The sequence below is a fragment of the Salvia hispanica genome, chromosome 4 (assembly GCF_023119035.1).
Source record: "Salvia hispanica cultivar TCC Black 2014 chromosome 4, UniMelb_Shisp_WGS_1.0, whole genome shotgun sequence".
NCBI classification, from domain to species: domain Eukaryota; kingdom Viridiplantae; phylum Streptophyta; class Magnoliopsida; order Lamiales; family Lamiaceae; genus Salvia; species Salvia hispanica.
In genome coordinates, this window is record NC_062968.1 from 45,627,552 (window position 1) to 45,767,070 (window position 139,519).

Below are 139,519 nucleotides of genomic sequence, written 5' to 3' on the forward strand. Positions count from 1 at the left end.
GAACTATTAAGGGCTTGAGTAATTTGTTGAAGAAAAGATGCCCAATTAGGGAGGCTTGAGTAGTTTTCTCTCGAACAATATTCAAGAAAATTATCCTAATCCTGTCTGATTCTTGCTTTATGTCTTGATTCTCTATGGCAGAATTAACTAAGTATTTGCTTCTCATTTATTCAGATAGTCATATGGTCCATATTACCAGCAATCAGAAGCTCGCATGCTGATCATACAAACAATGCCCTTGTGCTTATTGTTTTGCTGCAATACATCCCCCGGTTGTATCTCATCTTCCCGTTGAGTTCTGAGATCATCAAAGCTAATGGACTCGTCACAAAGACAGCATGGGCAGGAGCTGCTTACAATCTGGTGCTCTACATGTTAGCAAGCCATGTATGTCTAATTTCTCTTGGAGTTGCACTCTATGTTTTCGCTGAAAAATTTTCGTTTTGTTTCATTCTTTTTGGGGGCAAAATGTTTACCATTTGTTTTGTAGGTGTTAGGGGCTTCCTGGTACTTGCTGTCGATTGAGAGACACGCAACGTGTTTAAAATCTGCTTGCAGGGATGAGTTCAACGGCATTGGCTGCTCACTCCCTTTTCTCGATTGTGGCACTTTGACCCATAATGACAGAGGAAGATGGGTAAACAGCACACAGGTGTTCAAGAAATGCAATCCTGATGACACCACCTATTTTAAGTATGGAATATTTGGAAACGCCATTGCAAACAGCGTTGTGTCGTCTGGATTTCGAGAGAAGTACTTCTACTGTTTATGGTGGGGTTTGCAAAACTTAAGGTATGATTCCAAACTTCTTCACTTTTGAGAATATGAGGTTATCATCATTTGTAACAATGCATTAGTTGTTTACATTTTTCTCAGCTGAAAGTGAAATGTTTAAAATGGGGTGATTCCTTATTACGATTCTCTGTTTCACTATACAGTTCCTATGGCCAGACGTTGTCTACAAGCACGTTTATTGGAGAGACTATGTTCGCCATACTCATCGCCATCTTGGGGCTTGTTCTATTTGCTCATTTGATTGGAAATATGCAGGTTATTCAGATTTTCGTTTGATACGAACTCTCACTTTTGAAAGCTTACAAACTATGATCAGGAAAAAGAAGCACGTAACGTAAGCATAATTCTCTCTGATTTTGATGTTTCTCTATTCATTTATTTATTTCTTAATGCCAGACCTATCTGCAATCTATGACTGTGAGGCTTGAGGAGTGGAGGCTCAGGCGTCGAGACACTGAGGAATGGATGAGGCATCGCCAACTCCCGGAGGCTCTCCAACAGCGTGTGAGACGTTTTATACAGTACAAATGGCTTACCACAAGAGGAGTTGATGAAGAATCGATCCTCCATGCCTTGCCAATAGATCTCCGTCGTGATATTAAGCGCCACCTCTGTCTAGACCTTGTTCGTCGTGTAAGACCTCCCACAATATTTTCCACCAATAAATTCATAAGCTCGATGTTCCTTGTGGAGTTTCACTAAGATGAATACACATAATTTCGATATTCAGGTCCCGTTTTTCTCCCAAATGGACGATCAGCTTCTTGATGCCATCTGTGAGCGTCTCGTCTCATCCTTGAGCACCCAAGGCACCTACATTGTCCGCGAGGGAGATCCCGTCTCGGAGATGCTCTTCATCATTAGGGGGGTGCTGGAGAGCTCGACCACAAATGGAGGCCGGACAGGATTCTTCAACTCGACAACCTTGAGGCCGGGTGACTTCTGCGGCGAGGAGCTGCTCGCGTGGGCGCTGCTCCCTAGGTCCACCCTAAACTTCCCTTCCTCGACACGAACAGTGAGAGCACTCAATGAAGTGGAAGCATTCGTGCTGAGAGCAGAAGACCTTAAATTCGTTGCCAATCAGTTCAGACGTCTCCACAGTAAGAAACTGCAGCACACTTTTAGATACTACTCTCACCATTGGAGGACGTGGGCTGCCTGCTTCATTCAGGCTGCGTGGCGTCGCTGCAAGAAGAGAATGATGGCTAAAAACCTCAGCGTGAGTGAATCGTTCTGTTTCTCACACGACGTGCAGTCATCAGAAGAACATGATGGTGAAGAGGAAGATGTACAGGCGGCAGCAGCAGCAGATAATTCTTGTCAGGTGCAACAAAACCCTGCATCAAGGTTTGCAGCTAACACGAAGAGGGGAGCTCAGAAGGCCAACGATTTGGAAATGCATAAGCTGCAGAAGCCTGAAGAGCCGGATTTCTCAGCTGACGCTGATGTTGATGAGTGATGAGAACTCGACTCTTTAACCACACACGCTGTTTTTAGTCTGCGTGGGAGGTGATACAATACGATCGTCTTAGGTATTCTTATGAAGACTAGTATTTATAATTGTTGCATTGGCTTGAATATGAATGTGGGGGTGCTTAGGCTACTAGTTTTGCATAGGAAGTTCATTGTAGAGGTCGCTTTCAGGGCGTATGCTCCGTGTTTATGTTTCATCTCGTGTCTCAGTTGATGGTGCTTCGTCTTAGACGACTGGCAAGCTGGGCGTGGTAAAGTTTATATTCGAGGTTTGGAACTGTAATTTCCATGGAGATGGAACATAAACATAGAGAGAGTGTGACAGATACTAGTGAAATTTATAATTGTTGGATAGTAGTGTATGTGATTATTGTTATTGCAGCAATATGTTGATTCTTTACAGATATGTATCAATCACATGAAAAACTTGGAATTGGTTATGATATTGTTTTCTTTTGATATTATAGTTGTTTATGATATATAAAAAACAGTTATTTAAAAGATATATACTTGGTGAGCAATAGAATCAATTATTAAAAATAGAAATATTAAATGACACATTACATTCTTTATTTTTATTTGAAGTTTGTCCTTCCAGCTACAAACTTGTGCTAGATAATTTTGTAACTTCATTTTCGGTCCCCAGCATTTTTATGCGAGTTTTATTAGTATTAAAATAATATTGTAAGGTGTCCTTTAGTTGTTGTGACTGATTATCATATCATGAAATTCTCTGATTAAATATGCCTAAAAACATATTGAAAGGAATATTTTAAGATTTCAAATCATTAATATTAGTGGATAAGTGGAAAAATGAAATATATTGTATAGTTGGTGTTAATTAGTGTAATGAGTAGTTAAAGAAAGAGTTATTATTAATAGCAGTTATGATGATATTATTTCCATTTTTCCAACATTTCTTGCTCTTTTAACATTGTTTTTAACAACAATCGCTGTATTTATATCCAGTTTCAATCATTAATCGTTTTATTATTTGTTTCCCATTACTCATCTCTAAATCTATACTCTTAAAATGTAATAAGGAATATAATGTGATTCCTACGTTCATTCCATTTATTTATTTGGTATAATGGAATAGAATATTCATGTGAATAAATGTAGGAGAAAATAGAATGAAAATGCAGAAAAATTATTATTTTATAACTCTCTCCATTCTCTTATAACTTTCATTCAGTTACTATCTTACATTCATGTTGCAATTTGTTTCGATATGATATGTGAATGTTAAATTTTGCTTTAACTTTTCATATGATTTTGCCATAATATAACTAAAGCGATGGACTCGATCAGCATTGGCTTACATGTTTAGCACTACACTTGAGCTTTTATATTGACTCAAAAAGTTTTTAGTTTCATATGAATCATCATGTACTTATTATTGTTTTTTCTGCGAAGATAAATTATTTAATAAAACATGATTAAAGCTAAAAAAAAGTGCTCACTTTTAACAGTTCATTCTCTTTTCGCTTTTGTGATTTTTTGAGAGATTAAGTTAGTGTAAGATTTGATAAAATTGGATATTTTACGTAATAGAAATTAGGATCATAGACTAATTAAACATATTATTAATATATTAAAGGGTTGAAGTTTCTAATATACATGCGAAAAATTGCTCCACGCAATGCTGTTAGACTTTTCTTCATAACTAATCAAATGGATTATTGGATTATCCATAAATAGGGTCGTGCAATTGTTAAGAATATGTTCATGGAAAATTTTAAGAATATGTTTAAAAATTGATACTAGGTAGCTCGTTCAAAGGCATATATAGTCTGATTGATTGGTTAAAAGGTCATGAATTCAAAATTTCCCAACTCCCTGATAAGTATAAGTATCCGATAATATAATACATAAAAATAAGAGTGAACTAGTATAAAAATGGTACCTAAAAAATTGTGGTTTGCACTTTTTTGGATACCCGATGTAAGAAAAATCACATTTTAGGTATCTGAACCGAGGAAAATCACAAATTAAGTGTCTTTGTTGATCATTTTGTTTTGATGATTGTGATTTTCCCTGTTTTATGTATCTAAAATATAATTATTCCTATATCATTTATAAAAAAAAGTATAAACTCTATTTTTTAGTACTACTTATTATTTTTGTAGTTCATTTTAATAATAAATAAAAAACTGATTTGATATAAGTACATTTTTTCTGCAAAATAATGTAGGTTTCATCTTAGAAAGCCTTGGTCGAATTTGAACACACAAACCTCTAATTATAAAATCGTCAAATTTTATTGGCGTTCCTAATATTATTTTACTACTTTGAAAAACAAAGGGATATTGGCATCTAATATCACGAAACTTTCAAAAAGTTGAGTTTTTCCCACGAACTTTAAAATTGGCAAATAATATCACGAACTTTACCCCGTGTTTGTTTTTTCCCACGAATGAAAAAATTCCCACAAATAATATTATGATACCGATTTTTTTCATAATTTCTCGACAACAATTTTGAAAGTTTCAAGTTTTTCAATTTTTAAAGATAGTTTTCCTTAAAGCACACCCTCCAAAATTGTTCTTCAATCTATTAAAATAACATGAATTTTTTCATTCGTGAGAAAAAACAAACACGGGATAAAATTCGTGATATTATTTGTCAATTTTAAAGTTCATGGGAAAAACCCAACTTTTTGAAAATTTCGTGATATTAGATGTCAATATCCCAAAAACAAAATAATACAATAAGACATAAAATAGCGGCAAATTTCACATGGGAGAATTGTCATGTAGAAAGTTGCCACAGCAGAAAACTGCAAAGACGAATATGGCTTAGCTGTGCATAACATTAAACTATTACAACTATATTGCAATATAAAATTTGGCTTAATTATCACATCACCATGTCCCTCCAACTAATTATATTCATTATGTCGTCGCTTAAGCAAATACTTGCCCCACATAACAGGATTTTTTTATTTGATTGGGGCTAAACAATTTGTTTAATGACTGATTCCATGTTCAACCAACCCCATTATGCTATTTAATTTTAATAATATAGAGCAAAGTTTCTAGCACCACTAATTTTTTTTATGACTATTGTTTAGGGGATGATTAATTAACTAGTTCTCCTATTTAGATAATTCTTGAAAACCTTGTTACTCGGAAATCACTCAATGAATTAATCTTAAGGTTCTTGTACAAACATAAGTCCATGACTCATTACCAGAACCATTTTATTTGACGTGTTATATAAAATTTTAGTTATTGGCAATTTCATTAATTCATCAAAATTGATCATTATCAAATACTAGTAGATTGAGAATAATGAATTTTTTTTGTGTGTGTGAGGAATAATGTTAGCGCCTTCCATTCTTTTATTTGAGCTATGATATTTTATACTAGTACTCTACTAAGACAACTAATTTTTATTAATAAAGTAGTTTTGTACTATTTCAGAATTAAATTAGTTTTTGTGCCTAATGAGTTGGAGGCTGCTTAGACTTTAGGGCCATTTGGCAAACTTGAGTTTGTGTTCAAACAGTGGGGCATAAAGTCAAACTTGATAGTCAATTAATAATTTAACCAATTTATTTGATAGCTAACTTTCAAAGATTCTTGACCGATAACTTTAAACGTCAATAATTTCATTTTAATCATTAATGTTAATATTTGAGCTCAATGAGTGAGATGAAGTAAATATGCAAAAGGCCATAAAAATTTTAGTACTCTCTACTTAGTTTGATAACGATCAAGGAGTATAAACTCATAACTATCTGATCGCATAATTCTCTATACATATATAGTAAGTAGACTACATGTTATTCTCTTTTTTAAGTATTTCGTATTTATTAATACTCTTTAAAATTATTAAGAGCAACATTGAAATCTTTTCCTAATAATTGTTTGTTTTCTTTGAATTCATATTACTATAGAGCACTTATTTATCGAAAAGATAAATGGGTTATTATATTCCAGAGATATGTTCAATATTTTAATTGTAGAGGTGATATTAAGGTCCACGTGCCCTTAATGCAATGGCCGTGAGTCATGACATTGCAGGATCCAAAGGGCCTTTAATTAATGCATAATTAATTTAACTATTTTAATCGACCCTCTAATCCATCATTAAATTAATAATGATTAAGAACCTTACTAATAAGATTCTTCACGTACTCTCCCTTGTTTTCTCGCCTAATTAAATCCTTTTTTTTCTTTATCATCCCATATTTTATATTATCATTTTGTTTGATACTGGTCATATAACTTTACTTTGTATGGTCATGTACAAATTTTAGTAATAAAATGGTCAAAGAAAGTCAAAAATGAAAAAAAGTAAATCATACTAGTACTGTATAGTATATGATGAAAAAAAAAAAAAAAAACTATACTGCCAAAAAATTGTGTTTGATTATCACATTGTTATTTGTTGTGTATTTTATGGATTAATAAAAATGTTCTTGAAACTACATTTTCTCAGTTTGTATTCACGATTGTTAATATAGATAAAATTTGGATTTCATCCTAAAATTAAAAGTGGTCTATGGAGTTAATTTTATCATTACACCAATGTAAGATATTATTATACTGGGGAGTGTTAAATTGCTAACTTAATACTTAATTGCTAACTACAACTCAATAATAGCTATTAAATATTCAAATTAAAGGTCTAGATCATCAACCACAAAATATCAATACAATCAACAAAAAACGTCAATAAAGCTATAGGATTAATTCCAATAAAAATCAATAGGGGTATTAATGTCAAGTTAGTTATAACTAAATTTTAAAAGAAATCCCAAAACTTTAAATTCATATAACATATATCAGATTAAAGATAATTTTATAAGGATTCCAACAATATACTACATGCATATGTTCCGACGTCAAAATTTGAAAAAAAAAAAAATCTAGAATTTTCGTATTTTTCGTACACAGGTTAATATCAATGCAATAAGATAATATGTCAATATAAAGCATATATAATGTCAATCCTAAATTTGTGTTGACATTCTCAAAGCATTGTGTTGATATTTTCGAAATACTATATTGACATTTTCATCCAAAACCCTAATTTGGGCGTTTTTTATCTTTTTCGATTTAATTAATAAAAACGAAAATTACACGTGGCAAATTGTAGACCACATGTTTTTTAAAATCATGTAGCCTTAAATTAATTGTAGTTAGCAATTAAATAATGAGTTAGCAATTGATCACTCCCCTTATTGTACTAGTATTAGTTTTTAATTTTATTTTGTATGTCAACAAACCCGACCTAAAATTTTTATTGCGTAAATCTCTAATGATAGAAAATGGAAAGAAATACCTAAGAGAAAACGAGTCTTATACTATAGTTATACGGGGAGTGTTATATTGCTAACTCAATGCTTAATTGCTAACTACAACTCAATAATAGCCATTAGAAATTCAAATTAAAGGCCTAGATCATCAACCACGAAATGTCAATACGATCAACAAAAACGTCAATAAGGCTATAGGATTAATTCTAATAAATATCAATAGGGGTATTAATGTCAAGTTAGTTATAACTACCTTTTAAAAGAAATCCCAAAACTTTAAATTCATATAACATATATCAAATTAAAGATAATTTTATAAGGATTCCAACGATATACTACATGCATATGTTCCGACGTCAAAATTTGAAAAAAAAAATTTTTTTTTTTGAATTTTCGTATTTTTTACGTATAGATTTATGTCAATACACCTTACATAATATGTCAATATTATGCTTGTAAAATGTTAATATGAAATTGTGTTGACATTATTATGTCTTCGTGTTGATGTATTTCATACACTGTATTGACATTATATTTCTAAACCCTAAATTTGATACTTGCTATTATCTTTTTAATATTAAAAAATGAAAAACGAAATTACACATGGCAAATTATAGACCACAAGATTTCTAAAATCTTATGATCTTAAATTAGTTGTAGTCAGCAACTAAGGGATGAGTTAGCAATTGATCACTCCCCATAGTTATACATTCTATATTTTCCATTATAACATGTAGAAGTATTTATATGTGATTCTACATTATTTTATATGTAATTCACTACACATTAGTGCACGATAATCTTGTACAAGATTAAAATTCGTTTAATAATCCCAGTACTAAATTACTGGTCTTTCATCTATGAATTCATCATTAAAACGATTTCTGGTATCCTAAAATTGAGAATTTGACGTGATTCAAGATTTCTGATCTTTTAGATACCAATAAACTCATTATTTTAAATATAATTAATGAAAATTGATCAAATTAAAAATGGATTTGTTCGTTCGCATTTCGCAAATAGAGACACATTTCTAACAAAATAAAGTACAACTCTCTTCTTCTGTTTTATTACCTAGCTCTACTAGTATTAAACATTACAGCATACTAAAATCATAGTCGTCAAAAAATTTAAGTATCGTGTTAATTGTGAAGAAGGTAGTAAAACTGAACTTTTTCACACAAAAATGTGTGCACGTAGTGTGGTTGCGTGTGATCCACACGCAGCTTACCTCGTTTAAAGGCGGGCTGCAAACCATTTAAAAATCATCTCTTCTCTCTCTCTCTCTCACAGCATGTATATGCATACTCATGTTGATTGAAGGAATCATTTCTTAATATTCATCTCTCTCTGCTGACTGCTCTACTAAACACAACAACACCAGGACTTGACGCCACACATACAACTCATGATTTTATGAATGTGATTGAGTTAGCCACTTCCAACTTTTAGCAGACCTGAATCCAACCAACAACACGCACAACACACACTACACACGTTCCTTAACGTAGACACACATGAAACTTGCCAATTCACACCATTATATTATATACTATACTCAGTTCAAGCAATCATTTTTATTCAATTCCTTTTCACCTCATTCTCACATGCCTTCTTCCCTAAATCCCACATCACCATTTTCAATTTACGTTTCTATTTCTTAACTTTTTTCTTGGGGTTTCTGCACATGCTCTCCTCCCATCACCCACCGGCCACCTCTCTCTCTCTCTCTACATTTTCTATTTTGCTCCCAAACCTTGGCCTATTCTTATTTTTTTTATTTGACTGACCACTTCCAAGAGATTCTTTCAGATCTACCGTCAAAAGTTTTAGGCCCTGGATGATTATAGCCTTGTTCTTCAAGCTCCCATTAATTTTTTTAATCCAAAAGGTTACCTTTTTAGGGAATTTGATTGGTTTCTTGCAAATGAGATTGTTTGTTTTAGCCTCAATTTTTGCTGTGTTCATACTTTTTCTACCATTTGTTCTCAATTTCGGTCAATGAACCTCTTTTTTCTGCGGTCAAATTCCTATATCTGATAGTGTTTAAAGTTATCAATATTCTGTATGTTATATGTTATATGGGCTGCATCAGAATGAAATAAAAATTGAATCTTGATGAACTGCAACTGTTCCATTAGAAGGGCTCATTTCTGTGAAAACAGATTTCATTATCATGTTTTGTTGATTTTGTTACTCCTAAATACTTGGATTAATCTTGCTACTTTGTTTATTCTTATAGGCTTAATAAACACCGAGTATAAGGCTGCAACGAGGCGAATATAGCTATCAAAGAGATGTTGATGCTTGCTAGAACTACATCATTGAATTAGTGGATGCAAGAGGTATAGTTTGTTGAGAGAGAAGAAATGGGGTGTGAGATGGAAAGTGATCAACCCGAGGATTTGGACGTCGTCCTGACCTCAATGTGGCCAGAGGACATGAATGAAGCCGGCAGGCAGTTCAACGTGGAGAGGCCCGGGGTAGATCAAGACATGTTGGAGGAGGTCACCATCAAGAAAGAGCCTAACATAGTCGATTTTCAGAGGCTAATGGAGCTCACAAACTATAGTGATAAGGGCAACGGGCAGCTGGCCAAGTTGGTGAAGAATTGGGAGTTCAAGCAGGCGAATGTCGTGCGCCTCCTGAGAGAGGAGCTCGACCAGCTGAGCAAGTCGCAGCAAGAAATGGAGCTCAAGAAGCTCGAGATCTTGGAGGAGCATCGGTTTGAGAAGGATGGATATGGTGGAGACAAGCGGCCTATTTCCATTCTTGATGAGAATCTGAGGTACTTGTACCAAGATGCTCCTAAGAGGAGGAAAGATGTCGTCTCCCAAGGGAAGATAGTGGCGATAGATGCGGAGTATGACAGTGTTGTTTACTGGAAGCAGAGAGCAATGCATCTTGAGAAGCTTCTAGAAGCTAGCCTTCAAAGGGAGCAAGTGTTGGTGGAGAAGTTGCAAGAGAGTATAGAGAATTTGGAGAGGCAGTCAACTCCGGTGGAGGAGCTGTCTCAGGTTTTGAAGAGGGCAGATAACTTCTTGCATTTCGTCCTCCAAAATGCCCCCGTTGTTATAGGCCACCAGGTATATATTTGTTCTCATTTGGACACACTCACATTGTAATTTTTGGCTCTAGGCTGACAGGAGTCGGGCGTTTTGCAGGATAAGGATATGCGTTATAGGTTCATCTTCAACCATTTCCCGAGCTTGGGAGAGCAGGTATGGTTATGATGGAGAGAATTCTGTGTCGTTTTTTAAGGCATTTTGATGCCACTATAATTCCTCAGATTAACTGATTTTACAGGATATCATAGGCAAAACGGACGTTGAGATCTTCACTGGCTCAGGCGTGAAGGAGTCCCAAGACTTCAAAAGGGAGGTTTTAGAACGCGGATTGCCTGCAAAGAGGGAGATCACGTTTGAGACGGAGCTGTTTGGTTCAAAGACATTCTTGATCTATGTGGAGCCTGTTTTCAGCAAGGCAGGAGAGACCATTGGTGTAAATTACATGGGAATGGAAGTTACTGATCAGGTTAATCTCCAACTCTATCGTTGATCCAAAAAGCTCGTTTCTTTAAATCTCACACCGTTGCATTCTGTAACTGCAATGCAGGTCAGGAAAAGGGAGAAGATGGCGAAACTTAGAGAGGAAATCGCTGTGCAGAAGGCTATGGAGACGGAGCTTAACAAGACGATCCACATAACAGGTTATTCATCTTATACTATTTAGTTAGAAGGTTGACTGCCGAAAATATGGTGGCTAATCTGGTAGCTACATCGTTCCTTCAGAGGAGACAATGCGCGCAAAACAAATGCTGGCGACAATGTCTCATGAGATAAGGTCTCCTCTCTCTGGAGTTGTGAGCATGACAGAGATTCTTGCAACCACTAACCTCGATAAAGAACAAAGGCAGCTGTTGAAAGTGATGTTGTCTTCTGGAGATTTGGTTCTTCAGCTGATCAACGACATCCTCGATCTCTCCAAGGTGGAGTCAGGTGTGACATTTACAGACCTGCCTAGTTTTGAAGTCTCATTTGCTGGTCTAAACATGAGGTGATGTTTGTCTATCTTATAGGAGTAATGAAGTTGGAGGCGACCAAGTTTCGGCCGAGAGAGGTGGTGAAGCACGTACTCCAGACAGCAGCGGCCTCACTGCAAAAACTACTCACATTAGAAGGTCATGTAGCAGAAGATGTTCCAGTCGAGGTAATACAAAGGATCCATTGATTTCCAAGAAAAGGAAAATGTTTTACTCGTTGGGAAAAGGCATTTATGGGTGCTGTTCTGTTCTAGGTTATCGGAGATGTCCTAAGGATTCGACAGATACTCACCAACTTGATTAGGTAACCTTCAAACCAGATATTAAACATATTTATGATGGTGTTAGTTTGTTTATCATTTTAATGTTCTTTTTTTTTTCCACAGCAATGCCATCAAATTTACTCATGAAGGGAAAGTTGGCATAAATCTGTATGTGGTTCCAGAGCCAAGCGATATAAACGAACAAGGGTCGGAGAAGAAGTCTCAAGATCAATCAACTGATTCAGCCAATACTAATGGCAACGGACACGCTATTAATAGCACTTCTCATGAAGAACCCGAGCTCAGAAACACGTCCTGTGATCAAAATGGCGATCAAATGGATCGAGACAAGGAGGGTCGAAAAAAGGCTGAGGAACGAGTAGTGTGGATCCGCTGCGATGTCTACGACACTGGCATTGGAATACCTGGTACCTTTTTTCATGTTTCCTCCATAAGTATGAATGTTGGTAGCATTTTCTGTGCTGATATCAAGTTGTGCTTTTTAAACTTGACACGACAGAGCATGCTATGTCGAATTTGTTCAAAAAATACATGCAAGTTGGGGCGGATACAGCTCGGAAGTATGGTGGGACAGGATTAGGCCTTGCAATCTGTAAACAACTGGTAATTATACCTCAATCTTGATTGAAAATTATCTGAAATCATGGTGTTAAAATTACAAAATATGGATTTCTGTAGGTTGAGCTTATGGGAGGTTATCTGACTGTGTCAAGTGTTGAGCACCACGGCTCTACTTTTACATTCGTCCTGCCTTACAAGGTCTCATCAGCCTCTGATACAGATGAGACAGACGAACTATCTGATACGGACCACCAAGATGTCCTAGGAGACGACGATGATCTGAATTCAGGCGTGTTCCTTTTCCAGCCTCGGACATTGGGCACGTTGTTTTCTTCACATATAAATGGAAGGATTCCCAAGCTCTTACCAAATAGCTACGGAAACAACTGCAATGGTTTGCTGGAAGACTGCCCTTTGCCTTCTAGCAACATTGCAAGCAACGAGGGCGCCTCAGAGGAAGTTTCTGATTCGACTGCTGGTGCAATGGAGACGACATCATCCATGCTTGAAATCCAGCATGCAGGCTCAGACAACCTAAAAGAACAAGAACACGACCGTTCTCATTGTACAGCTCGAGAAACAGCTTCTGAATGCTCGTCCACAAACAGAAATACAGTTGAGAGAGATGAGACAAATCAACACAAGATACTGCTGGTTGAGGACAACAAGATCAACATCATGGTGGCAAAATCTATGATGAAACAGTTGGGCTATTCCATTGATGTCGTCTCCAACGGAGCAGAGGCTGTGAAGGCAGTTCAAAGAAGTACTTACCATCTCATTCTAATGGTATGATCAATAAAAATAAAAATTAACAACATGGTTTTTTATCTGTTTTAGGTATATTAACTGAAAATGAAACTAATGTTTGCAGGATGTGTACATGCCGGTAATGGATGGTCTTCAAGCTACAAGATTGATCCGATCGTTTGAGGAAACAGGCAGCTGGGAAGAGGCTGTGAAGGCCGGAGTAGAGATGGAGGCGGCATCTCATCAAGTAGAGGAAACAAGAAAGAGGGTTCCTATCATTGCAGTAAGCTTGATCACTCTATACACTACTCTCATTCATCAAACCTCAAACAAAACAAAAACAGGAAAAAGAAATACTAGTAGTATTTTTGCTCATTGACAAGATTTTACGTGTGCAGATGACAGCGAATACAGTATCAGAAAGCGCAGACGAATGCTATGCAAATGGTATGGACTCATTTGTGTCGAAGCCAATTACTTTGCAAAACTTGAGACAATGTGTGCAGAATTATTTGGTTTGAAATGCAGCTGTAAATTGTATGCCAAATTTGTACAGAACAATTTATTTGAGTGAGGAAATTTTTGATATCCATGTATAGTCCATGTTTTGCCTCATTAGTCAGAAAATTAAGTAGTGGTCGTGTTCCAAGTTGACGAGAGATTAATTTTGTGGTGTTTTTTGTGAAAGTTGAGTGGTAATAATATAAGTAATAATATAATAATATATGCACCACACAATTTTCCGCTGTAAGAGCACTCCCAATGGCGACGGCGAAAATCCGGCGATTTTTCGCCGGATATCGCCGACTTATCGCCGGCCATTGGGAGGAGTTCGGCGATTTTTCGGCGAAATTCCTACCGATTTTACGCCAAGCGGCGTTTTAACGCCGGGCTATCGCCGGATCATCGCCGGCCACTGTGGGGAGCTGTTCGGCGATTTTTCGGCGATGATCAATTTTTTTATTTTTTTTTTCCTCAATGGTCATATTCTAATTTCCACCCCTATAAATATTTCATCCTCTTCCTCCATTCATCACCCACAAACTTCATTCACACAAATTTTCAATCTTTTTTCTCTCCATCTTTATTAAATGAGTTCTGATTCATCGTCTCGTGCTCAGTCCGACGAGGAAATATCACATTCTTCTTCCGAAGAAGAGGTACCTCCCGCTCCCACCGGATGTGGAGAGGGCATTTGGGGTGCTCCAATCGCGATTTGCACTGGTAAAGGGCCCGACGCGCTTTTTCTACCAGGGGGATATTGCCGATATCATGTATGCGTGCATCATCATGCATAACATGATCATCGATGATGAACACGAAGGCGTCCTCGACGTCACCAATGACCAAGTGTTGCATCATCGAGTCACGGTGTCTCAACCGAGTCCGCCCGCCAGGGTGTACCGCACAACGAACATGAACGGTTCCAGGCGTTCATGGACATACACCAGAAGGAGGCCCATCAAGCACTACAACACGATATCATCGAAGAATTGTGGGCAAATAGAAACCGCGCCCACCGCCCTTGAATTTTTTTTTCTTTGAATTTTTTTTTTGATTTTTTTTTTCCATTCGTGTACTTTTTTTTTTATTAATTTTCTTCGTTGTAATGTGTACCCGTGTTTAATACAACGAACTTTATTACTATTATTTGTTTTATCTTATAAATTAAATAAGCTAGCTTTATTATATATAAAAATAAAACAATTAAATTAGTGATGATGCAAAAATGAAATGTTGAGTTAGGGAGAAATAAGGGAGAAACCATTGCAGAGGTTGGCTAAAAGTTGGCCAAAAACTAGGGATAAATTTTGGTGCTGATGTGGCGCTGATGTGGCAGGAGTTAGGGAGAAATAAGGGAGTTTATCCCCAAACCATTGGGAGTGCTCTAAGGCATTCAATTTTACACTTTGCACAAATATTAGTAAAAGATCATTATAGTTTTTGAAAAATATATCAGGTTCGAATCATTATTTATAATTTTAAAGATAAATTTCATCCACATACAGATCATTAATCATATGATTTTAAATAATACTAGTAATAAAAAAAATACTAGCTAAATTAAATTACTTGAATTAAATACAAATAGAGTACTAGTAATACTTTTGATTTTTACCCACTCTATCTTAACTATATGATTATAATTATAATTATATGATCATAAATAATGCACCTGATCGGGACGGGAAAAAGCGTATTCAAGTTAGCTAACTATAGTAATCATACAAGGAGGAAAAGAAGAAAAAAACTATAGTAATCATACAACAAAAGTCAAGAGGCGACCAATCTCAATCTCACATTCATTCCACCCACATTTGATCATATGAGTAATAAAATTTATATACTACTACGAATTAATTTTTTAAGCAAAAAAATTAGTGTTATTGTGTATCCAGTGCCACTCAATAATCATCTTGTATTCACAATTTAATATTTTCAAGTAAAACATAATGATGTCCTTAGAGAATTCACAATGGCGGCTAGCGCACCGGCTAGTCGATTCACGTCGCTAGCCGGTCGGCTAGTCGAACCATTGGAATCGGCCAGCGGCAAATCGCTAGTCGAACCATTGGGACCGGCCAGCGGCAAATCGGCGTAGAAATCGTCGAGCGCACGCCGATTTCCAGGCGCTGGCCGCCATTGTGGCGTGCCGATCGGCCAGTACCGTTTTTTATTTTTAATTTTTTTGAATTTTTTTGAAACACTATATATACACGATTTTAGTTTCATTTTCATTTGCACCACTTGTTTTAACGAATTTTCTCTCTCTCTAAATTTCTGTACAAGAGCAACATCGAGCGATGGACAACAACAACGAGTCTAGTCCGGCGACGAGCGGATCTCAGAACTCCTACGATACCCGTGGGAATGCTGGATGGGCGGCCGAGATGGGCCAAGGAGTACAACAACCCTTGGCAACAGTTTGATGGGGTTGATGGCGGGCGCGCAGGGGGGGATGCAGGGGCAGATGGGCAGCCAGATGGATATGACCCAGATACCGCAGCAGATGCTACAACAGATGATGGGGTTGATGGCGGGCGCGCAGGGAGGGATGCATCCCGGTATGCAGCAGCCCGGTATGCAGCCCGGGTTACAAGGGTCACCGGGGGAGGACACGGTCTATCGTCCCACTCTTGATTTTTTGATGGCTTCGACCCCAATGGAGACGCAATTCACTGGGGATGACCGTTTCTCATTGCATGAGCTGGGGTTCGATATCGGGGAGATGGACACTTTAGGGGGGGTCGTCGGGCCGCGCCGAAGAAGAAGAGCAAGGGGAAGAGCAAGGTGGTTGGCGAGTCGTCGCAGCCGGATGTTGACGACACCCCCACACGGAGGAAGTGGACGGAAAATGAGTACGTCGCCCTGGCCAAGGCGTGGTTGTCAGTTTGCGACGAATCGTCAACATGTGGGCTAAGATTAGAGCAGCCTACAGGAGGAACTGCCCGCACGGAAAGGACTACACCGGGGAGGAGTGCCGGAAGGGGTGGGAACGCATCAGGGTCGCGGTCGGCCGATTTTCGGGCTTGTACGCCAACGTCCTCCGCATGAGGAGTAGTGGGCGAGACGGAGGAGGACTGCCGGAGGATAGCGGAGGAGTCTGTTCCGCGTGAAGGAGGTCTTCCAAGATTGGAGGGCCGCCACTAACCCCACGGAGAAGAGGTTTCTTCACTCGATGCTCGAGAGCATGCGGGTCGATTTGGATGCCGCGAGGGCACATATGGGGGGCTCAGATGCGGGCTCAGATGCCACCAATGCGGAGGTCCCGGTGGCGGTGGCGACGACGTATGAAGAGTAGAGAGAGGCGGGGCTCATGTGTGGAAGCCCGTTTTTTTTTAAAAAAATTATGTACTTTTTTTTATTTATGTACCTTTTTTTTTAAATTAAATGAATGAATTTTCCCGTATATGCTGTCATAAATTTAATTCCGTAATTTTATCGTAAATTTAATTCCATAAATGTAGTTGTTTTTGAATTCATTTTTATTGCGGCTAGCTCCGCGTCTACTAGCTACCATTCGGCAAAATGATGATGCGACGCATGGATTTTTAGTATCGATGACGGACAGGGAGAGAGTACTGACCTATTCTTATTTCTGATGCTCTTAGAGCATTCCAATGCAAATAAAGCCACCACTCTCTCTCCCCGCCACGCCGCCAGCACTAAAAATCCAATTCCGCCACATCGCATTTAGGCCACCCATGTATAAAATGCATTAAAAATAATTCAAAAAATACTACATTTACTGAATTAAACAAAAATACGTAATTAAATTTACGACACATATAATGGAAAAATTGCGAATTTTATTTTAATAAAAAAAGTACATTAACTAAAAATCAAAAAAATTACATGATAAAAAAATATTCGGGCTTCTACACACGAGCCACCGCCCCACTTCTATTCCTCACTAATTTATTAAAAAAATACATTAAAAAATGTTAATATTATGCCTCGAATTCTCGTTATAGTTTATTGCCAAGCGACACGGGTCCCGACGCTATGACATGTTTCTGTTTTAGGTCTTAATTTTGTATTGGGTCTAGCCTGTCGTCTGTGTGCCTATTTAAAAATTACATAATTAAAAAAAATTCATAAAAAAATACATTAAAATTGCTATAAATAAAAAAAATGCATAAAAAAATACATCAAAAATTAAAAAAAAAATAAAAAATAGCGCTGGCCGATCGGCACGCCACAATGGCGGCCACGTCGCCACCAGCGCACCCGTGATCGGCTAGCCCACGCCGCTTTTTTCGCCGATTTCGGACTGGCCGATCAGCAATGGTTCGGCTAGCTGACCGGCTAGCGACGCGAATCGGTTAGCCGATTGGCTAGCCGACATTGGAGATGCTCTTGTACAAATCTAAAAAAACGTAAATTTTGTTTTGACTTAAGGCCAAAATTGTATCCTAAACATATGGTCATTTTATCTTTTTGGTCATAAACTTTATCTTTTGGATTTTTTGGTCCTGCACATATGGAAATTTGATCGTTTTGGTCCTCCGTCAATAGTTCCGTTAACTTTTTAACAGTCAACGCGTTTTGCCCAATTTTACCAAATCATTTTAAGTCACTAATGTCTAATTATTTCCTAATTAAAGTGGCCCAAATCACATATTCTCATTCCCATCAAACCCATCGCCTCTTTCTTCATCATTTCACATTTTCCCCAGATTAGGACTCCTAATTGAATCTGGAGAGCATCGGCGCTGATTCCTCCCCTCGCCTCCTCCGGCGAGTTTGGACCGACGTCGGGTCGTCCTCCACTGCCGGTGCTTCTCGACGAGTTGGAGCACGGCGGAAGTTCGACGACGACGACGAGCGGGCAGCGGCGAATGGGCGGTGGCTCCCCATCGGCTGAAGCCTCAACGCCGAGGCTGACGGAGGACGGTAGCGCTGCAGGTCTGCCGGGGAGTCAGCGGCGGCAGCAACGGGGCGGCTGTTCACCAAGAAGCGACGCCTTCTCTCCAACCGATGCTTCGTCGAATAGAGAAAACGAAGAAACACCAGCGGTGGAGGACGACCCAACATCAGTCGCAAACTCGCCGGAGGAGGCGAGGGGAGGAATCAGCGCCGCCGCTGATGGGTTTGATGGAATGAGAATATGTGATTTGGGTGGGTCACTTTAATTAGGAAATAATTAGACATTAGTGACTTAAAATGATTCTAATCTGGTCAAAATTGGACAAAACGCGTTGACTGTTAAAAAATTAACAGAACTATTGACGGAGGACCAAAATGATCAAATTTCCATATGTGCAGGACCAAAAAATCCAAAAGATAAAATTTAAGACCAAAAAGATAAAATGACCATATATTTAGGACCAATTTTAGCCTTTAACTCTTTTGTTTTTGAATGAGTCAATAAATAATCTATATGCCCATTACAATTCACAACTTTGGGCCCTAGAAATAACGCTGAAATAAAATCCAGAAACCCTAATTTATGCAAGCGCCGCCTCTTGTTCTACTCATCAGCACTATATAGATCTCTTCCATTCGAGTCCCAATTGTATTGTGCTCTATATTTTGGCCGAAGAGCATCTCATTTTCACCTATCTTTTGTTGTATTGAAATTTGAGTAAATTAGAAAATCGCTGTGACGACTTGGAAAATTCAAGCTCAACAGACCGTATTGCAGGTCTTTCTCTACTCAGAGATTGCTACTTGCATGTCGATTCACCCGCTGAACTGAGCGATTCTCTCCTTTTCTTATTGTTTTTCTCTTAATTTAATTTTATTTTTCCTTTTCATTTTATGTTTTACTATATGGTTTTGGGGATCTGTTTACCGCGACGATAGAAAAGCTCCCTCTTCTGAATTATATTGAGGACGCTTGCCGGCAGAATCGAACCAATAACTAATTTGCCACTACTGAGTAAACTAAACCATTTCCCCCTTTCTAAATTATTTTTGAAGCAATAGTTTTCTTCTATAAAGCATATTTATAGTTTGATTTTATTGGACGGATGGATCATCATGTGATGAATACATTTATATATCTTAGGACACCTTTGGACACAGTCTAATTCTAGCTGTGGATGAAAATCAACTTTATTCTGATGATGAAAACTTCCTGTTTAAGTTCTAATTAGATTTTTAATTTTGTATCACATTTGTTTCCTACGAATCGCACTACGCTCAAGAGGCTGCGCCAATATTGTTAAAAACAATAAATGAATGGACTAGTCATTGAGCAATTGTGCGGAAATGAAATGCCGAGTTAAGCTCGGCGGCGGCCAGACAACCGTTGAGATGGATCCACAGATCAGCGCCGCCGTTTCTACGGTGCTTGTCTACTAAATCCATATCAAATTCTATTCCAATTGTTCCTTTTTTTCTTTTCTCAAATACTCCACGATCAAAATTTATAGTTTGGATTTGTCTCCTCCGTTTTTTATTATTCACCCGGCGGCAATTCGCTTTCCACGGCAATCGTGTTTCGTTCCATCCCCCTCCTCCAGAGGCAGTTGAGTTTTACCACTTGGATCAACGATGAAATTATTTACTCTCTCCGTTTCGGATAATTCGTTCTTCCGTCCTGGATAATTCGTCCCAGTTTTCCATTTTGGTCTGATCCACTAATTTGTCCCACTTTACTTTTATCATTTTTGGTATTGGACCTCATATTCTACTAATTTATTCTTACTAACGTTTTATTTCTAACATTTTATTATATATAGGTAGGACTCACATTTCACAAATTTTTCAACCCACTTTTCATTACAATTCTTACTTTTCATTACAATTTTTAAAATAAATCCGTGTCCGGTCAAAGTGACCCGAATTATCCGGGATGGAGGGAGTATTTATTTGTACTAATTAATCGTATTTGGTTGAAATATTTATAAATAAGTTAATTGAAAAAAAGTAAAATTAGAGAATAATCTAAATAAGAGATAGAATGTAGTAACATTGAAGAACATTTGTTTGAACATCGAATTTGATTTTCTTGTGTTCGTTTCTTCATCATTCTCATCCTATCAACTAGCTCCATTAACTTTTATAGACATCAAAATCATAAGATCTACTCCCTCCGTCCCAAGGTATTAGACCAACTTTCCTTTTTGGGATGTCCCAACATATTAGACTCATTTCCTTTTTTAGCAAAAAGCATCTATCTTATTTTATTCTTCACCTACTTTTTTCTCTCTTCTCTCCCCTACTTTTTCCCTCTCTCATACTTTACTCTCTCCACTTTAACTATTTAAATATCACTTCCTTAAATCATGTGCCCAAAAGAAGTGAGTCTAATACTCCGGGACGGAGGGAGGAGTAGTTTTCATAAAGTTTCAAGAACACAACTTTATCTATCGAACCATATCTCTCAATTAGCCAACATTCTAAACCAAACAAGACTTGTAGAACTTCAGAGAATGGCGAGGACGCAACAAACATGTTGCTCATTTCCGCTTTCAATGATTGTTTCTAAAACAAGTTAGATTAGCCTAGTCATGTCTATCCAACTCAACCTATATGTCAAAATATGTCAAAATATTAGTTCTAAATATACCCTCTAAAACACACGTGTATATATGAACACACAATCAATATAAATAAAACCTAGGAAAATGTACACACACAAAAATGTAATACTCCGGTGTGTAATTTTTAAAAATTTTATAATATGAGTTCCTTTTAATTTGTTACTCCTCCGTCCCAAGGTATTAGACCAACTTTCCCTTTTGGGATGTCCCAACATATTAGACTCATTTCCTTTTTTAGCAAAAAGCATCTATCTTATTTTATTCTCCACCTACTTTTTTCTCTCTTCTCTCTCCTACTTTTTCCCTCTCTCATACTTTACTCTCTCCACTTTAACTATTTAAATATCAATTCCTTAAATCATGTGTCCAAAAGAAGTGAGTCTAATACTCCGGGACGGAGGGAGTATGATATTTAATGTCTTTGGTTTTGGATATTTCATATGTCATTTATTTAGAAAGATTTTACTGGGGATTAAATTGAAGGACCTTTTTCAGTTTTGAGATTCAATCCACAACTTTTTCAATATATGAAATCGAGGTACGTGAACTTTTCATTTTAGAGGATTTTTGTCTTCTTTTTTTTTTCCTTTTTTTTTTCTCTTATTCTTTTCCCTCACAAAATACGTGAACTGATTAAACTACACGTTGTCTTATCTTCTATTATTCCTTCTCCAGATAAGGATCGATCAAATATCCAACAAGTTCACAGTTCTCTCCCTGCCGTCCCTCCGAGACCGGCAGTGCCATATGCATTTGTGCTATCTATGTTTGATTTGTGTCATTATGTGTATATTAGTTGTAAGTGATATTTGTATGTAGTGTCCAGTTTAGGGTTTAGGACAAAACAAGATAAAAGAGGAGAAAAGGACAAAAATCTCCTTAATGAAAACTCTGCATACTTTGATCTCATATTTTAAAAGAGGTGTGAATTGGATCTCAACTACTGAAAGTCTAGGGGTGTGGAAATGGGTATCCACGGGTATCCAAACCCGATTTTGCAGGTACCCGTACCCGAAAACTTTAATATTATATTTCCTCTATTCCATAGTAATAGAGTCATTTTGCCATTTTGATACGTCCCATAGTAATAGAGTCATTTCTTTTTTTTAGTAAAAGTCAACACATTTTTCCACACCTACTTTACTCTCTCTTACTTTTTTTTTTTCTCTTCATCTCTCTATCTTTATTTCATTTTTCACTCTATTATCCCTTTACTTAACTCACCTAACACAATTTTTTCTTAATTTTCGTGCCGAAAAGAAACGCCTCCATTACTATGGAACGGAGGGAGTACTACCCAATCCCGACCCGTATAGTTAAACGGGTAACCCCATACCCGCATCGGGTATCCCAAGCCCGTAGTTGCGGGTACCCAAACCCGCAGGCATAATTTGAATTGTGTATTATATTATTCAATGATATTATGCTTTTAGTTTTCGTTTATCATCAATGCTAGTCATCTAATACAATAATTTTATGTACATGTTTGAAATTCTAGAATGAATTCTGGGATTGTTGTTAGTTGCTACACTATGATTTTAGATTTGTATTTTTTTTACTTTATTGTATTTGCATAATTTCCAACTATTAACTATGCACAAATATGGTGATTTCTCATCTCTTAAATATAATATGACTACGAATGAAATATAATGCAAATCCAAATTTCAAATAAGCAAATATGATAGAAACATCAAACACGTCTAAAAGTAGATCATCATTCAAAAATTTAATATAAAACCAAAAATAATTCACTTTCATCAAAAGTCTAAATATAAATAACTTCAACTAAAAGTCTAAATATTTTAAATCTCAAAACTAAAGACACTAAACTAATAAAAGTTTCACTTTCACAAAACTTGCAATCCTTCATTTGGCCGCGTATAAATAATTGAAAATAAAGTGTATTGTTGGGGAGTATAAATAGATTTGAAACTAATTTACTAAAATAAAAAATTTGAAATCATAATTCTAAAAATAACGGGTATTATCGGGTTTGACAGGTATACCTGCGCGGGTAGCGGGTATACCCGCGCGGGTAGCGGGTATACCTATACCCACAAAAATTTAAAACAAACTACCCGATCCCGCCCCGTTTTCCATTGTCATCGGGTAGCGGGTCGGGTTGAGGGTTTCCCACTAACCGCTACCCGTTTCGACACCCCTATGAAAGACCATCCAATTTAATCCCAAAAAGTGACATCTCTCATTTATTTGGAATGTACTAGAAATGTCATCCCTGTGCAAGTTGGGGTCATTTTAGTCACAAAATTTTAAATAATAGTAAAAGTACTATAAGGGGAAGTTCGGTTTGCAAGATTGTATTCAGAGATTAAATATGTAGTGTGTTTGGTTCATAAGACTCAATCTCAAAATTCAATCTTAGATGGATAGTTATGATATTATTAGTCATAGCTACCCCGTATGACTAACTAATTTAACAACTAAATCCTACATTATATTTTGGTATTATTTTATTTAGGAAATTAAATGCATATAGTGCAAAATTTAGAAAATTCCCATTATATTTTATTTTTTTGAGACCAACAAAAGAAGTTTATGAACTATTTATAAATATGGGCCATTCTGTTAGAGGCCCAATAAGTTTATAGATCAAAATTTTCAACTCAACAAAACCACTTTGGTCTGAGACTTGGGAACCCAACCCCTCCATTCCCTGCAGCTGAGAGCCGCCGTCGCCGTTGCCGTTGCCGTTTCGGCGCTGCTCACCCCCCGCCAATGCAATCGGTATATGATACGCTCTCCTATTCTTCTATCATTCTAAGATCCTTTATTCTCACTCTATTGCTTCTGTGGTGCGTGTGATTGTTCTCAGATTCTAGTTCCCGCTCAAGGATCCTATTTCCTCCTCCGAATTCTGAATGGAAGCTCTCAGACATTCGAATCGTTTAAGGACCAGATTTCTCTTTATTTTTCGCGGTTCCTTCGTATTAGTTCCAGCTTAGACCTAATCGAATCCAGGTAGGACCATTTCCTGAGTTGTTATCTCTAATCAGCTCATGTGCATTGTAAAATCATTGCTGTTTATGCCGGATTAGGAGCATGAGTAGCGATCGAAATGAGAAGAAGGAAATTTCAGACGGTGGAGATGAGGAGCCGAGGGGCGCCGTTTTCAACGCCTTGGATGCAATGTTGAAGTGTAGTTTGGATCGGTTGAAAACTACGAGGTTCGTTTTGTTACATTTTTTATGCTTTGCTGAATATTTGGGGGTTTTGTTCCAATTTTGGTTGTGGAAAAACTTGCATCTGAGTGTTTTATTTATTAGTTTGTTTTAGTAATGTGATAATAGGTGATAAAAGAGTACTTTGCTACACTAGATCTCGTGTCTGTAGAGTGATGGCTTTTATCAATGTCGATTAATTTTTTTCGAATTGTGCTGCAGGGAACGCATATGTTGGGGGCGTTCAAGTGGGCATAGTTTTGTCTTTCAATCAGTGTCCAAGAGTGATATAAGTTTGATTAGAGCTTTGTGCCTGGAAGGTAAGCTAGGAGCAGCTTTACGTCTTTGGCACACTGAGGTTCAACAACTTAGAATTCCTGATGTCCTCACTCACAATTACCTTCTAAATGCACTTTGCAAAAGCGGTGACATGGAGAGGGCAGTGTGGCTTGTTAACGAGATGTTAGTCAATGGCCCTCGCCCTAGTTGTGCTACCTACAACACTTTGATGAGTGGTTATTGTCTGGTAAATGATGTCGATAGAGCTCTGGATGTTTTTGCTACCATGGATAACCATGGAGTGAGGCCAAATAGGGTCTCATGCAATATTCTTGTGCACACCCTTTGCCAGAATGGCTTATTGCAGGATGCAACAAAGCTGCTTGAGATAATCTTGGATGACAATGATGATGGTGGAAGTTCAAATTTAATCACTTCAACCATACTTATGGGTGGTCATATCAAGAGTGGTAGCATTGTTGAAGCTATCACTTGTTGGAATGATATATTTGAAAGGGGTATAGAGGTCGATGTTGTTGCATATAATGTTATTATTCATGGATATTGTTTGAGAGGGGACTTAACCATTGTGTACAAGTCTTTGGGCAAAATGTATAAAAGTGGTCTTGTGCCTGACATTTTTTCTTATAATACAGTCATCAGTGAGCTATGCAAGTCAGGCTGGATTGATGAGGCATGTTATGTTTTTGGTGTTATGTCAAGGATGGGAATTCCTCCTGACCACATCACATATAAAATGATCATCCAAGGATTGTGTATTAATGGAGATGTATCTAGAGCAACCTATTATATTTCACACATGCTGCAGAACTCGTTGGTGCCCAAGCCTCTCATTTGGAATGTCATGATTAATGCCTATGGAAAACGTGGACAAGTACAAGAGGCACTGTTCATGAAAAACAAAATGATTGAACTTGGTGTACTGCCCAACGTTTATACATACAATGCTCTTATTTACACACAAATTAAAGATGGAAGTATTGACAAGGCTTATTATCTGATGACTGAGATGCTGTTTAATGGGATTTCCCCTGATGTAGTCACCTACAATTTGTTGATTGGTGCTTATTGTGATCTGGGAAACATTAGTTATGCACTCCAGCTGCACAATGAAATGGTGCGGAGAGGATGTGTACCAGATATAGTAACTTATACCGAATTACTTAAGTGCTACTGCATTAGAAGCAAAATCAGAGAGGCTGAAGAGTTACTTTTTAAGATGTTGATGACAAATTTGACAATTGATCACGTGCCATTTATAATACTCATGAAGAAATGCTTCAGGATGGGGGAGCTAGATAAAGTTTACAATCTTTATCGCTTATGGTTACGAAGGAGAAGAAATCTGCAATTGGAAGTCATGTGGTGAAACCGAAAGGACATCATTCTTCTTCTATGGAGCATTTTGTTTGTTAGTGCACAGCTGGGATGTTCTCCTGGAGGTATTGATCTTCATTTATTTTGTCTCATTTGTGTGCTAGTTATTTGCTCCTTTTTCTGTCTGGTCTTTTTTTTCACTTCTGTAATAATTGCTGGGAAATTTATTTTTACAGATCAAGAACACATCTGCAAGTAAAATGAGTATTAAGATTTGAAATACTTGCAGCCTTTATGCATGCACTTCGTTGCCGTTTTCAATTGATTTATAACTTAAAACTTGATTATGCTCAGATGTTTTTGATCAAGTGACGGCACCTTACTGCAACTGTGTGAATAAGAACAATATTCTTATGATGATCACAAGCTGGTGCTGGGGCAACAGTTATTCAGCCTATCAACTAATCTTGGAGTAAGTGTCATTCTCCGCATTCATATGAAACCAATTTTAGAACCTTGAAACATGTACTCAGTTAGTTTAACCTTCTGGATAATGAACAAATGCTGCAGCCAAATATGTAACTATCATTGCATATAGTATTGTGAGCTCAGTTAACCTTTCTGTCCTTATCTTTTGTAGGGTTCTAAATGAAAAAGTGGTCACTGGATTTGTTGATGAGGTTCAACCTGTTATCCAAGCAGTTCAAAGTATCTATCAAATGTACAAGTCCTTCTTCCCCCTCCTCCATTACCCCTTTAAGTTACATGTTATTTAGTCTCAATTCTTATTGTTCCCATTCGCAGGTTTTCTTATGTGTCCTCAACTCCCTGATATTTCTGTGGCAATCCACAGTATCAAAAGTGATCAAGAGAAATGAATATATTTCAATCAACAAGCTTGGTGATCTGAAAAAAACTTATTCAACTCTATTCCCTTGCTTTGATCGCAAAGTTTGTACCTGGACAGTTGCTGCGGCCTCGTCCAGATCAAGGAAGTTGCTGCAGTACATCCAGCTTCTGAATGTGTCATAATGCATGTGGCTGTGATCCATAGGTGACAACATCCACCAGACGATCAGGCTACTTCGCGAAAGACGATACTTTCAGGTACAACGAGTGTACATTTGTGCTCTGGTATGCGTGGAGAACAGGAACTACTTTAACATGCATAATGAGTTCAAACATCGAGTTGCTTAAATGCCTCGTGAGAATATAATTATTGAATTGGATGCAACTAACTTTGGTTAAAGGATGATTATCATAAACTATCACTAGGTTGTGTATCATTTAAGGAGGTACCAAGTGCCTTCATACTAGGATTTACATTTGTGGAAAATTTGCAATTTTCTTGGATATCAAGCTGGATTCTCTATGCACAAGGGATGATTGCCAAATCTTTCAAACATAGTTTACTTCATCTGATGTTAGTTCTTTCAAATATAGATGGGAAATGTCCAGAATAATTTTACATTATCTGTTTTTTTCAGAATTAATTGCTTACATGTGTTGCTCATTTGCTTTAAGGGAGACACAATTAGTATTTATCCTTGAACTAGCGGTGTTCAATTTATTGAATCAAATTTTAGACGCAATATTATGGTGTTGTTACTTGTTAGGTCAAGGAGTATACAAGTATACAACACCCCATTTCATACCCCAATTATATTATATCATCATTCCCTACAATTTCTGCGTCAAACCACAACTAATAACTCCATACCTTTCCTTGTACCTCAATTTAATTTTATTATATTATTAATAATTATCATCCATTTTGTAAAATTTAAATAAGTAACACTGTAAATAGTAAATTTACTCCATTAAGATTCATAAAAATTTCAATAATTTAAATTTCTAAAAATTTAAAATTAACTTCAATGTTGAAATTTGTTGGTGGACATGTAGTTGTTCTTCAATGAGATCACTTGGAGGTGGGGCTTGTTTCCACACTTAGAACTTAGAAGCCAATTGACTTGTGATCCGGAATTATGTTGGCGCACCTTGAATTATGAGTGCACTTGCTACTTTCAAGCTAGAGCCGGCTGAATTTGTTGAATGAGATTTGTTCCATCATCTCAAAAATGTCAATTGTATTGCGACAACAAGGTTGTGGACCTCGTGGTCAATATCTCAAAAAATCCTATTCAACATCACATTAAGAATATGTTGACCGAAATCTTGACAAAAGTTGTGATCTCAAAATAATAGTAGTATTTAAAAAAATTAGCGAAGTCAAAATTTGTGATTTTAAAGATAATATTCCTATAGTTTATAAGTTAACCTAAATAGAGTGATCACTTTTATCAAAACAGTTTGGTGTACATTCTAGAATAAATCAATAGCAGTAATTAGCATTAGATTTCAATCAAAAACATGTGGGCAAAACAGTAAATAGATCAAATCCCCCCTTTTTAATCACAAAATTCAAAAAGGGAAAAAAATTGATGCTCAACTACAGGCAAGGGTTTAAGAATCCAGACAGTATCAATGGCGAAATCTCAGCTAACAATGATCCACCCATGGTTTCTCGATCTCGTACCTCTCGTGGTTGTTCTTCTCATTGTTGCTCACGTCCTCGCTCTGGTTAGAATCTCTACAATCTGAGATCAGAACAAAAATTCGTCCAGTTTTTGTCGTTTCCCGTTGATGTATGCTTTTTTTGCGTCTATTCGTGCAGGTTTATTGGGTTTACAGACTAGCAACTGATAAGCAGCCTGGAAGAACTAAGAGGCACTAAGCAAGCAGTGAACAGTTTACGGAAATTTTAAAAGAGGCAAGTAGAGTTCGATAGAGTCTGCTGTTCTATTACTTACTCGAATTAAGTGTTTATTTAAGTTTTCAGACTCGCTGATGTCTTAGTACTTAGGATTTTGGTTTGCGATTATTTGAGTGATGGTTTGAATCTAATTTAGATATGGATTGTCATTTGATCTTTTGTGTAATTAGGTTTTTTCGCGATCTTGTACAGTGCAATTAATTTTGGTTTTCTGGTTGAAAGGAAAAAAATCAATTAATTAATTGAGCTACCTATTTCCTTGGAAAGGTGAGAAAAGTTTTATCGTTGGTTATGCTTGAGTTTATGATAGCTCAAGTCAGAATGCTCGATTTTGGAAGTCTGAGATTAATAGATATTGCCTCTATTTATCTAATGTGAGGGACATCTATCAAATGAACTTTGAAGATAGTTTAACTGTTTTTCAATTTCCATGTCAATAGTGTTCCAATCAGGTAACAACCTGGATTAAATTATGATTGTTATTCCTTGTCCCAGGCAATCTCTTTACCGGATTCGTTCATTTTTACTGAGTTCCTATGCAAGTTCACTTGGAGGAGATTCGCAGGTTCTTGTGTAACAGTTTACACGTGATCAATTCTTGATAGCTTCATTGTTTGAGGTCTGTGGGGGATATATGTTGACGAATGTAAACTAACAACTATAGTTGGATGATAATCGCTGTACCATATCTGTATGTGTTTCTGGATGCTAAGTAGATCTTTACCCGTTCTTCTAAAATGTATGTTGTCATGTGAATTTTAGTTCGTATGTAGTGCTGCATTTATAAATGGAATTCCTTACTGGCTTCCTCATCAACCAGGCTTTTCCTTCATAATTAATTTATCCTATATGCCTCAATATTAGGATTCTGATGAAGCATTAAACATTAACATTCTGTTCTTGTTCTTATCATTTATCGTATATTGTTGTTAGAAGTAATAGAGGGATTTGTTGAACCTTATTGCATACCTTCACATTTTCTTTTACTCATCATCAATAAGGAGTTATTTGAATGTCTGTCTAGTTTTAAGTTTCTGACAAAGTCTGGCTTGCTCTGTTTGTTTGATTATACTATTATGGTTAGAGACAACTGTAGAGTATGTGTTTCTGTGGCTGGTTAGAGACTAACTATGGTGAAAAAATGATTTTCCTTTTGGCTCATCTTATTGTGAGATGCAATGAAGATTATCAATTTGGTTACTGAGCTGCATCATGTTGAAGAAAGTATGCATGCAGCTTCTGTTACTTGGCCCATTTCTGTTGTTCTGCTGTGAAGACTTTTGGCTTAACTCGTTTGTGCATATGATGTCCTCTTAATTTCGATGATTTTGAACTGACCTAGATGAAAAAGAGAGAGAACTAAATATAACATGGTCGAGAGTGCTTACAGTTACAGGCAGTATATGAAATCTAATAGAAAGGGGCGAAGTTGGATGATTGGATCATTAGCTCATCTTCGAAAGTAGTTGAACCTCGAAGATGAGCTAGATGACGAGACTTGAAGATTCCCGTATCTTGAAGATGGGCTAAGGGCTCCAAATCTATTTTTAGTGTGTTTCTGTTGCAGGTAGCCGCTTTGTTATAAATAATGATTTGGATTAACTGCACTTGACTAATGTTTGCTATGATTATAAAGAGCAATCACATTATGACATTCTCATAATGGAATTTTACTTCGTATAGCTTTTTAGATTAAACAAAGCACAATCAAAGAAATACTCCCTCCGTCTCGCTTTAGCAGTCCCATTGACTTTTCTGCCCTCTTTTTGTAAAAATGATAAAAAATAGTTAAAGTGGAGAAATGGTAAAATAAGAGAGATAATAATGTAGATAAGACTCTTCTCTATATTATTCTCTCTCTTAATTTACCATTTCTCCTCTTTAACTATTTTTTATCATTTTTACAAAAAGATGACAGAAAAGTCAATGGGACTGCTAAAGCGGGACGGAGGGAGTAGTAGAGTATATACGTTGAACGATATTTTCGGTACTTATTACCATATTGACCCACTCCTAATTTAAGTATTGGCGGCTTTTAATGATAGATCAAAATATTGTGAATATTTACAAATGTTTTGTGAAAATAGGGAAATAGAAGCCTCACTTTCTTACCTCAAAAGGAATCTTACTACACACTCGATAATAAAAGTGGGCATACTTATCAATTGTGGTTGTCTTGCATTAATAGAACTCAAACATGATGAATCTCATATTTTATTTACCTATTGGGTAGTGATAAATACATAATTGTACGTACATAATCAATTTTTTTTTTTTTTTTAACATTTTACATTAATAATTAATTTATAAACATTAATTGATTAAAATAAATCCCATACTAATCATTTTGCAACACTTCAAAAAGAATTGAAATTTTAACTTAAATATTTGTATATTTAAGAATTTTTTTTACTAAATAATGTACAATAAATTCTAATCAAGCTCGATCATGTTAATATTGAACATAAAATTTCTATATCAATTCTTTCTTATTGCTATATAATAATACAATAATAATAAAATTAATTTTTAATTAAATTCATTTAAATTTAAAAATTTGATGATAATATGTACATGTACAATTTATATACACTTATCTTTTTTCTTACAATTTGTAAAAAAGACGTACTGAAAAATATTTGTTTTATGACTCTCTCCAAATTTTATTTTCTTTAACATAAATACACTGATTTTGATATATTTTTTTAAAAAAAATCTAAATGAAAAAAATAAAAAAATTAAGTATCTATATAATTTATGACCATCAAAACGACATTATTTTAGTTAAATCTATTCAAAAATTAAAATTAAAAACCACATCATCACTGTTCCTTCTCACTCATCTCTTTACACTAATCAAATGAGGATACTTTTTATTTAATCAAATCTTAGTTAAAAAAGGAATAAAAATTGATTTATATAAAATAACAGTCTAATCAATTTTCATTCGAGATGAGTATATGCCACGTAGTACACTTTATCTGGCCTGAAATTTAGAATGTATGTGCATTTAATTTATAACTACTTTTGTGATTGTTAACAATATAAATAAATAAATGATTATTCGATATCTGAAAACCAACGGATTGAGTCGTTGCATTTTCAAAATTTCCAAATTCTCCCAATATGGCGGCTCTGCCTGATTCTCGCTCCGGCGCCGGCGGAAAAATGGTTACCAATCGGCGGAGGCAGCGTCTCGCATTTACTCCCTACGATCGCCCGCCTCCTCGTCCCTCGCCTAAAACCCCTAACTGGTTTACCGGTGTCATTCTACCCTCCGCTCGCGCCCTAGCTTCCGGCGCCGGGAAATTAATCTCCTCCGCCATCTTCTCCGACTCTGAATCCTCGTCTTCTGAAGATGCAGACTCCGCTTCGGGTGCGCGTTCTTCTTTGTTTGTTTGTTTACAATTTTTAGTATGCTTTCCAAATTACTAGTACGTTAGTAGTATATGAGTTTACTTTCGCATCTGCTCTTAATTTTGATTCGTAATTCTAGAAGCCGTTCATCCGTACAGCTTCATTCCTATTTTATTCATTCCATTGAATTTTAGAACTAAATAGGCTGAGTGGGTTAGCGGGGGCCACAGCTACATAGTGTAACAGAAATGCACATGCTTCGTGTAGAAGATTTTTGGTAGATGCTAAGTTGTAGTTGAGATCGACATTTTCATTCAGTATGTTGGAGTGGAGTTCATATATTATCATCCAGCACAATTCGTAATCCTAAACTATTTAATCTTATTTTCAGATGGTGTTGAAGCTTATCAAATTGAAGTTAGAAATATTCTCTCAGTTCAAATAAAAACTTTTAACAATTACACTTCTTATTTTTTTGGGATACACTAATTGCATTCTCGAGTAGCCTTGTTCGTTTCTGTGGATTTGTATGCATCATCGAGTGCTAAAATTCCAGATCTAAAGAGTTTTAAGTTTATAGTATGCTGGAAAAAGAAGTATGGCATGGGCCTCAGTTTGACGATTGATGGTTAGTATTGGATTTTTTCTTGTGATGAACTAATCTTGTTTATTACTATGTGCTTGATAACGATTGCTGGGAGGGTGAGAAAGAGATAGAAATTGATTAGTTGGGAGTTATAGAAGGTCGATTATCTTTGAACAATTTCATTTGTGGACTCCCCATTCTCCCAACTAAGAATAATGCTCCTAAATTTTTGTAATAGTTCTGTTAAATTGTAGTAGTTGTCTGCTGGACACTGCGTGCCTGAAATAATTTGCTCTTCCTGCCTTTTCTGTAATTTCTTTCTTATTCACTTGGCAGAGGATGAGGCTGGCAACCATAATGAGTATGAAACCCCGTGTTTTGGAGTCAATGCTTCAAACGAGGTAACTGGCTGATTAATCTAGATGAATCCTTAACTTTGAACTGGATGTCTTGTGTTAAGCGGTGCTTCATTTTTGCACTCGTCTTGAAAAAATGAAATAAAATAGTTAAAGTGGATATAATATAAAGTAAGAGGGAGAATAATGTAGGGAAGACTCTTAATGGGTAAAATGTCGTGCTCTTTCATGTCACCTGGATGACAGTCTAGAAACAATTTCTTGAAATTTTCCGCCAATTGTTTTTCGTAGTATTGCCTCTATTGTCTTTTTATCTTTAAGTTTCATTTTTTGGTAAGTTAGTATGGCATCTATCATCCGGAATATTGGCTGCTTAATAGGGTGCTATACACTTATCCTTGCTTTACAAGTTATTTCTGCTAAATACTAATAGTTTGTGCAATTACATGTGGCTCATCCTTTTTGCTAGGAAAAGCTGACTGCAGGAGAAATGATACGATATGGACAAGAGTCTCAGCATAGTATGCAGAGACCTGAAACAAAGTGGTTAATTGAGCAGCTCATTATGCAGGAGGAATTTTCAAGGTAATCTCCTTTTTAGGCAGATCTTGAAATCTCTTTAGTGATTCCAATGTTGTTAAATAGCGGACATGGCAGTGACATGGTGCTATATCATGGTGAATTTTAAGAAAAACACCATCACCATGGTGGCTTTTGCCTGTTTTTCGTGGTGGCGCCATGGCGGTATGGCGCCAGCACAACCTTTATGGTGCTCATTTTTAATATTTAGCCCATTAACCCATAACCCCCACCGTTTTCCCACATAACCCGCCCCGTATTTGTATTAAAAAGTTTTTAAGTCTAAAATCTCAAACCTATCGATAAAAAACCCAATTTCTCCCTCTCCGCCTAGCCCCGCCGCCTGCCTCCTAGAGAGTTTTATAGTGCATTGTTTCCTTAATTTCAATTTCATATTCAAATTCAAATTCAAATTTGAGGCAGATAGAATGCATACATACACAGCAAAATAATACTGACATAGGCATAAATAAAAATAATACTCCTATAAGATACAGAACAAACATACAACAAGATAATATATACTATGATATAGCCATACTATATAATATATTTATTGAATGCCTCAGTTCAGTGGATATTTGATATTGTTTCTTAATTATTTATGTGTTTTTGCTTTTGTTTTATACACAATATCTGACTTTATTTACTTTTAGACTTTACATTTTAATTGTCGAGCTAAGACTTTAATTATTAGACATATTATAATTGTTCTTTTTTACTCAGTTAAAGTGCATTATGACTTAGGGAAGTTATACGGTCATCTGCCCCTCCAATTTAACTTCACTGATGTCTGATTTAATTCAGGGAAGAGTGTGATAGGCTGACTAAAGTTCTTCATTCACGAGTTATGGACTCGTCGGCTGAAGCAGGGGATAAAAGATCAATTGCAAATTCCCCTCGGCAAACAGATGGTATTGCAGTAGGGTATCTAGTAGCAAGTCTTTGTTTGAGTCTTTAATTATTTATACATTACTTTTTTCCATCAAAAGAAGGTCTGTATATACTCAATAAAGCTATTCAAGAAGCTAAAAAGTGGTTCCAAGGGAAGAAAGAAGGGTCCAGTTCAGTGGCAGAGGTAGCAGATGGAACTTGTAATCTTAACTCTGCTGCGATTGACCATGTAAGTCATGCATTAAATGATAGATATCAGAGAAAGTGACTTTTCCATAACCGCGGAGCTCTTCAACCATAGTTTTTGCCCTACATATATTTTAGATGAGGGACACGCTTTGAACAAATTCATTTGCTTCTCCTTGAGTTCTGAAGGTTTCCTTGCCTTGTAAGAAATATTGATATGTATATAATGTCGTCGATCTCTGTTAATGCAGATGGAATATGGAACTGGTTCTCCTGTGGATATGGCCAGATCTTATATGAGAGAAAGGCCTCCTTGGGCATCTCCTATGGAACATGCTGGGCTGAGAACCCCATTGACTACAACTATGGAACGTTTCAAGGAAAGAACACCATATTCAGTCACCAAAGAAGTTTGGTCATCATTAAAGGTGCAATTTTGATTTTTTTTGTGTCTCCATCTATCGTGTCAGATATGTAATTGCTTCCGATCCAGCTCCGTGTTACCTTCAGTATGAAATCCTGATGACTATTTTGTGTCAATGCCATCTACATCTGAACTCACACTTTAAGGTCTTTATCTGTCCATGAATTAGCTGGATTGAGGCAATCTTGTGCCAAAGTTTTATTAAACCAACCACATGTGGTTTGATTCCTCAATTTGGCCTAAAATATTTTTAGTTGCTTATTCCAATCAATTGTTAACAGGATTGGTAATTTGACTAATGTCTCATGGCACATTGTAAATCCAGATGTGATTCTCTATACCCATTTAATTGTTTTGAATAATAAATTTGTTACGAATATGTTGATAATATTTCTTAAAACATAAAACTCCTTTTTTATTCATGTGATGCAAGCCTTTTCATCTGTTACGTATCTTACGAACTTGCTTTGGTTAATTGGTTTATTGTATTTCAGAGACAGAGTGCTCTTGCATCTGGATCCTGGAATATCCAGGAAGAATTACGGAGAGTACGCTCAAAAGCAGTCGAAGATATGTTGCGCACACCACCCGCTAAAAATGATTCGTCGTTGTTTGTAATTGCAGCAAGTAGGGAGAAGTCCCCGGGAGCTGGTGGTGTGGGAGAAGAAATATTTAAGTCACACTCTTTCTGGAAAACAAAGGATGTTGGAGTGAATGCTGATCCTGCCCTTGTAGGTTGGATTTGTATTCTCTGCAGTGTCAGCTAGTGTTTTGCAACTTAGTAGATCTGAATTCTCAATTCTAGATAATTTTGTATATTCAAATAAGTAGATTAGGTTAAGCCATAGTTGATAAACACTGATTCACCGTTTTGATTCTTTCAGCTGTAGAATCCAGACAAGATGGTAAGGCCGGTGAAACACCATCATCACATCCAGATGTTTCAGCTTCTGGAATCAATAAGGTACAACTAACTGCTGTATGTTAGCTGTTGATTATGCAAATGCATGGACCTAGACATTGAACTAGTAGCTACACACAATGAGAATTAAACTGCTATGCTGGTGTCTTAGATGGTATTTAATCTGTTTTAAAGGATCCAGAAACAATTTTAAGTCATGGCGTACAAGCTCTATCTATGCTCTCACAGCCGACCGCTACTGATCGTACCGAGCAGCAGCGTTATGGTACTTAGCTTTCTGTTCATGCCCCCATGATTTTGCTGATTTTCTCTGTGCCAGTATGCTATTGTGTGTTATATTACAAGTGCTAAACGGATTTGTAGAATGCAGTTATGGATATCATCTGATCTTTTGATGACATCTCTCTTGAACTAGCTAAAGAAAACATAAGACTATGATAAACCTAGAATGCAGTTATTTTTAATGAACAATGTTATTAGACTTGTGCAAAGAGGTCTGACTTTTCTCTGCTTTGGTATTTAGCCGAACCACATGCAGCTAAGATTAGTGGACCTCCAGAAACTGGGGTAGGTGAACTCGGAGGAAGACTGTATACAAATGGTTTCTCACCAGCTCAAGCCAGGTTCTTATTTGCTGCGTGTTACCCTTCTGACTGTAGTATATTGACTTGTCGCTTCTCGTGTGGTGATTATTGTTCTTCCAGATAATACTTTTTTATCTTGAACAGTTTTCCTGGAGCAGTTATCAAACTGAACTCAAAGCAATACGATGAGGAAATCCATAATGATACTGCAAGCAACAAGAACATGCCAACAAATGGTACCACCAACATGGATGGCAACTGCAAGCTTCTCACTGAATCCTACATGGAAGTACCTATTGTATCAGAAACCAATAGCATAAACAGCAGTTCTCATACTAGTATGGATATAGAAAATGAAGAATCACAACTAGAGGTGACTCAGCCATTTGTAGAGAAAAAGAAAACTGGGAAAAAGCAAGGAAGAAAAGTGGGTATAACCACTAGAAGAAGCGGCAGAGGGAAAGGTAAATGATGGAACCTCATTTGCTGTTTTAGAGATAGATCTTCCACTCTTTCCTGTTCTAGGATTATATTCTAGGGGTTATTCTGTAGGACAGCAGATTGTTGGAGTTGATTCATGAGAGCCATTTGTTTTATGGAAAGGCTGTTAGTTTTCTTAGAACAATAGAGATAATTGCTCAACTAGAAATAGTCCGAAAATGGAAACTTTTCGTAGTGGCAGGTCGTGGATATTGGAAGCTCTATTTGTTAACTGGTGTTTCATTTTATCTGATATATGGCATGCTTTGGTTTGGGCATACTGTTGATATATGCCTTGTATTGGTATGGAACATCTTTGTAAATTTGGGTGAAATTGTACAATATTGGTCTGGTAATCATATACTGAACTAATTATCTTTTTATCTTAGGATAATTACCCATTGCGATTCTGTGGTTTCAGCTTTAGATAAAAACTGGGGAAAAAGCTTCTGGCGACGAGGGCGGCTAAAGTTGAATTTTGGTGAAATACTCAAGTATAAGGTTAAGGAAAGAAACCGTATTAAATTTTGAGGGAGCTTCCTCCATTTTATGAAAATTATAGCATGTCGTTTACTATATTTGAAGGCATCTTTCCTCCTTGTTCATTTCTAAGAAGAAGATTATGAAAGTTTTGATATTCTCAGCCCTTTCCGTAATAATTAAACAATTTAAGCATACATGTTGTTCAGAATTGAACCGAACTGGTGGTTAACCGGTTCACTATTTGGAGACATGCTCAAACCGAACTGAACTGGTGGTTAACTGCCGGTTCGGCGGTTACCAAGGGCCGGTTCAGGTTCCTCAGTTTCAGAAACCGGAACTGCCAATTCATAGGTTTAAAGTAGGTTTCAGGCTAGGGTGTAGATTTTTCAGGTGTAGGGTTGCAGAAAACCGAACCGAACTAGCGGTTTCGTAACCAGAATCGGCTCAACATTTCCGAACCGCCAGATGGTTCAACAGTTACCAAGGGATGGTTTAGGTTCCTCATTTTCAGAAACCGGAACTGCCATTTCGCCGGATCAAAGTAGGTTCCAAGCTAGGGTGTAGGCTTTTCGGGCTTTATTCAGGTTGCATAAATCTGGCGGTTTGAAAACTGACACCGCCAGCTTTGAACCGCCGATTCAGGCCGGTTCTCGCCGGTTCCGGTGACTTTTCAGGTCGCAGGCATAGGGCAACAGGTGTAGGCTTGAAAGGTGGTCAAAAACCATGGACTAAACCATCAGTTCAGCCGAAAACTGTTGATTCGTAACCGAAACCGGCATGGCGGTTCCGAACTGAAATCTCTAGGACTATTATGTAAGCAACCGAATATGGACTGCTGTTCTTAAAAGTGTCTCTATCTTCTTCCTCTTGCAGGAAGAATCTCAACTCAGCAAAATAACTCGTTTGAGTTGTTAAGTTAGAAACTACTACTCCCTCCGTTCCTGTTAACCTATGTATTGTAAGCACTCAAGCTATGCACTGTGATGTAAGCTCAACTTCTCTGAATCAAGATGCGATGTATGGGAACACTATCACCACAGCTGTAATGGAAGATCAGCCACGTCATAATGCTAGCTGGAAGGACGTTCTCCTTGGCAATGGGCGTGCCCAACACACACACAAAGCGTGATCAAATTACAACAGCATTCCATAGAGGATTTTGTGTGTGTCATCATTTCTAGATCCTTCTCTTGTTAGCTATATATATCAGATTAGGCATCATGTAATCATCAAAAAACAAATCATAAACATAATAGTCCATTCTCTCTCATGCTTTACAACATTGCTTTGCAATCTTTCCTCTTATGGCTTTTGCTACATTTCTTTTAGTTCCATAGTAATAGAGGCGTTTTTCCATTTCCGTCCGTTCCATAGTAATAAAGTCATTTCTCTTTTTAGTAAAAGTCAACACATTTTTCCACACCTACTTTATTCTCTCTTAATTTTTTCTCTTTTCATCTCTCAACTTTTTTCATTTTTCACTTTATTCTCTCTTTACTTAACTCACCTAACACTATTTTTCTTAATTTCCGCGAAAAGTTTTGCCTCCATTGCCCAAAATAAATGACAGTTGATTGTAGTATTTCTTCAAGATTGTTATCCATATTCATGTCAAAAATGCATCATGAAGAGGCCAGAGGGGTTAATGAATGGAAAAAACGGCCAAGAATATAATCTTAAACATTCTTATAGTTTCTGCTGCTATGTATTATCTGAAAAATGAATCACATTCAGTCATGATAAACTCACACAGAAATCTAATAAATTTTTCAACAAAATTTCATTAGCGTTTGAGCAAATCCAACTCCAAATATTATTCTGAAGCTCACTTGAAAAAAAATCTTGAAAGCATGGTTTTATAGCTTCTGCCCTTCTACTTGCTTATGTTCATCGACGTCTGCGGTTGGAGGGATTTTCTGCACACAAAAAAGATCGCATTTATACGAAAAATTAGAAAAAAATGGGTTGGGCATTTGGTCGAACAGATTGTAGACACAGCGACAATTTAGCCAGGAAAGTAGTGGAATCACCAGATTAGGCTTGTAGATGTTGTGCACAATGGAAGCGCCGGCGAGTAGTGACGCGACTACGACGACGGACGACCATGCCAACGACGGAGTTCCCGTCGGCTGCTTCCCTCCGCCGAATTTTCGATTCATCTCTTTTTCGTGCGTTGCGTTACTGCAACAAACTAGGTATTGCTACTTCAATTGGTAATTTCTGTTAATCAAATGGAAACTATTTAATTGTAGGACAGAGATTTAAATATTTAATTCATCTCTTTTAAATTTTTTTGTCTATTTATTAATAGAGTGAAGGAAAAAATAGGTAAGGAGATAAAAGAGAATGCAGAAAGGGGAAAAAAATTAAGAAAGATAAATTACATATTTTAATATAAAGAAAGAATAAATTTTTATTCATCTTTCTATAACAATATATAAAAGGGTAATTTTGAAGGTATTTAGGAAATAGCCTCTTGTTTGTAAATTTTGGGGAAATTTTGGGAATGGCTCTTTTGTTTATAAATTTAAAATTCAAAACTTGTGACCAAACTTTAAAGAATGGTTGAATTGCATAATTGTATGGATAGGATTTAACTAATTTATTTTAAAGAATCGTAATTGTAATTATTTTTAAATAATATAATCATTTTTTATTTCTCTATAATTAATCCATGAATATGATTTTACTATAATTCAATTGTGATCAGTTAAAGAATAATTTTAATTTGTGCCCAAATTTTAATGAACAGTATTTTGTTCGTAAATTTAAAATATAACACAAATTTGAATTCCATAATTGTAGGAATAGAATTTAACTATTTTATTTTGTTTCCCTATAATTAATCCATGGTGTTAAATTTAATTAATTATTACAATCTATTCCAAATAAAAGTAATCATATGATTATGCTATTTTAATTAAAAGCTATTTATTGATTAAAATTACTATTAATAATAGATTTTTTAGATATTGCAGTTATATGAACGTGATTTGAAAGGGTAAAAAACTGCTATAAGACATTTATAATGATTTAATTTAGTGGGTATGTGGACTCTTGCTACATCGTTAATTGCTAAGTGGAGTGAGTGGGAGGTTTTATAATGGGAGGTTTTACAAGGGTTACATGCATAATATTTTAGCCTATAAATATGTCATTACCTACTTACCTTATAGAACTCAAGCATACCATTTTTCCTCTTACCATAAGAGGAAAGCTTGACGTCATAGAACTAGAAAGGAGGCAATGGAGCGAAGGCAACAATGCCGATATAGAGAATGTCCCAATAGTGTGTCACGGCTACAAGGATAGAGCATACGAGGTACAGAGGCGAAGATTGGGCGTCAATTTAGCGACAACTAACGAGATTTTTTCCAAGGACCGAGAGTGAGAAGTGAAGGAGCATCACAATATTTCTGTTATCAAATTGGAAGGAGAAGAGAGATATGATGAGACTTGAAGAGGAGCCGCAGAATATGAAGTATGAACCCTGTATTCAATTTTTATTGTATTGTTCACAATGAGATTAAAATTGAGTGACTATAGGGTCATCTTATTTTGAACGGACCTTTTGTATAATTATTTATGCTTCTAAAATTAATATTGTAATTAGTCTTTTGCTATCTCCATCCCCCCTCTTTCTCTTTTAATTTCTCTATTGTATAAGTTTTAATTTTATTTTAGTATTTTCTTTTTAACTTTCCAATATAGCAATTTTATTTGAATAATTTATTTATTTATTTATTTTTAAATTGCATATAATTGTATTATTTCTCATTTTAGTTAGCATGAAAAAAATAAAATACGTGGGTTGGGTGATACTGTTTTAATAAAAAGAAAGAATAAATTTTTATTGATGTTGCTATATTTAGAAATAAAATTTGAAAAACAAATACAAGTCCGATAAATTTTGTTGTGAAGATTAAAAAAAAGGTTAAAGAAAAATGTCGGAATCGCACCGCACCCGGTCGAAGGCCGCTCCGGACTGGACGGCGGAGGAATCCCTAATTCTGGTGAACGAGATCAGCGCCGTCGAGTCCGACTGGGGCTCCACTCTCCCCTCCTTCCAGAAATGGCAGCAGATCGTGGAGAACTGCAACGTCATCGACGTCAACCGCAACTTGAATCAGTGCAAGCGCCACTGGGACGCCCTTCTCACCGCCTACCGACGGGTTAAACAAGGAGCTCCGCCCGATCGCTTCTTTCCACCTGACCTCTTCGCCGCCGTCGATCACTGCCTCACTACCAACGTCGCCGGAGAGGATGCGGCTGTGCCGGAGGAAGTAGCTATGGAGACTCATCCGGATGCGCAGGCCCAATTGCCTAAGTTATTCTTTCAAACTGGTATATATAATTTCCCCCCTTTTTGCTTCACTCTTTTAATTTCAATCTTTGCCTAATTATTATGTTCGTTACTCCTTTCCAATCTTGCAATTGATCGTGCGTTTTACAATAATGTCGATTGCCCTAACATGAAATGTTGAAGAATTATTCTTCATGGCTCAACTCACTAGATTGAATTTGTAGCCAATTTAATCACTCTAATGTAATGTATGTTGTGCTTAATAGTTTTGTCTGTTGCTGGTGGAGTGAGTGTGCTCAATCCTTTATTACTTTAACTCTTCTTAAACTCTAACCTTTTGACCTCAACCAAAATCCAAAGGCTGATTAGTGTATCTTGATGAGGTAGGCTGATTCTGTTGTGGTATAGTACTAATTTGGAATGGAATTAATTTGCTTACCTAGCTTTTTGGTATAAATCTTCCTTGGGTGTGTTCGAAGAGAGAATAAAGTTTTAAAGATTATTCTAAAACATGGCTATTTAGTTGTGAATACCAATCTGCATTAAATGTCTAATTTAAGATGTTTATGCATCGTGATCACGGACATTAATCTAGGTATACTAGAAATGGGAACTTTGGGTTTTTCGCATAGTATGGATCATATCACCAACTTGAGAAACACAGATTCTCTAGGAAAATGAAAACATCTTGGAGTACCAAATGATCCTTCCTATGTTTATCTAGTCCATACTGATAGAAGAGGCGCAAACAGCATCTTTCCTTCGTTATAAATATGAAATTATTATTAACTGTTGCTTCTGGCTTTCTTTCTCATGTGCATGTTCGTTCTCTCACACAATATAATTGGAGAGCTTGCATGCATGGGTGAGTGGTTTACTGTTCAGGTGCTTATTTATGGCTTAATGGACTCAAGTTTTGTTTATATCTATGTAACTCTAGTTGTATTAATAAGTTCCATTTAATGTTGAACTATTCCTAATTCTTGTTTGGGCTAGTGCTGTATGCCTTCCGTCTCATTCCAAGCTATATATTTTTGTCATCGAAGAAAAACAAACTCTATTGATTGGTTTTATCGTCATTGTCGTTTGTTCCTCACAGAAGCTGGTAGAGGTAGTCTAGAGAGTTTGCATTCCGTTCTTAATTGGTTCATATTCTTCTGTTTGGTACTGATTCTTCAATATGCCATCACACATGTTTGTTCCACATTTAACCAAAAGCAGTTTGTTATGAACTTCATTTTATGCCGTCTGGAGGTTTTTGAGGGCTGGGGATGATTGAATGATAAAACTCGGTTTCATTCTTGCTTAACCTTAAGCAATGCACAATTACTACATCTAAACATTGTTTCAAAATTAGGTCCCAAGAAACAGAGACCAAGGATGAAGCGTCAAAAGCGCAGACTTGAAACCCAAAATCCTTGGGGATACTTCACGAGCACGAAGAAACCACATGAAGAATCTAGCAGCATGCCGGAAGAGGCTGAGAACACAGATAACGTCGTTGAGAGCTTGCATGAGGAGATCAATACTGAGTCAAAAGACCAACCAGAGTCAGAAGAGCAAACACTGGCCACGATGCTGTGGGAGAGAGCATTGCAGATCAATGCAATCGTCGAAGGAAACCTAGCCGATGATGTAGATCTGAAGAATGCTGAGGCTGTTCAAATGGATTTCACTAGACGCCAAGGCGATAAGCTTATAGACTGCCTCGGGAATATCTCGACCACTCTTAATCAGCTTTGTGACTTAGTCCAGAAAAGCAACTGATTTTTCAAAAAAATTCTTGATTTTGTATATATATAATGTCAAATGTAACTCTGCACTAAATGAATTGTCTTGAAATAGAATGTCCAAAACAATTTTAATTTACCATAACTCTCTTGAATTTTCCATCTTTTTCCAGTGTTTCAAATTCTGGCCTAGTGGCAAAATTGTGATAAGGGGATGGATATGAGGCCAAATTCAGAGACACAGAAAGAGGGGTGATGGATAGATATTGGGTGGATGGATATAAAGAAATTAAAGTGATTGGAGGCCAAAATAAGCCATGGCATTTCCTACAAACATTTTCAGCACCACTTGTCCGAATCCTAATTTGAGTTTCCCAATCAATCAGCAATTACTAAACTCAAACACAAAGTCAAAAAGGGCTTATGTGAAATGCAGCAGAGTTGAAGAACAGGTATGATGATTTTTACAAATTTAAATATGGTGTATGATTGAGCTGATGAAGAAGAGTGTTGTTAGGATTGTGGGATACTGTGTGAAAGTTGCAGTGGCATAGGATGGGTTGTGTGTGAGTATTGTAAAGGGGTTAAGACGAATGTGAAAGGGGAGAAGAACAAGATCTATCGGCGTTGCCCTTCTTGCAGAGCAGTATGCAATTTCAAATTCTTTAATAAATGCTTTCTCAATCCACTCTTTCAATGGAATGTTCCCTCTTTTGCAGATTGGAAGCGTCTTGTGTTCAAAATGTAAGGTCTATAAATGTGTCACATTCCCAGATATAAATGATGGCCTCCAATGACCAACCATCATCTCTCTATCACCTTACACTTACTTAAAGTTACAGGATTCATTTCATTTTAAAACAAATTTCATGTCTCAATTATCTACTTCTTAAATATACTCTTTCTTTTTGTCTATCTGTGTGTAAGTGTGTTTGTTGTCTGAAATCTTATTCTGCTCAAGTTGCTCATCATGTACACATACACAATCGGAAAGTTTAACAAAAGTATTCCATTTCGAATGTTTGTGTAAACGTTTCTCTAATTAATTAGTTTACTGTTTAAGTGCGTAAGAATTTGTTATAGTTATTCAATACATACCAACTAGAAACATACTACTCCACAATGTATATAGAGAGGTTAAAATTAAAATCATTCTTTTACTATGAAGACGTGTTTTTCTTGCTCCCTCCAATAAATTAAATTACTTCCTACAATTAGTTTACTTATTGAATTGATGATCAGTTCTCAGCTAAGATTTTTGCAAAATAGGAAAAAAGAAGTAACAAATTCTAACAACGCACAAGAATACATTAGTTAAACCATGGACTCCAAAATGAAATGAAGTTGTGAATGGTGATAGAAAGAAATAAAGAAAGTAATGTTAAAGAAAATAGATATCCCACATCGAAAGTGCAGTGGATGGGGTGTGGGATTAGCAGATACATAAAGGGAAGAAGCAAAATGAAGAAACATACTTACCTGGACGGGGTCAATGGGCGATCCATAAGACCCATGGCCTAGGTTGGCGACCTCCATTGCACACAGGAGGGGCGCCCGCCTAAGGTCGGCCCAAGTGGTCGAGCCTACGTCATAATTTGTGTCCGAGGGGGCCTGCGTTCGCGCGGCCCCTGCCCAATTCTACTTCAATTTTTACTTATATAATTACAAGTTAATCAAATTGAGGTATTACTGAATTCAGAACCACAAAGTCCACCACAACACATCCAAAAACATAAAATGGATAAAACAAGGAAAAGCCCCTAAACCTTCATTTGGAAATGGGATGACCCTCCCAAGTCCACATCTCCGGTTCTCCCACCACCCCGTTGCTGCTGAAGCTCTCCGGATTCTGATCAACCCCAGAATACGGAGAGCCATTATCTGCATGGCTCCCCATCAGTCCGGGAATGCTGTTGATGTAGTCCTGTGGCGTGCTGAGATAGTTTTGGAGAACATGGCTCAGGCTCGATGTCAATGAGCCGCGAGCCACCATATCCTCGGCTAGCTTCACCTTGGCTCTTAGGGCCTCAACGTCTGATCTGAGCACGCGGTTGTTTGTCGTGGAATCTTTGAATTGCTGATTAGCATCAGCAAGCTGTTTGAACAGAGTTGCACTCTCTCCTCTTAACTGTTCCACCTGTTGTTCGAGATCTGCTAAGTGTGCTTGCTTCCTTCGTCTAGATCTTCGCGCAGACTCGCGGTTGGAGACCATCCTGCAACCATGTTTCTCGCTATCAGCATACTACTATCTCGAGTGTTTTTATCACATTTTTCTGTCACAAAGCACGTACCTTTTGATGCGTTTGACATCAATGGGGTTCGCGCTGTGATCATAGGAACCAGCTTCTATTTCAATGTCCTCCTCGTCGGATTGGTCATGTGATGAGCCACTGCTGGCGCCAACTGCTTGATTGTCCGCACCCTTTGAGGTATACGAGCTGTCGACTGAAGAAGAAGAAGGGCTCAAACAAAAAACAAGTGAAAAAAGGAATAAGAATCACTTGACTTGAGTTACCACAGATGGATGATTGGGATTCAATGGGCGTCCAAGGCCAAGACTGCGGCTCTGCTAACGAGTTGGGAGTTGATGGATCTGTACGGACTTCCTGAAAACCGACAAGGCTGTAGAGTGAGAGGAGGGTTCGATGAAGAGAGCGTGGATTGATGTAGTCAAATTCGCGGTAGGAGTGTACCATTGGTGGTTTTTAGAGGTATACAGAAGAATCAATAATTTATTGAACCTTGATGTTCTTGAGAAATTCAATCTGGTACAAATGATAAACTTATAATGTGCAGGGATGACTATACAAATTTGAGGTAATAAAACTGATGAGTCATCATCATTTTGCACACTTCCAACTTATCCAAATGAGTTATTAGTACTATTCAAAAAAGGGTAAATTTCTCTAGGAACATATGCTGTCTTTGAACATGACAAAGTGATACAGGACTAGAAGAAGAAAGAAGACATGAAGCAAGTATATGATGTGTTTTCCATGCCAAATCTAACATTATAAACAAACAATTAGGGCCAAAAAGTTAGGACAACAAATGACATTTCAAAAACCAATCCCAGAATTTGTCACCTTCTAAACAAACACAGACACCTTGCAAGTACACCACCTACTTCAAGTGATATGAGATATTGCACTAGATCAAATCAACCAAATACGAATTCGATTGATCAACAACAACCATGTATCCAATTCTCTGTTATTGATTCTCGAAAAAGGGCGCTTATATTATATGAAAGAGAAAAGAGGGCTTCCAAAATCAACATTCAACTCCATGAATGCTTAAAGGGAAGTGCTTGTTATTTGGAGATTAGGAAAAGGGGTCAATCAATCACCACCTTGAACATGTTTCCTACTTTTAAATGACACATAAAACCTTATGTGGTTAAAGATCATTGCTTCCACATTGCCCAAGTATAAAGACAAAACAATGCTAAAGCATGAGCTTTAATAAAAGCTAATCTTCACTTTTAAAAACCTTGACTCAGAAAGAAACCAAACACCACTTTACTTTGGCACTATTGTTTTTCCTTAGCATAAAATCAACCAAAATTACAACTGGAAAATGGAATATTCGATAAACAAAATATTGTCTAATCAAAGCACCTTCGATAAAAATGGAATCTTGAAAACTCATCAAGCAAACTTTCTCCTGCAAATATTCTTTAACTCTTTTATTCTTTAAATTAATTTCAGTTTTTTCTATAGCTCCATGAAAAACTCATGAACATTTGCAAGTTTCTATTGCATAAAACTTACTGATAAAAATGCATTCTTTACTTAATGTGAAAAAAGTTGTATATATAGCTCCATCAAAATCCCATTAATAATTCCAAGTTTGAATATATAAGCAATATGAAAAGCATACCACTAACCATATTCTTGAAAGGGAAGGTGAGATGATTGGTGTGGTCCATGGCAAAGAGAGCATGATAGCCTTCAAAGTGATGAATTTTTCTGTCGTCCTCAGAGCCAAAAAGTTGTTGAAAATCAAATTCAGATAGGCTTCTCTTCATGTCGCCGCAGCCATAGATTGAACTGTTCTTCAATATCGTATTCTTGTTATCCATTGCTGATTGCAGAGTGGGAGTGAATGAGAGAGAGGAGAAAGGGAAGAAATGGAGAGGGCGATGTCATGTATATAAGGTGGGGAACTAGGAAATGAGGGGAGAAGTTATAATGAAAACATATGTACTTCTTTCTTGAGATTTACTTTTTTACCCTTGGAACTCTGTTTATTACTCTTTCAATTCATCAAAAAAATTGTCTCACTTTTCTTTTTTGCTTATAAAAAAATTGTTAGTTTTTTACATAATTCAGTACTCATCATATATTCATTAATCATTTTATTGAAATTAGATAAATAAAATTTTTGAAGCCGACTTCAAAGTGAATGAGACATGTCCATGCTCATCCGTGCCCCCAAATGATTGTATGTGATGTGTGCAACACTACTAAAGAAATCATATTTAATAGATCACTATTTTGGTATGAATTTCATGTATTGAGATTTTGTTTTATGTTAACATTGAGAATTTTCGTACGTATAAAATTTAATGAGCAAAGTATTTCGATTTCACTCCATTCCTTTTTAAGAATTTAAGATGCGTTTTTAAGGTCAAAATGTTAAATAGAATACAAAATCATGTTATAATAATTGAGATGTATTATTCCGAGACCATAGTAGTACTACTTGAATAATATTAGTAGTGAATAACTTGAGTGTTAACTCAAAATTGGTAAAATAAGAAAGTCCACGAGAAAAAATAGTTAATTGTATTGATAAAATAGACATAATCTCACTAAAAAGAAAACTTATTCTAAATAGATTAAAGTTAATTTTGACAAGCAGATTATAATGATAGAATATAATTAATTTTTTGGGTGCGGATATAATATACTTTTTTCGCTCCATAATTGTAAAGTTATTATTTCATTTTCTGCAATCATTTTTTGAAAATGATACTTAATAAATTGTCAAAGCGAATAGTGAGTAAAATAAAAATGTAGAGAAGAATTTTTATTTATAATATTTCTCACTTATTTTATTCTTTTATTCTTTTAATTATTTATAATTATTTTTTAAAAATAAGTTGCAGAAAATAAAATGAGTTGATGGAAAGGGTAAGTACAGAGTATTATGTATAATGATGGTTGTTGATTGTGGAGTGGGTGGGACATATAGATCACCGACCTTGGAAAAAGTTGACATGTTTGAAGCTATTTTATTAACATTGTCACTCTCAACTTTTTGGGGTTATTCTTATTCTAGTAAGTTTGGCCTACATATAATTTGAGGCCAAATTTTCCTCTATTGGCTTCCAAGAAAAATCTCAAACTCTTCAATCTACTATCCTACCGTAATGAGTCGTGAAAAATAACAGAAAATATTTATAACCTTTTAAACCACATTGCATTTATTGTTTCATTCTGAACTTTTTGTTTTGGTTAGCTGAATAATCCAAAGTCATACATTTATCTAAGTAATTGTGCATACGTAAATGTTACTAGTATAATTGTAGAAATGAAGATCGAAAAGTTTTATAAACAAATGAATTATGTTAAACAGCTTTTATTAGCATTTGGGTGGAACATGAGGAGAACTGATAAAGTAGGTATTTCCATATTTGCAGCTTTGAGAATTCTTGTTCATTAAGAAAAGTTAATTAAATTTTATTCTCCACCATTCAATTACTACTTTCCCAGTGTTGGAAGGCGGCCGTGAACATTTCTTTTTACTTTTTCGAATATTAACACTTTTTTTAATTGACCGAAATACCCTGTGTCTCAAAATTATTTGTTTACGATTCCAAAAATTGTTCGATAATCACGAAAATTTAGTCAAAATACTGGTCTCGCAATTTCTGAATAAACGGCATAATTTAATATATTGCTAATGTTTTCCAATAAAATAAAATTGTTTTCACAAATAAATGACATCGTTTAACTCACAAATGATGATATGCATAGTTATATGGATTTTAGGAATGTCATGAAATAATTTCACCAAATATTATTGTTGTGGAATAATTAGAAAACAAATTATTTTTTTTGTAACTATTTTTTATAATTTATGAAAAAGACCAGAATTTAATATTTTCATGGTTTCTTTTTACAATTTGGCCAAAATAATTAGACAAAAGGGAAAAGCACTCTTATGATTCCTCTAACAAGGCATCCGACCTGATAAGTGGATGTTTTGTAATTCTATCCAAATTCCAAACCAATATTTTTGTTTCAGCCTCTATAATTCTCATATGACCTTTATTAATATGTTCAGCCTATATAATACTCCTACAACCTTATATATTTTTTCTATAAAATGTTATTTAATTTACATTACGTTATTTTAATTCTATCTATTCTTCAAATACTAATTTTTGCATAGAAAAAAGCTATGTAACCACATTATGTACAACCATAAATTGGTTCAACTGGAAAAAAAGCCCGATTCACTTGTAATTCTGGTTCAATAAAACCTAAATTTACCATTATATCTTTTATTCAGTTTTCCCCACCAAGTTCTTTTCCTCCCCAAAACTGGCGCTGCTTTTCCCTCTCTCCCATTCCATTCCACTCCACAAATAGCGCCTCATTTCCCATGTCCCTCCCATTTCATTTCATCTCTTTCATATTACTCTCTATTATGAAAATCTAAAAAGATTTGCTCTCTTCCTGTTATGCGTGCGTTCTATAGGCATTGCTCATTGTATGAATTTTAAGGTTTATTTTTTATGCTTTCGATGATACTACGTATTATAGGATTTAATTTTGTTTGAAATACTAATCCATTATAACCTAGCTTCGACTACATTATTCTCCACTCAATATTCATATTGTCACGCATCACTATACACCACATTATTTGTCTACTCCGCACCATACTAAATTTATTCTTTATTTTCTGTTTTGGATAGATTCAATGTAATAAGTATAAGAAGTTGAGATGAGATGCCATTCCTCAACTCACTATTCAGAGACAAAGAGCTTCTCGTGAAGAAATTTAGAAGATTTCAGTCTGATATTTGAGATATAATAAGGGCAATAGCCACTTCTCTATGTAAAGAGCAACTTCTCGTGAAGAAATAAAAAGTAGGATGGAGTATGTATTAATTAAAGTAGAATGATGTATCGTATCCGAATTGTATTAATTACGGAAACTAACATGATTACAATTTATTTCAAATTTCAACTTGAACTTCAAAGCATGCTCTGGGTCCATGTTATACGAGTTTATTTCAGATTTTAAAGTGCTTTAGATTTAATAACACAAAATTAGATAGATTAATTGGTGTATTATTGTTTAATTAAATAACTTTTTTAATGTACTATAGATCTAACATAAAATAAATAAATTTCTAATGACATTAGTACTTGATTAAAATGATTTTTGAATGTACTTAAGATCTAAAGTTACAAACTTGATACTAATTGGTTCGTAAGAGAAATACTAACAACATTAGTCTTGATTGAGATATCTCATGTTATATACTCCCTCCTTTCCATAGTAATGGTACTAATGGAGACATTTCTTTTCGGCACGGAGATTAAGAAAAATTGTGTTAGGTGAGTTAAGTAAACGGAGAATAAAGTGGAAAATGAAAAAGGTAGAGATGAAGAGAGAGAAAAGTAAGAGAGAGTAAAAGAGGTGTAGAAAAATGTGTTAACTTTTGCTAAAAAGAGAAATGACTCTATTACTATGGAACGTACCAAAATGGTAAAATGACTCTATTACTATGGAACATAGGGAGTAATAGATAGATCAAATAGTGATTTATATCATCCAACCTTTTGATTTATTAATTCAATAAATCTTAATAACATTATTGTTAGACTAGATAAATTTTTTTAATATGCTTGAGATATAATAATCTGAAATTTAATCAGTGATTTATTCTTATCCAACATCTTTTGATTTATAAGAGAAATTCTAATAACGATAGTATTTGATTAAATGATTTTTCGAATGTGTTTAAGATCTAACATTACAAACTTGATAGATCAATCAGTAATTTATTCTCACACAACCTTTTCTTCACGAGGTACGTTGCCTAGTTGTTTTATACTAATTGATTCATAAGAAAACAATTAGATCATAGTGAATTATACTCATCAAACTCTTTGGTTCGTAAGAGAAATACTAACTATATTAGTCTTGATTGAGATCTCTTGTTACATAATAGATATATCAATTAGTAATTTATTCATCCAACCTCTTGATTTATTCAAGAAATCTTAATAACATTGTTGTTTGATTAGATAAAGTGTTTAATATGCTTGAGATCTAGTAATCCAAAATTCAAATAATGACTTATTCTCATCCAACAAGGAGATTTTATTGCAAATTAACATGTATAAAATCCAAATCTCATGCTCTAACACTAAAAATATAAAATTATCATTTTTTTAATTAAAATAACAAAGCTAGTTACATGGCAACCAATTTATAAATATTAACATAATATGTTCACGGCATGACATCTCTCTTACTTTCTCTATTATATGATCCATCGCTCAAATTCTCTATAACATCACATCACCAATAATGAATGTAGTGTAGGGATCGCCTTCTGAAGCAGACATCGCATATTACTGATTTTAATTACATAAAAAGTAGGGATTGTCTTCTGAGACAAACATCAGTAATGGTAAAAACACACATCCATATGAACGCATGAAGTATAAAGATGAAAAATTATATTGAAAGTTGTGTTGTTGCCAACAATAATAAATTCTTGAAGATTTCAAAGCAAACTCAATTAGAGTTTAGGGTTTCAAACTCAGATTTAGTCCTATTGTCTCCAAACATTCTTCATTCTTCATCTTTAACAATGGTTGCTCATAAAAGCTCCAAACATAATACATTCAAGAAGAGTACTCCTACTAAAAGCCCCAAACCCAATACCCCAAACAGAAACATCACTCCTAAAAGAGAGTCTGGTACAACCTACGCAACTCCAACAAAGAAGACAAAGTTGAGCCTTCATGAATCATCACCCTCAAAAAATTTGGAAGCTATGTGCAGGAGCCTCAAAGAAGACCAAACAAAATTGAAAAATGAAGTGAACGAGTTATTCCGCCGGCGGGTAACGGCGAACCAATTGAAGGCTTCCTATTGGACAACCCCTTTACTAAAATTGTATGATATAATCATGGAAATGAAGCTAGATACTACATACAAGGATCAAGAAGGAACTTCTAGACTCAACCCTGTCGTGTTAATCCCAGATTGCTCGAGCGATGTTTAATTTGCTTTACTATGTTCTAAGTATTTTGTTTGTTTTGTTCCCCGCCAGACTTATTTCTTATTGGAATATTAGAATATAAACTTGATTTTGTAATGGAAATATATAGATATTGTACAAATATCTAGATATTATGTCTAATTGTCTAGAATAAGCATGAAAAAATATCTAGATATTTTAGGAGAATAGTCTAGATTATAGATATTATTTAGTAGATTTTTATTGATAAAAATCTAGATATTTAGAATATAAAAGTATTAAGTACAGTAGATGATTCTAGAATAGGAAGTGGATGCCTATAAACATGGGTAAATTGTAAAAGTGTGCCTCTTACGTATCATTCCTCAACTCCAATAAATCAAAGATAATAGTTTAAATTCTTGGCAGGTGTTGAGTTAACACTAATGACTAGTTGAAACTTTAATTAAAGTTATTATCCATGTAACTTTGAATTAACGACAAACATTTATCATCTAAAATTTAAGAGATCTTCTCATAAAGTTTTAAGTAGACAAACATTTAACATCTAAAATTTATGAGATCTTCTTATAAAGTATGCACTCTATAAGTTTGATGAAATGTCAAATGAACAATAGGCATATGCTATAACAATTTATATTTGAATAGATAGATTTGATCATAAGTAAGAATAAAATCGGTTACCGATGAAATGTCAAATGAATAATAGAATGAGTCAATGAATTATGGAAATTGTTATTAGTATATGAATATTTTCACCAAATAAACCGACATCCGTTATTTCATATTTTTGTAATGGAATGAGTTATGTAAATTTTTATTAGTATACGAACATTTTCTCCAAAATAATCGGCATCTTATTTCATTTTTGGGTTGGAATGAGTTATGGAAATTATTATTAGCAGTATATAAATATTTTTTCCAAAATAATCGGCATCTTATATCATATTTTTGTGCTGGAATGAGTTATGGAAATTATTATTCGTAGTATATAAATATTTTTCCAAAATAATCTGCTAATTTTAAGTAAAGATTATGTCATACGGTTGTTGCTGCAATATCATATTAAAGATGGCTGCTATAATATATATTCAAAATTTGTGTATTGATTTTTTACTTTTTTGGGAATTATAAAATATAATTAATGCATGTAACTTCAATTTAAATTTGAAAATAGAATGATAAGGATGCAGATTAAAAAAAACTAAAATGAGGATGAGGATACTAAAGTCTTTTTAATTTATTCACTAACTATAACTAATATTTAATTATATAATTAATATTTATATTTACTTTCTATCCTTGTATAATTGTCGTTGTTTAGCATCACTCTTTTGCATATTAGGGCTTATTTCCACGCTCTTCTCTTGATGGGCTCCAGCAAGAGCCCCTGCCATTTAATCTCAAAAGCCCAAAACATTGGAATAGAGGCTTCCTCCATTTTAGATACGAAAAATATTTTCTTTCCTTAACCTCTAATGAACAAAAAGTCATAATTCAACATCCTATAAGTCAACACCATTAGCATAATTCAGTTTTAATACCCTAGTGAAACTAATGTTAGATATGGAATTTGTCAAACATTATTAAGTAATCCAAGTTACGTCGTGTTTAATCAGATATGTCCTAATTTTTGTATTAGTGGAGGAGATGGGCAACACCTGTCTCTCAGCTCATATTTTTTGAGGGATTTTATTGTTATCTGACTCTTAGTATTATTAATCAAATATTGAAGAGTAGAAGATAAACGGTCAGATTAGAAGATAAGAATTTTCTTTCACACTGGAATTGAATTATTCACTATGATGATAACCTATTTCTTACCCACCAGTACCAAATCATGAAATATTATTTCAAAATTTGAAACCTGAGAAACCCTTAATGGGCTGGATATATAGTGGTGCATGGTGGTGGCCCACATTTTGCTTTGACAAGTGATTCCTACCTGTCCACTTCCCGGGCAGCTCGGGCAGCCATACGTTACTTTAGTTTTACTTACATAGAATAGATGATAATTTAAGAAAATTGGTAGTCCTACCTAAATTATTTGGAATAACCGTTTTACAATTCCAAATTGAAAGGATAATGGCCATTAATTACAAGAATTACTAATTATAATTCTTGCCGGTTCTAAATTTCTAATGTATTTGAATCATATTCCTTTATGTCATTTTACTATAATATTTTACGTTTTTTAATAATAAAAAATAACATATTTAATTTAATATATATTTTATTTTAATCTTTATTTAATTATTTATATTATTTTCTCTTAATTATCTCTTCTGTACTTATTTTATCATTGTAATTTGTAACTTAACCGTCATTCATTAATCTACAAAGATTTTATTTTATCTATCAAAATAATATGCGAATACTCCCCCCGTCCCGGATAATTCGTCTCATTTTTCCATTTCGGTCCGTCTCACATAATTTTTCCCATTTCACTTTTATTTTTTTTTGTAGTGGACCTCATATTCCACTAAACCATTCATACTCACATTTTATTATAACTAATATATAAAAGTAGGACTCACACTCCACTAACTATTTCAACTCATTTTTCATTACATTTCTTAAAACCCGTGTTCGGTCAAAGTGAGACGAATTATTCGGGACGGATGGAGTATTCGATCACTCCATCCTTTTATATTTTTTGCCAGATTTTTCATTCATTGTGTCATTAAAAAAGGAGTTATTTATCTGTGATACATGAACTTTAAATATTTTCTGATTTTTTTTTACTAAATCTAAATACATGAATTTCCAGTTTTTTCTGATTTTTTCTCAATTTTTTTTTTTAAAATTGAAGCTGACGTGTTGTTAGAAGTGCCAACGTGGCAAAAAACAAGGAGTAGAATATATGAAACTATCGAGGTTCACTGAAATTTCTCTAAACTCTGAGATTTTCAAAAAAATTCCAATTTTTCCCAACCACTAGATTTTTTCTAAACAATTTAATGAGAATTAAACCATTAGACTTTTTATAGTAGCCGTTAAGAAAGTGAAAAGAAAAGGAGCATAGTTTCACATTTCATCCAGGTAGCTGCCCTTTCTCTCTACTATAAAAACCCCCTCAGTCCTCACACAACACAAACATTCACCATCTCTTATTTGATAAAGTTATTATTGAGATGGAGGGCAAGAAGATGAAGGCTCTGGGCGTTGCATTGACAATCGTGGCACTCTCCGCCGCGAACGGCGTCGCAGCAGCAGAGGCTCCAGCGCCGTCCCCCACTTCCGACGCAGCCCTCTTTGTTCCCACTTTCCTCGCCTCCTTGGCGGCCATGGCTTTTGCTTACATCTTCTGATCAATTTTCATCTCTTAATCTTCTTTTTCCCTTATCGGATTTGGATCTACTGTTGATTTCCTTGTCATATTTTTCCTCTTTTTTATTAATAACACTTATGTCTTCTATACCGCTTCTCTTACTTTATTTATTGCTCTTATGAAATTAATTACGAGCTAAAGAATGAATTATTAAATGTGGGAACATCTTTCAGAATATGTTTAAAATTAGATATAAGTGTATAAAATCGGTATTTAATTATTCTACTAAAAATATTTCACCTAAGATCCGACGAAATGAATCAGAATATAATATTTTGGGTATTTTAAGAATTTATAAATGTTTACTACGATGAAGATTAGGGACATAAACAAAACATTTATGTGAATGGAAAAAATAAAACAGTACTCCATATATAATAAAGAATGTTGCGCATGCACTCCCTCGAAATGATTAAACATCAACATAGATGTATTTCTTTCTTCGTCCTAGCATCTCTAATGCAAATAGGTCAGCCACTCTCTCTCCCTGCTACGTCAGTAATTAAAAATCCACCTCGCCACATCAAATTTAGGTCAGCCCATAGGTCAACCGCAATAAAAATAATTCAAAATATACTATATTTACGGAATTAAAATTACGATTAAATTACGAAATTAAATTTACGAGACATATACGGGAAAATTCATTAATTGCATTAAAAAAAAAGTACATAGATAAAAAAAAATTACTCCCTCCGTCCCATAAAAGTTGAGTCGTATTCCTTTTTAGTCCGTCCCAATAAAGTTGAGTCGTATTCCTTTTTAGTCCGTCCCAATAAAGTTGAGTCATTTCCTTTTTTAGCTAAAGACAAAACATCTAATCACTCTTACTGTATTCCATAATTTACTTTACTCTCTTTCTCTCTTTCCTACTTTTTTCATCTCTCCTATTAAGTTAATATAAATTCTTAATCTCCGTGCCCAAAAGTTTTGTCTCAACTTTTATGGGACGGAAGGAGTACATAATAAAGAAAAAAAACTATCGGCGTGCAGTCCTCCGTGCCCACAAGTCTTCAATTATATCCTTTTGGAGTTGAATATGAGCTTCCACTTGGCGCATGTCGGCATATTCCTTGAGGCGGCCGGCTTCATCGAGAGGTACCCCACGTCGTACGCTAGGGGTGGCCGTTCCGTGGCTTGGACCGGCTTCATCGTCATTGGCCCAACTAGTCGGTTGTACGCCTTCGTCTTCGACGATCATGTTATGCATGATAATGCAAGTGTACATTATTTGGGAAACGCATCCGACATCCCACAAACGCGTTGGACGCTTAATTGCCGCCCATCGAGACCGGAGCACACCAAATGCGCGCTCCACGTCCTTGCGCGCCGACTCCTGCCTTTCCGCAAAGTAGGCCTTCCTTTCATCACTAGCGTGCTTGATCGTCTTCACAAAGACATGCCACCTAGGGTATATCCCATCCGCCAAGTAGTAGCCCATATCATGCCGGTTGCCGTTGGCCACAAATGAGACGGCTGGACCGATGCCCCTGATACTTCTCGTTGAATAGGGGCGACGAGTTGAGGACGTTGAGGTCGTTGTTCGACCCGGCTACCCCAAAATATGCATGCCAGATCCACAGCCGGTAATCAGCTACGGCCTCGAGGATCATCGTGGGATTCTTTGACTTGTAGCCGGTCGTGTAGGCCCTCTTCCAGCCAGTCGGACAGTTCTTCCACTCCTAGTGCATACAATCTATGCTGCCTAACATCCCGGGGAACCCATGCTGCTCCCCGTGCATCTGCATCAAATCCTGACAATCTTGGGGAGTAGGGCTTCGAAGGTACTGATCACGGAAAACGTTCATCACGCCCTCACAGAAATATTTCAGACATTCCGGGGCTGTCGACTCACCGATGTGGAGGTACTCATCCCACATGTCCGCCGCGCCTCCCGAATCGGCTAGCCGGCATTGGAGATGCTCGCCTTCTTTAGATAATAAACTCGTCTTCCAAAATTAAGTTTCCACTTTCAGAATTCTTTGAGAAAATATTGCCAAACTTGTCATTTACTGTTGTCTTCTATGCAAGTTCTTACTATACTACTACTTTTAACAATTAAGTTAAATTACACATTAATATATGAATATTAATTAATTGTGACACAAGATAACATATATATCTATGCTTTGAGTATATATATTACGCACTTATAAGCAATAAAATAAGACTCAGAAAAATTCGAAGTTGCCAGCAAATTTGACACGCATAACTTCTGAAAAAATGACCCTAAAACGAGGGGGGGGGGGGGGTTTCACATGTTTTAGAAATATGGTAATAAATAATTAAAAGTGTAGAAAAAATAAAGTAAAAAAGAGAATAATGTAAAAGGGACTCTCTTCTACATTATTTTTTCTCATACTTTATTTTTTCACCACTTTAGTTATTTATTTTTATAATTTTTCCAAAACAAGTGCGAAAAACAAATGTTGCATACTTAATGGGAAAAAAAATTTGGTCACGGCAAAAGAAGATAAGTGAAAGCACACAGACACAGAAGAAGAGAATCAAGTTAATGTACACTAGCGAAATTTTTTTATAACGATTCCATTTTCAAATCAATATTCACCTAATTTTCTTGAAACAAGAATCTTGTTAACGGGCAATAATTAAGGCCAGGGACGGATCTAATGTGCAAGGAGTCCCTCAAAATTTCATAACTATGTATAAATTCTATTGGAGAAAAAAAATTAATATTAGTTTCTTCTTTAAATGCCCCTCCTCAAGCACTTCAAATATCTCCACATTTATTTTTGCCCCTTCTATAATGATTTTCTAGATCCGTCCCTGATTAAGGCAGTATTAATAATGCTATTAGCACATGCATCTTCAACATAATTAGGGATAAATACCAAAGTTAGACTTAGACACCTTTCACATATCCAAATATCACGAGTATTTATTCTCTACTAAGCCATTTTGCTTTCCATCTAATAATAACCGCAGAAGAGACAAAATATCATATTAAAATCAGCTTAAAAGGTCTCATTATAGGGAAAGAAAAGAGAAGATTTCATGGTCAAGAACATGAATTAAGTAGATAGTTTCGCACATGGCATGCTATAGAAGGTTGAGACCAGACAATGCATGCATCCATCATTCATGTGTAGGCGCATGTCTGTCTATTCAAATTTCGAATAATTAAACTAGTTGTATGCTTTGTCTTGAAGCCATCAATTAATAGAACATGCTAACCCAACTCATAATTTATTTTTTCTTCCTTTCTTCTTCTAAACATATTTATAATCAGGCCACATAATAATGAAGTAAATCTAGTAGGGGTGGGTCTATTCTAATTTCTAGCCTTTGTTTCACCACTATGGTAAATAACACATTACGCTTATTTGGACTTGTTCTCATCAACTTGTAGTATATTTTACAACCAAAGGAATATGTCTAAGAAATTTACATGCTTTTCTCTCACTAGAGTCGATATCTCAAGTCTTTACATAACATAACATATTTCTCAAGGAAACCAGAGTGACTGCAAAGACTAACGATTACATCAGTTAAAAGGGAAAACCCCAGTGGCAACAAATGGTGTACAAAAATGGTTCACAAGTCCTTGGAAGATAATGCTCTAGATGATGACGTCTCGCCTAATGAAACAGAGGCCAATGAAGACGCCCAAACCCGAGCATTCCTGGCTCCCCTGTGGAAGTTCCTAGTCTTGCACACCTTTAGCTTGCTCCAAATTCTCTTTACATCAATCAGATGCAGTGCCCGACCTATAAGCTGCCTCGACTCTCCGAAGATCCCCATATTCAGATGAGGAATGTATGCCAACCAAATTGACATTATATGAGATGCGATCTCTGGGAAGAGATATAAAAAAGCTTTTGACATGACAAATACGACAGAGATTAGTAGATAAGGTTCCCTTAAGAAAATCTCTTTCAATGATGCTCCTTTCCAAACCCCAAATACTCGCTCCTCGCTCTCAATATTGCACGTTGTGTCTTCTACCAAATCCACTACAGGGTCCAGCCCTAACCAAATAAAAGAATTTCATCACCCACAAATGCTTAAATATACTGATCATGTCATCACATAGATAAAGGAAGATACAATTCAAGGAGGGATGAAAATTATTTTGGCCATCTTCTGATATTAGGACGTTACACGTAGTTAAGGCCATTTATGAAGGAAAACACACGAAGATAAATGTGATCAGATTCTTAAGCTAAATTTGAGTAAAACTAGATCATGTACGCACTCATCAATCCACAAACATATATATGCATGAACTCAATCAAGAACAATAGTAGGAAATCAACTTTTGACCATTGGTGGTACTGGTACCTGTAGTTTTCTTGTAGAAGTTTACAACAGAATGGAGATCTTTTCGGCCATGATATCTCACTCTAGTAGTTTTATTCACAATCAGTAGCGATGGTACACTGTGAATCCCGTGTCTTGAGAAGACTCTGCACACAACAGACAAGTTAAACTAAAGCAAAGACTTGAACACAAACAATTTAAAAAAGAAAGAGTATAACCCTCCCTAACTGAATATGGCATCTAAAAGTTTAGTGAGGTGAGCTAGAACATAGAATAAGCTAAGAAACAGAAGAAACCATAACTATCAAGAACCCTACCCTACAAAAGTACTACTATTGATATAAAGCTAAGAGATTAATTCATACTAAATATTTGACCAAGTAACATCTTCAGATAGCCCGGCATTTAATCAAACTACTGTTGAAGCAGATGCGGCAATGACCACAAGCTCTGGGTAGTGAAAAGAAATTTTGTAAATGGAATTTCATAGGTTAACAAGCTTGTATTTTGAAGTGCGAAAGTGCCAACAACAGACGGCTGCAAATAGACATCTACTACTTTTGTGTTAAGCTGATGCTGTGTGATGGATAAGTTGAGATGCCCATATCTCTGGTTTATAGGAGACTACACAATATAGGTTCACCATTGTTTGAAATGCATAAGCTCTTCTTAACTTGAAGAGGTGTTAATAAGGAAAAGAAAACACTTACCTGGGTAGGACTGAGGTTTGGTCGACCATTATATGTTTGATCTGTGGATACATGGAACTAAGGGTAGAAAACCTTGACTTGAAGATGCTTGAGAAAGGACACCAGGAAGCATAAAAAAGAACTGCAGTATATTCATTGTCTTGAATGGAGCTCATAGCATTTTCAAGGGATTCTTCATTCACCTTCAGTTACATATTAATGCATGAATAAATGATTAAATATAAACCATAAAGGAAAACCTCTAAAAAATCAACATGGCAGAAAGATAAAGACAATTTAAACTTAAAACATAGAACTACATCTGATACGAATCCTACATCGACTCTGCATGAAAGTTTGGGATATCAAATAAGCAGAAGTCAACCCTTCAGCTTTGACCATGGTTTTGGGTTAAGTTAGGCTCCTTAACTTATATGGTTATCAATTTCGAGCGTGAACATGGATCTGGACGGCCTACAGCTACAAAAAGGGGCTAATCGAAGGTGTGACCTAAGGGGTGCCACTGAAGATGTTGGTCAAGGGGCAGTAAATGGATGGTGGGACTTGATTCGAAAGGGGAATAGATTGATTCGAATCCCACATCGGTTCCACAGGTGGAGTTAACCCTTTGCCTTTGACCATGGTTTTGGTTTAAGTTAGGGACCCCTAACTTATATGCTTATCAACATCACTCCTGTATATCAATCCCACCGAACTACTAAAACTATTATAACTGAAACTACCACAACACATATATGTGTAGTTGAATTCCTAAGGTTGATACTTGGCACTTGCATATGGTACATAACACTGTTAAGTCATTTTAATAACATAGCTCATTCATTAGGTTGTGTCTTTGTGTGTGTGCAATTGATATTTCAGTACAAATATGACTTGAAGTTACAAAGGCTTCTGAGGGGAAATACTAGAGGTACCTAATTTCAATGACAAAGAGTTTCGAAACAGAAGATAACAAACAAGTCAAGAATCAATATAGGCTTCCAACAAAGCCAAAAAAAAAAAAATATGTTCATACCAATAACAATCAGCTCCATACAATTCTATCCCACGTCATTTTACTCTTTTTGCGCAAAAGCATACAGCTCAAGTAATAAGATGAAATATGAGCTCACAATAACAAAGAAGAAAACATGGAGAGAGAAAAAAGGCGTGCAATCCAACACCGATAACATCAAAAAACCCTCTAATAGCCGACATACGCATACAAAATCGAATAATCCAGACATATAAATATTAAAACAAAAATTACAGCATTTTTCTAAATCAACAGACGCAAAAGCAACAGCCTTGAAACCCTAGACGCACTTATGTGCAATAATAGGGGGAAATTTTTACAACAAACAAATTATACTAATAAATTACCTGAATTGGGGGCGAGGAGCAATGGATCGATAAGGGGCACTGAGAATTCAGATCGTGAAGAAATTCCATGGAATCGCGTTCACAAGTCGATGATGAAGACACTAACCGAAACGACGTAGCTGATGCTGCTAATACACACATGAATATACGTACACATTTCCCCATCGGAAACTCCATGAACAAAATCAGGAATATTACAGATTTCTTCTAATTATTATAAAGAAAAAACCGGATTTTTTCTATCGGGAAGAAAAACAAGAAAAGAAAAGAAAAACAAAAATTGTAAAACTATCGATTACAAGGGAATCTGCAAATTTGAGGATTGACAAACGTTTTCTTTCCTATGTTTTTTTTCACCTTTTCTTCTTCTAATCTCCGGACTCTTTCTCACTCAGCTGCTTCGTTCCACCTGCGCTATTTCATACTTAATTTCTTATATATTTATGTGTCCTCGAATAAAATGGACGTAATTTTACATATATTATGAATTTTCTTAAAATGGCTACAGGTGCCGTGTCCTCTTTTCTTTTTGTTGAGATAATTGTTAACAATGTTAGTATTATTATCTCAGACAATCTCTTTCGTAAATATTTTTATAATAACAAAGTTTTTTACTTTTAGTACATAATTAATAATATAAAAAAAAAGTGCGTAGTATTTTAGTGGAGAAAGTTAAATTACCAATAACAAAACTATTTTTATGTAATTCAAAATTTTGAGATTTAAAAGTAGAATCCAAGTGTATTATTTTGACTACATGAAATTAGTATTATTTTCAACCAAGTACTTCATCCATCTCTGAAAATTTGTTACTTACTTTTATATTTGTCTATCCTTCAAAATTTATCACATTTCGCTTTTATCATTTTTGGTAATTTTCACATTCCACTAACTCATTTTCACTCATATTGTAAAACTACAATATAAAAATGGGACTCGTAAGCCACAAACTTTTTCAACATAGTTTTTATTACATTTATTAAAACTTGTACACGATGAAATGATGACAAATTAAAAATGACGAAGAGAGTAATAAGAAATAGTTATTGGATAGCATATTTATTTCGTATGGCTTTAATTTAGAATAATAGAAAAACAATAACGTTGATCAAATAAACTATAACTAGTAATTATAATATGAATTTGGGATTTATAAAAGAGCATCCGCAATAGTGGATGCCCCGGCGGACGTCGGACCGGCGTGCTGGGCATCCGCGCGGGACGTCCGCCATTAGGTCGAGAGAGGCGGACGCGGACGTCTTCGGCGGATGTGAGGTATCCGCGGCCTTCCGGCGACGTCCGTCGTGACGTCCGCCATTGCGGTGCCACGACGGACGTCCCGGCGGACGTCCCTATATACAGCTTGTTGAACTTCATTTCATTCGCACCACTTGTTTAAACCAGTTTCTCTCTTTCTAATTTCATTTCTTTTGAAGATAAATGGAGCACGACAGTGATTCTCCCGCCACGAGCGAGTCACAAACGCAGACGTTTCCCGTTGGAGGTAGGGGAAACGCCGGCGGAACTGCAGGGATGTCCGAGATGATCCCCAACCCCAAATGGCGGGGATGATGCCGTGTACTACAATATGTACCCTTGGATAGGTGGGATGGTGCCCAGATGCCAGGGGTGAGTAGAGGGATGACGGAGATGGCGCCAAGGTTGATGGGGGGAATGATGCCCGGTATGATGCAGGACATGCCTGCCGCTACGGGGGATAGCAGGCTGGGGGTCCCCCAATCACCTGAGGACAATGTCTATCGCCCCTACATGGATTTATTGTCTAGCGATTCCTAGAGTATGCCTCTGGAGACTTTCTCTTTTGAGGAGTTGGGATATCTCCGGTCAGGGAGTCTCCCACTGAGATACCACCAGCGGTAGGGAGGTCGAAGAAGAAGGGCAAGGGCAAGGGCACTACCTCGTCCACACGTGCGGGGGACGAGGGTGGGGGGGCGAGGGGGGGAGGAGGAGGTCGGAGAGGGAAAGAGGACCGTCTGGAGCGTAGCGGAGTGTGTCGCGCTGGCTCAGGCCTGGGTCGGTATAGTCGAGGAACCCTACATCGGGGCTAACCAGCATATCGACAGAATGTGGTGGCGCATTAGCCAGAGCTACCTCAAATTCAAACTGCCGGGTGGGAAGCCTCACGATGGAGAGCAACGCCGGAAACAGTGGGAGCGACTGAGGAGGGCCCTCAGTCGATTTGCCAGCATCTACCAAAACAACCTCCGCACTGTAACCAGTGGCATGTTCATGGAGGATGTGAAGACTGTGTCCATGCAGCAGTACCCCGACAAGGAGAAGAAGTTCGGCGTCTTCAATTATTGGGAGGTCTATCATGTAGTGCAGAATTCCGCCAAGTTTTGTATGGGTGTTGAAGCTAGCTGGCCGAAGCGGACGAAGCTCAACTCCTCCGGTGAGTACAACAGCAGTGCCGGTACCCATGACCTTCCTGATACGCTCGGATTTTGCACTATTTTAAGGCCATTATTTGGTCCATTTTTTATGTCAAAGTCACTCTACACGTCCATTATTTGCATATTTTGTCTATTTTGGTATTTTGACGTGTTTTGTGATAAACGTGCATAATTGAGCCAAAAAAGGGAGCCAAAACGCAAAGTCTGAAAATCTGGAGACATACGGCGACCGCCGACCGCCGCGGATGTGTGCGGCGACGATTTACCATATTTTGGAGATCTTTCCCTTCTACAACAAGGATTGGTTTTTCCCTATAAATAAGACCTCAAGCTTCATCAAAATGAGAGAGCTTCTACTTGCAAAATACTTCATAGAGATCAAGAGTTAGAGTACTTCACTTGTGCAAGGAGTTGGAGAAGGATTTCAAGAACATCAAGAACAACAAGGATTCAACCTACGGGTTTTATTTGCTTTAGTTTTATGTTCAAATTGTCTTCCCTTCAATCTATGTTTTTAGCTTATTCAATTATGTGTAACTAAACTCATAGGATTCTAGGGATGTGTTAGTAACGACTTTGGTTATACAAATTCCTTTTTCTATTTAATATCCGTTTTGTTTTTACTTTGTTTCTTCCCTAAGTAGTTCTGATGCTGCATGATTGAGTGACACAATCTTGTATGATTTAATATAACTTGCTTCATAACTGTGACAGAGTTCTAGCGAGTTAGATTCACTTAGTAGACACTACAGTTAGCTTCCCTTAAAACGGCACTGTTAATTGAGAGTGAGGACTTTTCAAGGGTCTTAGGAGCTTTTTGGAGTTACGTGTTAGGATTGACAACCCTAATTTTGTAATCAACGTTTGTATCGCATGAGCATAAGCTAGGTGACTCGTCCTTTCAAAGTATAAACTGTGCTAGGGTATTGTAGTTGGAATTTTGTATAACCATAACTGTGAACACACATCCCTGGGATTCCCTTATCTCTATCGTCTTTCTCCGTGTTTTATTTGCTCTTAGTTGTTCTATGCTTTTTATTGTTTTCAGTTTTCAAAAGTTTTCCAAAACCTTTTCGTTTTTCCAGATAGTAATTGAGTCTTAGTAGAGGATAGACACTTTGTGTTTGTCTTCCCCGTGTTCGATATCCGGTACTAACCTTTAGCTATACTATATATACTCTGTATACTTGCAGGTTTATTTAGTGCTAATAAAAAGTGCATCAAGTTTTTGGCGCCGTTGCCGGGGAAGACAATTCACTTTGGAGTGATATCTTCAAACGGATAATTTTGCTACTTTGGAATTTAATTGCTTTCAGTTTTCATTTTTTTTTAGTTCTTTAATTTGTTTTTGTTTTAGATTCTTGCAGGTTTTGTATGCGAACGCGCTCTGGGAAGGACAGCCTAGAACCGCTCGATTTAGAACTTGAAAGAACTCGTAGGAAAATAAGAAGTGAAAAAGGATCAGGAACAATGGGTGACCGAACAGACATCGAAAAGCTACAAGAAATGATGAAGTTGCTGATGGATGAGAGAGATGCGGAAAGGGCAGCCCGCGAGGCTTTGGAGAAGAAGAATCAGGAAATACAACCCGTGATGAACATGTTCAATCATGGGAATATGATTACCTTTCCCGAAGGACCTCGTATTGACGCTAACAATTTCGAGTTACGCATGCCCCTTATTCAAAGGGTCGAGCAAACTCCTTTTGCAGGTAGGGCTACAGAGGATGCCAATCGCCATCTCTCCAAATTTGTGGAGATCTCAAACACTCTCAAATTAAACGGTGTCGATGACGATGCCATAAGGGTAAGACTCTTCCCCTTTTCATTAACTGATTCTGCTAAAGAGTGGTTTGAATGCATGCCCATAGAAAAGGTCTCCACATGGAAGGACATTGTAGCTGCCTTCCTCGACAAGTACTATCCGCCGGGCACAATTTTGAAGCTCAAAAGCGAGATCTTCCAGTTCATCCAAGGCCATGACGAGCCCCTCTACGAGGCGTTTGCTTGTTTCAAAGCTCTTCTCCGAAAGTGCCCTAACCATGGTTTCACCGTGGACCATCAGGTAGGAATTCTCTATAATGGATTTAACGAGAAGATTTGTGTTATGCTTGATTCAGGTGCAAATGGAGGATTCTTAAGGAAGTCAGGTGAGGAAGCCATGGCGGTGATAGAGGAATTCGCCACCAACAGCAGGGGGTGGTCGAAAGAAAGGCATAGCATGAAGAGGATAGCTGCAATTGAAGAGGCCGAGGAAAGTTCTTTTGCGAAGGAATTGGCCGAGCTTAGAGTTAGGGTGGACCAAATGGATACATCAAGGAAGGAGGACCCGATTCCACCGACCTCCATCATAGCGGTCTCTAAACCCGAAACTCCTGCCCCGATAGTGGAGGAAATCAACTACATGCAAGGAGGCGGTTCCAATAGAAATTACAACAACAATTATCGCCCTAATTAGGGGGGCGGTAATTTCAATAATTATAATGGAAACCGACCTCATCCTAATCTCTCTTATTCTAACAATAATTACTTGCAACCCCCCGCAGGATTTAATGTTAGCAAGGGAGGAGTAGTTGAGGCAACCAAGAAGGAGGAAAAGTATGACCAAGGGATCACAAGGATCTTGGAAGTAATCACGCAAGACAGGAAGGTTAATGACACCAAGATCGGAGTGGTTGAAGCTAGAATAAACAACCTCGAGCAGGGAATGAACACGATCTCAACTGCCATAGCCAACATCAACACTCAAATGGAGCAAATCCAAAAGAAGTTGGATGAGGACAGGGCAAAGGCAGCCGCACGAGTGGATGACATCAATAAGAAGTGGGTGGCAAAGCAGAAAACTGGGGACTGCCCAGCCGCCGGCGGACCGCCGCACACATTGCACCGGGCCGCCGCTGAAGCACCGAATGGAGTCTGCCCAGCCGCCGGCGGACCGTCGCACACACCACGGCTGTCCACCACAGACAAGCAGATGCACCCACTCAGCAAGGACTCGTGCGGCACAATGGGATTGTGCTACCTTTTCAACCGAAGAGGAAGTTTAAGCTTGAAGAGCAGTTCAAACATTTTTTGAACATGTTTTGTAAGGTTCATACTAACATTCCTCTAGTTGAATCGTTGCAGGAAATACCTAAATATGCGAAGCTACTAAGGGAGGCGGTGATGAGGAAGAGAAAGCCGACAAAAGCCGACCTTAAGCTACCACATCATTGCAGCGAGATCATCCAAAAGGAGAAGGCAGTGAAACAGAGAGATCCGGGCCAATTCATTATCCGATGCCGGATTGGAGAGGGAAAGGTTGACAAGGCCCTATGCGATTTAGGATCTTCCATCAATCTCATGCCACTGAAGTACTACGAAAAGCTCAACATTGGGCCACTCAAAACTTCAGACGTAACACTCAGGTTGGCCGATAACTCGTCCATAAAAACTGTTGGTATGATTGAGGATGTCTTAGTAAAAGTCGATGATTTCATTTTCCCCGCCGATTTTATTGTGCTTGACATGAAAGTAGACAAGAACGTCCCTCTAATCTTAGGGAGAGATTTTCTTGCTACTTGCAAAGCTTTGATTGATGTAGGTCGTGGTGAGATCACAATTAGCGATAACTATAGCCAATCCACCTATAAGATCGAGAGCGAGATGCTCAAGTTTGAGGAAGCAAAGCGGGCGAAGATGGAACGGCAGTGTAGGGCAATCATGGTCACGGATTTGACCAAACCCCAAGACCCCTTTGAAGTAGAGGATCATACTACCTCCACCATCTACATTGTAAAAGAGGTAAGACGTTCTCCCAAAAAGGACGATACTAATCCCTCCACCTCTATCCCGCAGAAAAAGAAGCAAAAGAGGAAGAAAGCACCCAAGGAGGACCCCGAGATTTATGTTATCAAAACCAATAAGGGGAAATACAAGTGGTGGAAGAAGCTAGGGACCAAGTTGCTCCCTATGCCAATTTTCAACACTCGGGTCGCTGATCCGCCCAATTAGTGGGCCACTTCAAGTCGAGCTAACGACTAAAAACAAAAGCGCTTGTTGGGAGGCAACCCAATTTCTTTAATTTTGTTATTTTCTTTATTTTCGTTCCCTTTAAAAAATATATATATTTAACGCGTGGCGGTCGCCACACGTGTTTTCACATGTGCAGGACATGTCGGGCTTAGGGCAGGCTTAGGGCGGGCCAGAGGAACCGCTGAACGGGCCGCGGCGGCCCGCCAGGAATCGCTGTTTTAAACGCCCCGTGCGGCGGCCCGCCGCGCGCAGTCCAGAGACGGGAATGCAGTTTAAAAGGTAAGTTTTCCATTCTTTCTCCCATTCCTTCTCAAATTCCTTCCTTGCACACTACCCCCACCTTTATAAATCACCAATTTCACACACCCACACTATCATTCTCTCAATTCTCTCCAAGTTTAGAGTTCTTCTTCTCCAATTCTCACTCAACACAAGGTATGAATCCTAACTAAATTTCTGAGTTTTGTTCTACTTCTTCCATGGATTTAAGCATGTTTTGGATGAATTGTTCGGTGAAAACTCTTATTTTACGATGGGGGATGATTGTGTATGCTTATTTGTGGATTTCCATGGTGATATTGTGTTTTGGTGATAGTTTTGAAGCTTTGTGAATAGTGATTCCTTCTTGTTTATACTTGTTCTTATGTTGCAATCATGTTCATAGCATTGTGAGACTATTATTATTTCCATGAATTGCAATACTTGAGTATCCTATAGAGATTGTTGATATGTATTGATTTATTGTTGATACGTCTCTGCATGGGGGATGAATTCACGTTGGGGGATGGATTTGTGTTTCCTAGTTTGAATGTTTATGTTCTACATGTTTCCATGCTACCATCTAGGAAGTTTTGTACACCTAAGCTTGCACTTACATGTTGATTCTTTGGTATTGCTTATAAGAGTGCAAGTTTGGGGGAACCTTTGATTTCCCATTGTTGGTATACTTTTTAAGTGTTGTACTTTTCGTTTGTAGGAAAATGGGATCAAAGGGAAAGCCCGAGAACGCGAAGAACTATGGCATTAGCCTTGCCTCGGACGAGCAAAAGGCTATGTGGAAGAAGTTGTCGGCGCGAGAGACGGCGCCCTCAAGGTACCCCCACGATTTCCCTCTTCAAACTTTGGGGATCGCGGAGGACTTTTGGGCGTTATGTGATGTAGGTGACGGGAACGGCCTTCGGTACATGTTTGAGAGGAAGTGGCCGTCGTTTAGGAAGTATACTCTCGAGTTCCTAAGCTCGTTGAAGGTCACAAAGGATCGCCGGCAAAACATCCCGCTTAGCATCGATTTCCGCCTAGGCAACCGATGGCACTCGCTCACCATGGAGGATCTTTGCGGAATCTTCCATTGCTTCGACCCCAACCCCGAGACCGATAATGATTATGACTTTGATGAGGTTTGGGGTGCGATGACGAATGAGCACGAGCACGCCGCGGGCTACGCCAAGTCTTCCTCAATCCGCAACCCGATTTTGCGGTACCTCCACCGAGCCATGACCCAACTTATGTTTGCTAGGGTCGACGGGGGAAGTGTCTCCCAAACGGAGTTGAATGTGATTTGGTGCCTCCTCAACAAGAAGGGATTCGACTATGGAACCCTTTTTACTATCTATGTGGACCGGATCACGAAGAAGGATGGCGGCGTTATATGTTGTGGGGGTTTAATCACGGCAATCGCCGAGCATTTGGAGGTTTCTTTCGTCGGTTTGACGGAATATGGCGGTGAACGCTTTATCACCTATGAGGTGCTCTTCTCGGTGGGGTTATTGAAGACCTACTATTGGGGTCAATGATTTTTCCTACAAGTGGCGGGGGATCACTTCCCCGTTCCCATCCCGCAGTTGACTAAGGTCGACGTTTGGGCAAACCAAGTTAATTGGAAGCTCAACACCCCGGCGCACCGAAGAGCCATTGAGGCTAACCCCATCAACGGGGAGTTTAAGAAGAGGAATATCCCGGCTCACATCCCCATCTTTGAGGCCGATGAAGACTCCGCCTTCGATGCTATCGATCACTACACCGAAGAAGGGGAGCACTCGCACGCCCAAGAGAGTCGAGTGCCGCCGCCACCGCCGCCAAGAAGAAGAAGAAGAGGAGGAAGTCGAGGGACATCGCCGCCGGACTAGAGCAAACCGCCGCCGCGGAAGGCCGAACCCCGATGAGGAGTTTCAAGCAAACACCTCCGCCCAACTAGGAGATATCTACTCCTACATGCAAAACGTGTCCAACACTTGGGACACCCGGTGGGCGGAGCAACAAAGGGAGAACGCCTACAATCGCCAAGGATGGACGGCTCAAGGCGATTGGCGCACGGCGGAACAACAATTTTGGGAGCAACAAAGGCTTGAAGACGTGCATCGCCATCGTGAGATTGAAGAGCTCCACCGGATGGCCACCGAGGCTCGACAAGAGCGCCAAACAATGAGTGGCGATATCGCCTATCTTGTTGGTGCATTCGACGACCTCAACGCCCGTTTCCCTCCTCCTCAAGATTGAAGAAGTCAAGCTCAATGACTTTAAATGAACATTTGTACCATGTTTTTGGATGTTTTAAGACAATTTTTTTTTTTTTTTTTTTTTTTTTTTTTTTTTTTGTTTTTGACAATTTTTGCTTTAATTTTAAGTATTTTTGGTTTTGGTTTAATTTTTCGCAGGCTCTGACCTCTACGTGGCGACCGCCGCATGTGCTGCGGCGGTCCGCCACCTGCTCGCTGGAACAATCTGTTATTGCGCGGCGACCGCCGAACATGCCGCGGCGGACCGCCGCCTGGGCGTAATTTCCAGCGCGATTTTTTCGAAGTTTCTCAACTTTCGCCCGGTCTAGCCTCGATGCGAGAGTTTTCAAGGTACGTTTTTTTTTCAGTAGTTCACTCACGTCCCTACCGACTATACAAACTTATTTTACACTTTGTTGTAAATAAGTTTGAGGGCATGAAGTGGTGGACCGTGAGTTTAGGTTCGTGTTTTAAAGTTTTTGTTTTTGTTTTCAAAACCCCATAGGTGAATTTTGTGTTCAAAAAAATGTTTTCTTGAATCTATGTCGTGAACTGAACATGAAGAACTTAGAAACACGCATGCTTAGGGACACACTTTAGATCGAGTTGCCGATGATATTACATTCCATCTATATTTAAGTGTGGCTTAACGTCTTGATTTGATGGTTTGGTGAAAAGGTGCATAATTAGTAAATTGCTTGTTCGCCTTGAATCATGCTTTTACCTTGTGAGGACTTGAGCCTATTATTTCATTCTTGTGTGATTTATCTGCATTCGTGTACATGTTTTTAGAACTTGCTCTTAGTTTTGCCTAAGTTTACATAGTGTTTAAGTTGATTTAGGAGGATGATTGGCCATCTTTTCTAGCCTACTTTTATCCAAAAATTTTCGACCCTCTCAAAAATTTTGAAATTTTTTCCCTTTGGAGCCAATTTTGAGCCTTTAAGCCTTTTCTTTGGAAGCCAACATAATGGGGACAATTTCTTGGGTTAGTTAGTTTTTGCTATCTTATTTTGTAAAAGAATTAGAGAGATAAGGGGGAAATATAAAAGTAGTGTGCTTAATGTAAAGAAAGTACAAGTTGTGAAATCAAGAAAAATTCTAAATATGTGCATGATCTTAAAAAAAAAAGGATGTGTGATACGCTCGGATTTTGCACTGTTTTAAAGCCATTATTTGGTCCGTTTTTTATGTCAAAGTCACTCTACACGTCCATTATTTGCGTATTTTGTCTATTTTGGTATTTTGACGTGTTTTGTGAGAAATGTGCATAATTGAGCCGAAAAAGGGTGCCAAAACGCCAAGTTTGGGAATCTGGAGTCAGACGGCGACCGACGACCGCCGTGGACGTGTGCGGCGACCGCCGGCGCCGCCCGGCGGGCAGATCAATGCAGCGGTCCGCCTCGGAAAAATGTGCTTGGAAGAGAAGTCTCGCCCGGCGACCGCCGGAAGATGTACGGCGGTCAGCCGCCGAGGGAACAAACTCTCTGGAATCCAACGCGGCGACCGCCGGCCAAGGTGCGGCGGCCTGCCGGAAAAAGGCGGCGAATCCGAGAAGTCCTAGATTTGCGCCCAGTTTTACCATATTTTGGAGATTTTTTTCCTTCTACAACAAGGCATGGCTTTTCCCCATAAATAAGGCCTCAAGCTTCATCAAAAAGAGAGAACTTCTACTTGCAAAATAACTCATAGAGATCAAGACCTAGAGTACTTCATTGGTGCAAGGAGTTGGAGAAGGATTTCAAGAACATCAAGAACGACAAGGATTCAACCCACGGGTTTTATTTGCTTTAGTTTTATGTTCAAATTGACTTCCCTTCAATCTATGTTTTTAGCTTATTCAATTATGTGTAACTAAACTCATAGGATTCTAGGGATGTGTTAGTAACGACTTTGGTTATACAAGTTCCGTTTTCTTTTTAATATCGGTTTTGTTTTTACTTTGTTTCTTCCATAAGTAGTTTTGATGCTGCATGATTGAGTGACACAATCGTGTATGATTTAATATAACTTGCTTCAAAACTGTGACAGAGTTCTAGCGAGTTAGATCCACTTAGTAGAAACTACAGTTAGCTTCCTTTAAAACGACACTGTTAATTGAGAGTGAGGACTATTTAAGGGTCTTAGGAGCTTTTTGGAGTTACGTGTTAGGATTGACAACCCTAATCTTGTAATCAACGTTTGTTTCGCATGAGCATAACCTAGGTGACTCGTTCTATCAAAGTAATAACTGTGCAAGGGTATTGTAGTTGGAATTTTGTATAACCATAACTGTGAACACACATCCCTGGGATTCCCTTATCTCTATTGTTTTTCTCTTGATTTATCTGCTCTTAGTTGATCTATGATTTCTATTGTTTTCCGTTTTTCAAAAGTTTTCAAAACCAAAATGTTTTTCCATATAGTAATTGAGTCTCAGTAGAGGATAGACACTTTGTGTTAGTCTTCCCCGTGTTCGATATCCGGTACTAACCTTTAGCTATACTATATATACTCTGTATACTTGCAGGTTTATTTAGTGCTAATAAAAGTGCATCAATGTGTAAGAAAGAAAAAAAAAGCCTGGAAGGTTGTGAAAAGAATTTTTTTTTTTACAAAGGATTGGAAAGTGAGTTGAAGGAGAAAAATAAATAAAGTGTTAAAAGTGTCTTGGGTTTAGAAAAGTGGAGTCACTTTAACTCTACTTGGGATATTTTTTTATTTTAGTCACTTTTTAGCCAAATATTCCTCACCTACCAAAGAGCCTACATTACAACCGAATGTAAAGACCTTTTGGACTTTTGAAGCTTAATCACATTTAGTAGAGAAGGGATTAGACTCTGAGAAAGTCTATGGTAAACCTTGCATGATGCATGATTTGAGTGCTATATATATACACATTGCCTCTATACACTTTGAGAGTGAGAGAACACTTCCCATCTTTGGAAGATTGCCACATGTGAATGCGTGAATTCAATGATGGAACCGGCAGCGGAAGCGGTGTTGAACTTGATTATCATAATTTTACAATCATTAATCACACCAATAAATCACATAATAATCAAATCTATTTAGCAGATTATTTAGACAAAATCTATTCGCGTAATTATCACATGTATCATGCTCATAACTTGAATTAATCATGCTTTAAGAATATTGAAACCTAAAACATACTTTTCTACGGAGCAGAAAAATACCTAATTAATTCTCCAAAGAATTGAAGATGGCTAGCTTCTTCTCCACGTGATGCTTTGAATACTAGACCACAAATCTTCTCTCTGGTTCCCGAACTGTACTCTAATATCAGTGTGGGCTGATCTTACTAGAATACTAAGACTTAAATAAAGAAGACAGAAGAAATCCTTTTGGGAATAGGAGTGGAATTCGAAAATTCCTACAGCTGGGGAGGCTGAAATTTTCGAAAATTACAAATAATGAAATTGTATTATTTCTGTCTCCTTTATTCTCCTATTTATATTAAGTTCCTTTTGGGCCCAGACAGGGATCTATGGAAGGTTTTGGATATGGGCTCATCCAATTTACTTTTTACTAATTAAATTGAACCCACAATTTAATATAAGTTATAATTGGAATATTACGAGCAGCCACTACAGAAGTAATATTGAACTCTCCCCATCCAAATCCGAAATTACAAGTAATCCGGGTTTCCGTTTAACTTTCATTTCCCGCGCTTAAGATTAAAATGTCCATTAATTAATTAATTTCTGCTATTGACTTAATTAAATAACTTCTTATTAATTCCAAGAGTGGACTTAGCATGAAACACTTATTTATTATTCATAGAGTAATCAAACTCCAACTAGCTAGGTTCCGAATAATAAAACATTGTTTCGCGCTCCTCTTGAGGACATTATCAAACGAGACTTAGCTCGCGCACGATTCAATATAATAGCAATCCTAGCACCGCTAGATATTGATCACCACTACCCAATATATCGGGATAATTGGGTTACGAAAAATCCGCACCATTTGATAAGTCAAAGTAATGCATAATCAATACCGTATGCTCAATGCAAACCTACATTGATTAAGAAACAAATATTTATCAAGACCTCGCCTTTCAGTAGATAGCCTAAGGACAAGTCTTGCTGTTAGATCCGTTCAGTGCTATACCACACCAATGTCATCTTATTTCAGTAAGGCTTAGAAATATGCGGACTGACATTGCAACCTTTCTCGATGGATAGTCAAATTCCATCTAGGTTGTGAAATTCATCTTTTTCTTTGTTTAGAACTGACCGTGTTACCTTAAAGTGGACGACGCCCACAACCGGTCTACTAAAACAAAGACTTAGACTTTGTTAAGTTAACTTATACACTTAAACATGTATTAACATCCATTAAATGTAAAACATAACAACATTATGACAAAAATAATCTGTTTTATTCATTGGAAAATAAAATAAGAGTTTTACAGTATTCAATCACTCGAAACGTGATTTCTAGTATACAAACTCTAACATTCAAGGTGTTCCACGAGTTAGTAGTGAAAGTGCACTAATAAGCCTTACTTGATTTGATTGCGTTAATACATGCTTAATCTGTTCTTCCATCTTTTGAGGCAATTATGACGTCTAGTCCTTGTGCATTCCGTGCGTCTATTCTTGTGTCTTTATTGTTTTGTTCGAGGACAAACAAAAATGTAAGTTTGGGGGAGTTGATACGCACGGATTTTGCACTATTTTAAGGCCATTATTTGGTCCGTTTTTTATGTCAAAGTCACTCTACACGTCCACTTTATGCATATTTTGTCATTTTGACGTGTTTTGTGATCAACGTGCATAATTGAGCCGAAAAAAGGAACCAAAACGCAAAGTCTGGAAATCTGGAGTCAGACGGCGATCGGCGACCGCCGACAGCCGCGGATGTGTGTGGCGACCGCCGGCGCCCGACGAGCAGATCAATGCAGCGGTCCGCCTCGGAAAAATACGCTTGGAAGAGAAGTCTCGTCCGGCGACCGTCGGAAGTCGTGCGGCGGTCCGCCGCCGAGGGAACAGACTCTCTGGAGTCCAACGCAGCGACCGCCGGCCAAGGTGTAGCGGCCCGCCGGAGAAAGCGGCGAATCCGAGAAGCCCTAGATTTGCTCCAAGATTTACCATATTTTGGAGATCTTTTCCTTCTACAACAAGGATTGGTTTTTCCCTATAAATAAGACCTCAAGCTTCATCAAAAAGAGAGAGCTTCTACTTGCAAAATACTTCATAGAGATCAAGAGCTAGAGTACTTCACTTGTGCAAGGAGTTGGAGAAGGATTTCAAGAACATCAAGAACGACAAGGATTCAACCTACGGGTTTTATTTGCTTTAGTTTTATGTTCAAATTGTCTTCCCTTCAATCTATGTTTTTAGTTTATTCAATTATGTGTAACTAAACTCATAGGATTCTAGGGATGTGTTAGTAACGACTTTGGTTATACAAATTCCTTTTTCTATTTAATATCCGTTTTGTTTTTACTTTGTTTCTTCCCTAAGTAGTTCTGATGCTGCATGATTGAGTGACACAATCTTGTATGATTTAATATAACTTGCTTCATAACTGTGACAGAGTTCTAGCTAGTTAGATTCATTTAGTAGACACTATAGTTAGCTTCCCTTAAAACGACACTGTTAATTGAGAGTGAGGACTTTTCAAGGGTCTTAGGAGCTTTTTGGAGTTACGTGTTAGGATTGACAACCCTAACTTTGTAATCAACGTTTGTATCGCATGAGCATAAGCTAGGTGACTCGTCATTTCAAAGTAATAACTGTGCTAGGGTATTGTAGTTGGAATTTTGTATAACCATAACTGTGAACACACATCCCTGGGATTCCCTTATCTCTATTGTCTTTCTCCGTGTTTTATTTGCTCTTAGTTGTTCTATGCTTTTATTGTTTTTAGTTTTTCAAAAGTTTTTCAAAACCTATTTGTTTTTCCAGATAGTAATTGAGTCTTAGTAGAGGATAGACACTTTGTGTTTGCCTTCCTCGTGTTCGATATCCGGTACTAACCTTTAGCTATACTATATATACTCTGTATACTTGCAGGTTTATTTAGTGCTAATAAAAAGTGCATCACTTCCCGACGCTCAGACAGAGATCCCGACCCCTCAATCGTCTTCCCACCGCCGTCGCCCGGTTGGGCAAAAGACCGCGATGCGGATGGCTAGGGGAAGCGTCGGCTGGTCCCAAGAGGTCCAATCAGCAGCTCCTTCCCAGCTCAATCCCGAGCTTACCTAACTTGCCCGCATGCAGCAGCAGCAGAGCCTTCTAGAGTCTAGACGCCATGGAAAAGTGGCAGGCAACGACTGACAATGTCATCGACAGTATAAGGCGCGACTGACAATGTTTTTTACTATTTTAAATAAAATCGATGCATTTTCCCTGTGTTCGTGTCGAAATTTTAATTCCGTAAATTGCATATTTGTGAATTTGTGAATTTTTATTATTGTGGATGTCCGTCGGGATGTCCTTGGGGATGTCTGCTATTGTGCAGTGAGATGTCCTTATGACGTGGCAGTACAATGAGATGTCCTTATGACGTGGCAGGAGGTGTTTTTTGGTATCCGCCGAGACATCCATCCCCATTGCGGATGCTCTAAGGAAAATGTTAGAGCCAGTTACATGTTTGTTCAAATCATTAGTAGTAGTAGTTTTTAAAATTATGCAGTGTCCAGTTAGATTAATTCACAAGTTGGGCTTTTGTACTAGCCCAGACAAAAATGATCGGCAATACACATAACACACCAAATCTTAGCGGAGAGGATCCATAACTCAATCATCACTCACGTGTTATAAGATTATTTTATTATGTTATGAGAGGTGGATTACGAATGAAGTAGAAAAAGTGACTAGGAGATTCGCTCCAAAATCCAAGTATCAATATATTTAATTGACCAACCCAATTTATCTCACATTAAACAATATCCATTTACCTTTTACTATAATTTGTCAATAATACTTGATGTCTATATATTTTTATTTAAGTGGCTCTCTAACCCAAATTAATTTAAGTTATTAATATAATAAAATTTAATGATTAATATGTTTATATATTTAATATACTCTTATTTATTCAATAAAAATTACCCAGTATGATAATTTAATTAAATAACACACTTTCTTGAATTATATCACCATGAATGGATCTTTTGTTAATTTTAGGTACTTTTTTAATGTAATTAACAAAATGTATTAGTTTAAAAATTCTGTTAACGATATTAACATTTATAGAACTAATTTACCTATATTGAACTATTAAATATTTATTTAGTTGGTTGGATGTTTGGGATCATCAGATATTTTAAATATGAAGTGATCCAAAATCTGAAATATATTATATAATATATTATAATAAAATACATTATAATTATAAACTTTTGTGAACAATTCTAATAGAATTTGGGTAGAATTTCGGACTTTGGTGTTGGATTTTCAAATTTTTGGATTTTTGCTATTGGATTTTTTAAATTTTCATACTTTTAAGCAATTTCGGATCGGATCGGAGCGGGTTTCAGATTCAAATTTTCGGACAATTCAAATTGAATCGGATTCATTTTCATAAAAATTCAAATTTTCAAGTTGAATCCGATTAGACAATTTAATCCGAAATCCTAATGTTTTTCCCTACTAGGGAACTCTATCAATGGAGGCTTAAACCACTAGATTTACTATCCAAGCAATTATCCACCATCACATTCTATAGTGATACCAACTTATTTTCTAAATTATGTTGTCTCTTCTGTTCTAATACACCGATTCAATAAAAAAAGAATTCCCTATAAGAATGGTGGTGAATGAATGAGTAAATCTTACTTCTCTGTTATTTTTTTTGATAAGGTATTCCATTGTTTGAATAAGGTATTCAATTATTTTCTAAACCCTATTTATGTCTTCCTTTGAAGCATTTCATCTCGGATGGATCAAAAGGTTGATGTTGGTAATTAGGGGTGAATATTTAGTTAACAGCTCGGATTTTTAATTGAATTGTTCGATAATTTGAAATTATGAAGTCCCATCTCAAAATTCGAAATTGCACAAAGATATCGAAATATCTGATAATAATGTAGCCAAGATTGTGATTGATGGAATCACCTATTAAAAATGAAATGCAACAACTTCCGCATCCCAAAATGTCAATATGGTACATTCAAAAGTATCATTTGTATTGCAAACATTCCAGAGTTACTAAATTTAACTAAGTTGGTGTTTAACTGAGCGTATAAAATTTTGTAAACAATCTATAAATTTGTTAAGGTTTGTAACCTCTAAATAAAATCTATAACAATAAGTTTCTTAATTGCAATTTTTTTTAACTGACCAAAATAAAAATATTGCTATTAGTGGTGAACGAATAAGTATAATTTAAAAAAAATAACAATTCTATCATAAATTAATAATTACTTTTAATTTAGTTTTAGTTTAATTTGTTTTAACAATTTCTATTTCTATCTCAATAGTTGTTTCACTCTTGCAGATTTATTTTAATTCATCTATTTTTAATTTTTTATAGTGAGGTGATATCTCATATGATCTTAATTGAACCCAAAAAAGACATACTACTGCTTAGAGCATCCGCAGCGGTTGCTCTAAGCCGTCCGTCCGTCCGTGCCGCTGAGCACGAGCTCGTCTGTCCGTGCCAGCGGCACGGCGCTGCTCTTAGCTAAGAGCACGTCCGTGCCGCTGAGCAGCCATACGTGGCATGCTCTGATTGGCCAACGACATTAACGTTGGCAAATTCGATTTTTTTTTCAAAATGCATAAATAATTCAAAATAATACCAAAAAATAAAAAAAAAATATTTTTGGATTCCCAAAAAAATAGAGCCGTTTATAGACGTTTTTTTTGGATTTTTGTGAATTTTTTTTTTAATCCCAAAATCATCTATAAATACACACATTCATCATCCACTTTTCACATCAAATTATCTCTTATTCATACTTTTTCATACTAATCATCTACATCTTCCTCTCTCACCCAAACTCTCTCTCAAAAATTCAAAAATGGATTTCACCAATCTCATTGCGGAAGCGGAGCGCGAATAACAAGAATATTATGAACAATATCGTGCCGCCTATGAAGCCTATGTCGCCGCCAATACCCCCGCCCCTCCTCCTCAACCAACTAGAGCAAAACGTCGCTACATCCCTCGTGATCGAGAGGGAGCCCATGAAAGGCTCGTTGCCGACTATTTTTCCGACCAGCCGCGGTATCCAGAAGATTACTTTCGGCGCCGTTTTCGCATGTCAAAACGGTTGTTTATGCGTATTGTCAACACATTGTCCACCCGCGTTGAATATTTTCAAGAAGGTGCAGACGCAACCGGTCGGCAAAGTCTCACGGCGTTGCAAAAGTGTACTTGTGCCATCCGACAACTTGCTACTGGGCAAACGGCTGACCTCTTCGACGAGTATTTGCATGTCGGTGAGTCAACTGGAATCCTATGCCTCAAGATTTTTTGCGACGACGTTCGTTCTGCTTTCGGCGAGGAATTCCTTCGGGCACCCACCACCGACGATTGTCAACGGTTGCTTCGTCTTCACGAAACAGTCCATGGTTTTCCCGGTATGCTAGGCAGCATTGACTGCATGCATTGGAAGTGGAAGAATTGCCCGACTGCTTGGAGGGGGCAACACTTAAGCGACCACAAAGGTGGCGGCCCAACGCTTATCCTTGAAGCGGTCGCCGACTACCGCCTATGGATTTGGCATGCATATTTCGGTGTTGCCGGATCCAACAACGACTTGAACGTGCTATATTCTTCACCACTCTTCGATGATGTTTTGAATGGTGTAGCACCGGCGATCGACTTCACCGTCAACGGAAATGCATACCACATGGGTTACTATCTCGCCGATGGTATCTACCCAAGGTGGTCGACTTTCGTGAAGTCGTTCAGCAATCCACAAGAGCCGAGACGGATTCTTTTTGCGCAGCGTCAAGAGTCTGCTCGGAAAGACGTCGAAAGAGCTTTTGGTGTCCTTCAAGGCCGATTCAACATTGTGAAGTCCCCTTCTCGGCTTTGGTACGTTAAGAATATCGCCGACATCATGTACACGTGCATTATCTTGCACAACATGATTATAGCTGACGAAGGACCGATGGCGGGTAACTTTTACGACGAGGATGGAGCCGGAAGCTCAACCGCGAGGTCTCCCCCACGTCGAGGTGTGCATACGACGGTGAACGAGAGGATGGAAAGAAGACACACAATGCGAGATACAAGAGCCTACACTGAGCTACAAAAAGATCTAATCAATCACATTTGGGTGAAATTCGGCAACGAGTAGTGTAATTTTTAATTTTTAGGATTTTATTTGTGTAATTTTTAATTTTTAGGATTTTAATTATGTAATTTTTAATTATTTTGTAATTTGTAATAGTATTTCGGATATTTTAATGCATTTTAATATTGTGGAAATGTTTTTATTTAAATTGAATAATAGAATGGTGGGACCCTTGAGCTTGTCCTTAGCTAAGAGCACGGATGTGGGTGTTGTGCTCTTAGCTAAGGACAAGCAGTAAAAGTGGGTCCGGGCCCACTTCCGTGCTCTTAGCTAAGAGCACGGATGGGGATGCTCTTAAAATCTATCATAATCTAAAAGTGTCAGTTGGGTGAAAGTACTTTTTCATCCTTTTTGGGCAAGAAAATGGGAGTTAGCTGTGTAACAATCCTTTTTTTTTTGTTGCAAATGTTACAAATAATATAGTGCTTCTTCATAGTGCTTCCTGTTTAACTATTACAGAAAATTACAAATAATATAGTGCTTCTAGTGTAGAAATTGTGTGTGCTCATGTGAAACTGTGAAAACACAATATACAAGATAAATTTCATGTTTTCAAGGCTGCTGTTGAGTGTGCTACCTTTTAAATAATCTATTAATCCATTTGTACTTGATCATAAATACACAGAATTTGCAACAAACATTTGTAACTGCAATCTTAAAAATGTCAATTTATAAATTTCAGAATCTTGTATGAAAGTGGATTAACTCTAATTTATATATGTTGTAAAGAATCATGATATTATTACCATGGAAATTTATATAATCTGAACTCAAGCATGGAAAACACTCCAATAAGCTCTATTTATTCAAAAAGGTGTGTTATATTGCTAACTCTTTAAGTTGCTAACTCTGTTAACTCATCAACACGGTGTATTAAAAATATCAACAAAATGACAGTAAAATGTCAACACAATATATTGAAATGTCAACAAAATTATATGTTGATATTTTAATGTCATCATGTTGACATTTTTAATACACTACGTTGATGAGTTAGCAAAGTTAGCAACTTAAGAAAGTTAGCAATTGATCACACCTCTTTATTCATGTTCATAATTCTGCAATAGTACAAATGTACCAAATTGAAAATTATGTATATTCTTTTCCCTTTTGTATTTTCTTCCTCTTTCTTATTTTGGAACTTTTGTTCACTCATTTTGCACCTGAAAGAATCAATAATCTTATTAGCGTGGAAAGTGTATATTCTCTGTTAATTTGGAAAGAAAAAATTTGAGGAAGCTCTCTTTGCATAATAAACATGTGCTATTACTTTTTGTATAACTCCTTTTCTCTTCCTATGATTTGTTTCATGCTAGAGTTTCATAGGTGTTCATGCGTGGATCACACTTGTGCTCTTTTGTAATCATTGTTTAGTGATAAGTCGTATTCTAAGCCTTGGTTACTGGTCAGTATGTCGTGAATTGCATGTATTATCCGCAAAGAAGTTGCTTAAGTGTGCAGGATAAAGGGGTCCAAGTCAGTAGGAGACGGTTCGGACAACTCAGGTGAAAAGAGCGCCAGAAGGGTGCAATACTGACCAGGATGCATGCCAGAGAAAAGGCTCGAGATGGAGAAGAAAGATTGCTGGGATGATCAACCATAAACAAGGGCAAGAGAGTCATTTTGCGAAGGAAGTCTACCCTAAAAGCAAGGGCAAGCCTCCCTATAAAAGAAGCCACTTGGAGAGAGAAAAGGAGTTCTTAGTTCGGATAGTGGAACCACTACACTTAGTTAGAATTCTCTCTCGAAGATCAGTTCCTTCAGCATTGTCTACATTCTTCTCGTTCCTTGCCACAACCATGGTCACCTGAAGTTCCAGACGTCCACCGGAGAGTCATCATCCACCGTTCCAGCCAGTTTGTCTCGTAGCAGTAGTAGTTTCATCGCCCGGAGTGACATAAACAATCTTTAATCGCTTTCCTAGTTTAATCTTTACTTGTTTTCTTCGTTGGATCTGTTGCAAACTTAAATCTTGTTTCCTTTTGAAGTATTTCGTTAAGATCCAAACGTTTTAGTTATGAAGTTTGTTTTATGCATCTCTCTTTGGTTTGAATCTGCTTCATTCTGCCTAGGAAAGTTAGATCTAGTTATCGCATCTATTTTCTAAGTGTTTATGCATGTCTTCGTTCGAGTAGGCTAGATCTGGAGTTTGTTAATTGGAATTTCAAGTTCATGTCTCAGTTTAAGTTTTCGTGCATGAGTTTCTCGTTTTGCGTTGCCATTACCACCTTGCATGTTAGCCAGTAGGAGTAATTTGGAGTTATTAGCCGCTAATCTTCAAGTTTAAGCTTTTTAATTGATGGATCTTGTGTTTGAAGTTGAGAATCTGAGTTTATCCATGGAGTTTGTGTTCATATAATTTCTGTTAATACTTGTTGAAGAAGAAAACATCACAATCCACTCTTTTTAGGACCTGTCAGAGTTGCCACCGCACCACATATCCCCTGCTATTCTAAATTTCCTTATTTAGTAACTGTCTACTTTCCACATATCCTTAAGACATCTTGTTCCCTATTTTCACGTACACAACAACATGTCGGTCACTTTCACGTCCACTAGTCAGTAGAGTACCATCTTTAATTTTACGCCTAGGTAGAACTCAACCCCAAAAGCGTGGTAGCTAACCAAAACTTCTCAGATTATCACCACAATTATCCGAACGTGTCCATCTCTGTGGGATTCGACCATTACCTCTACTATACTAGCCAGTAGAAGTGGGTTGAGGAATTTATTTGATACCAGGTTCCGATCGCCGTGCCAACGACTCAGCTAGGTTGGGATTTTCATCCTGATCAGTTGGACGCACCCTTACTTTAACACAACACCGAAAACCTGCACGTTCAAAATGGCGCCCTTACTTTAACACAACACTAGCCGTGGAGAAGTATAAGGGAGACGAAGATGAGGACAAGTACCTCCAGGAGAGGAAACGGAAAGGGAAGAACCCTGCTAAGAAGAAGCAGGTCGTCAAGAAACAACGTACGGTCAGAACCAACGTCGTGATCCGGGAGCCAGAACAGAAAAGCTCATCACGCCAAGGGGGGATCAGTGACAGTGAGTACACCTCCAGCGAAGAATCAGAAAGCGACGTCTGTCTAGAAGGCGAGGAATATCATGAACAACAACTTCCCGACAATCACCGTGAGCTAGTCCGCCACCCGCTGGAGAGAGTTGTATACCGACGATGGCGGGTGGAGCTCACCGATGAGCTAACGGAAGACATGAAGCATTACAACACGAAAAAGCTTCAAGACGCTTTTGATGATAATGAGGGTAGTAGCAAGCAAGTGAAATGTGGCAAGGTACTCCACATACCCTCTCTAACGGAGTTGTCAGTCCGTGATTCTTTCCTGGCCAGTATGGGAGCATTGGGTTTCGAATTGTTATTAGAAAATAGAGACCCCGAGATATCTGTGAGATTGGCCAAGGAGTTCTTCACTACGTTTAGGTTCCAAGTCACAACGGACCTAGATGAGGTATCGATCTCCTATAGAATATTTGGTAGGGAGTTGTCTATGAGCCTGATCGAGTGGACTGTGAGGCTGGGAATGTGTAGTCTAGAGGAGGCTATAGGACCAGAATGGAGAATCCGAGAAAGAGGAACACCGAGGAGGCATGTGGATTTCAACCCCCAAGAAGCCTGGGAAGAGATGACCCATCCCGCTGCTGGCCAGTACTCCTCCACGATATCCAGATCACTCCATTTCAACAACCCCATATTCCGATTGGTACAACTGTATCTGGGCTACAACCTCTTGGGACAAACCTGTCACGACCGCATTTTGCTAAGGATAGCGAAAGCGGGTAATCAGCGACTAATGAGAGGGATTAAAGAAACGGGGAAAGAAAAGGGGAAAGAACTTGAGAATATGCCCAAAGGCCAAGTCGATTCATATCATAGAATAGAAGCCAAATGTACCATTACATGGCCTTAGAACTAGAATAACATTACATCAATAAATCAGAGTTCGATGGTGAGATTCTAAGATGTCTCACTTCACAAAAGAGCAGCGGAATAAGTCCATACTAGACGACTTCGTGTATGAAGACACGAATCGTGAAAAGATCCACTAGATTATTTAGTAGCATCGACTCCGATCATTTCTCCATCCTCTTGACGTTCAACCTGCACATTTATAAATACATGCAGGGCTGAGTACAAGAGTACTCAGTGGACACGTGCCGAAAACAAAATATACATTATATAGTTGTCAAGCCATCACAGTAACACACGGGGGTTTTCTTAAAAGGCCCGAGCTTACTAAGTTCTTTTGTGAGCTAAAAGTTCGTCTCTAGACTAAGTTCTTTCATAAATCCTCATTCATCATTCATCATTCATTCCAGTCAAGTGCCGCTCCATCGGTCACCCATCATTCCATGACAAAATCCATTCCATGACAATCCAATGACAATCCATGCCAATCCATTTCATGACAATTCATTCCATGACAAAACATTTTATGGCATGACAACAATTTGAAAAGAATCATTGCTCCATTTTGAGAAAAGATAATTTTTCATAATTTCACAAGTATTTGCTTTATATCCACACTATAGTGCTGGATATTAAAAGAAAGCCCACCTGATATGCTTATTCTTCAATTCAATTATTCGCTTTGACCTCACTTGCCCTCGAGCAATTTAACCTTTGAAAATAAATAGTGTGACACGCTAATTAGTACTTGAACTATTTCGCCTTGGAAAAATGCATGCATCCTATGGGTAGCACCTATATCTCAGTCTCGGATGATAGGATTTTCTAAATCCCACATCGGCTTCATTACTTTGTAGAATTTATTAATTCACTTTACTAAGTTCAGAGAAGTTCCATTATCTTTAAAATAATTACTTGAGCATTTAATATGGATTCTTGGAAAATCCCTTCTTAAATCTTTTCTTTGAATTTTTCTTAAGGCCGCCCATAGCGTCGCGGGGCGACGCCGGTCGGCTTTCGCGTCCCCAACTACATCTTTTCCCATCTTCGGAAACTTAGTAAATTATTCGGCAATTTATTAATTGAGCTCCAACTCAAATCCTTAAATAAATTCCAACCCCTCGTAATTAAATCTCGGCTCAACAATTAAAATCTCTGATCATTTATTCCATTCACAAAATTGGTCCATTCCTTTAATTAACCAAATGGGACTTAGCCCAATTTCTATTTAATTCACAGGCCCAGCTCTATATTATTTACTCCCTTCTGGCCCAAATAAAATGAAAAAGGACCCAAGCCAAGCAATTAAAGTGGCCCAATTCTAACTCCACCGAACTCCCCCATCGGTCAACTCTTCATCCCCAAATCCCTTCTTCACAGAAAACCCAAATTCAAACATATAGCAATGCCTCCTTCTCTCTCTCTCTCTCTCTCGGCGGCGATCCAGCCGCCTCCGCCTCTTCCTCGCGGCCTCTCTAGCGAATCGCCGCTCCTCTGCGTCACCGGAGCGTCGCCGGCTCTGCCTCCTCTTCGATCCCTCCTAAGTCAAAATCCCTAAGTTGAAGGGCAGCAGCCGCGTCTTTCTTCTCCGGCGAAAACTGCCGCTATCTCAACGGTTTTCAGAGTTCCACTGGCGTGCTGGCTCTTCGCGCCGTGAGCAGTAGCTCCTCCCGCCGCTGTCCCTCGTCGTACGCCGCTGCTCTGCACCGAGCTCTCCTTCCGGCAAGCAGCGCTCTCCACGGCTCTCTCTCGATCTTTCCTCGACGGCGTCGACACCAGCCGCCGTCTCATTCTGCTGTTCCGGCAGCGCCTCCGTTCCTGCCAGGTCTCCCGGAGCTCGTTGCTGCCCGTACGTCGCCGATCAGCTCCGCCTAACCAAAGCTAAGCCCTTCTCCCCTAACCCCTTTTCTTGTTCTGTTAAGTATTTACATTCCTTGGGGCAGTGGCTATGAGAAGATTCTTCTTGACTATTGGTGTTGTTTAAGCTTTGATATTGTGGGGATTGATTATTGTATCTATTCATTAGAATTCATGGTAGAAGCAATTTATTGTGGTTCTGGGCAAAAATTATGCTAAGTCTTGTGGTAAATCCTATGATTCAATGTCCTTGCATACTCATCCTACTTACTGATCTTAGAATGGCACTTACTTTACTAAGTCCTTGGACTATTCTGTGGCTGGTCTACATGATGGAATGGAGAGGGTGTTGAGGGGATTACCTAGCCTTGATGATTCCTCTCAGATGGGGACCGATGTCCTGCCTCAAAACTCCTCCTCGCTCCTCCTCCACTCCTTCCTTGCTATGCTCCTTGAGTTATTTGGTGAAATTTATGGTGTAGAAAATGAGGGGAGGAGAAAGGGAGATGAGGCTGCTTATATAGGCCTCTCGTGTTGGAAACTTGGGGACAAAGACTCCCATATTTGGCTGCCAGCTCCATCTCTTTCTTGGCATCATATTTCTTTACTTAATTGAGCAAGTCTTGGGGGCAAAGACTCCTATTTTTGGGGCTTCCAGCTTATCTCTTTTCAGCCTTGGTACAATGTTTCTTTACTAAATTTGTTAAAGTCTTGGAAAGGTATCTTTGATGAGATCATGGCCCTTTTTATTTTGTTTTCTCCTTCGCTCTTGGCAGGATGATGATGTAGTGAACATTCTATCACAGCTTGGCATCTTCCATTTTTGACAAATTCATAATCTTTGAATTTTGTGTAGCTTACTTTTAATACCCTTTTTCTTGTCTCGGATCTTTCTTGCAGATACATGGCTGTCATTTCGATTCTTGTGGGGTTTAAATCGAGAAGAAAGAGAAGAGAGGAGGGATGATATATCTTACTACTAATTCTAGCTATTAATCAAGTCTTAGAGCTTCAAAACTTTAGAGTAGTAAGCTGTAGCTTCAAATTCTTGTAATAAGGAAGGCCCACAGTAAAATCATACTTTACACATGGACATTTTCACATAATATGAATCTTTTTTCGTTTTTCCTCTTCCAATAATTGTAGTTTACAAACTTAAATTTCCTTGCATCTTAATTTCAATCGTCTTTTCGTCCATATTTTTTTTATATTCTAAAACTAGCGCACGAAAACTCGGGGTGTTACAAAACCAATTCGGCCGCCAGAACGTCGATGACAGAGTTTTATATGGTGTGATGCGCAAGGCGCGGAAGAAGGCTACACTTGGGATTCTGGACAACCTACCAATGCCACCTGATAGCTACCCACTCAGCTAGGAATTTGTCCATCTGCCACATACCAGAAGCCTTCGTGCGTAACAACATCATTGTGACTGAAGCAGATGACCTATCCCCAATGTACATGGTCGACTCTCCTGTCTTATTTGATGTCCCTTTTTTCGTCCGCACCAACATCGTGTACTATCGGGAAGGAGTCCCTCAATTCTACCCAATGGGAGAAGTCCCTGGTGGGAGGGCACAACAAGGCCAAGAGGGGCAAGTTGGGCAGAACGAACAAGCACAAGGACAGAGGCAAGCCAATCTGGAGAGGGTAGTAGCTGAGTTAGCAGAGGAGAACAGGCAATCGCGGGCAGAAATGGCAAGACGGACAAACTTGATGGAAAGTGTGCTCAAGGAGCTAGCAAGAGGAAGGGAGAGTATCGAAGCTAGACCGAGTGGCCATGGAGGCCAGGATAGTGAACCCACTGAACCAGAGAAGGCGGAAAGTGATGGACCGGAGGAGTCAGAAGGAAACCAAACAGAACCTGCTGAGGAGGAACCCGAGGAATCACCTGCACAGAGCCCTGCCCCAAGAAGGAGCAGGAGGAACGTTCGACAAGGCACCCCGCCAAGCAGTTAGTTTACTTTTTAAATTTCCAGTTAGTTTTTTCTTTCTTTCTTTTGTTTTTGCTTTATTTTTGTGTTTGTCGTAGGTAGACTTATATATGTGTAGTTTATGTGTGCAGACCTTGTTCACAACATTTAGCATTTTGAAGAATTACATAGCAATTGTATAAGTTCTATATTTTGATTAGAAATATAAAGTTAATATAAATGCATAACATTGTGACAATTTTGGGATAAGCCCTATCGGGGACCACACCCGATAGGGACGCCTCGCGGGAAAGAGACAAAGTCCCCACTCTCTCCACGTGCCAATGGAACTCGGAGGGGTGTGGTTGGACCCGTGTCTCGGTGGTCCGTTGGATTGGGTAAAGGGTTCGTATCAAGGGTTTGAGTATCAACCGTAGCCGACATCGGACATGTTGGCTTGCTTAAGATTGAAGTTTGGGAGTTGTCCCACTAAGTCAAGGGTCCTTGGATGCCTTGAGGATACAACCATCTCCCTCGGCGTATACACGGCCATGTGAAAGGGGCACGTGTAAGACGATACCTTAGCCCAAGGTCGCTCAAATTCTTCCATCTATGCGCCACAGCGGAAGTTAAGGATCACATTTTGGATCCCATGTCAAGTGTTCTTGTACCAACCGCAGCCAACATCGGATATGTATGGCTAGCTTAAGATAGTAGTTAGGGCGTAGTTTTCACTACCATGGGACCTGTCCATGGCTTTTGCGAACCAAGACCGTGATGTTTGGTCTTGTTATTTTTAGAGTAGTAGTTAGTAGAATCGACCATGGGCCATTCCATGGCGATCCCGCACCAAGCTTTCGAGCTTCGATGCACGCATCACTTCTCCCTCCAAGGGCTCGTCCCTCATGTACTTTCTTCGCATTCTAATTTAAATTATTGAAACACCCAAAAAAAAAGAAGGAAGTGACTAGGGGCAGTTGGATTTCTCATGCCTCGCTTTACCACACAAAGTTAGGAAGTTTAGTACTCCCTCTGTCCCGGCTAAGATGACACATTCCTTAGCCGGCACGGGATTTTAGGAGTTATTAGTTAAAGTGTTTAATTGGAGAGAGAAAAAGTGGGTATAAGTATTAAAGTAGAGAGATAAAGAAAGATGGATATTTTAATAAGAGTGAGAAAAGGTGGTTGAGTGTATTAATTGGAGAGAGAAAGTTTCCAAAAAAGGAAATGTGTCATCTTAAGCAGGACAGAGGGAGTAACATTCATCGGAGGTCGAGCTAGTGGCTCATAGCCTAGATTGTGAAGTAATGGCTCCTTTTGTATCCTGCTTAACAATCTTTCCAAGTCAATCACTAATACGCCATTAAAGTCAGATGTGTTTGTAGATACGAAGGTGTTCCAGAAGATAAGAATGATAACAGTCTATAGTGTGTTTTGAATGATAATAAGGTAGATCTTTATTCTACCAAACAACTATGCTTTTATTGTAAACTAAATTGAACAAATTTTTAATGTCTTTTATGTCACAGGGGATCCATTCAAGTTCAGGTACTCATAAACTTATTTCATGAAGTTTTTGGCATCCTTCTGTCTCTGAAACACTTTTATTTTGAGCTGTTAACATTGGAATCACCTATTGAAAACAATTCTGCATTCGACATTTTGAAGAATTATATATCAATTGTATAAGTTCTATATTTTGACTAGAAATATAAAGTTAATATAAATGCATAACATTGTGACAATTTTTAAGTCCTAAATAACAAAACCCCTACAAAAGTTCAATTCACAAGTTTCAAGAATCCTCCTATCGATACAAGAAGGAAGTGACTAGGGGCAATTGGATTTCTCATACCTCGCTTTACCACAAAGTTAGGAAGTTTAGTAACATTCAACGGAGGTCGAGCTAGTGGCTCATAGCCTAGATTGTGAAGTAATGGCTCCTTTTGTATCCTGCTTAACAATCTTTCCAAGTCAATCACTAATCCGCCATTAAAGTCAGATGTGTTTGTAGATACGAAGGTGTTCCAGAAGATAAGAATGATAACAGTCTATAGTGTGTTTTGAATGATAATAAGGTAGATCTTTATTCTACCAAACAACTATGCTTTTATTGTAAACTAAATTGAACAAATTTTTAATGTCTTTTATGTCACAGGGGATCCATTCAAGTTCAGGTACTCATAAACTTATTTCATGAAGTTTTTGGCATCCTTCTGTCTCTGAAACACTTTTATTTTGAGCTGTTAACATTGGAATCACCTATTGAAAACAATTCTGCATTCGACATTTTGAAGAATTATATATCAATTGTATAAGTTCTATATTTTGACTAGAAATATAAAGTTAAAGTCAGACGTGTTTGTAGATACGAAGATGTTCCAGAAGATAAGAATGATAACAGTCTAGAGTGTGTTTTGCATGATAATAAGGTATGATCTTTATTCTTCCAAACAACTATGCTTTTATTGTAAACTAAATTGAACAAATTTTTAATGTCTTTTGTGTTACAGGGGACCCATTCAAGTTCAGGTACTCATCTACTTATTTCATGAATTTTTTGGCATCCTTCTGTCTCTGAAACACTTTTATTTTGAGTTGTTAACCTTGGAATCACCTATTGAAAACAATTATGCATTCGACATTTTGAAGAATTATATAGCAATTGTATAAGTTCTATATTTTGACTAGAAAATAAAGTTAATATAAATGCATAACATTGTGACAATTTTGGGATAAGCCCTCAAAAACAAAACCCCTACAAAAGTTCAATTCACAAGTTTCAAGAATCCTATCTATACAAGAAGAAAGTAACTAGGGGCATTTGGATTTCTCATGCCTCGCTTTACCACACAAAGTTAGGAAGTTTAGTAAAATTCACTGAAAGTCGAGCTAGTGGCTCATAGCCCAAATCTCTTGTAGTAGTCGGTTAGCACTAAAAAATATCCACATATTCATCTAATAATTTGTCAAGATCAAATCATGTATGGAGCTTATAACAAGAGTTAGTCATCCATCAATTTTACATTGTTTATACATGTTTTATACATTTAGCAAATGTATAATTTAATAGATTTTGCTTATATCATAATAATTCACTTTTTCTTTTTGTTCTATGTTTTTCATTATTACTTATCGTTGATGTATTAAGTGTCATAATTTAAAGAATTGTCCATTTTTTAAAGAGGTAAACATTTTGTAGTTTTATTATATGACATTTTTATTAATTACTTTTCAATAATAAAGATATAGGCAAATTGTTGTTTGCTGAAGAAAAATCGCACCCGAAAACAAGTGAAATTTATAAATAGATTCTTTATTTTGACTATGAGAGAATTGCCTTAAGTGTGACGCCCTGGAATTTCGTGTAATTAATTAGTGTAATTAATTTTCCGTGTACTCGTACATTCTTCGTTGTATTTTCGACTTTTGATAACCTAAGTATTTTCATTGGAAGAAATAAAGTGCAAGGAAATTTACATTTCAAGGATAAAAGCAAAGGCTATACTTTTATTAGATAAATACTTGGAAGAATTAATCACAAGTAGTACATGTTTACATAAGAAGATTTCTACAACCATATTTTCTAACCTACTCTAAAGAAACAAAAAGGCTACAATTAGACAAGGGAAGTTCAAAGCCACATTCTACAAGTACAAGACTAGGGAATGGCTTTTAGCCACTTTGAGTAAACAACAAATAGAGATGATGTGAGCAAAAGTCTTCCTCTGGCCTTCTCGAAAACTCCAGCCGCCACACTACAAATTTCCAGCCCTTGTACTTGAAATGCTAGCACCAAAAAGGGTATTATAAAAAGAACACATAAGTAAAGGAGACGGAGAAGCAAGCCCAAATAAGAAAGATAAGGGAGTAGGCTGAATGAGACAGCCAAAGAGCTGCCAACTAAGCTATGAGATCAGCCCAAATTGTCTCCATTCCAACTTTCACCAAAGAGGGAATCAAAACAAGGAAACATAGTGAGGAGAGCTCACTGTACAAGCTCAAAGATAAGCAAGAAAATCAGATTCTCCCCTCAAATATGGAGGAATGGATCGGACCAAAGATCTATTCCATGAGACTTTCACCAATAGAACATAGGAGCCCTTTTCAAGCTCAAAAGTAAAGGAACACTTAAGTCAAATTAAGCAAAGCCACTGCCATGGAACTGTCATCACAAGAAGCCAATAATTTTGGTTATAAAAACCCACCATCAACTCCCCCACTCCACACATACATTCTGTCGAGATTCACGGGAAGCTCGACAGAGTGCAACGGAGTGAGGAGCGAGGTGGCGCAAGGGGAAGGCAGTTCGACGGACAGCAAGAATCACCAAAGCTGAGGGATAAATTACTCAAGGGAGAGTGAGGCCAAGCGAGTAATCGAGTTGAGAAATAAGCATATCAGGTGGGCTTTCTTTTAATATCCAGCACTGTAGCGTGGATATAAAGCAAATACTTGTGAAAATATGAAATATGAATTTTTCTCAAAATGGAGCTGTGATTCTTTTAAAGATGTTGTCATGCCATAAAATGTTTGTTGTTGAGGTTTGTCTGTTGGGGCTATTTGCCTTGGGTTTTGGCGACGCCAAAGCTATGTAACGAATTCGGTTCCCAATGGGACGCAAATCCTGTTCGGAATAATGTGCGCGAGGGTTGTGAGCCATCCTAGGTTGGTCGGCTATGGTGTCCGCCGAAGGTGGCCACCTTCACGGTACACGATTCTCAGATATGGTATGAGTTTTGAAGAACTTAGACTGATCAGTCGGACTTTTAAGATGACAAAGAATTTAGTATCCTCGGGCCTTTTAAGAAAAAGCTCTGTGTGATACTGTTGATGGATTACAACTATATATTGTATGTTTTGCTTTTCGGCATGTGTCCACTGAGTACTCATGTACTCAGCCCTGCATGTATTTATAAATGTGCAGGTTGAACGTCAAGAGGATGGAGAAATGATCGGAGTCGATGATATGAAATAATCAAGTGGATCTTCCCACGATTCGTGTCTTCATACACGAAGTCGTTTAGTAAGGACTTATTCTGCTGCTCTTTTGTGAAGTGAGAAGTTGTAGAATCTCACCATCGAACTCTGATTCATTGATGTGATGTTTGTACTATTACTAAGACCATGTAATGGCATGCTTGACTTCTTTTCTATGATATTTATTGATTTAGCCTTTGTGCAAATTCTTAAGTTCTTTCCCTTTTCTTTTCCCAGTTTCTTTAATCCCCCTTATTAGTCGCGGTTTACCCTCTTTCGCTATCCTTAGCAAAATGCGGTCGTGACATTAATAATTAAAAAAAAAAAGCCAATACTTCTCTTGTTTATTGTAAGACTTGTGTTATGCATTCATCGTCACGACGACGATGTACTAAGAAGAGGTCGCGAATAGAAGATCTTCTTGCCATGCGTCGTGTGTGAATCTTCATGTCATAACCCTTGTTAGTTATGGATATAACGGAGAAGATAAATATTATATTTGTCAAAACACCTACAACTGCAGTTGACGCTATAAAGGTTACTGTACAATCTCAAAATATTTAATTAGGAGCATGTACATTCTTGTGCATACTCGGAGTCCGGTTAACATTTTCGGTTCAACTTCAAGTAACGGGAGTAACATTTTCGGTTCAACTTCAAGTACATTCTTGTGCATACTCGGAGCATCCACTAACACTATTGACAAACTTGTATTTTAGTGTCGTGATTGGTGTGTTGATATGCTTAATTGTTGAGTTTTTATGCTCAAAATGGTTATTTCCAGCCAATTACTATATGTTTTGGAGTTCACGTGTTTGTTGAGTGTTTTAGGCAAACTATGCAAAAAATGGGGCGAAACAGGGTCTACCCGACCGGGTAAGGTTATGTGCAGAAATGACACCCGGTCGGGTGGCATTTAGATGCCTTGGAGAGTCCAGAGAGCTCGGAAGAAGACCCACCCGGCAGGGTGATTTTCTAGTACAACAACTATACCCGGTCGGGTGGAGTAATTAAGCCTTGGCGAGTCCAGAGAGTGCCGAAGAAGTACCACCCGACCGGGTGGTTTTACAGTACAACAATTCCACCCGGCCGGGTACGTCATTCTAGCGATTTTTTTATTGCAAACGCGATTTTTGGAAGAGGGGAATAAGAAGGAAGGTCAACAGAAATCAAAGGCATCTTGGAGAAGACGGTGAATGCCAACAGAAAGGATTGGGCTTTGAAACTCGATGATACACTTTGGGCATATAGGACGGCTTATAAAACGTCGATCGGCATGTCACCTTATTAGTTGGTGTTTGGGAAATCTTGTCATCTTCCCGTGGAGCTTGAGCACAAATCATATTGGGCGGTGAAGCAGTTAAATGCCGACTACTATAAGGCCGGAAAGGAGAGGCAAGCTTATCTGAACTTGCTTGATGAATTTAGGAATGAGGCATTTGAGAACTCGGAAATTTACAAGGAGCGCCTCAAGACGTACCATGGCAAGATGATAGACAAGAGGGAGTTTTTCCCTGGAGATTTGGTGATACTGTTCAATGCACGTCTAAAACTCTTCCCCGGAAAGCTCAAGTCAAGGTGGTCCGGCCCTTTCAAAGTCAAGACGGTAATGAAGAATGGAGCTTTGGAGCTCGAAGCTGATGATGAGCGAGTGTTCACGGCCAATGGTCAGAATGTGAAGAAGTTCCACTCTATGGAGCAAAAGGAAGAGGTGTTCCGTCTCTCTTTGGAGGCGCAGTGATGCACTATGGAGATGTCGAGCTAACGATTTTAACCAAAAGTGCTTTAGGGGAAGCAACCCCTAGTAGGTAACTCTATCGCTTTTTGTGTGATTTTTCTTTAGATTTTAGGTGTGTTTGTTTTTCCTTCTTTCTTTTGGTTCTTGTATCTTTAGTCTCTTTGTTTTGTTTTCTTTCTCAAGTATCTCAGTGGAATGTGGACTTGGTTTTGCTTGGAAATTGACGCTTTGCAGGATTGGGTTGTAAACACTTGTTAAAAGGGAGTGTAGACTCGGAATAAGCATAAAAATCTGCCCAAAAGGCATCACCCGGCCGGGTGATTTTACCGCAAACAAAATACCAACCGGCCGGGTCATCCAAATAGTGAAGAAAAGTTCCAGAGAGGGGTCGAAAGGTTTCACCCGGCCGGGTGATTTATCAGTTCAACAACTCCACCCGGCCGGTCAGGTCCAAACAGCGTCGGGATTCCAGAGAGTACAAAATTTCTCTCACCCGACCGGGTGGATTATTAGTTGTGAAATACCACCCGGTCGGGTCCGTCGCCGCATGCCCTAGGTATAAAGCAGGTATATGCGTTTTTTTCACTCTCACCCGCCTCTCTCCCCCTACCCGATTTCTCACAAACACACACAAATTCACTCACGTCTCACACACCCACCACATATTCCACCCTCCTAGCTTCAATTCCATCTTGCTAGTGTGTTTGGATCCGATTAATTTGTGTATTTGGAGGAGTTTTACCAACAAACTCAAGAAGGAGCCCTAATTTTTTGAATTTTCTCTCACTAGAAGCAACAAAGGTATGTTCTTCACCTCTAATCCTCTCTACCCATGGATATGATGTGCAATGTGTGATGGGTATGAAGTTTATAGCCTTTACAAGTTGAATTGGTGAGAGTCTTGTGCTTAGTTTGTGAAATTGTATGGGTTTTGGTATGAATTGTGCTTATGGTGAAGTCATTAAGTATGCATTGTTGACTTGAGAGTATACATTGTCTTGCTTGAGTTGAAGTTTGAGGTTGGACGTGAACATTGTTCTATTCTTTAGTTGTGAGGATAATATTGTTGAATTTTTTGATTGAGCATTGACTACATGATAAGGGATGCAATTGATGATTTATGTGAGCATAGGGATTGAGTCTATCTCCCAAAATTGTTTAAGTTGTGTTTATGGATTTTAGAAATTGAGTCTATCTTTCTAATTTCTAGCTAGATTGCTTGTCTGCCCTAAATGTGGTGATTGGTATTGAGGATGTTAGGAATAGAGTCTATCTTCCGACATCTTTGTCTGTAACCTAAGTTTGGGGGAGTCACTAATATTTCTATCTCTAGGTACCTACTACTGATGGCACCGAGAACTCTCAAACCGCAGAAGGTGGGTGTCACCCTTCGAAAAGGGGAAAACAAGAAATGGGAGGCCTTGGCAGCTCTAGACAGCCTCCCATCCCGGTACCCAAATTGGGGAATTCTCCACGGGCTCGGAATCCAGCAATCATGGGATGTCCTTATCCAAGCTGGACACCTTGAACATTTGTTCTCCTTGAAGCTCGGGTCCTACAAGGCCCTCATGGTGGAGTTCTTCACTACCCTCACAGTGGAGTCCTCGGGGAAGAACATCAAGTCAATGTCCTTCCGCCTCGTTAACGAAGAACATACAATTTCTGTCGAAGAGTTCAATGAACTTTTCCAACTGATGGAAGAAGGCGAGGAAGGCATTCTAAAGGATCCCCAGCCTGAGGATTATAAGAGAAACGAGTTCTGGAGCTTGATCGGTAGCGAAGCGGTGTTCACCCCATCCAGAGCCAAGATTAACACAATCAGAAACCTTGTCCTTTGGTACATGGCAAAGGCCCTGGTTTACTTTCCTTTCGCGCACACAGAAGCAGGCAGCATCTCCACGGAAATACTATTTTTATTGTGGGGAATGCTCAAACGAAGGAGGATCAACATCGGCCATTATATAATCAAAAACCTGGAGAGGCAATCAAAGAAACAGGGTGGCAAGCTGTGTTGCGGCGGAATTGTGGCGGACTTAGCTTTCAAATATGGATTAAGCTTTGAGGGGAAAACCCCAGATCCCGGTCCCATGATATTGGACTGGGACACACTCAAGAGGTCTAGCATCATTTTGGTTGATAGACAGGGCACAGGGTACTTCAGAATAGACCCAAACACGTGCATTAGATTCCCCGACCCACAACTTTTCGCGATCAGCGGATGGGGCTACAAGACTAATTGGAAGATGAATAGTCCCGCTCACTTGGAGAAGATCGAGAATGACCCCCCTCAAGGGGAAGGAGCCGCAGATGCCGTGCCGATTTATGTCAGCACTGACTATCTTCCGCAACCAATTATCCCTGAGGAACCCATGCAGATAGAGACCACTCCAGCAGCTATGCACGAGGATGATGAAGAACCAGCCACGGAGTATGAAGAAGGCCAGAGCAGCCACCCCAAGAGGAGCCGACCACGAGGGAGGCCATCCAAGGACAGTTACTTGGCGGAGATTGTTGCGGGGGTTCAATCACTTCAGGTGAGCCGAGACCAGCAGGAGGCCCGGTGGATCCAGGCACAACAGTCGAATGCGAACGCCGAGGCATGGAGGTCCCAGTGCGACACTCGACTTGACAACTTTGGAACTCGGCTGGATCACTATGGAGAGCAGCTTCAGCAGCTACAGACTCGTTTCGATGCTAGTGATGCCAACCGCCAGGCCTTCTACCATGCTTACTACGCGAGGTTCCCACCGCCGGCCGAATAGAGGTATCTCAACCATCTACTTCTCTTCAAACTTATTCTGTCCTTTGTCTTGAATAAGTTTGGGGGGGTTTCTAACGTGGATTGGTTGCCCTCTTTCTCCACTTGCTAATGATGTGTACTTGTGTTCTTGAGACTATTTCTTTTTTGTGTTTTATTTGGTGTCATTTGGTGTAAGTCCCGCCTGTGGGACTCAAATTCGAATATGGATGAATGTAAGATAATTGATGCTAAGTACGGGGTTGATGGCTTATGATGATAATTGTTTTTGTCTTAAAAATTGTGGTTAGAATGGTTAGGGACTGCGTGATCATTTCATGATTTAATTGCGAGTGAAGTGCTTGTTTGCTTGGTCAATGCTAATCCCGGTGAGATTTGAGCCATACTTTGTTCATGTGTGATTTGATTGGGTACTTGCTTTTGTTTCTAGAACTTGCTCCTCGTCATGTCGAGTCTATATAATGGATGTGAACTTAAGGGATGAAGTTAGGCATTCTTTTATTATCCTCATACGCTTATAAAATCCCTAGTTAGCCTTCATAGCCAAAAATGTGTTTGATAGTTGAAAGGGAATGTTCGAAAAACCTATAAGAGGGGAGAAAAACACAATGTTACAAAGGATGGGAAGATATGTATATATATATATAAAAATATATATATATATATATATATATATATATATATATATTTGGAGGTATAAGCTAGACGAAGTCTAGAAGAAAAAAAAAAGAAGAGAAAAATATTGTAAATAAATAAAAAGTGTGATGGGGGCGTTGAATAAGGGTGTCTTGGAAGGAAGCTTGATAAAGCCAAGTATTGAGAATCATTTTGGGGAATGGTTGTTGTGGAGATGTGTGCTTCAATTATATTATTTAGTCACTATAGCCTAAATTCACCCTACCGTCCAAAGAGCCTACATTACAACCCAAATAAAGACCTTTCTGATCTTAGGTTCACTTTCACATCAGAACAGAGGAGACGTTTGACGTTGAGCAAGCCTATGGTAAGCATTACATGTTACTTGATTTGAGTGCTTATGGTACCTCTTATACACTTGAGTGAGAGAGAGAATAAAAGGGAGAAAATCACACGTCCTAAACCTTGTGAGAGCATTGATACAAGGTGATATACGAGACAGTAGCTTCAATTAATGTTTGGTTGATTCTTGTATGTATCCTACATTCGAACTTGTTTGAAAAATTTTCTGAAGCAAAACATCAATCCCACCTCTATGCATGAGTTTGTTCTTCATGATTTCTTATTCTTATTTGAGGACAAATAAGAGTCTAAGTTTGGGGGAGTTGACAAACTCGTATTTTAGTGTCGTGATTGGTGTGTTGATATGCTTAATTGTTGAGTTTTTATGCTCAAAATGGTTATTTCCAGCCAATTACTATATGTTTTGAAGTCACATGTTTGTTAAGTGTTTTTGGAAAAATAGGCAAAAAAAAATGGGGCGAAACAGGGTCTACCCGACCGGGTGAGGTTATGTGCAGAAATGACACCCGGCCGGGTGGTGTTTAGATGCCTTGGAGAGTCCAGAGAGCTCGGAAGAAGACCCGCCCGGCCGGGTGATTTTCTAGTACAACAACTATACTCGGCCGGGTGGAGTAATTAAGCCTTGGCGAGTCCGGAGAGTGCCGAAGAAGTCCCACCCGGCCGGGTGGTTTTACAGTACAACAATTCCACCCGGCCGGGTACGTCATTCTGGCGATTTTCTTATTGCAAACGTGATTTTTGGAAGAGGGGAATAAGAAGGAAGGTCTAGGGCAACTCTACTCATTCACTACTACCGTAAAACACACAACCCATCTCTCTCAAGCGCTCTTGGAAGAAAATTGAAGATTCAAGCTTCAATTCCTCCGCCAATTGTACTCCGTATCATGTTTTCCATTGTTTTCTTTAGTTTAGACTTGTTTTCTTCCATGAATATGAGTAGCTAAACTTCTTTTATGTAGAATTCTTGGTGAAGATGCATTGATTCATAGTTTTAATCCAATTGATTTCGTTTTATCTAGCTCTTGTGATTGTTTGGTTTATTCCTGTGCTTTTTCCTGTCAATTGCTTGATCACCAATTGGTAGCGTTAGGGTTCCTTAGAGTAATCGTGAGGTGAAATATTTAATCTTGAAAGAGGAATAATCCACACCTTTATGCAATAAAACTCGGGAGAGTTGAGATTCTGAGTGGGATCTTTAATCTAATCAATCTTTTGGGAGTTAAGTCTAAGAATTAGAAGGGGACTTCGATTGTTACACTTAATCTGCGGATTTCTCACCTTGGGAAATGGTTAAATTCATATATGTGATTGATTCAACAATTCTAGAGATTTTAAATGGTAATTTAATTTCAATTGGGTTAGGCTATGAGTTGTGCATCAGATCCTTGAATTCTGCATATTCCTCCGTCATTTTCTGCAGCTTGCTTAATTGCTTTCTTGTTTAAGTGCTTATTTTAATCTTTGATTTATATGCTTTTAGTAGTGTTTGTTTCAAACCCAAAACTTCGATCGTCTGGATAGTAGTTGAAATTTGTTCGTGGTACTTAGGTTTACACTAAATTGTCTCTGTGGGATACGATATACTCTTTCTTGCTGTTTGCTACGATAACCCCGTACACTTGCGGGTATTAATTGGGTAAAATAAAGTTGAGTTTAACTACTCTTCTCCTCATCGCTCTTACTTTACCAATTATGCATTAATTCTCATGTCGTCCTAAATGTCCTTATTTTTTTGGGACGGAGGGATTACGCGGTTTTAAAGTTTAATGTATTTTGAAATTTTATACTCCATCTGTTTCTTAAAAATAAAAACTTTGGAAATGTCACGCGTTTTAAAGCAAAATTAGTAAAATAAGAGAGATGGAGAGAAAAATTATGTAAAATAAGATAGAGGAAGATAAAAAGTAGTGGAATTAGTGTTAGTGGATTGTAGGGTCCATTTTCCTAATATGAAAAGTTTCTATTGCTAGGAAACATACCAAAAAGGAAAGAGTTCCTATTTTGAGGAAATAGAACGAGTATTAGATATTATAAATAAATAAATAAATAGTATATTTATAAGATTAAAATATTTATAGGATTTTATATTTTTATTTAGAATTCATATATATTCATAAGATGGTTTTAAAATTACAATAAAAAATGCATTAATATTTAGAAAATATAAATTAACATTCAAATTAATTTTATTGCAATGATTTTTTAGAAAATTAACATGTAAAGAGGAATTAAAAAAATATAAACTACTATTAAAATTTAAAATAAATATAATTAATATCATGTTAAGATTTGAAGAGAAGTAATTATAATACTCCCTCCGCCCCATAAAAATAAGAACATTTTCCTTTTTCGTCTGTTCCATAAAAATATTTCATTTTTATTTATGGAAAGTTCTCTCAATTTCATTCCTAATATACATTAATTTTTATTTTTACAATTTATACCACTAGGGGACCATTAAACACTAATAATAATATAGGTCTCACTATCCACTTACACTATTTTAACTATCATTCTCCTCATCTCTCTTAATTTACCATTAAGATTTTTAGTTGTGGGCCATATTTGGGCATGGCCTGAGCCGATCCTGGGCTTGGGCTTGGGCTTGGGCTTGGGCTTGGGCTTGGGTTGTACATTGGTATGGGCTAGGTTGACCTGGGTTGGGTTGGGTTTGGGTTCTGGTGATCCTAAAGGCCTAGGCAGATTCTATCAACTTTTTCAAGTCACCTCATTTACATTTCTTAAAATTCGTGTTAAGTCAAAATATAACTCTTATTCCGGGCAGGAGGAAGTATTATTTTTAATTCATCACATTTAATAAAAAAATTATAAAAGCTCAGCTCGACCCAATCCAATCTAGTCATTTGTCTGAACTGGGTCGAGAGTCTAACTGAGCCTGGCTCAAGCCAACCTATTTAAATGTAATATAAGTAACATAGTAAACATTTAAATCTCATAATAATTTTAAATGTTATTTTGTTACACATAGAATACGATACAATATACTTAGATCACAAGTATAAGTAATTTAGTACTCCTATCCGCCACTGATTTCATGGATTCATTTTCAATCTGTTTCAAGTTTCGCTGTCCAATCAGAAGTAGACGGCATTATGTTAAAAAACTTAGTTATATGGTTGCACTCATCCTTCAAAATTGTTTGATAAAATAAAAAATTGTCTGTGTCTACTTCAAAAATGCCATTTGAATAAGGTCGAAGCATGCACTGCATGCGAAATTAATTAATTAGGCCTTGAACTTGATATAGAAAATGTAACCTAACTTATGTAAGTATAAATTCTCCAACAATTTATGCTTATAAAAGATGAGAAATATAGAATGTAGTCCTACTTTTGCAAGAAAAAAAAAATTTAGATGATAGGAGAGGAGCATCACAATTTATTAATAGCTTCTATTATAAAGATGAGGAAAGTTCTTCATCTTCAATAGGTGAAAATCCAAATCAAAATACAAACTAAACTAACGAGGCACATTGGATGATCCCTCTAGAAGTTTCTGAAATAATCTAATACTCTGCCCAAACAACCACCACCTCAATCAATTTCTTTCTAACATGATTTAGCCACTATTTGACATGCTCAGAATGTTGGAAAAATGATTTTGATTGACTTTTTTTGTTTAACTTGGACAAAACATTTGGCAGAGAGTTTGAATATCCCAGAAAGTATCATTTGACTCATTGATGGTATCCCAGTATTCATTTATGCCATTCATGGCATAGAGTGATGCTGATATCTGCCTTTCAACCTTCAATCTTTCAAAATCCGGGAATGGGGCTGCCTCAGTTGCGCCCTCCCCACCTCTTCTAGGGACATATGGTTGAAGCGCGGGTGTGTCAACATCCAGAGCTTGATTACACTGATTGAAATGTGGCTCTAAATGGCTGAAGTCGGGCTTATATGCATCCTCGGATGGATTGGAGGTGAAAACAACAGAGCCCTTCATTTGGTTGCTGCTAAAGTTGTCATTAGTACTGTATTGAGAGCTACTACAACTTCTACTACTACTGCTACGAGCAATGGCCTTGATGTTGACATCTTGATCAGAATACCTTCTAGCAGCGGTTGGAGGGATAGTGGCCTTATTTTGGCTCCTCTTTTGATTCAACAAGTTCTTGATCTTCAAAGAGAGGGCTGGGTTGCAAGGCATGGTGTTCAAGAAGTTGGTGCGTGTATTGGATCCACGTAGGAGGCAGGCAGCTTCGTCATAGGCCAGAGCTGCCTCCTCAGCTGTGTCGAATGTGCCTAGCCACATGCGGATCTTTTGGGTCGTGTTCTTGATCTCCGCCACCCATTTTCCCGAGGGCCTCTGCCTCACTCCCACAAACTTGCTCTTGCTAGGGCTTCTGTTTGTGGGCTTATATGTTGTGTTGTTGTTGGTTGGAGAGGAGGTACGGAATTGAAGTTCCATGGTTTGGTTTAGTTATGTTTTAAGATTGTAAGAAGGAAGAGAGAAGTGTTGAGTCTTGATTTGAAAAAGGAGATGATAGGGTGTTTTTATAGGAGGATTAATATGTCTTATGCATTTGTCTCTTATTCTCTTTTTTGGTTTGAAGTGTATATGATTTGTATAGAGTTGACTGGTTTCTTCAAATATGTGTGTGGGGAGGAGTAGTAGTTAGTGAATCATGAGTCGTAAGCATGACTAATTAGTATTATTGTATTCAATGTTTGTTTTGTATATTTATTATGCTAGGCATGCCTTATCCCATCTTTGCATATTGCTCTACACGTTCTTGGCCTCTTTTTAGTGCTCAGTTTTGTGAGGGGGTTCATGGCATGAGTTGAGCCTATAATCATACTAAATCAACACCTTCTAAATCAATCTATCAAAAACACAGTCACATCCATATAATACTTTCAAATTCCTTAGGCTTCTAGTGAGTTGAGAATAGATTCCTTTTGGAGAGAGAGTCAAATTATGCAAGGACAACAATATTTGCATACACGTCCAATAATTCAAGTTTGCACATAAACAAATAGGACATGGGTGCCACATTTCATTCTTGGATTATACATGAATGGACTAATAAACAAACCAAGGTCAAACATAGTCTAGATGAAGACAATTCTTACCTTTTATCATTGGAGTTGTTGAAGTTCACATATTATTCTCTTACTCAATTGGTCAACATAATCCGAAGGCCTGCCAAATTTCACAACATTTTAAGAATCTCTCAAACCCTGCCACGTGGATGAATCTACAATGCTCTAGTTTGGGGAAAAAAACGAAAACCTAGTCCCATGTCCACCAAAAAAATGTCTGTTTTGTTGCTAGTACAAATTTCAATGCATAATTGATCAAGTATGAAAGATAGTGTAAAGTTGGTCAAATGAGAGAGAAAAAAGAATATTGGTAGAAAATGAACTAATTTTAGAGGGCAAATAAAAATGAAAAAAAAAAGAAGAGTATAACACGCTAGTATTTTTCATTATTAATGTGCCTATAATAGCATTGACTAATAATGAGGCAAAAAGAGTAAGTTATAGGTGACTGATAAAGAATCTTGATGCGCATGCTTGGAATCCCCATTGTCATAAACTACCAAGAACTAGTACTACTACATCTGTCCCTAAAAATTTGTCTCATTTTTCTATTTCCGTCCGTCTTCTAAAATTTGTCTCATTTCACTTCTACCATTTTTTCCGTCCGTCTTCTAAAATTTGTCTCATTTCACTTCTACCATTTTTTATAGTAGGATCCATATTCCACTAAGTCATTTCTCCTCATATTTTATTATAAAACTAATATATAAAAATAGGACTCACATTCCACTACCTTTTTCAACTCACTTTCCATTACATTTTTTAAAACCCGTGTTGGGTCAAAATAGAAAAAAATTTGGAAGACGGAGGTAGTATAATATTAGGAAGATGTGATTGGACAAGATGAAAAGGTTCTTGGGTTGTTGGAGCAGTTCAACTCCAACCATATAACAAACTGTCTGCTTTCCTATAGGCATAAACCAATTCAAGTATCATTAACACAATGATGAAATACTAAAATGTAGTGGACAACAATATCGGGACTATTGTAGAAATGAATATATATTACAAGTACAAATATGACTTTTTGGAAACAAGAATTCCAACAAATAAAATGTTTTTGCCAAATCCCTGTACTATTAACAATCACAGATGTAACAAAAATAAAAGTACAAAAATGAATTATTTGACCAAAACTGAGACAGGAATTACCTCTATGGCAATCCACAAATAGCACAAATGTTCACAAAACCCCACAAATAAATAAAAGAGCACCGGATTCCACCTGTTTTTGGATGCAACACCGGTGATCTTGTAATATACAGTCCACAGACTCTCCTCCATTTCGTGTTGAAATGGAGGGCTCGACCAAAACTTGTGCAAAAGAATGCGGAACGTCTCTCTCATCAGAAAGAATGGACGAACAAAGGCTTGACCGGCACAAACCACAACCAACAACTCAATATGAAATCAACGATTGCTACACGCATCATCAGTCACGAGCACTACGTTGAGAGAATTGTCTGCAATGCCAGCTGCTGTTGAGGCTGCAAGGACGACCATGTAGAGGCCAGGGTTGCTGGAGGCAGTGTCTGTTGTAGCTGCCTCAACAAATTTACCATTCGACTGGCAGTTTGCTCCGAGGCAAGATCCTTGCCAGTACAGAGAACCTGCAACGAAACAATTATAGAACGACCTCACCTCACTGAAGAAACGAAATGAGATAATAAAAGATCCAAAAATTGGGATACAGAGATAAGAATAGATTCAGGGCTTCTCAAACCAAAAATCAGAATCCCAACTACATTGTTACAGAACTATCAAAATGACTACACAAGAATGTTTTATAGGGTTTACATGAATAATGGTCCTGAAATTGCTTAACATAACTAACCTCAGCAAAAACAGAAACAATTTTCGGGAGATGCTGATTGTTGGGCCCCAAAAGTTCCAAATCAGACCTAAAAGGGGAAATTGTGGTCAATGACAGAATATAGGAAAAAGTAGAAATGAGAACTCAGATATAAGTACAGGAGATGATGATCAAAACCAGAAACAAAAAAATTGCAAATTTTATTTTAAGAGGAACGAGGATCAACTTCAGGTCCCCTCACCTCTCAACCATTGAGCAAAGCTGGTCGTGAACAGCTTTTGCCTCAATAACATCACCCTTTATAGGTAAACAATTCAACCAGGCGGGAACCACCTATTAATGCAACTTTACACAGTTAGAACTAATCGAATGCAAAGAGCAAGGAAGTACCAAGATAGAGGGGGATGGAGATAGAGAGATATAGAGAGAGATACCTGAGCTGAATCAATGCTATCACGATGATACTGACATATCTTTCCAAGAGCTGAAACAGCATTATCATATGCCATCACATTGTCCGGCTGCAAAGCATTTGGGTGCCTAATAACTACATTGAGCCTCGAAAGAGCCTCTGAACAAGATTCCAAAGAAAGGTCAGGTTAAAGATATAAAGCTGAAATTTGCTTTCTATGAGCCACATTCAGACAGCTTTACCTCCAACAAGTGGTTTAAACACAGAACTTCCAAACTCAGCACACACTCCGAGTCCATATACAGCAGCCTGGAAATAAAATTAGTCAATTAGGATATGATAGATTAACATAATTAAGATTATGTGAGAACACAAAGAAAGTCCAGAGCTTCTGCGAACCTGTCGGACATCTGTGTTTTCATCATTGCATGCCTCCAAGAGGAATGGCAGATATGTATCATAATACCTAGTTCAAATAATGACAGGAAGTACGTAAGTATTTTCACACTGAGACCAAACTCAAATATTTCATGGTATGTTTACATACTTCAGAGCTAAGTCACGGCATTGCTCAGCTACATCATCAAAGATGCAAATGGCAATCCTTCTCTCTTCAGCCGATTTGTCCTTTCCCTGCAAGAAAAATTTAGGGCTGAGACATAGATTCAAGTTTCAAGTTGTTAAACTCTGTTCTAATTCACTGATCTTGCTCACCAACAAGTTCCAGACAGGTATGAAAATATCATATTAAAAACATGAATGGAAATTACTTACCCACATAGGCATCAGGTATGATGACAATTCATCAAAGAATGGCAAGAAGGAGCCCTTGAATGTTTTAATTAAAGTTCCCAATATTTCACCAACCTGAAACAAAAATGATTAGAAGCAAAAGGTTAGGAAGGTCTCATGTTTCCAAACAGACAATATTATTGAAAAATGGTTGTATCCCGAACAGCCAAGTGTAATAGACTAACTTGGTCAAATACTTCTTCTTCTTGCTCATTTTCCTCTTTAAGAAGTTCTCCCTCCTCATCATCAAAATCTTCAGCTTTGGCTCTCTCAGCTCTCTCCTTTTTTCTACTTGAGCTAGCTATGATCACCTGTTTTATCTCTTCCACAATGCTTCTAACCTGGCTCTCGTCTAAAAGAGATCCTGAAATCTGAGAGAAATGATGAGTTAAATTTAAGTACAAATAGTAAATAAATGATGTTCAGACTAATTGTGTAACTCATTTAAAAAAAACTCATACAACTCTACTGAACAGCACAATTAACTGACTACTCTAGCAAATTGAATTTAAGGTAGGTAGATAGTTGTTACAGCCTCTTACAAATCATGCATAAAAGTGTGATAATGAAAACATTTCTCAAAACAGAAATCTTCAAAGAATCAACAGAACACGATACACCAGAAATGTAAGGACTGAAAAATTAGGTCAGCGTGGACTTCCATTTTTCACACTTTTCACCTGGCACAGATTTCAACTTACATGGTGAAATAACTGACCTAATATCTTAGCTAGAATATTAGAGGATACGGACTTAAGTGACCAACCTGCACACATTCGTTCAGCGCATCCAACATGTTTGCACAGATCTCTATATCAGGTTCCTGCGTTACATAAGAATTGATATTTAGTGCCCAGATACTATAATCATCAATAACAGAATACAAATCTCAAGCTTGTATGATTAACTAAAACAAACACCTTGTGTAAGGCTTCCACTAAAGCAGGAACAATGAAGTCTAAGAGCTGCTTAACATAAGTCTCATTACGACCCTGAGCAATTCCTTTATCGACAGCCAGTTTTGCAGACCGCAACAGCTCCGGCATTGCTAGAAATTTGGAATTGTTGTTCTATATTAGCAACTTAATACTCTGTATATGGAAACATACAAAGTAAAATCTGCATTACCTGAGACAGCAGCCTTCCTGACTTCTTCATGGAAATAAAATTTCAAAAGAGGAACCAATGTTGGGGCAACCTGCAAGCACAACATGCCATAACGTTTTCAAATTGTGGTCCACAATCAACGGAATCAAGCAGACCATTCCATTTTTACCCACCTGATCGATCCATGGGTAAAAACCTTCCTTTAACTCATCAGCATAGCAGCACAACATATTGCAAGCGGTGGCCTTCTCCTCTAGGACACTAGTCTTAATCCCAATTCTTTTATCCCCAAGGGTTATGGTCTCCATGCTGCAATATATAGAAATTTGTTCATACCGGAAGTAATTAGAGACACGCACTATTGGAAAAAATTTGAGCACACGGAATTGATAGTCAAAAGAAAACAGTACTACTACACAAAAAAAATAGTGGGTCTCTTCCAGATGCACAAAAGAAGTTACAGTATCTTCTACCTTGCAAATATTTCAGATACAAGACATAAAAGAACCTTCAACATTGCACGGGATATTCTCAGAGGGATGTTGATAGAAGTTAATGGGCAACTTAATAGATAAAGAATGAATGGTGGCACCGTGGCAAATAAGGCCAATTTTCATTAAAACATGAAAAAAGACTTTTTAAAGATAAATCTACATGATATAAGACAGTGTTCACCTTTCATCGTCTGATTCATCAATTTCATTGTCTGAATCAGCAGATGTAATGATAACATCAGGCTTTAGCTGAGCAGACTGAAGCAGAGGAGGCATGACCACACTCATATAAGGAAGGAAATCCTGGCCCAAGCACTTGCAAAGTCTGGCCCATGCCTACAACAGAAAAAACAGTAATTCTTATAATGTTACTGCCCTAATTTTTCAAGTCATCTGAAATCTGCAGCTCTCAAGGACAAATGGCTTACTTGTAGCATGTAACTGGTAGTAGGATCATCGGTCTCCATTTGTGATCCTTGCAGTGACATAAGCACTCCCATTACCTAGCAAAAATGAATGAAACTACTATTATATTGAATCATGGATTCATGATTGAGCCTTGGGCAGATGCTGATATTGCAGATATAAACACACCATTCTGCATAGAATGCGCAAGTGAGTAAAGCAACAAGTCAATCAATACAAAGCACTAAACAAACACAAATAATCATTCATCATAAATACAACAATCAGGACCCAGATCTTTTTAAACCTACCTGCTTAGCATCCTCCTTGAATTTCTCCTTCCCAACAGCCATCCCCACCAAGCTGATGCACTCCATAGCTTTTGCACGAAGCATGCGGTTAGACTTATCTGTGGCATTCTCTAAGATAACTTTCAAGTAAGGCATAACTGCATCATAATATTTCTGGAAGTGTTCCTGCAATCATAATTCCAATAGCATGACTGATAAACCAGCCAAAAATAAAGAAACTAACAGCGCGAGCTATAACGAGAATGGTGTACCTGAGATGAATCAGCTACCGAAGCTAAAGCAGTTAAGGCACCCTCCTGAACCATTTGCTTGGAATTCTATAATTTACAAAACATATATCAGTGTCCATAGCAACAGCTAGTATTGCATAGCCATGCCTATAATATATTCCCACATATTTTTTCTAATACGCAACTTCACCTGAAGAAGTAGAAGAAGTTTGTGCACTATCCCATCTAAGTAAGGTGTCAAAATTTCTGGAGTGCAGTTTTCACTGAAGTTAAGAACCGCTGAAGCTGCATGTGCCTGCAGAAAATGGACAGAACTGTTTAAAAAGCACATAATTCAGTTTTAGGAACTTAACATAAATGACATTAGCAATACACAAAAGTTAATGACTAGTAAAAGGAAGAGGTTTGGGAAACAGGGGGAGTTCAACCTCCTGTCCTCCTGTTCAATAAGCCTGATCACAAGTTGGAAATTGCTCCCACATAAATCATATTTTGATAAGTAATGCAGAAGATAAGCCTGATCACAAACCTGTACTCTAGGGTTTTGGAAATCATCCATAGCTGCAGCTAGAGCTGGCAGCACATGCTGATGGAACTGAATTTGCAAATCCGGACCCAAGTCTGTTGATAGCTGACCGATTGCATTAATTGCTGCCCATCTCACACGTGGATGAGGATGTTGAAAGGAATTCAAGACCATGCTCACCACATGTTCCAAATCCTTAACCATCACCTGCAATATGCAAATGAATTGTACTCTCACGTTGGTGCATAAGAGATACATATGCGCTGATAACAAAGCTAGTACAAGAATCCAATGCTACTGATATATCAATGCACTTACGTGAGCATGAGACGAGATGTCAAAAACCACCAAAGGGACATCTAAAACAAAACTCTTAACAAAACAACTAAAAAAAGGCTATAAATGGTGTATTGTATATGAGCATGAGACAATGTCTATAATAGCCCCGTTATTACTTGACCACAAAAACTCTTATAATGAAAATTCACAATGTCTCTAATCCAGCAAAGTTAATACTTTTATCTTTTATTGTTATATAGTACCTTGGAGCAACCCTCTGCAATCTGTGCAAGTGCAGTGAGTGCTGCGTGATGCTTCTGCCACTCAGGAGAAGAAAAGCACGTTTGAAACTGCGCGGATGCCACAGGGACAATTGTATTCCCACCAAGCGCTATAGAGAGCCTATCTAAGCATTCCTGCCCAACACTATAATTACTTGTCTCCCCTGCATCCTCGTCCTTGACTTCTGCACTGTGCCACGCAGGATCATCCTCCACATCCAAAAGCATATTCATCAAATTGGCAAAAAGCCTGCTAATGAACTGCGGCAATTTGCGCATCATCCCAGGTGCTCTTTCCCTTGCTTCCGCTAATGTAATCACAAATTCAATTGCTAAATGACGCGTGCCTTCCTCCAAACTCTCAGCTTCGGCAATCTGCAACATAGCACCAACAACATCCATAATCTGCCTCCTCAAAAACCTCGGTTCCGTCCCAGCCAACTCAATCAACAGCTCCAACGCCTCCTGCGCAGTAGCCTCCTGCCCCGAGTTCAGCGACTCCGTCAATGTCCTCATCATAGCTGGCAACAAATCCTGAAACCTATCGCGATCGCTCGAGCTCGTCAAGCACTGAATAAAATTGATGACAGCACTCAACGCAGCAATCTTCACATCTGAATCGGAGGAATTATTCAACACGTTGAGGAAAACAGTGTGCAAATCAGTGATATACGGAATCAACGTTTCCCCGATGAATTGCGCCAGTTGTGAGAACATCAGGAATGCGGATTCCTGCAGCTTCGGAGCACTAGACGTCACGCACTGAAACATAAACGGCAGGATTTCCGGCCACTGATTCTCCGGCACGAGCGAAGAAGCAAGTTCCGAGACGGTATCGCACAGTTTCTTAATAATCGATTTTGACTCCTCGCTCTGGAGTGAGGACAACAGGAGGTTTTTAACAGCGGAGCGAGTGGACTCGGTGAGGTTCGGCCAGATATACGAGTCATCGCGGGTCAATTGCTTCCGCAGGAGAATCGCGGCCATGGCGCGCGCCTCCTGGTGCACGGACGATGAGATAAGGTGGCCGAGTTTGAGCACGAGCGAGTTCGGATCGTTCTGTTTAATCAAATTGAAGACTGACTCGGCCTGGGATCGCTGGTCGTTGGAGGAAGACATCAGATGAGAAATCAGGGTTTCGAACGGGGCCGGGTCCGCCCCCAATATAGCTGCCAATTGCGCCTGCTGAATCTGAGTCGACTCGGCGTCCATCTTCCCGAGTCGCCGCGATAATTCTCTAGGGTTTTTGGTGTGTTGTTTTTCTGTGTGGGGTGGCGCTGGCGCTCTTCTATCGCCTCTCTCTCTTCCTCTTTCCTTCTCCCTCTCTCTCTTTATATATACACTGTGTATGTAATTGATTCTATCCAGTGACGGTGCCACGCATACAAACACTCGTTCGCGGAATGCGTGCGTGGGTAGTTTGGTAAATTCTAGGATCGGAATCCTGCGAGGCCGAATGTACAATCGTGAGCAGCGAAGGGTACGATGTGTGGAAGCGGGAAAATCTGGGACGAAAATAAAGCAGCGGCGAATGATGATTCAGGTGGGCCTAATTAGGGTAAAGCAGGATGTGAAATGGATTTGTTGGCAATAATTTTAATATACGGCAAAATTAATAAATTATGAATTCAACAACTACATGAAATAAGACTTTACCACTTTATAAACTTTAATAGTGTGAATACAGGTCTCCAATTAAAGTTGTAATCGATTTCATGGTCTAAAATCTTCCTTCCATACGATATTAAGATTTAAGAGTCTCATTATTATTTGGCATGAGTTTTAATAAATATTCATAAAGAAAAGTGTATGAAAAAAATAGTGGAATACGAAATTCATTTTAGTTTGAAAATGAACTACGTAAATGGTACATGATCTTTCACTTTCGCATATAAATGTTACCTAATATTTATTTTATATCGTTTTTGGTATCTCATGACAAAAATAACTCTGGGTACCAAACATGTGATTTTTTTGTTATGAAGGATATTTTTGAAAATTTCAATTAAGTAAGAGTATCAAAGATGTGATTTTTTTTTCTTTCTTTCTTTTTTCTTCATTTTCTTCTTTCTTTTTTCTCATTAGTTTATGTTTCCTCTTTTTTCTTTTCTCTTCTTTCTTTTTAGTGTTTTATACATACTTCTAATTGTATTCATAATATAAATCAAGAAAAAAACACCTAATTAAATTAATTATTTAAAGTAATTAAATTAATTAAATATTTTTTATTAAATTATTTTATACTCATTTTAGAGTTGAAACACCTAACTAAAAATATTCAACTCTTTATATCATTACGAATACAATTCACAATTTTAAATTTTTATTAAGAGTATATTGATTAGCTATTAATTTAATATAAATAATAATAATAATTGTTATTATTATATAATATTATATATGATTAATAATTTAAGTAATTATATTATAATTATTTATTAATTACTACTAGTTTATATTATTATTATTATTATTATTATATTATAATTTAAGTAATTATTATAATATTATTATTATAATTTAAATATAATTATAACTATAATTATATTAACTATATTTGAATGATATTAAAAATAAATTAATTATTAATTTATAATAATAAAATTATAATATTAATATTGATTATTAATAATAGTACAAAGAGTGAGTAGAATGAAAGAAGATATAATAATATCAATTTTGGTACTAGTTTTATTTATGCCCAAAATACCCACCATGACACAAATGAAAATGCATTTGTTTAGAGGGCATTTTGGGGTGAAAATCTTATCAGGTACTAAAAATGTGATTAATATGTACCAAAAATGATATACCTTGGGACGGAGGGAGTACCATTTATGTGCGAAAGTGAAAGATCAGGTACCATTTATGTAGTTCACTCTTAGTATTATATAAACTATAAGTGAAATAGATTAGTAAAAATAAACATAGACTTCTAGTTGTGAATGGACTAAAATGATAAAGCGAAACTATTAATGGTGGACGAAGAGAGTACTTTAAAATTGATTTATCATGTAATCCAAATTTAGTGTATACTGTAGTACTTACTTAACCGCTATGCTAATTAATGCAACTCCCATCTGCAGTATATAACTTGCATATTAAAACAGACAAAACCTATGTATAGGTTCTTTTATGTTTAGTATCATTAGAACTTCTACGTATTTTTGTTTTAATAAATCATTATATTATTATCTTCCATTTAGTTTATCCTTATTTATCACATTTTTATACCTTCCTTGGGAAGGCCTTCAAATATATCAATATTTGGAATAAGTTTGACCAGTAGGAGTGAAATGTTTTTTTAATTTTTCAATTATGTATTTTAAATTTTTTAGGATTTTAATTACTCCATTATAACTTTCAAATTTTTAGAATTGTAAATTTTAATTAAGTAGTTTCAATGAAATGTTTTTTAAATGGCTGTCTTTTTAAATTGAAATAGTGTGACTCATGAATAATTAAGAGAAGAGATGGTTAAGAGATAGAGAGTTGTTTTTTTTCGCCATTTTAGTCCGTCCACGAAATATTGTCCATTTTGTTTTTTGTTTTTTTTCCCATTTTCGGTAAGTGGATCTCATTTTCACTAACTCATTACATTCACATTCTATTATAAAACCAATATATAAAAATGAGACTCACATTTCACTAGCTTTTTTCTCATTTTTCTTTACAAAGTCTAACAATTTTTTTAAATCCGCACCAAATGGAGTATAACAATAACACATTTGGCGGACGAAGGGATTATAACAATAACAATATAACAACAGTAACCAGTAAGCAGAAAGCAAACCATTGTCTTCTTCAAGTTGAATTGAGGTATCCCTTTTTCTACAATACGAGATACGCTCAGTTAGTGCTCACGGATTGGTGTAATAACCCAAAAGATGAAACAACTTGCCTCCTATTGAGTAGAAGCACCTCAAACTCATAGGTATTGACAAACTTGATTTAGAAGCGAGAATCGAGCAATGTGATGCTCCTAAAATGCAAACTAAAATGATAGCAAGCTAACAGAGAAAATAGAGAAATGCTTTGAGTTGTGGTATAACCCGTCTATTTATAGGCTATGAGAGACCACATGAAAGGTCTTGGCATTAAGGGTATCCACAATAGTGGCCCTCTTGGGCATGCCCAAGCCACCATTTCTTGGGCATGCCCAACAAACTTGGCCTTGCCCATGAAAACTTGGCCACCACAATGGTGGCCCTCCGGGCCACCATTTTTTTTTTATATTTGAATAATTAAAATTATTTTCATACATTTTTGTTATATTTTAATATTACTAGAATAAAAATTATATGCCTATAATAGTTAAAAAAAATGCATACTTTAAAAAAAATGCATACTTTAAATGTGTTCAAAATTGAAACCAAATTTTCGTCGTATTATAGATAGGGTAAAATTATACAACGAATTTTTTTTAAATACAATTAAAAAAATGACGCACACCGCCCGCCTACTCGGTGTCGTCATCGCCATCCATCACATCATCTTCACCGCCGCCACAGCGCCACTGCCTCCACCCCCGCCACTGCCACTTGCACCGCCCCCACTGCCGCTGGCACCGCCTGTCTGCGACCCTTCGCCCCACCCCAACTTCAACCTCAGTCAAATAATGAGGTCGTAGAAGAATCTCTTGGTCTCCGGATCAGTTGACTTCTCGTACAAGGCCAAATTCTCCGAAAGTTGCTTCATCATCTGGACCTCTAGGGTATGAGTCAAAGCCGCCCTCGGTGTTGAGGGCACTGCTGTAGAGGTCGCAGCGGAGAATTGAGAGCCAGTTCTAGATTTTCGGATTGCGGCACGCTGGCCTTGCGGACGTGGGCGCCGAGAGAGTATGGAGGGGAGCTCCTCCTCCAAAGCATCATCGTTCAGGTCGAAGGCGCGTGAGTCACTATTACTGCTGTAGTTTCCGGCGACGCCCAGTCTAGTCCGTTTTGGCCCAGAGACAGGATCTTTGTCGATCAGGGTCCTGAATTTCAGGCAGTCTCTCAAAACGAGGTATCCGTCCCAGTAGGTAAACTTCGGCATACGACAACGCTCGTACGTCAGCTTCGGTGCGGCCGCTCTCAGCAAGGCGGAGTTGGGTCTCGTATATGCCACCGAACCTCTTCAACGCTTTAGTAATCCTTCCGAACTTCTTCCGGATCTGGCTAGTTGTACGCTCGACGCTCCCATCTGGTTTGAATTCGTTGTACACGTCGAGAACGCGATTTCAAAAGCAAACGTCGGTCTGATCCGTACCGATTATAGAATCGGTCGTGACCGCTAATCAGGCTCTCGCTACAACAAGGGATTCTTCATTGCTGTAGTATGTCGACCGCCGGCCTCCACCGCCATCGCCACCGCCGCCGCCACCGCGTCCGCCTCCACTGCCTCGCCTACCACTTCGGCCGCCACCTCCTCCGGTCCCCTGCTCTCCTTGGCGACCGGCGCCTCGACCACCGCCGCCGCTTCACCCCCCATCATTGCCGCCATTTCGCCCACCTCCGCCGCCGTTTCGCCCCCCAACGCCTTGACTTCGCACGTGACCGCCTTGAGTACCGGACACCGGGGTCTCTGGTGGTGTTCCCATCAACTGTTCCAACGTGAATCTATCAGATTCAGATAGAGGGGATTGGGTGTATTGGAATTGAGAGGATTAGAATTGCTGAGAAGAGTTGTTGATCGCGTCCATATTGGGCCGGTAGTCACCGAACCCCGATTGGGGACGACCCACGTTCCTCTGCGGCTGAGAGGAGGACTAGCCCCAGAGTTGGGGTGTCTGTAGCCTCGGCGGCGGCGATTGTGGACTCCACAGGTGGGTTGAAGGGGGGGTCGGACTCGATCTCCACGGTTGGGAAGACGAAAAATTGCCAAATCCCGATTCTCCATAGCCGGGAGAATCATCTCCACCTTGCATTTTGTAGACTTTGAAAATGGTAGAGATTGAAATTAGGGTTTAGAATTGAGAAAGATAAAAAAAAGGGAGGAATATAGTATTTATAAAAACAATTTTCGAAATAAAAAAAAAAAAAACAAAAACAAAGACAAAATCTGACCAAGGGCCGCGGCTCTCGGCCCTTGCAGTGGCGGGCCGAGCAGCGTGCCCAAGAGCCTCGGCCTGGCCGAGTGCTCAGCCATCGCTCGTCCACTCCCCCAGGCCCCGTCCTCCTCTCGGCTCAGTAGTGGGGGGCCGCGCCCTGCCCAAGCCCGGGCCAAGGGCCGCGGCCCTCCCACTGTGGACGCTCTAAGAGTGACCACAATGGTGGCCCTCTTGGGCATGCCCAAGCCACCATTTGTTGGGCATGCCCAACAAACTTGGCCCTGCCCAACAAACTTGGCCACATTTGTTACATTTTAATTTTAGCTATAATAAATATTATTTGCATATAATAATTAAAACACATAGTAAATATTATAACAAAATTTTCGCTGTAATATTATAAAAAGGAAAATTATACAATGAAAATTTTCGATACAACACGAACAATAAAGAGAACCCATATCACGTTGCGCCCCCTCCTCTACGGTTCCAGACCTCTTCAACCAAATCAGCCTGCAGTGTTGAATGTGATATTTCACTCCGCATATCGGTGAAGCACTGAATCAAGTATTCATTACTGCGTGGTACACCCATATGCATGGGAGGGGTTGCAATACCGTGACTTGTGTTAGCACCATCTTCCGGTGCCCAACGCTCTGTAACAAAGCCTTCATCATCAATTATCATATTGTGCAATATGATACACGCAGTCATGATGTTTGCGACATCATTTTCGTGCCATAGTCGAACCGGACACCGTATAATGGCCCATCGAGCTTGGAGGACTCCAAAAGCTCGCTCAACATCCTTCCTAGCACCCTCTTATTTTTTTGCAAAATAGGTCTACTTCGGCCCAACTGGTTGTCGGATCGTCTTGACAAACACGGGCCAGCGAGGATATATTCCATCGGCCAAATAATATGCCCTGTTGTACTGCGTGCCATTGGCCACGAAGCTGACCTGCGGACCCTCACCCCGGGACTCATCATTGAAGAGATGCGATGATTGTAGAACGTTGATGTCGTTGTTCGACCCAGCGACACCAAAATACGCATGCCAGATTCGCAAGCGGTAGTCAGCAACGGCTTCAAGGATCATCGTGGGATGTCGCCCTTTGAACCCAGAAGTGAATTGCCCCTTCCAAGCCACCGGGCAGTTCCTCCAGTCCCAGGGCATGCAATCGATGCTGCCCATCATGCCCGAAAAATGATGCACAGTCCCGTGCATATTTATCAGTCTCTGGCATTCCTCGGCCGTTGGTTTCCGTAGATACTCCCCTTTGAAGATTTCTTTGATACCCTTGCAAAACTGTCTCAGCGTCTTAAGGGCAGTCGTTTCGCCCATCTGCAGATATTCGTCGAACATGTCAGCAGGACCGGCATAGGCAAGCTGCCTAATTGCCACCGTGCACTTTTTATATGTCGACAATCCGGGTCGACCGGTGGCATCATGACGCAAGGTTAAGCATCTGTACTGCTAAGACAAACAATACGCAATGTGGATGAAGAGTCGTTGCGACATTCTGAATCGCCGACGAAAAATCTCCGGCGGATAACGGGGGTTATCGCCGAAGTAGTCTTCCATCATCCGCTGGTCGGCTCCGGCATGGTCACGGTTGATATACCGTGTTGAAAAATAGTGTAGCCTTTACACGGGTAAACTCTTGCTATTACAAAAGAACCAAAAACTAGAAGGTAAATAAAACAAAGTAAATACAATAAAAAGGATCAAGATGCAAACTATAGTCTTCTTCAAGTCGAATCGAGGTATCTCTCTCTCCGCAAGACGAGATACGCCCCGGCTAGTGCTCACGGATTGGCGCAACGTCCCCAAAGATGAAACGACTTTCCTCCTACCGAGTTGAAGCACCTCAAACTCGTAGGCTCCGACGAACTTGAATTGGAGGCGAGAACCAAGCAATGCAATGCTCCTATATGCGAACTAGAATGCTTGAGAGCTTAGAGAGAAGAGAGAATGATTGTTGGTGTGTTTCCATCTCTCAAATCCACACCTATTTATAGGATAGGAGTGACTATATGAGAGGTCTCGGCATTAAGGCACCTCATAAACATTTTGGAGGTTACACAACATGAAAGGCCAAGAGATTTGGAAAATGAAAAGCTTAAAGCTTTCCAAATTTCCTCACGTTTTTTCTAACACCGGCGACGGTAAATCGGCCGCGGGACGGCCGCCGCCGCCGCCAACGCCGCCTCCTCCTCGTCCGCTTCAGCTTGCACCGCTGCAACGAGTTCTTCGAACTCCTCATCGATCGCTCGTTGAAAATCTTCATTGTCGGAATCCATGTTTTAAAACTTAAATTGAAAAATTGGAAAGAGTGGAGTTTGGTTTGGGGTAAAAAAATGGATGAGAAATGATGAATATAAATTTTTTTTGAAAAATACAAAAAAAAAAAAAAAATCGGTGGCCAAGGGCCGCGGCTCTCGGCCCCTGCAGTGGCGGGCCGGGTCGCGTGCCCAAGAGCCTCGGCCTAGCCGAGAGCTCGGCTCTCTCTCGTCCACCCTGCGGCTCGGTAGTGGGGGGCCGGCGCCCTGCCCAACTCCGGGCCAAGGGCCGCGGCCCTCCCACTGTGGACACTTTTAGAGAAATACTTCCTCCGTTCCATAGTAGTAGAGTCATTTTTCCATTTTGGCACGTTCCATAGTAGTGGACTCATTTCCATTTTTAATAAAAGTCAACATATTTCTTTTCACTTACTTTTCATTCTCTCTACTTTTTCCTCTCGCATACTTTTTATTTAATACATTACACATATTTTTCTTAATCTCCGTGTCAAAAAGAAATACCTCCACTGCTATGGTATCGAGAGTAGAAAAATGAAGATGGATGTCTTCAAGCCGAGATGTTCTAATTACATAGAGGAATAAATTACTCCCTCCGTCCCGGCTAAAATGACACATTACTTAGCTGGCACGAGATTTTAGGAGTTATTGGTTAAAGTATTTAATTGGAGAGAGAAAAAGTTGGTATAATATTAAAATAGAAAGATAAAGAAAGATTAATATTTTAATAGGAGTGAGAAAAAGTGGTTGAGTATATTAATCGGAGAGAGAAAGTTTCTAAAAAAGAAAATGTGTCATCTTAATTGGGACAAACTAAAAAGGAAAATGTGTCATTTTAAATGAGACTGAGGAAGTAGTTACATAACAAATTTGTTAAATAATTAAAAAAATACTACTACAGGAAATTAACTAGTGGAAGATGAGAGTTTGATTGAAAAAAAATAAAAAATAAACTAGTAGAAGCCCATTTGCAGTACCCGATTCTATCGTCTCGGCCCGAACCAGCCGCCACCGCCTATTTCCTTTTGCATCGCCACCGCCACCGCCACCGCCGCCGCCGCCGCCAACAAACAGTTTGCTCGGTGACAGAATCACAAGCCACCTTTGCTAGCTTCGGCCGTATTCCGGAGAGTTTGACTGTGTGAGTATAAAGAAATACCGGATTAAGATTTATGAACTACTATTATGGATTCTAACTGGATTAGGGCATTTATTTGGAATTTGTGAACTCTTTTCAATTTTTAATTGCCATTTCCCAATTTATGACATCCTTCTGTAAAATTGTTGCAACACAGCGAATAATGCTTCTAAGGCAGATTCCAAAGCGTTGCATTTACACCGCCGCCGCATTGCCTGAACCGCGACCTTGGCTTTTCGTGGGTTTGGGCAATCCAGGCGACAAATTTATGGGCACCAGACATAATGTGGGGTTTGAATTCATTGATGCATTTGCAAAATCACATCGGATTGCGATGGACTCTGTGCACTGCAAAGCCATATTTGGAAAAGGCACGTTATATATGATTGCTTACACCTGTGCTAAGAATTTAAATCACTTTGATTTTGTAATTAGCTGAATGTGGTTTTCAGGTATTATAAATATGGTTCCAGTTTTCTTGGCAAAACCTCAGACTCACATGAACTTAAGTGGTGAATCTGTAAGAGATTCAATGAGACTTGTTAATGGCTACTCTGTTTGTGTGTGTGCTGCTGAACTAGTTAAGTTAACATTCTTTTTTGGTGGCAGAGTGGTCCTCTTGCAGCCTACTATAAGCTTCCCCTTAACCGAGTTCTAGTGGTATGCACGAAATTTGTGTTTCTTACTATTATTGACTTGATACGTTTTCATACTGATGCCTAAATATTTCATTTTTAGCTTCATGATGACATGACTTTGCCCTGTGGAGTTCTTCGTCTGAACCCCCTTGGAAATCATGGATGTCATAACGGGTAATATATAGATTTAGTGGTGAATTGTGCTAATTGGTTATTTATTTTCTTTCGTGCTGGATTTCGTTACTAGTAGAGAAGATAGATGCCTTAAATTTCTCATCTTTCAACTGAATGTTATAAGCCTATTCATGACAAAGTTTTAGGTCTCTTTAGTATATTTTACTTTGTTTGTGGCTTCCGTCATACTGTTGTGCAAATTTAAAGGCCATTGTTATGAGAAGGAATTGTTGGATTTTGTCCTGTGGTGAGTGGGACTTTCTTTCTGCTGTTTGAGCTTTACGATCCATCCGATTTTTCCAGAATGAAGAGTGTTATCAATCATTTTCGTGGGAATAGAGAATTTCCTCGTTTAAGAATCGGTATGTTGGTTTTTCCCAACTAAGGAATCTCTTACGTCTTTTCAACTGCAAATAACACAATTTCCTACGTCTTTTTAACTGCAAATAACGGAATCAAGTGTGATTCTTTTGTTTTATTAGGTATTGGGAGACCTGCCGGTCAAATGGATCCAAAAGCATTCTTACTCCAAAAATTTAATGTCAGAGCTCGAGAGAGGGTATGTCTAGGTGCTCATATTTTCTTAAAGTAATATGTTAGTGCGCTTTACATGGTAGCCTTGATGCTCATGACTCATGCATAAAGGACTTTAAAGGAAGGAGAACCTGCCGTGCTACAAATAGCTCGTATGATCTATAGTTAGTTTTTGCATGATTTAGTGAGAGAATTTTGAGCTCTATACTTGATAATACTTAGCTTGAATAGCCTTAACATTGATAGTTTGTTACTATTTGTGAATGCATCTCTGATATCATATAGGCAAAGGTTCATTAATATTCCCCTTTTAGAATGGCAGATTGATGCTGCATTACAAGAAGGTGTCGATGCTCTAACGCAGGTGTTGTCCAAAGGCCTCACAGAGAGTGCACGATGCTTCAACAAGGAGCAGAAATACAAACACTTGAGACTACAAACCATGCCAGTATGACAGAAGTACTCAAGCCGAATTTCATGAATGTTAGTATTTTTTTTTCAAAACCTTCAAATTGGATATCAGTATGACATGCCACTCATTTTTATATAAATGCATTCATCAAGAAGCTGTGAGGTAATATTTCTTTCTGAAAACAAATTTTTCTCTTGCATTTGGCTTTTCTATTTCATTGTCTAGGACATTGAGTTGTTGGCAACGCGAACACCATCGTTTGCAGACTTGCTGCAAAGCCAGAGGCCAATGGAGTTAGTTCCTGTAGCATATTCACAACTCAAAGTAGCTGATACCTCGAAGGAAAACAGTGCGTCGTGTAGCTTCACAAGGAGCTGAGACGAAGAGGTGTGGAAATCACATCAAGTCAAGTGCTGCAGTTGATGCGCAGCGTATAGAGTCGCAAATATAGTACTCCTATATACCTTTTTTTTTTCTTTTCCTTTAGATGATGCATGGGTTTTTAATTAATTACAAATATAATTAACTGCTAAAGTAGAGCGGCTTTTGGTATGTGTTCGTGTAGCTAAACAGTACTATTACAGTACTATTCCCTAGATGGTAGTTAAAATTTGAACATCGTTAGTATTGTTATTAAAAGGAATATTTTATTGAACATATAAATGGACTCTTTTTAAAAAGGTGACTAATTCGTAAGTGTAATAGTACTACGAAATGCAGCGCAAGAAAAGGAAATTACCATAAAAACAAAATCATTTCTAAAATTGATTCAAAAATTTAAATGAAACAAAACTACTCCCTAAATAGAAAATTGAAAACAAGTAAAACAAATAAAAAATTATTTAACTCATCTATTTTCATTCATTGATCAAACTTGCTGAATAATTTTCATTAAGATTCTCGTTCAATTAATAATTTGCTCTTTATTCTTTAATTGAATAAAACTCGTACAGTATTAAATGTACTACCATAAATAATTTGACGTGTTTGCCATTAAAGATTCTGTTACCAAAAATTAGACAAGGCAAAATCTCCTTAATTTAGGCAGTAGAATAATCTGTCAATAAGGAAATCTCCTCCTTATAAAAGCAGAAAATAACAAACCCATTTTTCACACCAAGCCTCAATTGAAAAAAAAAAATCAAAGTGAAGCAAAATGGGGAGGGCAAAGTTGAAGATGGAGTTGATCGAGAAGGAGAAATCACGAAACACAACGTTCAAAAAGAGAAAAGAAGGGCTAATCCGCAAACTGAGCGAATTCACGACTCTGTGCGACGTGAAGGCCTGCATGATCATCTACGGGCCGAAGCAGAGCCGGCCCGAGATCTGGCCGCCTCAGAACCCGGAGCAAGTGAGGCGCATCATCGAGCTCTACAAGTCGAAAAACAGCGGAAGCGTGAAGAGCTTCGACGTGGCGGAGTTTTTCAAGGAGCGGAAGAAGCAGATCGAGGATGAACTCAAGAAGCTGAAGCGGAAGAATCAAGAGGCCAAATACCCGACCCGGCCCGACCACCTCAACGTGTACAACGAACAACAACTCCGCCATCTCCACGCCGCGCTGACCAGCAAAGCGCAGTGCGTGAAGTCTAGAATCGAAATGCTGAAGATGAAGCAGAGGCCTCAAACAGAGCAGCAGCTTATGAATATGAACCCGATGCTAATGGATCATCGCCGACTGCATCCTAGCCCCGTGATGATGGGGATTGGAACTAGTAATGCGGCTAATATGCAAATGCAGCGCCAATTCTACTACGAGTCGGGAAGCGGATTTTATCAGCCGTATTCGCAGTACATGGTGCAGCCTCCGCAGCAGCAGCAGTCTTACTTGCTGCAGGCGATGGTGCAGCCGCAGATGCAGTTTTTGGGGAATCAAGAGGAGATGATGATGATGAGAAATCAGACGGTCAGAGCTCACAATCTCAATCAGGATGGAGTCAAGTATGAAGATTTCACCACCAACAGGATGTTCTCTTGCTAGGGTTTTGGTTTTTTTATTTTGAACGAGTTTTTTGGATTTCGATTATTAGGGTTTAGATTTTCTTACACCATTTCATGTTTTGTTTTTATTTTATGGCCTGCTACAATTTTTGCTACTTACTAAGATTGTTATTTATTCAAGTTCCAAATTATTTCTCTACACATGATGATATTACTAGTTAATTTTGGTTTTACGTTTATCTTATAACGGAAATTTTAGTCTCCTGTTTAATGATACATCTATCTATAAGGTTTAAGTAAATGTTTGAAGAACTCATATTAAATGATTAAATGAACTCAAAAATTGTTTATCAGCTTTGAAATTAAGCTATCACTAATTAGGGCTTGAGGCATGTATCCCTTAGCTGTTCTATTATTTTTTTCAATTTTTGTTCACTGTTGTTTGTGAAGGAGGAGGAGAATCAGCTGATTTATTTTTATTTTTTTTTCAATTTTCGTTCAATATGCTCGAGGAGGAGAGGAATTGCCTTTGAGGCTTCACTTATTGAGAAAAGATCCGCTGCATCATTAATATGGGCGTGTGTGAGCGACTAAATCACACGTAGGCCACTTTTCCATAATTTTAGAATTTTACTTTCTTTTATAACTTTACTTTTTTTATGTTTTTAGTTATAGTATCTTTCTTTGTTTTAAATACATGTTTTCTCCTGGGGTGTGTTTGGTTCGGCCTTTACCATTACTCAAGAAAAGGGTGGAGGTTGGTTTGCAAAGTTCTTTTCTTGAGTAATGGTTTCTTGTACAATTGTTTGGTTTGTCAATTAAGTATGACCCAATTGTGTTTTCTATGTTTGGTTTGTCATATTGTCATATTCATAAGAACAATTTCCACCTGTGCCATCCAATTTTAAATCACATGCTTAGCCGCATTCAAGATGTTGCTCCCATTGCTCCCAATCCGAGAACCAAATGCTTGAATCCCTAGCTAGCAAGCGGTATCTGCTATGCTCCGGCTCCGGCGGTGACTGCTGTCTTCACCAAACGAGAGCAGGTGGCGAAGTTGGCGGAGAGGTTGTCGACGGAGGCCATCTGCGCTGCGGCAACCCGCACGGTGTTGGTTATGGCTGCTGCTTTCCTATAAAACCCACTCGGCCGGCCGATAGAAGAGGTTATCCGACAGTTCTCTGGGGACGACGGAGGGGTTTTCCGTCAAATTAGGGAATTTCCGCTGTTGATTCAAAAAAAATTAGGGCTTTTCCTACTAATTGTGTCCGACCTTGGGTGTGTGCGGCGACCTTCTCACATGATGAAGTTTTATGCAGAGTATTTGCTACCGTCTTCGTCGGAGAGCTTATAGAAAACGTGAATGGAGGAAGGAAAGCTTGAAGAATTTTTATTGCGTAGAAGGAATAAATGTGGTTGTTGGGGATAAAAAGGAGGATTATATTACTATATTAGTAAATGCAGAGTATTTAATTGTTTTGTGAAAGTGATGAGTTATGGTATCAGAGGTTTTTGGGAAGAATTGCTAACTGGCGAAAATTGCATTTTAAGGCGGGCCTTGGTCCTTTTACTCAGGCCGTTCAAAAACGGTATATTTCAAACCAAACATTAGAAAATGTCAGAAATCATCCACTAACTGTCCCTAAACGCCAAACCAAACACACCCTAGATTTTTATTACTCCATAACTTTCAAAGTGCCGTCTCTCTCGAGGAGTGCTAGCATAAGGTTAGTTTTAAGCCTTGGTCTTTATATATGCTTGGAATTTCTTACATAATTTACATGTTTTCTAGTTTTACTTGTTTATATCGTATATGCTTATTAATTTTATTAAATAGTTTCATGTTTTAATTGTCTCTTGACTGAATCTATACTTGTAATGATACCAATTAGGAACCACCAATTAAGAACCTCCGGCTTATTATAAAATTATCAATTTGTGTTTTCTAATTGTTTCTATTATTATGTTTGCTTACATTAATTTTTTGAACGTATTTTCTTAGTGTTATGAGTGAAAATATGAACGATCAATTATATATTCCTCAAGTTGCAAATGATCGAAAGCCAGAAATTGGAATGAAATTTGAATCAATAGATGATGCGTTTGAATTCTACAATCAGTATGCACGTGAAGCTGGTTTTAGTGTAAGATATAGCAATAGCAGAAAAGATAAGATGACAAACGAAGTTGTTTGGAAACAATTTGTATGCTTTAAAGCTGGTCAAACAGATGAAGCTCGTTCAAGAAATCGAGCACCAACTGGTCGTCCGATTCAGATAAGAGCTCGTGGTGAAGTTAGAACTAATTGTAAGGCAAAGATTTCCATTGTCAAGCAACAAACTGGATCTGACTGGAGTGTTAGCGTCTTTATGGAAGGTCATAATCATGGACTCTCTACTCCGTCAAAGGTGCATTTATTCCGATCACACTGTAGTGTTTCTGATGTGAAGAGAGTGTTGACTCAACAATTTTCAGAAGCTAATATACCAACCTGTCAACAAATGCAACTATTGGAGATGGATTCTGGGGGGCCCGAAAGTGTAGGTTGCACAGAAAGAGATATCAGGAATTTAGAGAGAGAATTAAGGGAGGAACAAAAGGGGATCGATGCTGAAACTTTGATAGAATTCTTTACTTCCGAGAAGGAGAAAAATTAATCATTTTTCTTTGACTATGAGATAGATTCAGATCATGTATTCAAAAGATGTTTTTGGGCAGATCCTAAATCAAGGAGGGCTTATGGAGCATTTGGTGATGTTGTTGTGTTTGATTCCACTTATAACACGAATAAGTATGGAATGATTTTTACACCTTTCGTAGGGGTTAATCATCATCATCAAATGATAGTTTTTGGTTGTGGATTCTAAGTGATGAGAAGACAGAATCGTATATTTGGTTGCTTAATAAGTTTATGGAAGCTATGCCAAGTGATGCACCAAAAGCAATCATTACTGATCAAGATCCTGCTATGACGAAAGCACTTGCACAAGTTTTGCCAGAAACAGTGCATCGTTATTGTTTGTGGCACATATTGAACAAATTTCCAGACAAGATTTCTCCAGTGACTTTCCGAGATCATTATCAGAGCATAAGGAATGTTATTAAAAATTCAACATCTCATGAGGAATTTGAGAATGGATGGGAAGAGGTTATTAGATGTGCTAACTTGGAACAAAATAGTTGGATATTGTTGATGTATGAATTGCGGCATAAGTGGGTTCCGACATATTTTAGTCATGTATTTTTTGCTGGGATGTCAAGTAGTCAGAGATCAGAGAGTTCGCATTCATTTTTTAAAAAGTATGTCTCCCACAAGAATTCATTGATGGATTTTATCACACGATTCAATCGGACACTAAGACGTCAAAGACACAATGAGTTGGTTGCAGACCATGTTGACATGAATGAGCAACCAAAAGTCAAAACAAATTGGCCGAAGGAAGCTCAAATGGTTAAAGTGTACACGAAAAAAAATGGACGGAATTTCAAGATGAAATGAGTCAAAGTCAAGGTTACTTTGTGCAACAGGCCTCTACCAGAGATGATATTGTGATTTACAATGTGATGAGTTTCCAAAGTAGTTCGTCCTCAAAACCAAGGCTACTGATGCATGATAAAAATAGTGACCATATCTCATGTAATTGTGGGAAATTTGAGTTTGATGGTATTCCGTGCAGACATATGCTAGCTTTCTTCGTGTCAACCAAATATTTGAACTACCTGACAAGTATATCCTTAAGCGATGGACACGAGATGTAACAGCCCGACATTTCTAGGGTATAATAAATACGGCGACTGTTAACTAGGCGAACTTAAGACATCAAGAAAAGTAGACTAGGGTTTCAATTGAAGAGATTTGACCAAGTATTTAATGAAGCATCAAGGCATTGAGTCAACGGCTAACTCACGAGAATCAAAATTTAATAGATATAATGGACTAAGCTCAAAAGTCAAAGGTTTAGCGTAACTCCAACAAAACGCAATAATTCCCATTATTCCAAATCAAAGAAACAAGTTCAAAACAACCTAAGATAATAAGGTTTCCAAATATTCAGCGGAAGCATTTCAAGAGAAAGCGAAGCCATGTATGAGGACACGACTACACTCAAAATCCCAACCATCCATATTATTTGATTCACCCATCTCAACACCACCGACCGCCCATCGCCGCTCAACCTGCACATAGGGAAAACACATGCAGGGCTGAATATTTTAAACATACTCAGTGGACTCATGCCAAAACATTTTATAGTTATGCCACCCTTACCATAGTGAACTCGAGGTTTTGCATTTATTTAAAGATAAGCATCGAGTATCACAAAATATATCATGGACTGGCCAGTCAAACAATACCTCCCATTTTCTCATCAATCATCATTTCATATGGTGCGACGAAGTGTGGCCACACTTTCGCCCACGAGATCGGCCGACTAGCAAGGACGGCTCCCGATCTCCAAAGTGTACACTAGCCTGATAGGGTTTGCGGCCCTACTCAGACCCGAATTCGTTTTTTTATAGCCCTTTAGCCTAATGGAGCGTACTCACAATTTAGGCATCAGGCACACACAATATCCAAAATAATTCATAGGCATGGCATAACAGTTTAATCCACCCTTATTGCTCCACTTTCATATATTTGCAACATAAGAGAGTTTAGAATAAAGCCCACCTCGATTTCCTTCGAGTTCAAAAACGCACTTCTTCTTGTTACCACACCGGGAACGCGAACTATCACCTTTAGTTCATATATTTCAAATAAGTCTCAATCATGGATCAAAATCATGCATGTTCTCACGTTTCCCTTTCCCATCGATTATTTTCAATATTCCAATCAAAATCAAAGTACGATTATCATATCGTTTTCATTCACACAACAACTCTAGATTTATCATCAAATCGTGTCACGCATGAGTGTTTCCACATACAACACACGCACACACACACACAACAACGCATGTGCACGCCCACCGAGGCGGGCACACACACACACACACTCGGTCACACACACACACACTTATCACATGCATCCAAAATTTCACTGATTAAATTTCCCCTTCACTCGATCTAAATGCATGTGGACTCAAGAACACCGATTGATCGGTAGAAGAAGAGAAGATCAAAATAAAAGTACCTTTTTCAAAAGAACAATCGGTAGGAAACAAGTAGAATCTTGATTCTTCAACAAAATCTTGAATTGCAGCTTCAATTCTTCTCCAAAAGATGAAGAATTAATGGAGAAAATTTGGAGAGAATGGAGAAAAGGGGTGGACGAAAATATGGAGGAGTGGGCGACGGTTTTTGATGAATTAGGTTTAGGATTTTCACTCCTTATTTATAGAGTGCAAGATATACTCTAATAATTAAATAAATCAAGATTTGGAGAAGATATGGTGGTTAAGTGGGTTAAAGTGGTAGAGAAAAATAGGAAATTTCGAATTCTAGGCTATTAAATTAGCCTATGATTTAATTTGAATATTTCACGGAGTAGAATAAAATATCACGAAGCAAGAAAAGAATAATAACCTCCCCAATTTCAAAGGAATTAGGCGTGTAGTTTGACTTCTTCAAGAGGGATTTAATAATAATCCTAATTAAATTAGGATATGGTAAGATTTTCTTAGATTTGGCAAGATATGCTAGGATATTTGAATTTATTTATGGGAGAGAATAAACAAGGGATCAAATAATAGAATAAAATAATCCATTCTCCCATAATATAAGGGATTTTCGAAAATCCCATTATATGACAAGGGTTTCGAAAATTTCATCACCAAAATAAGGAATATTCGGACTTTGGATTTAATTTGGATAATTATCCCAAGCAATAATTAAATCCAAGAAAAATAGGATTTCTTTCCAATAAATAGGAGGGGTCGAAAATTCCACATACTTAAATAATGCTCCTATTAAATTCTCACTCATCCCTTAGGGAAATAATTCACCACAATTATTATTTCACCCCGCATCAAAATATCCACATATTCGGATTTCACCTCTACTTCACATTTTTCAACGACTTTGACCATTCCACGGCCACGTCATATTTTCCACAATATTGACTATTCAATAGCCACGTCACATATTCAACAAGTTTGACTATTCAACGCAAACTCAACTCCATATCGCAATTAGGTCACATAGAATATTGCAATTAATTCACTCATCAATTAATCCACATATGTCATAGCATTAAAAGCATTTAATGCAAAAATTTTCACATCCCAAAAAAATTAGGGTTCAAAAAATGGGGCGTTACACGAGAAGCAAAGAATGGTGTTGCTTATATATTAGATGATGAAAACTGCAATGATGATCCAACAAGATTTTTGATCTCACGACGAGCCAAGTAATCTTATAAGGCATCAACACTAATTGATTATGCATCTTTGACTGACGAGGGGACAAAGTTTTTGGATGAACAACTTGATTACATACATGGTAAAATCAAGGAGATGGGTATTAGTCCAACAACTATGCACAAAAATCAAACAAGGAAGAGCTTAGATAAAACTAAAACCATTGGTGATCCTTCTAAGATAAGATCAAAAGGATGCGGTAAGCGAATGTTATCATCAAAAGAGAAGTCAATTTTAAAGACTAGGGCTTGTCGTGGCTGTGGACTACGTGGTGCATCACATGATAAACGTAATTGCCTGAAGTTGCAAGATAGGTATGTATATTATAGTTGAGTTCCATTATTTACATTGTTTAATTTTTTAAATGACCAATAAATTTAATTTACTATTTTTGCTCTTATCTTTATATTTCAGATCAGTTGCAGATGACCATCACGACCAGAGACGAAGCCAGAAATTTTACACTGGGGGGTCCAAAACACTATTATTAACTGGTAGATATTTTTCAGTCGGCATCAATATAGCCGAAAGCAGCTGCGACTTACAGTGCACGAGTGGGCAATAGATTAAGATGGCTATGAGAGGGAAAGAATTAGAGATAAAGTAGTAGAAAACAGTGATATATATGTGTACTATCGTTAAAAGCAACATAAATATCAAAATAGCATATAATGTAATTAAAAAGCGGTTGGGACACCTTCAAAATTGCTATTAATAAACTACTAGTACTATATAATTCTCCTTCCGTCCATATAAAATGGTCCCTCTTTGTGGAAGACATGAGTTTAATGAGAAATTGGTAAAGTCAGAGAAAGGAGATAAAAAATCAACAAAGTAAGAGAGAGGAGAGAAAAAATCGATAAAGTAAGAGAGTGAAAGAGAAAAAAGTAAGGGATAGAAGAGAAAAAAGTGGATAACCCTTTTTGAAATGAAATTATTTTTTAGAAACAACCTAAATGACAAAATGAAACTATTTTTTAGGGACGCAGTGAGTATCATTTTTTTCACATATCTATAATTAACATATAAAGAATTCTATTAATGAATTAGTATTGTTTAAAATAAAATTTACTGATTTTTTTATAAAATAATTACTTGAGTATCATACAAATGTTATACTCCTATAGATATTCATTAAAATAATAAAAGAAATGAAAGTACAACAAACAGTGACTAACATTAAATTAATCAAGTTAGGTACCAATTATTTGATATAATTGTCTTATGAACATAATCCAAATTTAGAAATGGAAATATAATTAGTACTAATATGTAAATGAGAAGTCTTTTGGCTGGCAAAGTATGTGAAAAGTGTGGGGTAGTTAAAATATTTGAATTATGCCAAAGGAAAGAACACGCAAAAAATACCGACTTGTGCCTTTTGTGGGATTCGAACACTGAACAACAGAGAGAGACCGCAAGCCAAACCAACTACGCTAAGGTCCAATCATGCTAATGGTATCAGTTTATTATATATATAGGTAAAATTTGAATAGCTGGGGGGCCCAGTGGCCCCCCAAGCCCCAATGTGGCTTCGTCCCTGATCACGACATCAATGAATATGCAAATGAAAAAGCTTGATGTCCATAGCTAGTGATTTTTTTTATTTTGTTTGCTTAGTGTTGCTAAGACAATATTTTAACTTTTTGATGAATTTATTATAGAATACATCTTATTTTTCATAGTACTTCGTGGTATCTAATTAGTTTCATCATTTCAAAGCCTATTGCATTCAAAATCTGAGTCCTTAATGATTTTTCTTCCAAAACTTTTGCAATACTAGTTTAAAGTAATTCGAAAACTAGTTTTACATTGAGACATTAAATCTCATTTAAATCATTAAATTGAAAAAAATAGCACTATCTTTTAAAATCATCAAAACTAAAGAGTAAAAAAAAAACGATGCAATTTTATTTTATCAGAAGCTAACCATGAAATAGTGTCTAGTTTAGGCGAAGAAAAAGTTAATTATGAGTAGTATTCATACGTGTAGAAAGATAAAGAATGAGAAGGAAAATTCATAAAAAAAGCTATAAAAGAAATAAATAATATTGCTTATATGGAAATAGATGAAAGGGAATTATATTCTGTTAATAAAATTCTAAAATTATGAAAAGTGGCCTATGTATGATTTAGTCGCTCACACACGCCCATATTAACGATGCAGCAAATCTTTTCTCTCAATTATTAATGGTATAACTTAGAGCTCCACCAATTATTTTATTAATAATGTTTAATTATTATTTTATTATATTTAATCGCATATTTAGTAATTTATTTTATTAATATAACTTATTTACTACTGCAGGGGAGTGATCAATTGATAACTTATCATTTAATTGCTAACTACAACTAATTTAAGGCCATAGGATTTTAGAAAACGTGTGGTCTACAATTTGCCACGTGTAATTTTCGATTTTATTAATAAAATAAAAACAGATTAAAAAAAATGCCAAATTAGGGCTTTAGATGAAAATGTCAATATAGTGTTTCGGAAATATCAACACAATGCTTTGAGAATGTCAATACGATGTTTTAAGAATGTTAACCCATTGCTTATATTGACATTCTACATATATTATATTGACATATTTTATATAGTATGTTGACATTTCTGCTTTACGAAAAAATTGAAAATTTTTTGAATTTTTTTTCAAATTTTGACGTCGGAACATATGCATATATGATATCGTTGGAATCCTTATAAAATTATCTTTAATTTGATATATGTTATATGAATTTAAAGTTTTGGGATTTCTTTTAAAAGTTAGTTATAACTAAACATGTAGTTAATTGACATTAATACCCCTATTGATATTTTATGGAATTAATCTTATGGCTTTATTGACGTTTTTTGTTGATCGTATTGATATTTCTTGGTTGATGATCTAGGCCCTTAATTTGAATATCTAATAACTATTATTTAATTGTAGTTAGCAATTAGGTATTGAGTTAGCAATATAACATTCCCCTACTACTGCATTATGCTATAATTAAATGTACTCCTAACTAATCAATTAAAAACGTGTAATAAACTAATATGGGCTAGCCCACTACTCAATAACTAACCTAATATTAATAGATTTAATTAGGCTAGTATTTCCTATTTTCTTCTTTTTTCCATCGATAGAAGTTTGCTCTATATTCTCTGGTAAGTTTTTTTCCATACTTTTTTCTTCTTGAAATTTTATTTTTCTTTCTTTCCTTTCCCTATTTGATAAATATAAAATGATTTAGACTTGAATCTAATAAATCACTATAAAGTGTTTTTAGTATAGTTTTAGTGTAAACCTATAGATAAGTAGTAGGAGTATATTTTAAGAAATGTGAGTAGTAGGTTGAAAAAGTTAAAGGAAGGTAGATCCTATTTTTCTAAACTTTATTAATTTTATAATGAAATGCGAGTAAGATAAAATTAGTGGAATGTGAGGTTCATTATAAAAAATAGTAAAAAAATAAATGTAAAGTTTATTGGTGGATGGAAGGAGTATAAAATTTGAAACTGAAATGTAAAGTCGAGTCCAGGGAGACTTCTTTGTGCAAGACGAGATACGTCGTACTCTCGATTCATGCGAGTCGTCCCTAGAGATATAATGATTACATCTTGTTCGTTGCAGTACAGTAGAAAGAACAAGCTTCAACTAATTGGAGAAGGCAAAGTGTTGAGCTTCAACTATGAAGGACGTAGAGGGGGAGAGAGCGGGTACGCCTCCTTATTCCTTATTTAGATATGTATATACTTTTTTAGTGATTTGAAGTTTTTAATTTATTTACTTATTATTATATAATAAAAATTTAACACTCCCTCAGTCCCATAAAAATATGGACAATAGATATGACACAAGAATTAAAATAAAATTAGTAAAGTAATAGAGATGTGGAGGATGGTATGGTAAAGTAAGAGAGATGATGAGAATGGTAGTTAAAATAGTGTTAGTAGATAGTGTGACCTACATTATTAAATTGATACTCCCTCTGTCCCTGAAAATTTGTCACATATTTCCTTTTTCGTCCGTCCCTAAAAATTTATCACCTTTCACTTTTACCATTTTTGGTAATGGACCCCACATTCCACTAACTCATTCTCATTCACATTTTATTTTAAAACTAATATATAAAAGTAGGACTCACATGCCACCAACTTTTTCAACTCACTTTCTATTACATTTCTTAAAACCCGTGTCGGGTCATATGGTGATAAATTATGGGGGGCGGAGGGAGTATAACTTTCTAAAAATGGAATGCACATATTTTTGTGGGATCGATAGTAGAAAATGCACATATTATTATGGGACGGAGGGAGTATAAAATTGAAAGTTAAATTTTTAATTACCTTTATTATAAAAATAATCAATGGAATATCGAATTAAGAGTCAAACAAATAGAACAATAAATATTTTATTGGGTTTTCGGGTCTGATCCTAACGGGTTGCGGATTAGCGCTAATCGAGTTGTAATTTTATCGGGTTAGAAATTTTTAACTCTAATCCTATAAATTTGGTGGGCTATTCAGACCAACCCACTAGTTGTGGACTGCACTGACATCCCTAATGTCAGGAATGTTATCAAAGTATTTCACCATTTCTTGAATTTGATATTGCTTTTATATGTTTATTGCAATTGTTTTCAATTTAAATTTCTCTATTAATTTTAAGTTTCTCTATTTGTTACAAAATTCATAAATTTTTAATTCGATTGACATATAATGTTTCCGTTCAATTTGGATTAGAATTTATCTTCTTCGTTTTTATTTTTATTGTAATCTTTTCTATTTTATTCGACAAATTATAGATTGTTTTTTCCCTTTTCAAAGTTATCATTTTCTTTTGCTCAAATTTGTTTATCATGTGTGAAGACAGATAAAATTCTGAGAGGGAAATCCGTTTGAATTAGTTAAATGAGTACTCCCTCCATCCGTTATTAGGGGTCCTTGTCACTTTTGCACATTCGTTTTGTAAAAATTATATACTAATAAATAGTAAAAGTGGAGAAATGGTAAAATAAGAGAGAGTATTGTTGAGAACTCCCAACATTATTCTCTATCTTACTTTACCATTTCTCCACTTTAACTATTTATTATGATTTTTATAAAATGAGTGCGCAAAAGTGACCGAGACTCCTAATGACGATGGAGGGAGTATTAAAGTAATAAAGTTGGAAGTTGGTGGTTTCCTCCAAATTAACTCATGTAGCAACTGAGAGGATGTATCTATAACAATATTCTGATCTTTCTCTCTCTCTCTCAAAAGTCAATTTATACAATATAGAGGATTGTGCATCCAATTTATATTGCCATTTTCATGAGCCATATACATTTTGATTGACACGTTATTGTTAATTAAAACACAAAGAAAAGTAGCATAAATGATTGAATCAGGTCTTTGAATTTAATTTATTTCAAATCGATCAAAAGCCATGATTATATATGTAACCACCCAAATAAAGTATGGATTAATAATATTGAATGGGAGGTGAAGCTCCAAAGATGGTGGGGGCTTCTTTCATCATTGCAGCTTCTGCACGCTTGGAACTTAACTCAGTAACCAAATTTGTGCTCCTCTCAAATATTTTATTTATTTACATCATGGCATAATAAGATATTTAATCAGCATGTAGGCATGCTGGTGATCACCATATTTTAACAGATACGAAAATATATAAATGCTGCAATTGAAAGATTTATGTGGCCCTCACTTTCCCAACTCATGATATAACAGTGAATAATGGATGTCTATGTCGATTCCATTTAGTTAATTCTATATCGAGGTTTCAATTTTGAATTATGTTAATTAAGAAATTGGAGAGTGGAATGAAATTAATTCTTTACAAGAAATTAGTTGTTAGTACTGTTTTTTTTTTTGTATGATCAGTCGAGTTAGAAGTTATTTAACGACAAAATTATGAAAAATTGAAAATCATAAAACTTATTATGGTGACCTTAAATTTTGACTAAAACTTAAAAGTAGTTATCTTGAAAAACAACATGCATGCCCAATGAGAGATGGAGTAGAGTAAGGACTAAGACCGGACATCATCTCCCAAGCATAAAATTCGAATCATCTAAATAGTAAAAATAATAAATGAAATAATTATACACTACTACTATAAGTTAGTAATTTGGTGGGAGAAGAAAAGTGGAACATTCTTTGACCCAAAAAACAATGATGATATTCTCAAAGAGGCCCAGAAATGGACCCTAAAAAACTTTTGCATTTATCACTTATCATGCATACAAGTATTGAATCGAATAGTAGGAGCATTTATTTTTTCAATAGAAAAAAAATAGCAGTATTTGAGGGTAGGATGGGCTATATATTAAGTTGAGAGATAGGGACAGGAGAGAATATAGAAAAAGGAAATGGTGAAATTCAAGAGGGTATGTGTTTTCTGTGGAAGTAATGTTGGATATAGAAAGATATTCAGTGATGCAGCTCTTGATCTTGGAAAAGAACTGGTAAAACATGCATGCTCATCAATCTCTCTATCTCTTTGATTATATTTTATATTTATATATCGAATACAATACGATACAATATAGGTGAAGAAAAAGATGGATCTGGTATACGGAGGAGGGAGCGTGGGGCTCATGGGTTTGGTGTCTCAAACGGTCTACGATGGCGGACGCAGCGTTCTAGGGTAACATAGCCTACCTTATTTTGTTTAGGACTTTAGGTCAATATGTATATACTTGAAAAAATAAGCTAATTAATTTGAATGTTTGATTAATTGTTTTTGTAGAGTTATCCCAACAGCTCTTGTCCCTGTGGAGGTAATTACATTAATTACATCATCTCCTCAGTGTTGGTGTTGGTATATATAGAAATTAAGATGAATGAATGAATGGTTGATGGATGTTGCAGATATCTGGTCACGCAGTGGGAGAGGTGATGGTGGTGACTGATATGCACCAACGCAAGGCGGAGATGGCTAGTCGAGCCGACGCCTTTATAGCGCTTCCCGGTAGCCAGATAAGTTACTACTTCAAATTAACTTCTTATTAAAATCTCATACTACTATATATTTTGATTTATGAAAGGGGGCTACGGAACTATGGAGGAGTTGCTGGAGATGATAACCTGGTCACAACTTGGGATTCACAACAAACCAGTAATCTCTAACCCTACATCTCTCTCTCTCTCTCAAATCTCAAATCATAAACATTGTACTCATATTAATTACTCACTCACTTCTTCAAAACCCCGCAACCTAAATAAATACTGCAAAATCAATCTATTATAAACCTACTTAGGTAGTAATTTCTAAGCATAATTTAAAAATTTTATGATTTCATTATGTTTTATTCTAGTAACTTATTACAATAATCTTTTTATATTTCAAATTCTTTAAAATTTAATATGGAGTGATTACTATATAGATATGTGTATCAAAACTAAACTACAAAAGACAAGGCACTACTCTTTTATTTTTTAACAAAACTCGAACCAAAGACCTTGGCCTCAGACATTAACTTCTCTATTGCTTGGTCAACTCTCATACAAAGCATATCCCCTTCATATACTTTGACATAGCTAAAACCTATGTGATACTCGAGCCAATTAACCCTCAACAATTTTAAAAAATATATAGGGGTATTTCATATTTGATATTTTCGTGTTATATATATAAATTTTGAAAATTATTATCATTGAATCAGCTATTTGATGATTTAGAGATTGATAACTTGTTAAATTTTAATCCCATGACCAATTCCTTTAATTTGCTTATTCGTCTCTGCTCCAAAATTACTATCAATAATAAAAATATAACTTTTCAACTTTTGATAAATTTATTACTGTAACTACCAGTTAAATTTTGATTTTAATTTTAATTATAAGATGTCTTTTCAGGCCCTCGATCTCGATGTAAATATCTAGCTCAATCCGGCATACCCAACTAGCATAGTTTCTTACTTTATTTAAAGGGATATTGGCCCTAATATCACAGAACTTTCAAAAAATTGGTTTTTTTCCATGAACTTTCAATTTGGCAATAATATCACGAACTTTTACCCGAGTATATTATTTCCCACTAGCTACAAAATTCCACATGTATTAATGGATTGAAGAACAATTTTGGAGGGTGTGCTTCAAGAAAATCGATCCTCAAAGATTGAAGAACTTGAAGCTATCGAAGTTGTTGTCGAGAAATTACGAAAAAAGTCCGTATCATGATATTATTTGTCAAAAAATTTTCGCTGGTGGAAAATAACAAACTCGGGTAAAAGTTCATGATATTATTTGCCAAATTGAAAGTTTGTGGAAAAAACCAAAATTTTTAAAAGTTACATGATATTAAATTAATGCCAATATGCCTTATTTTAATTATGAAGGAAGCCCATAATTTTAGTACTACTAAATTTCAATTGAGAGTGTCTTTA

General features: G+C 37.5%; 16 protein-coding genes, 1 long non-coding RNA gene and 5 other non-coding genes across 32 annotated transcripts in view; 17 read left to right on the forward strand and 5 right to left on the reverse strand.

Moving 5' to 3' along the window:
• LOC125221199 (probable cyclic nucleotide-gated ion channel 14) overlaps positions 1-2,670 on the forward strand; it is a 4,635-nt gene extending 1,965 nt beyond the window's left edge. Inside the window, exons 2-6 of the mRNA XM_048123324.1 lie at positions 148-387; positions 491-792; positions 939-1,050; positions 1,192-1,428; positions 1,526-2,670. Of these exons, the coding sequence (XP_047979281.1) occupies positions 148-387; positions 491-792; positions 939-1,050; positions 1,192-1,428; positions 1,526-2,254 (1,620 nt within the window). The 3' untranslated portion in view covers positions 2,255-2,670. The remainder of the gene's footprint in view (positions 1-147; positions 388-490; positions 793-938; positions 1,051-1,191; positions 1,429-1,525) is intronic.
• Positions 2,671-8,921: 6,251 nt separating this feature from the next.
• Positions 8,922-13,761, forward strand: LOC125219303 (histidine kinase 5-like). Its single transcript, XM_048121244.1, has 13 exons — positions 8,922-9,425; positions 9,777-10,620; positions 10,699-10,755; positions 10,841-11,068; positions 11,150-11,243; positions 11,326-11,532; positions 11,613-11,743; positions 11,831-11,880; positions 11,963-12,267; positions 12,360-12,463; positions 12,539-13,210; positions 13,296-13,454; positions 13,570-13,761. The coding sequence occupies exons 2-13, from the start codon at positions 9,904-9,906 to the stop codon at positions 13,690-13,692; spliced, it is 2,847 nt and encodes a 948-aa protein (XP_047977201.1). The 5' UTR covers positions 8,922-9,425; positions 9,777-9,903; the 3' UTR covers positions 13,693-13,761.
• A 5,509-nt stretch (positions 13,762-19,270) lies between these two features.
• Positions 19,271-19,379, forward strand: LOC125185785. The gene has a single exon (XR_007170283.1). It is a non-coding gene; the product is annotated as a small nucleolar RNA Z107/R87 (small nucleolar RNA).
• Positions 19,380-19,460: 81 nt separating this feature from the next.
• Positions 19,461-19,560, forward strand: LOC125185741. The gene has a single exon (XR_007170243.1). It is a non-coding gene; the product is annotated as a small nucleolar RNA R30/Z108 (small nucleolar RNA).
• Positions 19,561-19,651: 91 nt separating this feature from the next.
• Positions 19,652-19,748, forward strand: LOC125185782. Its single transcript, XR_007170280.1, has one exon. It is a non-coding gene; the product is annotated as a small nucleolar RNA snoR31/Z110/Z27 (small nucleolar RNA).
• A 60-nt stretch (positions 19,749-19,808) lies between these two features.
• On the forward strand, positions 19,809-19,996 carry LOC125185802. Its single transcript, XR_007170299.1, has one exon. It is a non-coding gene; the product is annotated as a small nucleolar RNA snoR143 (small nucleolar RNA).
• Positions 19,997-23,792: 3,796 nt separating this feature from the next.
• LOC125222841 (pentatricopeptide repeat-containing protein At5g24830-like) lies at positions 23,793-27,477 on the forward strand. 2 transcript variants are annotated; one of them, XM_048125682.1, is made up of 7 exons: positions 23,793-23,913; positions 24,002-24,147; positions 24,225-24,353; positions 24,570-26,089; positions 26,319-26,436; positions 26,605-26,685; positions 26,769-27,477. In XM_048125682.1, the coding sequence occupies exons 1-4, from the start codon at positions 23,905-23,907 to the stop codon at positions 26,014-26,016; spliced, it is 1,731 nt and encodes a 576-aa protein (XP_047981639.1). In that variant the 5' UTR covers positions 23,793-23,904; the 3' UTR covers positions 26,017-26,089; positions 26,319-26,436; positions 26,605-26,685; positions 26,769-27,477. The 2 variants fall into 2 exon arrangements, with proteins under 2 accessions (XP_047981639.1, XP_047981638.1); XM_048125681.1 differs by lacking the exon at positions 26,319-26,436 and having other exon boundaries at positions 26,769-26,872.
• A 4,333-nt stretch (positions 27,478-31,810) lies between these two features.
• Positions 31,811-38,854, forward strand: LOC125218810. Of its 3 annotated transcripts, none has more exons than XM_048120582.1 (13): positions 31,811-32,116; positions 33,020-33,084; positions 33,509-33,624; positions 34,426-34,532; positions 34,611-34,741; positions 34,950-35,126; positions 35,617-35,857; positions 36,007-36,086; positions 36,219-36,309; positions 36,568-36,667; positions 36,773-37,092; positions 37,530-37,609; positions 38,465-38,854. In XM_048120582.1, exons 1-13 carry the CDS (start codon positions 31,867-31,869, stop codon positions 38,504-38,506), a joined length of 1,800 nt encoding a protein of 599 aa, XP_047976539.1. In that variant the 5' UTR covers positions 31,811-31,866; the 3' UTR covers positions 38,507-38,854. The 3 variants fall into 3 exon arrangements, with proteins under 3 accessions (XP_047976539.1, XP_047976540.1, XP_047976541.1); XM_048120583.1 differs by having other exon boundaries at positions 34,614-34,741; XM_048120584.1 differs by lacking the exon at positions 38,465-38,854 and having other exon boundaries at positions 31,812-32,116; positions 37,498-37,624.
• Positions 38,855-39,262: 408 nt separating this feature from the next.
• Positions 39,263-39,887, reverse strand: LOC125185606. The gene is made up of 2 exons (XR_007170195.1): positions 39,622-39,887; positions 39,263-39,507 (listed from the first exon to the last, which is right to left on the reverse strand). It is a non-coding gene; the product is annotated as an uncharacterized LOC125185606 (long non-coding RNA).
• Positions 39,888-41,504: 1,617 nt separating this feature from the next.
• LOC125221946 lies at positions 41,505-43,763 on the forward strand. Its single transcript, XM_048124296.1, has 2 exons — positions 41,505-41,935; positions 43,252-43,763. The coding sequence occupies exons 1-2, from the start codon at positions 41,536-41,538 to the stop codon at positions 43,659-43,661; spliced, it is 810 nt and encodes a 269-aa protein (XP_047980253.1). The 5' UTR covers positions 41,505-41,535; the 3' UTR covers positions 43,662-43,763.
• A 152-nt stretch (positions 43,764-43,915) lies between these two features.
• LOC125221947 (protein BUNDLE SHEATH DEFECTIVE 2, chloroplastic) lies at positions 43,916-44,537 on the forward strand. The gene is made up of 3 exons (XM_048124297.1): positions 43,916-44,076; positions 44,142-44,270; positions 44,344-44,537. The coding sequence occupies exons 1-3, from the start codon at positions 43,942-43,944 to the stop codon at positions 44,419-44,421; spliced, it is 342 nt and encodes a 113-aa protein (XP_047980254.1). The 5' UTR covers positions 43,916-43,941; the 3' UTR covers positions 44,422-44,537.
• Positions 44,538-45,095: 558 nt separating this feature from the next.
• LOC125185720 lies at positions 45,096-45,256 on the forward strand. Its single transcript, XR_007170225.1, has one exon. It is a non-coding gene; the product is annotated as a U1 spliceosomal RNA (small nuclear RNA).
• Positions 45,257-45,293: 37 nt separating this feature from the next.
• LOC125221945 (bZIP transcription factor RISBZ4-like) lies at positions 45,294-47,792 on the reverse strand. 3 transcript variants are annotated; one of them, XM_048124295.1, is made up of 5 exons: positions 47,514-47,649; positions 46,318-46,389; positions 46,140-46,230; positions 45,916-46,069; positions 45,294-45,837 (listed from the first exon to the last, which is right to left on the reverse strand). In XM_048124295.1, the coding sequence occupies exons 2-5, from the start codon at positions 46,318-46,320 to the stop codon at positions 45,393-45,395; spliced, it is 693 nt and encodes a 230-aa protein (XP_047980252.1). In that variant the 5' UTR covers positions 46,321-46,389; positions 47,514-47,649; the 3' UTR covers positions 45,294-45,392. The 3 variants fall into 3 exon arrangements, with proteins under 3 accessions (XP_047980252.1, XP_047980251.1, XP_047980250.1); XM_048124294.1 differs by lacking the exon at positions 47,514-47,649 and adding an exon at positions 46,711-47,333; XM_048124293.1 differs by lacking the exon at positions 46,318-46,389 and having other exon boundaries at positions 47,514-47,792.
• Positions 47,793-55,913: 8,121 nt separating this feature from the next.
• Positions 55,914-56,282, forward strand: LOC125224477 (arabinogalactan protein 12-like). The gene has a single exon (XM_048127881.1). The coding sequence runs from the start codon at positions 55,997-55,999 to the stop codon at positions 56,171-56,173; it is 177 nt and encodes a 58-aa protein (XP_047983838.1). The 5' UTR covers positions 55,914-55,996; the 3' UTR covers positions 56,174-56,282.
• A 3,251-nt stretch (positions 56,283-59,533) lies between these two features.
• LOC125185205 (5'-adenylylsulfate reductase-like 5) lies at positions 59,534-62,984 on the reverse strand. Its single transcript, XM_048081705.1, has 4 exons — positions 62,547-62,984; positions 61,185-61,366; positions 60,496-60,620; positions 59,534-60,182 (listed from the first exon to the last, which is right to left on the reverse strand). Exons 1-4 carry the CDS (start codon positions 62,721-62,723, stop codon positions 59,749-59,751), a joined length of 918 nt encoding a protein of 305 aa, XP_047937662.1. The 5' UTR covers positions 62,724-62,984; the 3' UTR covers positions 59,534-59,748.
• A 24,018-nt stretch (positions 62,985-87,002) lies between these two features.
• On the forward strand, positions 87,003-89,616 carry LOC125222592. The gene is made up of 2 exons (XM_048125296.1): positions 87,003-88,198; positions 88,421-89,616. The coding sequence occupies exon 2, from the start codon at positions 88,976-88,978 to the stop codon at positions 89,477-89,479; it is 504 nt and encodes a 167-aa protein (XP_047981253.1). The 5' UTR covers positions 87,003-88,198; positions 88,421-88,975; the 3' UTR covers positions 89,480-89,616.
• Positions 89,617-90,256: 640 nt separating this feature from the next.
• LOC125221200 lies at positions 90,257-96,154 on the forward strand. Its single transcript, XM_048123325.1, has 2 exons — positions 90,257-90,340; positions 95,705-96,154. Exons 1-2 carry the CDS (start codon positions 90,257-90,259, stop codon positions 96,152-96,154), a joined length of 534 nt encoding a protein of 177 aa, XP_047979282.1.
• Positions 96,155-103,316: 7,162 nt separating this feature from the next.
• LOC125185425 (ethylene-responsive transcription factor ERN1-like) lies at positions 103,317-104,723 on the reverse strand. 2 transcript variants are annotated; one of them, XM_048081951.1, is made up of 2 exons: positions 103,981-104,723; positions 103,317-103,881 (listed from the first exon to the last, which is right to left on the reverse strand). In XM_048081951.1, exons 1-2 carry the CDS (start codon positions 104,337-104,339, stop codon positions 103,548-103,550), a joined length of 693 nt encoding a protein of 230 aa, XP_047937908.1. In that variant the 5' UTR covers positions 104,340-104,723; the 3' UTR covers positions 103,317-103,547. The 2 variants fall into 2 exon arrangements, with proteins under 2 accessions (XP_047937908.1, XP_047937907.1); XM_048081950.1 differs by having other exon boundaries at positions 103,317-104,723.
• Positions 104,724-105,958: 1,235 nt separating this feature from the next.
• On the reverse strand, positions 105,959-112,988 carry LOC125221828 (importin-5-like). The gene is made up of 20 exons (XM_048124106.1): positions 111,607-112,988; positions 111,068-111,271; positions 110,729-110,833; positions 110,560-110,625; positions 110,309-110,473; positions 110,021-110,095; positions 109,774-109,928; positions 109,272-109,407; positions 109,120-109,189; positions 108,912-109,039; positions 108,758-108,814; positions 108,177-108,362; positions 107,974-108,066; positions 107,747-107,832; positions 107,599-107,665; positions 107,442-107,508; positions 107,222-107,358; positions 107,029-107,120; positions 106,809-106,875; positions 105,959-106,584 (listed from the first exon to the last, which is right to left on the reverse strand). Exons 1-20 carry the CDS (start codon positions 112,834-112,836, stop codon positions 106,420-106,422), a joined length of 3,351 nt encoding a protein of 1,116 aa, XP_047980063.1. The 5' UTR covers positions 112,837-112,988; the 3' UTR covers positions 105,959-106,419.
• A 7,881-nt stretch (positions 112,989-120,869) lies between these two features.
• LOC125219544 (peptidyl-tRNA hydrolase, mitochondrial-like) lies at positions 120,870-123,400 on the forward strand. 5 transcript variants are annotated; one of them, XR_007176163.1, is made up of 9 exons: positions 120,870-121,093; positions 121,248-121,461; positions 121,543-121,610; positions 121,700-121,750; positions 121,829-121,902; positions 122,206-122,264; positions 122,385-122,461; positions 122,751-122,919; positions 123,074-123,400. XR_007176163.1 is itself a non-coding variant. In XM_048121554.1 (9 exons), exons 2-8 carry the CDS (start codon positions 121,254-121,256, stop codon positions 122,888-122,890), a joined length of 669 nt encoding a protein of 222 aa, XP_047977511.1. In that variant the 5' UTR covers positions 120,870-121,093; positions 121,248-121,253; the 3' UTR covers positions 122,891-122,919; positions 123,114-123,400. The 5 variants fall into 5 exon arrangements, 3 of the variants coding, with proteins under 3 accessions (XP_047977511.1, XP_047977512.1, XP_047977510.1); XR_007176164.1 differs by having other exon boundaries at positions 123,114-123,400; XM_048121554.1 differs by having other exon boundaries at positions 122,759-122,919; positions 123,114-123,400.
• A 604-nt stretch (positions 123,401-124,004) lies between these two features.
• On the forward strand, positions 124,005-124,826 carry LOC125221201 (agamous-like MADS-box protein AGL82). The gene has a single exon (XM_048123326.1). It carries the CDS (start codon positions 124,005-124,007, stop codon positions 124,824-124,826), a length of 822 nt encoding a protein of 273 aa, XP_047979283.1.
• A 12,598-nt stretch (positions 124,827-137,424) lies between these two features.
• Positions 137,425-139,519, forward strand: part of LOC125219086 (cytokinin riboside 5'-monophosphate phosphoribohydrolase LOG8-like) — a 3,177-nt gene continuing 1,082 nt past the window's right edge. Inside the window, exons 1-5 of the mRNA XM_048120955.1 lie at positions 137,425-137,596; positions 137,681-137,778; positions 137,881-137,911; positions 138,003-138,102; positions 138,179-138,249. Of these exons, the coding sequence (XP_047976912.1) occupies positions 137,501-137,596; positions 137,681-137,778; positions 137,881-137,911; positions 138,003-138,102; positions 138,179-138,249 (396 nt within the window). The 5' untranslated portion in view covers positions 137,425-137,500. The remainder of the gene's footprint in view (positions 137,597-137,680; positions 137,779-137,880; positions 137,912-138,002; positions 138,103-138,178; positions 138,250-139,519) is intronic.

Excerpts from the sequence above, each read along its gene's own strand:
- LOC125221201 (XM_048123326.1), top strand. The coding sequence starts at position 124,005 with ATGGGGAGGGCAAAGTTGAAGATGGAGTTGATCGAGAAGGAGAAATCA.
- LOC125185425 (XM_048081950.1), bottom strand. The coding sequence starts at position 104,339 with ATGGAACTTCAATTCCGTACCTCCTCTCCAACCAACAACAACACAACA.
- LOC125221945 (XM_048124293.1), bottom strand. The coding sequence starts at position 47,708 with ATGGATAACAAGAATACGATATTGAAGAACAGTTCAATCTATGGCTGC. Across the intron at positions 46,070-46,139 it reads ATCCCAATCATCCATCTGTG|TCGACAGCTCGTATACCTCA; the intron begins GTAACTCAAGTC and ends CTTCTTCTTCAG. Across the intron at positions 45,838-45,915 it reads GATGTCAAACGCATCAAAAG|GATGGTCTCCAACCGCGAGT; the intron begins GTACGTGCTTTG and ends ACATGGTTGCAG.
- LOC125219303 (XM_048121244.1), top strand. The coding sequence starts at position 9,904 with ATGGGGTGTGAGATGGAAAGTGATCAACCCGAGGATTTGGACGTCGTC. Across the intron at positions 12,268-12,359 it reads CACTGGCATTGGAATACCTG|AGCATGCTATGTCGAATTTG; the intron begins GTACCTTTTTTC and ends TTGACACGACAG. Across the intron at positions 13,455-13,569 it reads AGAGGGTTCCTATCATTGCA|ATGACAGCGAATACAGTATC; the intron begins GTAAGCTTGATC and ends TTACGTGTGCAG.
- LOC125221828 (XM_048124106.1), bottom strand. The coding sequence starts at position 112,836 with ATGGACGCCGAGTCGACTCAGATTCAGCAGGCGCAATTGGCAGCTATA. Across the intron at positions 110,474-110,559 it reads CGGTAGCTGATTCATCTCAG|GAACACTTCCAGAAATATTA; the intron begins GTACACCATTCT and ends TTATGATTGCAG. Across the intron at positions 108,815-108,911 it reads TAGTGGAAGCCTTACACAAG|GAACCTGATATAGAGATCTG; the intron begins GTGTTTGTTTTA and ends TATGTAACGCAG.
- LOC125218810 (XM_048120582.1), top strand. The coding sequence starts at position 31,867 with ATGGCGGCTCTGCCTGATTCTCGCTCCGGCGCCGGCGGAAAAATGGTT. Across the intron at positions 32,117-33,019 it reads AGATGCAGACTCCGCTTCGG|AGGATGAGGCTGGCAACCAT; the intron begins GTGCGCGTTCTT and ends TTCACTTGGCAG. Across the intron at positions 34,533-34,610 it reads TTCCCCTCGGCAAACAGATG|AAGGTCTGTATATACTCAAT; the intron begins GTATTGCAGTAG and ends TTCCATCAAAAG.
- LOC125221946 (XM_048124296.1), top strand. The coding sequence starts at position 41,536 with ATGTCGGAATCGCACCGCACCCGGTCGAAGGCCGCTCCGGACTGGACG. Across the intron at positions 41,936-43,251 it reads TAAGTTATTCTTTCAAACTG|GTCCCAAGAAACAGAGACCA; the intron begins GTATATATAATT and ends TTTCAAAATTAG.
- LOC125224477 (XM_048127881.1), top strand. The coding sequence starts at position 55,997 with ATGGAGGGCAAGAAGATGAAGGCTCTGGGCGTTGCATTGACAATCGTG.
- LOC125221947 (XM_048124297.1), top strand. The coding sequence starts at position 43,942 with ATGGCATTTCCTACAAACATTTTCAGCACCACTTGTCCGAATCCTAAT. Across the intron at positions 44,077-44,141 it reads GCAGCAGAGTTGAAGAACAG|GATTGTGGGATACTGTGTGA; the intron begins GTATGATGATTT and ends GAGTGTTGTTAG. Across the intron at positions 44,271-44,343 it reads GTTGCCCTTCTTGCAGAGCA|ATTGGAAGCGTCTTGTGTTC; the intron begins GTATGCAATTTC and ends CCTCTTTTGCAG.
- LOC125219544 (XM_048121554.1), top strand. The coding sequence starts at position 121,254 with ATGCTTCTAAGGCAGATTCCAAAGCGTTGCATTTACACCGCCGCCGCA. Across the intron at positions 121,462-121,542 it reads CAAAGCCATATTTGGAAAAG|GTATTATAAATATGGTTCCA; the intron begins GCACGTTATATA and ends TGTGGTTTTCAG. Across the intron at positions 122,462-122,758 it reads ATGTCAGAGCTCGAGAGAGG|ATTGATGCTGCATTACAAGA; the intron begins GTATGTCTAGGT and ends TTAGAATGGCAG.
- LOC125222592 (XM_048125296.1), top strand. The coding sequence starts at position 88,976 with ATGTACATGGTCGACTCTCCTGTCTTATTTGATGTCCCTTTTTTCGTC.
- LOC125221200 (XM_048123325.1), top strand. The coding sequence starts at position 90,257 with ATGGGCCATTCCATGGCGATCCCGCACCAAGCTTTCGAGCTTCGATGC. Across the intron at positions 90,341-95,704 it reads TCCAAGGGCTCGTCCCTCAT|TTGGTGTTTGGGAAATCTTG; the intron begins GTACTTTCTTCG and ends TCACCTTATTAG.
- LOC125185205 (XM_048081705.1), bottom strand. The coding sequence starts at position 62,723 with ATGGAGTTTCCGATGGGGAAATGTGTACGTATATTCATGTGTGTATTA. Across the intron at positions 61,367-62,546 it reads GCTCCTCGCCCCCAATTCAG|GTGAATGAAGAATCCCTTGA; the intron begins GTAATTTATTAG and ends ATGTAACTGAAG. Across the intron at positions 60,621-61,184 it reads CAAACCTCAGTCCTACCCAG|AGTCTTCTCAAGACACGGGA; the intron begins GTAAGTGTTTTC and ends TGTTGTGTGCAG.
- LOC125222841 (XM_048125682.1), top strand. Across the intron at positions 24,148-24,224 it reads TTAGACCTAATCGAATCCAG|GAGCATGAGTAGCGATCGAA; the intron begins GTAGGACCATTT and ends ATGCCGGATTAG. Across the intron at positions 24,354-24,569 it reads GATCGGTTGAAAACTACGAG|GGAACGCATATGTTGGGGGC; the intron begins GTTCGTTTTGTT and ends ATTGTGCTGCAG.